The sequence below is a fragment of the Tachyglossus aculeatus genome, chromosome 26 (genome assembly GCF_015852505.1).
Source record: "Tachyglossus aculeatus isolate mTacAcu1 chromosome 26, mTacAcu1.pri, whole genome shotgun sequence".
Classification (NCBI taxonomy): domain Eukaryota; kingdom Metazoa; phylum Chordata; class Mammalia; order Monotremata; family Tachyglossidae; genus Tachyglossus; species Tachyglossus aculeatus.
In genome coordinates this window covers 19,794,045-19,936,999 of record NC_052091.1, presented here as the reverse complement: position 1 = coordinate 19,936,999, position 142,955 = coordinate 19,794,045, and the positions used below count along the sequence as shown (strand labels likewise).

Sequence of the window (142,955 nt, the reverse complement as noted above, 5' to 3'; positions counted from 1 at the left end):
ATAATGGCATTTATTAAGCACTTATTCTGTGCAAAGCACTGTTCTAAGCGCTGGGGAGGTTACAAGGTGATCCGGTTGTCCCATGGGGGTCTCACAGTCTTAATCCCCGTTTTACAGATGAGGTAACCAAGGAACAGAGAAGTGAAGTGACTCATCCAAAGTCACGCACCTTACAATTGGCGGAGCCGGGATTTGAAACCATGACCTCTGACTCCAAAGCCCATGCTCTTTTCCACTGAGCCACGCTGCTTCTCTAAGTGAAGCAGTGAAGCAGGCTTCACTATGGGCCAGGCACTGTACGAAACCCTGGGCGATAGAAGCTAATCAGGTTGGACACAGTCCCTGTTCACAAGGGGTTCACAATCTTAATCCCCACATGACAGATGAGGGAACTGAGGCCCAGAGAAATGACTTGCCCGAGGTCCTACAGCAAACAAGGAAGCGCTTAGTACAGTGCTCTGCACACAGTAAGCGCTCAATAAATACGATTGATGAAGTGGCAGGAGTGGAATTAGAACCCAGGCCCTTCTGATTCCCGATCTCAGGTTCTAGCCACTGGGCTGGCTCCTGGGTGGTTCCCCCTCTGTGGACCCTGGTGGGGATGGGGTTGGGGGGACTAGGGGCACAGCAGAGACTGGGAAACCCAGGTGTCCGGGGAGAAGCCCCCAGTTCCTGTCCATCCACTTGCTGGGCCTCTCCTGATCCTGTCTATGGAGTCAGACCGGCTCCCTGCCCCTCCAATCAATCAATGGTATTTATTGAGCGCTTACAGAGCACTGTACTAGAGTGCTCTTAGAGAAGCAGCGTGGCTCAGTGGAAAGAGCATGGGCTTGGGAGTCAGAGGTCATGGGTTCAAATCCCAGCTCCGCCAATTGTAAGCTATGTGACTTTGGGCAAGTCACTTAACTTCTCTGGGCTTCAGTTACCTCATCTGTAAAATGGGGAATAAGACTGTGAACCCCACGTGGGACAACCTGATCACCTTGTATCCTCCCCGGCACTTAGAACAGTGCTTTGCACATAGTGAGTGCTTAACAAATACCATTATTATTATTATTATTACTAAGTGCTTGGGAGAGTATATTATAACGATACGTACTTACAGTGCTTACGGATGCATCCTTATTCTCAGTCACTTCCGCTACCCGTGATTTTAAGTCACCTTCCTCAATAAGTATTGTCTACCAAACTCTGTCGTCCCCTCCCAAGTGTTCAGTACAGTGCTCTGCACAGAGCAGGTGCTCAGTACATGCTATTCATCAACTGGTCGATTGAGGAATCCAGATGGCCAACAAGGGTTTGGCCCACACGGACCTAACCTCCAGAATCCTGACGATCGGTCAGTCGATCGATGGTTTTTATTGCGCTCTATGAGCAGAGTGCTGTACTAAACGCTTGGAAGAGGACAACAGAGTTATCAGATGTGTTCCCTGCCCAAAACGAACTTTCAGCGTGATGACTGAAAAGCAGCATGATGTAATGGATAGAGCAAAGCCCTGGGAGTCAGAAGGTCATGGGTTTTAAACCCAGCTCTGCCATTTGTCTGTTGTGTGACCTTGGGGAAGTCACTTCACTTCTCTGTGCCTCAGTTACCTCATCTGGAAAATGGGGATTGAGAATGTGAGCCCCAAGTGGGATAGGGACTGGATCCAACATGATTTGCTTATATCTACCCCAGTGCCTGACACATGGTAAGAGCTTAACAAATACTATCATTATTATTAATTATTACGACCGATCGTGGGCTTCAGGGGCCATCGTGAACTTCTAATATAGTGACCTTTCCTTTTTGTGGGGGGCTATTTCTGCCTAGGGGCCAGTACCACCACCACCACCTGTGTCATCACGCTGGAGAAGACATCTTCCGGTCTGGGGTTCAGCCTAGAAGGAGGGAAGGGCTCTCTCCACGGAGACAAGCCTCTCATCATCAACAGGATCTTCCAGGGTACGTGTCGAGGCAGAGCGCTTGTTCACTCTCGCTTCTCTGACGGGTTATAGTAATGATAATAATAATTGTGGTATTGGTTAAGGGCTTACTATGTGTCAGGCACTGTATTAAGTTCCAGGGTAGACACAAGATGATCAACTCAATCATCTTGTGTCTACCCTGGAACTTAATACAGTGCCTGACACACAGTTTCTGTCCCACACAGGGCTCCTAGTCTCCATCCCCATTTTACAGATGAGGTAACTGAGGCACAGAGAAGTGAAGTGACTTGTCCCAGGTCATACAGCAGAGAAGTGGCAGAGTCGGGATTAGAACCTAGGTCCTTCAGACTCCCAGGCCCGGGCTCTATCCATTAGGCCACACTGCTTCTCAATGGATATCTGTTTCTGACCACCCCCGTTTTTTTAGGGTATTTGTTAAGTGCTTACGGTGTGTGCTGGGCCCTGTACAAAGCGCTGGAGTAGATGCAATGAATCAATCATATTAATTTTCTGTTATATTGTTATGTTGTACTGTCCCAAGATGCTTAGTACAGTGGTCTGCACACAGTAATGCTTAATAAATAAGATTGATTGAATAACTTAGCATTTTAATATAGCTATTACAATAATATATACAATAGAACAGATGATTTCTCTGCCCACAGCGAGCTGACAGTCTAGAGAGAGGGACAGACATTAATAGAAATCAATAAATTATGGATATGGACATAAGTGCTGTGGGGCTTGGTCGGGGGTGAATAAAGGGATGAAATCAGGGCGATACAGAAGGGAGTGGGGAAAAACAGTAAGAGGGCCTAGAGAAGGCTTCTTGGAGGAATCGTGCCCTCAATAGGACTCTGAAGGTAGGGAGAGTCATTGTCAAGCGCTTAGTATAGTGTGCTGCACACAGTAAGCGCTCAATAAATACGACTGAATGAGTGAATTAATTGTCTGTAGGTTATGAAGAAAGAGGGCATTCCAGGCCAGCTAATCGAGTTGGACACAGTCCCTATCCCTCAGGGGCTCACAGTCAATCAATCAATCAATCCATCAATGGTATCTATTGAGCGCTACCTATGTGCAGAGCACTGTCCTAAGTGCTCGGGAGAGGATGATCCCCATTTTACAGCTGAGGGAACCGAGGCTCAGAGAAGTGAAGTGACTTACCCCGCGCTCGCCAGCCTCCTCAAGGGCAGAGACCGAGTCAGATGGGCCGGTTCGGAGACGACCCAAGGGCGGCCATCAGCTTTGGGTGAGGAGATGTGGGGGCCGATGTGGTGACCTTCACTCACAGCAGGAGCCAGGAAGAGAGGTTTCTGGATAAAGGCCGGGTCCAGGAGTCAGAAGGCCGTGGTTCTAATGCCGGCTCTACCACTTGTCTGCTGGCTGACCTTGGGCAAGTCACTTTACTTCTCTGAGCCTCAGTTTTCTCATTTGTAAAATGAGATTTAAGACTGTGAGCCCCATGTAGGACTGTGTCCCATCCGATTTGCTTGTAATAATAATAATAATAATAATGACAGCATTTATTAAGTGCTTAGTATGTGCAAAGCACTGTTCTAAGTGCTGGGGGGATACAAGGTGATCAGGTTGTCCCACGTGGGGCTCACAGTCTTATTCCCCATTTTACAGATGAGGTAACTGAGGCCCAGAGAAGTTAAGTGACTTGCCCAAAGTCACACAGCTGACAAGTGGTGGAGCTGGGATTCGAATCCTCGACCTCTGACTCCTAAGCCCGGGCTCTTCCCACTAAGCCATGCTGCTTCTCATTGTATCCACCCCAGCGCTTAGTACAGTGCCTGGCACATAGTAAGCACTTAACAAATGCCATAATTATCATTATTATTATTAGCTTTGGGGAGGAAAGAGAAGGGAGAAGCGGGGAGGGGAGGTGGGAGAATGACTGACCCCTCTGGGCATGAGGAGGATCCACCTCACCTTCTGGGGGTCCTCTCTCCTGGACTGAGAAAGTGGTCCAGGGCTGCCCAGCATCCTTACTGAGGGTCCATCTCCTCCGAGAAGCCTTCCCTGACTAAGCCCTCTTCTCTTCTCCCACTCCCTTCTGCACTGTTCTTACTTTCTCCTTCTTTCATCCCCTCACCACATATGTCTATATCTGTATTTATATTAATGTCTGTCTCCCCTTCTAGACTGTAGTTTGTGATGGGCAGGAATATGTCTATTGTTATATTGTACTCTTCCAAGCACTTAGTACAGTGCTAAGTGCTCAATAAATACCATTGAATTAATGAATGAATCCAGGCCAGAGCCGGTTAGGGGATGGGAGAGCTCAGTCCCTAAACCCACCCCTTTAAATAATAATAGAATCATTGTGGTATTTGTTATGTGCGTACTATGTGCCAGGCACTGTTCTGAGCACTGGGGTAGATACAAAATAATCAGGTTGAACACAATCCCTGTCCCACATGGGGCTCACAGTCTTAAACCCCATTTTACGATGAAGGAACTGAGGCACAGAGGTGTTAGTTGACTTGCCCAGGGTCATATGGCAGACAAGTGACAGAGCCGGGATTAGAACCCAGCTCCTTCTGACTCTCCGGTCCAGGCTCTAGCCACTAGGCTACAGTGACATGGGTGGGGCGGCAGTGGCAGAGGCATGTGCCAACATCTGAATATCTTTCCAGGCCTTGAGGTTGTGAGCCATGTCAAATCATCTTTATTGACCAGTCTGGGAGTTTGTGGGCCATAATAATAATAATGATGGTATTTGTTAAGCATTTACTATGTGCAAAGCACTGTTGTGAGCACTTGGGGGATACCAAGTAATCAGGTTGTCCCACGTGGGACAGTCTTAACCCCCATTTTACAGATGAGGGAACTGAGGCCCACAGAAGTAAAGTGGCTTGCCTAAGGTCACACAGCTGACAAGTGGTGGAGCAGGGATTCGAACCCATGACCTCTGACTCCCAAGCCCGTGCTCTTTCCACTGAGCCACACTGCTTCTCTATGGGATCTGTGGGTCAGTGCCTGGAACAACGACAATGTCAGGAGAGTGACCAGTGGCCAAGGGCTAATGGCCCGAGATCGGGGCTCAGGAACCAGGGCCCACTAGTAACCAGGGATCAGTGATCAGGGACCAGTGATAAGGAACCAAAACCGCTCACCATTGACTTTAAAGCCCTCAGTTCCCTTGCCCCCTCCTTCCTCACATCGCTACTCTCCTACTACAACCCAGCCCGCACGCTTCGTTCCTCTAATGCCAACCTTCTCACTGTATCTTGATCTCATCTCTCTCGCCACGGACCTTTCAACCACGTCCTACCTCTGGCCCGGAATGCCCTCCCATCTCGTATCCAACAGACAATGACTCTCTCTCCCCCTTCAAAGCCTTATTGAAGGCCCATCTCCTCCAAGAGGCCTTCCCTGACTAGGCCCTCCTTTCCTCTCCTCCCACTCCCTTCTGCATCACCCTGGCTTGCTCCTTTCATTCACCCCCACCGCCACCCCCCTATCCCCGCCCCTGCCCTCTCGCCCCATAGCCCATATGTCCACATCTGTAATTTATTTACTTATATTAATGTCTGTCTTCCCCTCTTGACTGTGAGCTTGTTGTGGGCAGGGAATGTGTCTGTTGTTGAATTGTACTCTCCCAAGCGCTTAGTACAGTGCTTTGCACACAGTAAGCACTCAGTAAATATGATTGAATGAATGAATAAATGGTGTTGCCTTTAGGGTCAGTTTAGGGAAGCAGCATCGCTTAGTGGTTAGAGCACAGGCCTAGGAGTCAGAAGGACATATCTTTAAATCATATATTATAAATTATTTATTTGTATTAGTGCCTGTCTCCCCCTCTAGACTGTAGAGAAGCAGCATGGCATAGTGGCTAGAGCACGGTCCTGGGAGTCAGAAGGCCATGGGTTCTAATCCCGGCTCTGCCACTTGCCTGCTGTGTGACCTTGGGCAAGTGCCTTAACTTCTCTGTGCCTCAGTTACCTTATCTGAAAATGGGGATTAAGACTCTGAGCCCCACATGGGACAACCTGATTATCTTGTATCTACCCTAGCACTTAGAACAATGCTTGGCACATAGGAAGCGCTTAACAAACACCATCATTATTTATTATTATTATGCTTATTAGGGACAGGGAACATGTCCGCTAATTCTGTTGTATTCTCCCAAGCACTTAGTACAGTGCTCTGCACATAGTAAGTGCTCAGTAAATACCATTGATTGATCAGTTGATTAAATGCAGCTAGAGAGGTCAATGGCCAGTTTTCAGGAATATCTGCCTTCCCCCCAGACTACCCCTGGGCCGGCCTCCAGCCCCCCTCTCAGGGTCTGTGAATTGATGGATCAATGGTAGTGATTGAGCACTTACTGTGTGCAGAGCACTGTACTAAACACCTTGGGAGAGGATATTAGAACACATTCCCAGCCTGCAACGAGTTTACATTCTGGGGGGGAGATCCAGATAATAACGATGGTAATAATCATGGTATTTGTTAAGTGCTTACTATGTGTCAAGCACCATTCTAAGCGCTGGGGTAGACACAAGTTAATCAGGTTGGACACAGTCCCTGTCCCACATGGGGCTCTCAGTCTTAATCCCTATGTTCCAGATGAGTCAACTGAGGCCCAGAGAAGTGAAGTGACTTGCCCACGGTCACACAGCAGACAAGTGGCACAGTTGAGATTAGAACCCAGGTCCTTCTGACTCCCAGACTCACGCTCTATCCACTAGGCAACTCTGGATCACCACCTGTTCCACTTTTCTGATCTCAGGGCTCAACCCCTGTTCCCTGCCTCCCTCTCTCCTGCCACCCCAACCCAGGACCTGAGGACTGGCCACCGCCCCCCCCCCCCCCCACCACCACCACCACCAATCCCAGTGGCCACCAAGCTAAAGCCGTCCGGGTAGCCCTAGCCCTGATTTCGTTTGGTCCCAACCTGATTTCTTGTATGTCCCCACTGGGGCTTCAGCTCTAGTTGTCCCGAAGAGTGGTAAGAGCCAAGACCCCAAACCCGGCTCTAACCCCTTCTCCTCCTCACAGGGTGTACCCCCGAACAGAGCAGAGGTCTCCAGCCGGGAGATGAAATCCTGCAGCTCAATGCCACTCCTCTGCAGGGGCTCACGCGCTTCGAGGCCTGGAACATCATCAAGGCCTTGCCAGAGGGGCAGGTCTCCATCCTCATCCGGAGGCTGGGCCCTGGCTCTGGGGCTGAGGCCCCCCGCTGACTGGATGAGCTCCCCCCCGACTCCTGCCCAGAACCACAGCTTCCCCGACCCCCCCAGCCAGGCCCGATGGCCTGGGAATAAAATGGGAAAATGGAGGATGGCTCTGGGTTCAGTTTCTGAGGTCTCACGCTTGGCTTCAAGGGTTAGGCGGTCAACGGCACCTGCCCCCCAACCTCCACCTCAAGAGGAACTCCAGGAGAGGGTGTCAGAGAGGGCTGGGGGTGAGGACCACCACCCCGCCCAGAGCGTGGGAATGAGCGAAAGCTGTTTGAAAACTTCATTCATTCATTTTCATACTTACTGAGCACTTACTGTGTGCAGAACACTGTAGGAAGCGCTTGGGAGAGTACAACAGAACACTAAGCAGCCACATTCCCTGCCCAGAGCAAGCATGATGCTCTTCTGGACAGGATGGTTGGAGTCTGCCTGCTGAGGGCTACACTGGCACACATACTCCCAAACTAGCCCTAAGGCCAGGCTGTTTTCCCTCAGCTGTATCCCATGGCCTTGAGCCCTGGATCTTGGCCTTGGGTGCCTGGGGACATACACAACTTATTTTTTCCATCCTATTTGTTAAGAACTTACTATGTGCCAGGCACTGTACTAAGAGCTGGGGTAGATATAAGCTAATTCCCAAGTGCTTAGTACAGTGCTCTGCACACAGTAAGCACTCAATAAATACGATTGAATGAATGGAAGTTGGATACAGTCTATTTCCTACAGGAATCGCAATCTTAATCCATATTTTCCAGATGAGGTAACTGAGGTACAGAGAAGTGAAGGAACTTACGCAAGGTCAAATGGCCAACAAGTGGTGGAGCAGGGATTAAAAGACATGTCCTTCGGACTCCTGGGCCCGTGCTCTATCCTCTAGACCACACTGCTTCTCCGACCCAGTGGCTCAGATCCAAATATGGGGAGCTGGGATAAAAATAATAATAATGATGGTATTTGTTAAGTATTTACTATGTGTCAAGCACTGGTCATTCATTCATTCAATCAATCATATCTATTGAGCGCTTACTGTGTGCAGAGCACTGTACTAAGCGCTTGGGAAGTACAAGTCGGCAACATACAGAGACAGTCCCTACCCAACAACGGGCTCACAGTCTAGAAGGGGGAGACAGACAACAAAACAAAACATGAGGACAGGTGTCAAGTCATCAGAATAAATGGAAATAAAGCTAGATGCACATCACTAACAAAATGAATAGTAAATATGTACAAGTAAAAGAAATAGAGTAATGACCCCATGAACTCTTTGTGACCCCACTCGTGACCTCATATGACCCCATGAACTCTCTGTGACCCCCATTTGTGTCCTCGGACAACCCCACTTTCAATTTTGAAATTGAGAAAATTTTCAAAAAGCAGTTAAATGTCCCATTGCACCTCAAATGACCCCATGAACTCTGTGTGACCCCACTCATATCCTCAGATGACCCCCATGAACTCTCCATGACCCCATTTGTGTCCTCAGATGACCCCACTTTCACTTATGAATTCGGGAAAATTTTCAGAAAGCAGTTTAATATCCCATTTCACCTCAAATGACCCCATGAACTGTGACCCCCACTTGTGGCCTCAGATGAACCCATGAACTCTCTGTGACCCCCCCATTTGTGTCCTCAGATGACCCCACTTTCACTTATGAATTCGGGAAAATTTTCAGAAAGCTATTTAATTCCCATTTCACCTCAAATGACCCCATGAACTCTCCATGACACGTTCATGTCCTCAGGTGACCTCATGAACTCTCTGTGACACCATTTGTGTCCTCGAGTGACCCCACTTTCACTTATTAAATTGGGAAAATTTTCACGAAGCATCTCAATGTCCAATTTCACCTCAAATGATCCCATGACCCCACTCGTGTCCTCAGATTCATTCATTCATTCAATCATATTTATTGAGCGCTTACTGTGTGCAGAGCACTGTCCTAAGTGCTTGGGAAGAATAAGTTGGCAACATATAGAGACGGTCTCTACCCAACAGTGGGCTCACAGTCTAGAAGGGGGAGACAGACAACAAAACAAAACATATTAACAAAATAAAATAAATAGAATAGTAAATATGTACAAGTGAAATAGAGTAATAAATATGTACAAACAAATATACAGGTGCTGTGGGAAGGGGAAGGAGGTAGGGCAGGGGGGATGGGGAGGGGGAGGAGGAGAAGAGGAAGGATGGGGCTTAGTCTGGGAAGGCCTCCTGGAGGAGGTGAGCTCTCAGTAGGGCTTTGAAGGGAGGAAGAGAGCTAGCTTGGTGGATGTGCAGAGGGAGGGCATTCCAGGCCAGGGGGAGGACGTGGGTTGCGGGTCAATGGTGGGATGGGTGAGAACGAGGCACAGTTAGGAGGTTAGCGGCAGAGGAGCGGAGGGTGCGGGCTGGGCTGTAGAAGGAAGAGGAGAGGGGAGGGAAGGTAGGAGGGGGCAAGGTGATGAAGAGCCTTGAAGCTGAGAGTGAGTAGTTTTTACCTGATGCATAGCTTGATTGGTAGCCACTGGAGATTCTTGAGGAGGGAGTAACATGCCCAGAGTATTTCTGCATAGAGATGATCTGGGCAGCGGCGTGAAGTATAGATTGAAGTGGGGAGAGACAGGAGGATGGGAGATCAGAGAGGAGGCTGATGCAGTAATCCAGTCGGGATAGGATGAGAGACTGAACCAGCAGGGTAGCAGTTTGGATGGAGAGGAAAGGGCGGATCTTGGCGATGTTGTGGAGGTGAGACCGGCAGGTTTTGGTGACAGATTGGATGTGAGGGGTGAACGAGAGAGCAGAGTCGAGGATGACACCAAGGTTCCGGGCTTGTGAGACGGGAAGGATGGTAGTGTCATCAACAGTGATGGGAAAGTCAGGGAGAGGGCAGAGTTTGGGAGGGAAGATAAGGAATTCAGTCTTGGACATATTGAGTTTTAGATGGTGGGCAGACATCCAGATGGAGATGTCTTGAAGGCAGGAGGAAACACGAGCCTGAAGGAAGGGAGAGAGAGCAGGGGCAGAGATGTAGATTTGGGTGTCATCAGTGTACAGATGATCGTTGAAGCTGTGGGAGCAAATGAGTTCACCAAGGGAGTGAGTGTAGATAGAGAATAGAAGGGGACCAAGAACTGACCCTTGAGGAACCCCTACAGTAAGAGGATGGGAGGGAGAGGAGGAGCCCGCAAAAGAGACTGAGAATGAATGGCCAGAGAGATAAGAGGAGAACCAGGAGAGGATAGTGTCTGTGAAGCCAAGGTTGGATAGCGTGTTGAGGAGAAGGGGGTGGTCCACAGTGTCGAAGGCAGCTGAGAGGTCGAGGAGGATTAGGATAGAGTAGAAGCCGTTGGATTTGGCAAGCAGGAGGTCATTGGTGACCTTTGAGAGGGCAGTTTCCGTGGAATGTAGGGGATGGAAGCCAGATTGGAGGGTGTTGAGGAGAGAGTTGGCGTTGAGGAATTTGAGGCAGCGCATGTAGACAACTCGTTCAAGAAGTTTGGAAAGGAATAGAAGGAGGGAGATAGGGCGATAACTAGAAGGGGAGGTCGGGTCAAGAGAGGTTTTTTTTAGGATGGGGGAGATGTGGGCATGTTTGAAGGCAGAGGGGAAGGAACCAGTGGAGAGTGAGCAGTTGAAGATGGAAGTTAAGGAGGGGAGGAAGGATGGAGTGAGATATTTCATAAGATGAGAGGGAATGGGGTCAGAAGCACAGGTGGCCAGAGTAGCACTTGAGAGGAGGGAAGAGATCTCATCTGAGGATACTGCTGGGAAGGATGGGAGAGTAGCGGAGTGGGTTGAGAGCCGGGGGGTTGGAGAAGGGGGAGGAGTGACTTTGGGGAGCTCAGACTTGATGGAGTTAATTTTATTAATGAAGTAAGAGGCCAGATCGTTGGGGGCGAGGGAAGGAGGAGGAGGAGGAGGAACAGAGGGCCTTAGAAGGGAGTTAAATGTATGGAAGAGCTGACGGGGATGATGGGCATGGGTGTCAATAAGGGAGGAGAAATAGTTTTGTCTGGCAGAGGAGAAGGCAGAGTTAAAGCAGGAAAGTATAAACGAAGTGAATGAGGTTGGCTTGGTGTTTAGACTTCGCCAGCAGTGTTCAGCAGCTCAAGCATAAGAGCGAAGGAGGTGGACAGTGGCAGTGATCCAGGGCTGTGGGTTAGTGGTAAGAGAGTGGCGAAGGGAAAGGGGAGCGAGGGAGTTGAGCTGAGTAGAGAGGGTAGAGTTGAGAGCAGTAATCTGATCATCAAGATTGGGTAGAGAGGAAAGGGAGGCGAGGTGGGGTATGAGGCACTCAGAAAGATGGATGGGGTCGAGAGAGCGGAGATCTCTGTGAGGTAGTAATATAGATTTACAGGGGAGAGGAGTGTGAGTGAGGAGGCAGGTGAGAAGGTTATGATCAGAGAGAGGGATTTCAGAGTTGGTGAGGGTGAAGATAGTGCAGTGGTAGGAGATGATGATGTCGAGGGTGTGACCAAGTTGGTTAGTGGGTGAGGTGGGGTGGAGCAGGAGGTTGGCAGCATCAAGGAGAGATAGTAGGCGGGTGGCAGAGGAGTCACCAGGGATATCCATGTGGATGTTGAAGTCTCCGAGGATCAGAGTGGGCATGGAAAAGGAGAGAAGGAAGGTGAGGAAGGGGTCAAAATCGTTAAAGAAGTTGGAGGTGGGGCCGGGGTTGGGGGGGGGGGGGCGGTAGATGATGGCTACAAGAATCTGGAGTGGGTGGTAGAGGCGAATAATGTGGGCTTCGAAGGAAGAGAAGGAAAGACAAGGGGGAGGAGGGATAGTGCGAAAGCAACATTGGGGGGGCGAAAAGGAAACCGACACCTCCTCCTTTTCCGGTGAGTCTGGGGGAGTGGGAGAAGAAGAGGCCTCCACTGCAGAGAGCAGCAGAAGAGACCGTGTCATCCGGAGACAGCCATGTTTCAGTTAGGGTGAGGAGGAGTAGAGAGCTGGAAAGGAATAGGTCCAGGATGAAAGGGAGCTTACCCATAATGGAGTGGGGGTTCCAGAGGCCACACTTGGCAGCAGCTGTGGAGCGAGGGGAGGGAGGGGGAAGGGTGTGAGGGGTGGGGAGGGTTTGGATTGGGATGAGTTGGCGGGGGCCTAGGTGGGGAGAGTGGGAAGATGGGTGGCGATGAGAAAGGAGAACTGGGATGGGGTGGGGGCAGGGAGGAGGGGAGGGAGGGGGCTGGGAGGGAGGAGTTGAGGATTCCTCAACAGTGGGCTCTTCTAGACTGTGAGTCCACTGTTGGGTAGGGACTGTCTCTATATGTTGCCAACTTGTACTTCCCAAGTGCTTAGTACAGTGCTCTGCACACAGTAAGCACTCAATAAATACGATTGAATGAATGAATGAATGAATGACTGGCGCTGGTACAGAGGGATCCTGGGTAGGGGGTGAGAGGGAGGGGTGGTGGTGGGGAAAAGGGAGGGAACAAGCTGGGTGGGAGAGGTGAAGGGGAAGGTGAGGAATGGGAATGGCATTTGGGAGCAGGGGAATTGATAGTTCATGGTGAGGTCAGCAAGGTAAATGACAGCACAGCAGATGGTTAACAATTGAAATGCAGAAGCAATAACACAGACCCTATGAACTCTCTGTGACCCCATTAGTGTCCTCAGATGACCCCACTTTCACTTGTCTGATGTGTGACCTTGGGCAAGTCACATTGCTTCTCTGGCCCTCAGTTCCCTCATCTGGAAAATGGGGATGAAAATTGGGAGTCCCATGGGGGACAAGGACTGGGTCCAGCCTGCTTAACCTGTAACTTCCCCGGTGCTCAGGATGGTGCCGGAGACATAATAAGCGCCTAACAAACACCATCAACGTGATTGTCGTTACTGTTATGGTTAGGGCTGGGGGCCGTCAAGTTCTTCATTTCCATGCCGGGTGAGCCGTCAGCCCCCGCTCCGCCCCACCCCAACACCCTGCCACGCCCCAGCACTGAGCCTGCCCCCCAACCTGGGTTCTAAGCACTGTTCTAAGCAATGGGGTAGATACAAGCTAAGCAGTTTGGACACAGTCGCTGTACCACTTAGAGCTCACAGTATTAATCCCCATGTTCCAGATGAGGAAACCAAGGCACAGAGGAATTAATCTGTCCCACATACCCAAGCCATCTTACACTCCTAGGCCGCCAGCCCATCAGCAGGCTGAAAGGCAGTCTGTCCACTGGTCCACTCCAGACCAGGCTCTGCCAAGTCTCTCTCTACCTCGCGGGGTGGGGGGGGGTGTCCGGGGGGTGGTAAGAGGGGGTGCAGTCTGCGATTTGGCTGCTGGAAAGGGGCAAACTCTCCCCCAGTTAGGGTGTCTGAAGCCACTGACATTTAGTCCAGTTGGGGGAGACCGGAGTGAAGGCTTCTGGAAGGACTGAGGCAGAGGACGTTTTCATACTTCAGTCCACTCATGAAGGCTTCCTTTGCCAGAGTGAACTGAGGGAGGGACATGTGACTTTTTATTATTATTATTATTAATAATAATAACAATTAGAATTCTGGTATTTGTTAAGCACTATGTGACAAGCATTGTACTAAGTGCTGGGGTGGATACCAGCAAATCGGGTTGGATACACTCCCTGTCCCACATGGGGCTCACAGTCTTTATTCCCCACTTTCCACATGAGGTAAGTGAGGCCCAGAGAAGTGAAGTGACATGCCCAGGCAGACAAGTAATGGAGACAGGATTAGAACCCAGGAGCATCAGACTCCCAGGTTCATGCTCTATCCACTAGGCCACCTCCTTCTTCCACCTTGGGAGATAAGACCACCAGTTTCTAATGCTCCTGGCATTCACAGCAAGGGTTGTGAGGGCACTACAAGGGTTTCACACTAGGGCACCCCAAGAACACCTTGTTGCCCTGCCTGTGAGATTAGGATCCCCCAGAAGGTTTTTTTATTTATTTCTATTTATGTCCATCTCCCCCTCTAGACTGTAAGCTCATTGTGGGCAGGGAATGTGTCCGTTTATTGTTCTATTGCACTCTCCCAAATGCTTAGTTCAGTGTTCTGCAGACAGTAAGCGCTCAATAAATACGATTGAATGAAGGAATCAATGGGTCCAGCAACCCAAGAACTGGAGGCCGAAGACCTTTACTGGAATAAAGGTTTCTACAGCAGCAATACCTGGGCAATCTTAAACCAGATCCAGGAATAAACACCTGCTCCTGACCCAGAATTTGTTCCTGATTTGCTTCCTGGGGTCACCAGGACCCCCAAAATCACTCTGCCCCCCCTTCCCATAGCAGACATTTCCCCAGTAATAATAATAATTATTAATTTATTGAGTGCTTACTATGTGCCAGGCACCGTACTGAGCGTACAAGCAAATCGGATTGGGCACAGTCCCTTGTCCCACATGGGGCTCACAGCCTCAATCCTCATTTTACAGATGAGGTCACTGAGGCCCAGAGAGGCGAAGTGACTTACCCGAGGTCACACAGCAGATGAATGGTGGAGTCGGAATTAGAACCCTTGACCTTCTGACTCCCAGGCCAGTGCCCTAGTCACTACGCCGTGTTGCCTCCCCTGTGAATCGACAACTTATCGTGGCAGGAGAGTTTGTGTGTGCTGATGGAGCTGGGATCTATGCCACAAAGGGCGGAATGGAGAGGTATAAGCCAAAGCACCAGACAAAGTGGATTCTCCTGTGCTGGGCAGCAGCGGTGTGGGGAAGATTATTCAAATCGATCAATCACTTTGACCGAGTGATCAAAACATTAGTCAAAGACAACGGCAGAGACTCAAGGTTTTCCTGCAAGAAAGAAGACAATGGTAAACCGCTTCGTATCTTTACTGAGGAAACTTTACGGCTACACATAGCAGAACAACTCGATGACAGAAATGGGACATGCTGAAGAGGGCGTGTCCACAGAGTCACTACGGATCCAAAATCGTATTTATTGAGCACTTACTGTGTGCAGAGCACTGTACTAAACGCTTGGAAAGTGTACTTAAGCAATAAAGAGAGACAATGCTTGCCCACACAGGGCTGACAGTCTAGAACAGGGAAGACAGACATCAAAGCAAGTAAACAGGCATCAATATAAATAAATAAAATTATAGATACGTACACATCGAAACAAGTATACAGGCATCAATATAAATAAATAAAATTATACTTATATACAAAAATACATAAGTGCTGTGGGGTGGGGGGAAGAGCAAAGGGAGTGAGTTGAGGTGATGCAGATGGGAGGGGGAGCTGAGGAAAAGGGGGGCTTAGTCTGGGAAGGCCTCTTGGAGGAGGTGAGCCTTCAGTAGGGTTTTGAAGGGGGGAAGAATAATTTTTTGGTGGATTTGAGGAGGGAGGGTATTCCGGGCCAGAGGTAGGATGTGGGCCAGGGGTCGACGATGGGACAGGAGAGATCGAGGCATGGTGAGAAGGTTAGTGCCAGAAGAGTGGAGTGTGCAGGCTAGGCGTGTGCTGAGCACTGTACTAAGCCCTCGGGAGCGGACCATACAACAGAATTAGTGGACATGTTCCCTGCCCAAGGCGCCTCCAATCTTTCCAGAGAAGACTGGGATGCCAAACCAGAAACGCTGGATTTAGGCCTGATGCCACTTATCCAGTCGCCGGCCAGCTAGGTGGTCCCTCCAGGGGGGTGGGAGACCCCAGCCCGAAGAGGCCCCGGATGTGGGGAGACCCTGAGAATAATAATGATAATAATAGCATTTATTAAGCGCTTACTCTGTGCAAAGTACTGTTCTAAGGGCTGGGGAGGTTACAAGGTGATCAGGTTGTCCCACGTGGGGCTCACAGTCTTCATCCCCATTTTACAAATGAGGGAACTGAGGCACAGAGAAGTTAAGTGACTTGCCCAAAGTCACACAGCTGACAATTGGAGGAGCTGAGATTTGAACTCATGACCTCTGACTCCCAAGCCCATGCTCTTGCCATTGAGCCATGCTGCTTCTCATGCTTCTCTTCTGTAGCCTACAAGGCTGTGAGTCCTTCCTGGGAGAGAGCAGGAGGGCTTAAGGCTGAGGGACTTATGGAGGCAGCAGTGGCATTTGGTGGGCACGGAGGTCCCTGTGGCCGCCTAATACCCAGGGACTCCTGCCGCCTGCCCCCGGCCCCCTCCATCTCCCCAGAGAGCAGGGGCCGGGGTTTGGGGGAGAGAAGCAGCATAACCTAGTAGAATGTGTCTGTTTATTATTATATTGTACTCCCCTAAGCATTTAATACACAATAAGCGCCAGATAAATAATAAAAATGATGATGGTATTTGTTAAGTGCTTACTATGTGCCAAGCACTGTTCTAAGCTCTCGGGGGGATACAAGGTGATCAAGTTGTCCCACGTGGGGCTCACAGTCTTAATCCCCATTTTACAGATGAGGCAACTGAGGCCCAGAGAATTGAAGTGACTTGCCCAAAGTCACACAGCAGACATGTGGGGGAGCCAGGATTAGAACCCCTGATCTCTGACTCCCAAGCCCGGGATCTTTCCACTAAGCCACGCTGCAATAGTGGGAAGAGCATGGGCCTGGGAGTCTGAGGACCTGGGTTCTAATCCTGGCTCTGCCAAATGCTCACTGCATGACCTTGGGCAAGTCACTGCACTTCTCTGGGCCCCAGTTACCTCATCTGAAAAATGGAGATCAAGACCGAGTGAGTCCCATGTGGGACGGGGATTGTGTCCAACTTTATTAACTTGTATCTACCCCAGCGCTTAGTACACCATTTGGTACACAGTAAGCACTTAACACATACCATAAAGAAATAAACAAATGAAAACTTTTCTGTCTCCTGTTCTCCCTCTTAGACTGTGAACCCCCTGTGGGACAGAGACTATCCAACCTAATTCACTTGTATCTACCCCAGCACTTAGTACAGCTCCTAGGAATTAAGAAGAACTTAACAAATACCATAAAACAACAACAACAGCAACAACGACAAAAAACTTCTCTGTGTTGCCTTCTCCTGTTCTCCCTCTTACTCAGACTGTGAGTTCCACGTGGCACCCCTGACTGGCTTCTATCAACCCCAGCATTTAATACAGTGCTTGGCACATAATAAGTGCTTAACAGAGCCCGTTGTTTGGGTAGGGACCATCTCTATATGTTGCCGATTTCTACTTCCCAAGCGCTTAGTGGAAACATACAGTAAGTGCTCAATAAATACGATTGAATGAATGACGGCACTACCATCCTTCCCGTCTCACAAGCCCGCAACCTTGGTGTCATCCTCGACTCTGCTCTCTCATTCACCCTTCACATCCATGCCGTGACCAAAACCTGCTGGTCTCAGCTCCACAACATTGCCAAGATCCGCCCTTTCCTCTCCATCCCAACCGCTACCCTGCTCATTCAAGCTCTCATCCTATCCCGTCTGGACTACTGCATCAGCCTTCTCTCTGATCTCCCATCCTCGTGTCTCTCTCCACTTCAATCCATACTTCATGCTGCTGCCCGGATTATCTTTGTCCAGAAACGCTCTGGGCATAACACTCCCCTCCTCAAAAATCTCCAGTGGCTACCAATCAATCTGCGCATCAGGCAGAAACTCCTCACCCTCGGCTTCAAGGCTCTCCATCACCTCGCCCCCTCCTACCTCACCTCCCTTCTCTCCTTCTACAGCCCAGTCCGCACCCTCCGGTCCTCCACCACTGATCTCCTCACCGTACCTCGCTCTCACCTGTCCCGCCATCGACCCCCGGCCCACGTCATCCCCCGGGCCTGGAATGCCCTCCCTCTGCCCATCTGCCAAGCTAGCTCTCTTCCTCCCTTCAAGGCCCTGCTGAGAGCTCACCTCCTCCAGGAGGCCTTCCCAGACTGAGCCCCTTCCTTCCTCTCCCCCTCGTCCCCCTCTCCATCCCCTCATCTTACCTCCCTCCCTTCCCCACAGCACCTGTATATATGTATATATGTTTGTACATATTTTTTTACTCTATTTATTTATTTATTTAATTTATTTGTACATATCTATTCTATTTATTTTATTTTGTTAGTATGTTTGGTTTTGTTCTCTGTCTCCCCCTTTTAGACTGTGAGCCCACTGTTGGGTAGGGACTGTCTCTATATGTTGCCAATTTGTACTTCCCAAGCGCTTAGTACAGTGCTCTGCACATAGTAAGCGCTCAATAAATACGATTGATGATGATGATGATGATGAACAGATAGCATAAACAAACTCTGTGTCTCCTTCTGTTCTTCCTCTTAGACTGATACAACCTAATTCGCTTGTATGTACCTACCCCAGCACTAAGATAAGTACTTGACACATAGTAGGTGCTTAACAAATACTATCAAAAAATAAAAACAGGGGAGGAGAGACAGGACAGGATCCAAGGCCACTCACCCACCCTGCCTGGAAAAACACTGTTGCCCAACATGGGGCCTGAGTTGAGCTTTTTGGGGTTGGTTTCCCAGACCTTTGGCCTCTTGCAATGTCCTGGGGTTGAGGAGATGAAAGGTCAGGTCTTTCAAGCTCCAGCTGAGTCCTCTCCCCAGCCTTGGGCCCCTGGGGGTGCAGGCGTGGGGTGGGGAGAGGAACAGTCACTCTGTGGAAAGAGACCCAGCTGGGAGTCAGGAGGCCTGGGTTCTCCTCCTGGCTCCAACAGTTACCTGCTTTATAATAATAATAATAATAATAATAATAATGATGGCATTTATTAAGCGCTTACTATGTGCAAAGTACTGTTCTAAGCGCTGGGGAGGTTACAAGGTGATCAGGTTGTCCCACGGGGGGCTCACAGTCTTCATCCCCATTTTACAGATGAGGTAACTGAGGCACAGAGAAGTTAAGTGACTTGCCAAAGTCACACAGCTGACAATTGGCGGAGCCGGGATTTGAACCCATGACCTCTGGCTCCAAAGCCCGTGCGTGCTCTTTTCCATTGAGCCACGCTGCTTTGTGACCAGGGGCAAGTCACAGCTTTTCCTTCGTTGTGGGCAGGAAAGCAGTGTTGCCTAGTGGATAGAGCATGGGCCTGGGAGTCAGAAGGATCTGGGGTTCTAATCCGGCCTCCGCCACTTGTTTGCTGTGTGACCTTGGGCAAGTCACTTCACTTCTCAGCGTGGCTTAGTGGGAAGAGCACGGGGTTGGGAGTCAGAGGTCGTGGGTTCTAATCCCAGCTCTGCCACTTGTCCGCTGTGTGACTTTGGGCAAGTCACTTAACTTCTCTGTGCCTCAGTTACCTCATCTGTAAAATGGGGATTAAGACTGTGAGCCTCCCATGGGTCAACCTGATCACCTTGTAACCTCCCCAGTGCTTAGAACAATGCTTTGCACATAGTAAGCCCTTAATAAATGTCATTATTATTATTATTATTATTAATTATTATTATTATTATTATTATTATCTGGGCCACAGTTCCCACATCTGTAAAATGGGGATTAAGACTTGTGAGTCCATGTGGAATAGGGACTGTGTCCAACCTGATTACCTTGTATCTATCTCAGTGCTTAGAACACTGCTTGACAAATAGTAAGTGCTTATAACAAATCCCATCATCACCATCATCATGTGGCTATTATTTTGTTCTATTGTCCTCTCTCAAGCACTTGGTAGAGTGCTCTGCACACAGTAAGTGCTCAATAAACACGATTGACTGACTACTTCTGTTTCAACACTTGTAAAATGGGGATTCAATGTCTGTTCACCCTCCTTCTTAGGCAGTAAACACCCATGAGGGACAGAGATGTTGCCTGACTATGTCTGTGCCCAGTCAAAAGGTCATGGGTTTTAATCCCAGTTCCGCCACTCGTCTGCTGTGTGATCTTGGACAAGTTACTTAACTTCTCTGAGCCTCAGTTACCTCATCTGTAAAATGGGGATGAAGACTGTGAGCCCCATGTGGGACAGGGACTGTGTCCAACCTGATTACCTGGTATCTACTCCAGTGCTTGCAGCATAATAATAATAATAATGATGATGATGGTATTTGTTAAACGCTTACTATGTGCATAGCACCATTCTAAGAGCTGGGGAGGTTACAAGGTGATCAGGTTGTCCCACGGGGGGCTCACAGTTTTAATCCCTATTTTACAGATGAGGGAACTGAGGCACAGAGAAGTGAAGTGACTTGCCCAAAGTCCCACAACTGACAGTTGGAGGAGACAGAATTTGAACCCATGACCTCAGATTCCAAAGCCCGGGCTCTTTCCACTGAGCGATGCTGCTTCTCCCATAGTAAGCGCTTAACAAATACCATACAAAAATGATTGTATTTTTTTTAATGGTATTTGTTAACTGTTTTCTATGTGCCAGGCACTGTTCTAAGCACTGGGGTAGATAAATGCTAATCAGGTTGGACATTCATTCAATCGTATTTATTGAGCGCTTACTGTGTGCAGAGCACTGTACAGAGAGCTTGGGAAGTACAAGTCGGCAACATATAGAGACGGCCCCTACCCAACAACGGGCTCACGGTCTCGAAGACATAATCCATGTGCCACATGGGGCTCATAGTCTTAATCAGACTTGAGAAACATCATGGCATAATGGAGAGAACTGGGGCCTAGGAGTCAGAAGGTCACAGATACTAATCCTGGCTCTGCCACATGTCCGCTGTGTGACCTCGGGCAAGTCACTGCACTTCTCAGTTACCTCATCTGTAAAATGAGACTTTGAGCCCCATTTAGGACAGAGACTGTGTCCAACCCGATTTGCTTGTATCCACCCAAGAGCTTAGTACAGTGCCTGGCACATAGTAAATGTGTAACTAATACCGCAATTATTATTATTATTATTTAGTGTTTAGAACAGTGCTTGGCACAAAGTGCTTCACAAATACCATAATTATTATTATTATTATTAATCCCTGTTTTACAGATGAGGGAATTGAGGCCCAGAGAGGTGAAATGCCTTGCCTGAGGTCACACAGCAGACAAGTGGCAAAGCCGGGATTAGAACCCAGGTCCTTCTGATGCCCAGGCTGGTGTTTAATCCACAAGGCAATCCACAATCCACAAACTCTATTTGTTCTGACAACTTGACACCTGTCCACATATTTTGTTCTGTTGTCTGTTTCCCCATTCTAGACTGCAAGCCCATTGTTGGGTAGGGACCGTCTCTATATATTGCCAACTTGTACTTCCCAAGTACTTAGTACAGTGCTCTGCACATAGTAAGCGCTCAACAGATACGACTGAATGAATGAAAGGCCATGCTGCCCTGCTCCAGGCTCAGGTGACCAACATAGTCCCCTTCCCTCGCCTAGTCATTTCCCAAAGTAATGTGTAACTGGGGCATTCAGTTTACTGGCAACTTCTGGGTCAGAAGTAGGACAAGCCCCTGGGAGAGCAATTTCCCAGGAGATAATAATGATAATAATATAATAATAATAATAGTAGTATTTGTTAAGCGCTTACTATATGCTGGTCACTATTCTAAGTCCTGGGGTAGATACAGGATAAATGGATTGGACACAGTCCCTGTCCCACATTCATTCAATCGTATTTATTGAGTGCTTACTGTACTAAGTGCTTGGGAAGTACAAGTTGGCAACATATAGAGACGGTCCCTACCCGACAATGGGCGCACGGTGTAGAAGGGGGAGACAGACAACAAAACAAAACATGTGGACAGGTGTCAAGTCATCAGACTATAGAAATAAAGCTAGATGCACATCATTAACAAAATAAATAGAATAGTAAATATGTACAAGTAAAATAAACAGAGTAATAAATCTGTACAAACATAAGGCTCACAGTCTCAATCTCCATTTTACAGATGAGGGAACTGAGGCCCAGAGAAGTGAAGTGACTTGCCCATGATCACACAGCAGACAAGTTAGCAGAGATGGAATTAGACTCTTCTGACTTCCAGACCTGGAATCTATCCACTAGACCTTGCTATTTCTTCTTATTATTACTATAACTATAACATAATAATGATAGAGAAGCAGCGTGTCTCAGTGGAAAGAGCACAGGCTTTGGAGGCAGAGGTCATGGGTTCAAACCCTAGCTCTGCCAATTGTCAGCTGTGTGACTTTGGGCAACTCACTTAACTTCTCTGTGCCTCAGTTCCCTCATCTGTAAAATGGGGATGAAGACTGTAAGCCCCCCGGGGGGCAACCTGATCACCTTGTAACCTTCCCAGCGCTTAGAACAGTGCTCTGCACATAGTAAGCACTTAATAAATGCCATTATTATTATAATCAAGGTAGTTATCAATCAATCAATGGCATTTATTGAGTGCTCACTGAGTGCAGAGTACTCTATTAAGCGCTTGGAAGAGTACAAGACACCACAGTTGTCCTGTTCACAAGGAATTTACAGTCTATAGCTGGAGATGAACATTAATATTAATAAATTAAGGATATGTACATAAGTGCTGTGGTTCTGAGGGAGGGATGCCTATAAAGTGCTCAAAAGGTACAGACCTGAGTGCAAAGGAGATGCAGAGGGTAAGTAGGGGAAATCGGGGCTCAGTTGGGGAAGTCCTCTTGGAAGAGATATGATTTTAATATGGCTTTGAAGACGGGGAGAGCTGTGATCTATTGTATATAATAATAATAATGGCATTTATTAAGCGCTTACTATGTGCAAAGCACTGTTCTATATCAAGGGGGAGGGAGGTACAGGCTAGAGGGAGGACGTGGGTCAGGGCTTGTTGGCAAGGTATATAATAATGATGGTATTTGTTAAGTGCTTACTATATGCAAAGCAGATCAAGGCAAGTTAGTAAGCTGATGCCAGAGGAACAAAACGTGTGGGCTGGGCTGCAGTGGGAGGGCAGCAGGGTGAGGTAAGAGCAGGCAAGGTGGTGGACTGCTTTAAAGCCAATGGTGAGGAGTTTCTGTTTGATGTGGAGGTGGATGGACAACCACTGGAGGTTCTTGAGGAGAGGGGAAACGTGGCCTGAACATTTTCATAGAAAAATGATCCGGGCAGCAGAGTGAAGTGTGGACTGGAGTGGGGAGAGGCAGGAGGCTGAGGTCAACGAGGAGGCAGATAGGATAACTGACTGTATTAACGTGGTAGCAGTTCGGATGGAGAGGAAAAGGGACATTTTAATGATGTTGGGAAGGTAGAGCCCAATAGGATTTGGTGACAGATTGAATCTGTGGGTCGAATGAAGGAGATGAGTCAAGGATAATGCCAAGGTTTTGGACTTGTAAGACACGGAAGATGGTGGTATTGTCTAAAGTGATGGGAAAGCCAAAAGGAGGAAGGGATTTGGGTGGGAAGTTGAGGAGTTCATTTGGGACATGTTTAGTTTGACATGATGAGGTACATCCAGGTAGAGACGTCCTGAAGACAGGAGGAAATGCGAGACTGCAGAGAATAAGAGAGGTCAGGGTTGGAGATGGAGATTTGAGAATCTAGAGAGGTGGTAGTTGAAGCCAAGGGAGTGGGTATAGATGGACCATATAAAGACACAAAACTTAGCCTTGAGGGACCCCCACAGTTAAGGGGTGGGAGGTAGAGGAGAAGCCCCGTGAAAGGGACGGAGAATGAAGGGCCAGAGATAGGAGAAACAGGAGAGTACAATGTCAGTGAAGCCAAAGTTGGGTAATGTTTCCAGTAGAAGGGGGTGGTCCACAGTGTCAAAGGCAGCTGGCAGTGTGCTCTACCGTACCGCAATGCACTGTACTAAGTGCTTGGGAGAGTAAAATACAACAATAGACACATTCCCTGCCCAAAACAAGGTCAGAGAAGTGAAGTGACTTGTAGACGTGTGGCAGAGGCAGACCATACGGGCTTCAAAGGAAGGGGAACAGAGGGATAGGAGAGGTGGGATGGTGCGAAAGAGGCATTGGGAGTGATAAGAAAGCCGACTCCTCCCCTTTCCCAGTGAGTCTTGCTCAGGGTTTATCGAGTGCTTACTGTGTGCGAAACGCTGGGGTGGATACAGGCTAATCAGGTCAGGCCCAGTTCTTGTCCCACATAGGGCTCAACATCTAGCGTGGAGGGAGAACAGGTATTGAATCCCCATTGGACAGATGAGGAAAGTGAGGCCCAGAGTGAACTTGTCCACTTCAGTGGACAAATGGTGAAGCTGGGATTAGAACCGAGCTCCTCCTGCCCGTGCTCTTTCCCCAAGGCCACACTGCAGGGAGATCTCAACCTGCAGACAGCAACCCTGCCCCAAACCTATAGGGAGAGATGGAGGCAAACAGAAAGAAAGAAGAAGGAAGAGATTCCGGTTTCCCAAACCAAAAGGATATGCCTGAGGAGAGAAGGGTTGGATTTTATCACTGGTATTTTATTAAGCGCTTTATCTATACCAATCACTGGGGTACAAGATCATCGGGGAGCGGGGGGTTGTGTGTTGTGGCCTAGTGGAAAGAGCACGGGCCTTGGAGTCAGAGGACCTGGGTTCTAATTCTGGCTCCGCCGCATGCCTGCTGTGTGACGTTGAGCAATCAATCATTCGTATTTATTGAGTGCTCACAGCATGCAGAGCACTGCACTAAGCACTTGGGAGAGTACAACGGAGATGGTAGACACATGCTGTGCCTGCAATGAGCTCACAGTCTATAGGAATCACTTAACTTTTTGGTGCCTCAGTTACCTCATCTGAAAAATAGGGATTCAACACCTCTTACCCGTCCTCCTCAGACTGTGAACTCTGTGTGGGACAGGGACTGTGTCTGAACTGATTATTTCGTATTTTCCCCAGTGTTTAGAACATTGCCTGAAACATGGTAAGTGCTTATAAATGATGTGATAGTATTTGTTAAGTGCTTACTGTACTGTTCCAAGCACTGGGGCAGATACATCATTATTCATTCAGTTGTATTTATTAAGCGCTTACTGGAAAGAACTGGATACAGTCCATATCCCCCATGATGCTCACGGTCTTCATCCCCATTTGACAGATGAGCTCACTGAGGCACAGAGAAGTTAAGTGATTTGCCCAAAGTAACACAGCTTACAAGTGGCAGAGGCGGAATAAGAACCCATGACCTCTGATTCCCAAGCCCATGCTCTTTCCACTAAGCCACGCTGCTTCACAAGTGTAATTATTGTAATTGGATTTCCTTGTAATCAGACTCTTCTGGGTATAATCACCATGTGCCCGTTGGCTGAAAGGTTTAGAATTCTGGGGAGATTAGGCTCACTGCCCTGCTTTGGGGGTGGGGCTGGGGGGAGAGGGGCTCCTTCTCCAGACTGGCCCTGGGACCCAGCTCGCACGTGTGAATCACGGGCACATACACGTGCTCACATCTCAGGAACATGGCTAGGAGGTGTCCAGGTGAAAGTGCGTCTCAGCAGCAACACGGTGCAAGGTCTGCAAGGACTCAGCACCGCCTGGTTTCTCTCCAGAACAAAGCTCTCTGTGGATTCAATTCCATTTCTTTTTTCTGTCTTTTTATGGCATTTGTTAAGTGCTTACTATGTGCCGGGCACTGTACTAAACACTGAGGTGGAGACAAGTGGCTCAGGCTGGATGTAGTCCACGTCCCACATGGGCCTCACTGTCTTCAACCCCATTTTACTGATGAGGAAGTTGAAGCCCAGAGAAATGAATCGACCTGTCCGAGGTCACACAGCAGACAAGGGGCAGAGCCAGGATTAGAATCGAGATCCTTCTGATGCCCGGACCTGGGTTCTATCCACTACAGAGAAGCAGCGTGGCTCAGTGGAAAAGAGCTCGGGCTTGGGAGTCAGAAGTCATGGGTTCAAATCTCAACTCTGTCTATTGTCAGCTGTGTAACTTTGGGCAAGTCACTTAACGTCTCTGTGCCTCAGTTACCTCACCTGTAAAATGGGGATGAAGACTGTGAGCCCCCCTTGGGACAATCTGATTACCTTGTAACCTCCCCAGCGCTTAGAACAGTGCTTTGCACATAGTAAGCACTTAATAAATGCTATCATTATTATTATTATAGACCAGGCTGCTTCTTCCAGGGTTTCTGTTCGGTTGATTGTGGCTATGAGTTTTCTTTGGCCAACAAACAAGCCAAACTTTAAAAATTCCAGAAGGAGGGAGGGAAGCAGGGAGGGCAGGGAGGGAAGGAGGGTCAGGGGTCCAGGCCTAGTCCCCCCACTTCCCTCTCCACGCCCAAGCCAACCAATCTGGGCACGATCACTCTGCCACCAGGTCACCGCAGAGACGGGCGAGAGGGGCAGGCTGTGAATTTCCACTCTGAAACAGGAAGTGCTCTCAGAGTATGGCCCACTTAATAATTGTGGTATTTGATAAGCGCTTACTATGTGCCAGGCACTGCACTGAGCGCTAGGGTGAATACAAGAAAAATGGGTTGGACCCAATCCCTACTTCACATGGGGCTCACGGTCTCAATCCCCATTTTACAGATGAGGGAACTGAGACCCAGAGACATGCCCCTTTGGCCCAGCTGGCCCCATCCCCACTATCCTTCCCTCTGACCTCTAGTGCCCCCAGCACCCCTTCCCCTACCCCCCCCCCCCACCCGGACCCCCAGGGATGGCAAGAGCCTGTTGGGCCATCTCACCCACCCCGGGGGCTGGGGTGGTCCCAGCGGTCTCCCTGGCAGAGGTGGCATCAGGCCTGAAGCTGTCTCACGGCCTTCTGGAGGTTGCGGTAGAACTCGGCCATGCTGTGGGGGAAGAAGGTGTCCACCACGGTCCGAGGCAGGTGGCCCCCGAGGTCCGTCTGGAAGAAACTGAACAGCTGTGTCTTGTTCGGATCCCTGGGGAACGGTAGGTCCGGGGAGGAGCGTGAGTCGATTTCTGGTGTCCCCAGCTTGAATCTCAGTGGCTTTTCCTATGGGCCCACCTCCCCCATCCCCAGAACTGGACTGCACCCCTCCCTCACCATCACCCTACCCCCCGCCACCCCGGGAAAGCCAGAGGGAAGGGTGGGGGGGTCACAGGAAAATGATGATGGTATTTGTTAAGTGCTTTCTATGCATCAAGCACAGTTCTAAGTGCTAGGGTAGATACAGGCTAATCAGTTTGGACACAGCCCCTGTCCCGCATGGAGCTCACAGTCTTAATTCCTATTTTACAGACGAGGTCACTGAGGCACAGAAAAGTGAAGCGACTTGCTCAAGATCACACAGCAGACAAGAGGAGGAGCTGGCTCCCCTGTAAACTGTAAGCTCATTGTGAGCAGGGAATGTGTCTTGTTAATTGTTAAATTGTATTCTTCCAAGCACTTAGGACAGTGCTCTGCACACAGTAAGTGCTCAATAAATATGACTGACTGACTGATTTAGCTTCTCTGTGCCTCAACTTCCTCATCTGTAATTTGGGAATGAGATCCCAGTCGTCCCTCCTACTTAGCCTTTGAGCTTGGCAAGGGACAGGGATTGTGTCCGACCTGATTACCTTCTTTCTCCCCCAGGGCTTAGTACAGTGCTCAGCCCAAAGTAAGCACTTAATGAAGACCACCGTTGATTATCCTTATTATTCATTCATTCGATCGTATTTATTGAGCACTTACTGTGTGCAGACCACTGTACTAAGCGCTTGGGAAGTACAAGTCAGCAACATATAGAGACGATCCCTGCCCAACAACGGGCTCACATTATTAGCAGGGCATTACGTCTTCCTAGGCCCAGAAATCCTACAGGAGAGAAGCTCTTTGCCCCCACAGAGGAAGGCCTGGGATTGAGGTCAGGAGCTGGGGGCCACAGCTGAGAGTCGCCCCTGCCCACCCCCTTCCCCCAACCCTGAGGGGGAGCTACGCACAGGGTTATCACAATGAGTATCTCCAGAGCCCTCACAGTACAAGCCCCCACCCCAATTCCCCCCACCGAAGCAAACCAGGCCCAAAATTGGCTGAGTGACAACTTCAGGGGGCTGATAACAAAAATAATAAATATTTATTGTACTTGTTAAGTGCATACTATGCGCCAAGCACTATACTAAGCGCTGGGGTTGATGCAAGTTAGGTTGGACACAGTCTCTATCCCACATGGGGCTCACACCCTTAATCCCCATTTTACAGGTGAGGGAACCGAGGCCCAGAGAAATGACGTGACTTGCCCAAGGTCACAGAGCAGACATGTGGCAGAGTGGGATTAGAACCAGGTACTTCTAACAAACAGGTCAGAGCCCCCTTGTTTGTTTGTTTAATGGTATTTGTTAAGTGCTTTCTATGTGCCAGGCACTGTACTAAGATTTGGGAACAGGGCTCTTTGGTAAGGCTCAAAACATTAGTGTCATTTATTCCCACTGGGGTCCAGCTCCCCTCTGTGTCCCACCCCCAACCCAGATAACCCACCCACACACTTCAAAATGACAGAATTAAGAGGAAGGGATATGGAGGCAGGGGGAGAGGAAGGGCAAAACTCATACCAACAGTCTGAGCAGCTGGGACTGCTGGGGGGGAAAAAAACAAAAACAAAACTCACCCCCATGCCTGATCCAGAAATTCCTATTCTACCCCCAAGAGCATAGAAGTTTGTTTTTTTTTAAATGATATTTGTTAAACTCTTACTCTGTGTCAAGCACTGTTCTATTAATAATAATAGTGATATTTCTTAAGCACATACTATTTGTCAGGCACTGTATTAAGCACTGGGTTGGAGACTAGCAAATTGGGTTGGACCCAGTCCCTGTCCCATGTGGGGCTCACAGTCTCAATCTCCATTTTAGAGATGAGGTAACTGAGTCACAGAGAAGTGAAGTGACTTGTTCAAGGTCACAAAGCAGACAAGTGGCAGAGTTGGGATTAGAATCCATGACTCCCGGGACTGTTCTTAGTGCTGGCATAGGTAGAAGTTAATTAGGTCAGACACAGTCCTGGTCCCACATGGGGCTTGCAGTCTAAGTAGGAGAGAGAACAATTGAGGAAACTGATGCACAGATACCCAAAGTCACACAGCAAGCAATTAGCCGAGCAGTGATTAGAACCCAGGTCCTCGTACCCCTAAACCCGTGCTCTTTCACTGATTCAATCGTATTTATTGAGTGCTTACTGTGTGCAGAGCACTGTACTAAGCATTTGGAAAGTACAATTCGGCAATAAAGAGAATCCCTGCCCACATCGGGCTTACAGCCTAGTAGAGGGGAGACAGACATCAAAACGTAAACAGGCATGTGGCTTCTCTTTACTGTTGTAGTGTACTCTCCCAAGAACTTAGTACAATCCCTCCCTCCCTCTGCCCATCTGCCAAGCTAGCTCTCTTCCTCCCTTCAAGGCCCTACTGAGAGCTCACCTCCTCCAGGAGGCCTTCCCAGACTGAGCCCCCTCCTTCCTCTCCCCCTCCTCCCCCTCTCCATCTCCCCATCTTACCTCCTTCCCTTCCCCATAGCACCTGTATATATGTATATATGTTTTTACATATTTATTACTCTATTTATTTTACCTGTACATATCTATTCTATTTAGTTAATATGTTTGGTTTTGTTCTCTGTCTCCCCCTTCTAGACTGTGAGCCCACTGTTGGGTAGGGACTGTCTCTATATGTTGCCAACTTGTACTTCCCAAGCACTTAGTACAGTGCTCTGCACACAGTAAGCGCTCAATAAATACGATTGATGACGATGATGATACAATAATCTGCACATAGTAAGGGCTCAAGAAATATGACTGAATGAAGGAAAATCCCATTTTGGGGGTATTTTAGGGACAATGAGACAGAGAAGAGCCTCAGATGGACAGCTCTGTCCACTCAAACTCCTTCCCCCACACTCTGCGGAGGGACAGGTCTCCTCCCCCTCACCCTCGAGGGAAAAGTGTGGTCTAGTGGATAGAACATGGGCTTGGGAGTCAGAAGGTTGTGGGTTCTAATCCCAGCTTGCCACTTGTCTGCCAGGTGACCTTGGGCAAGTCATTCCACTTCTCTGCGCCTCAGTTTCCTCATCTCTAAAAGGAGGATTAAGGCTGGGAGTCCTGTGTGGACACGAACTGTGCCCAACCCGATTATCTTGCATCTACCCCAGCGCTGAGAATGGTGCCTGGTACGCAGTAAGCCCTTAACAAATACCATAATCATTAATATTATTCGAAGTGGAACGTTTCAGCCCAAGGGCCCACGCAGACTAAGAATCAGGCTCAACAAGTTCCTGTTGCCTGGGCTTCATGGGGGCATCCGCGTGCTCGCTCCCTGTTAAAGGGGGGGTGGTCCCAGGAGGGAACGGGTCCCAGGAGGAAGTGCGATCCAGGAGGGTGGGTCTCCCGGGACAGAGGGATTCCCGGGATTGGGGGGGAAACCCAAGACGTGCCCTCACCCTGGGACGGGTTCACAGAAGCAGCCGCATGGGTGGTTGAAGCCTCTGACGTAGCCTGGCTGGGGTGGGCAGAGCGGGTGGTCCACGTGGGTGGCTGGCGGGAGGGATGGGGCGGCGCAACAGTGGGTCATCGACGGCAGGGCGCAGGCGGTGATCCCCAGGGGAGGGTCACAGGGGGCATGCGGCGGGAGAGAAGGGGAGAAAGGGAGATGTCAAAGGAATCCATCCCCATCCAGAGATGGCTTCAGGAACCTGACCCAGCTCAGGCCCGATTCCTATCCTCTGGGCAGCCTTCCCCTTCCTCTTGGAGGAGATTCATTCAATCATTTTTATTGAGTGCTTACTGTGTGCAGAGCACTGTACTAAGCACTGGACTGGAAGCTTGCTTCTCTGGTTTTTTATGGTATTTGTTAAGTGCTTGCTCTGTGTCAAACACTGCTCATTCATTCATGATTTTGCCACCTGTCTACATGATTTGTTTTGTTGTCTGTCTCCCCTTTCTAGACTGTGAGCCCGTTGTTGGGTAGGGACCGTCTCTATATGTTGCCAACTTGTACTTCCCAAGCGCTTAGTACGATTGAATGAATGAATGGTAAGGGCTCAATCAATATGATTAAATGAATGAATTCCATTGTATTTATTGAGCGCTTACTGTATGCAGAGCACTGTACTAAGCGCTTGCCTCTGGATGCTTGCTTTTTCATTTTTTTTAAATGGTATTTGTTACACACTTTGTTACACACTGTTCATTCATTCATTCTTTCATTCAATTGTATTTGAGTGCTTACAGCGTGCACAGTGCTGTACTAAGCGCTTGAGCACTGTACTAAGAGCTTGCTTCTGGAAGCTTGCTTTTTAATTTTTTTCTGGTGTTTAAGTGCTTGCTCTGTCAAGCATTGTTCATTCATTCATTCAGTTACATTTAGATATTCTCTGCTAAACTCTGTGATAGCCTAGTGGGTAGCGCACGGGCCTGGAAGTCAGAAGGATTTAGGTTCTAATCCCATCTTTGTCACTTGTCTGCTGTGTGACCTTGGGTAAATCACTTCACTTCTCTATGCTTCAGTTACCTCATCTGTAAAATGGGGATGAAGACTACGAGCCCCATGTGAAACAGGGACTGTGTCCAACCTGATTACCTTGTATCTACCCCAGAGCCCAGCACAGTGCTTGATACATAGAAAGCCCATAAAAAAATACCATTATTATTATTACAAGTTAATCAGGTTGGACACAGTCCCTGTCCTGCATGGGGCTCACGGTCTTAGTAGGACCTGAGGCAGCAGGAAATGAAACAGAAGTCGAAGGAGGGCACAAGCAGACAGAGAAATAGTCTGTGGCCTGGAGGAAAGAGCGCACGCTTGGCAATTACAGCATCTGCGTTTTCACCCCAGTTCCGCCTCTTTTCAAAATGGTATTTGTTAAGCGCTTACTATGTGCCAACCACTGAACTAAGCCCTGGGGTAGATACAAGATAATCAGGTTGGACACAGTCCATGACCCACAAGGGGCTCCCAGCCTTAATCCCCATTGCACAGAGGAGGTCACTGAGGTCCAGAGAAGTGAAGCTACTTGTCCAAGGTCACACAGCAGAGAAGTGACAGAGCGGGGTTTCAAACCCAGATCCTCCTGAGTCCCTAGGCCGTGCTGCGGGAGGCTGGAGTACATCCGCGTGGATGAGGAGGTAGGCTTTCAGTGGAGACTGAGGGCCGGAAGGGGAAGGGAGGGTCAGTGGCTTTGGGGGGGGGGTCTCTGCTCACCATTGGACGTGATACTGCCATCATCATATTTCTTGATCAGCACCAAGTCCACAAAGTCCCGGGGAGAGATGAGCTTCATGGCGGCTGAAGGGGTGAGCGTTCTGCAGATGGAGAGATCCTGACAAATGAAGACAAAAGGACAGTGACTGCAGGTCTCGCTGACGCTTGCTCGGAAATGAGAAGACCCAAGGCCAAGACGGGACGTCGCGTCGCATTTGGAGACTAAGGACGCCCCGCCTAGAGTCCCCTCGGCCACCTCTTGGCAGTCATTCGATCCACCGGTGGTATTTCCTGAGCGCTTTCTGCTGTCCTGAGCATCCTAATGATGATGATAATAATTATGGTATTTGTTGCGCTTACTATGTGCCAGGCGCTGGGGTGGATAAGGGTTGGACACAGTCCCTCCCAAGTGGGGCTCACGGTTTCAATCCCCATTTCACAGATGTGGTCCCTGAGGCGCAGAGAATAATAATAATAATAATAATGGCATTTATTAAGCGCTTACTATGTGCAAAGCACTGTTCTAAGTGCTGGGGAGGTTACGAGGTGATCAGGTTGTCCCACGGGGGGCTCAGTTTTAATCCCCATTTTACAGATGAGGTAACTGAGGCCCAGAGAAGTGAAATAACTTGCCCAAGGTCATACAGCAGACGAGTGGTGGAGCCGGGATTGGAGCCCAGGTCCTTCTGATTCCCAGGCCCAGGCTCTGTTCAATAGCAGGTCTCCGTCTTGGCTGAAACCCGTTGGGTCAAGAGCTGCATGGAGCGATTCACCCCCACGCACAGATTTTCTCCCAACTGACTTCCCCACTTCCCCACTTCTTCTTCCCAAGCGGCCGTCAGCCACGCATTGGCTCTTCCCCAGAAGAGCCCCAGCATGGCGGCTTGGTGTTTAGAGCCCGGGCCTGAGAGTTAGAAGGACTCCACCACATGTCTGCTGGGTGGCCTTGGGCAAGTCACTTCACTTCTCTGGGACTCAGTTCCCTCACCTACGATTAAGATGTGAGCCTCATGTAGGATGGGGCCCGAGTCCAGCCCCGATTAGCTTGCATCTACCCCAGCGCTTAGAACAGTGCTCAGCACATAGTAAGTGCTTAACGAGTACCATAATGATAACTCGGGAAGGGGCCACTCACCTCTCCGATCGTTTCAACAACTTCAAACCCCTTGACGTTGGCATCCCACTCCGTGCGCAGCCCATTGGGCACTGGCTTCAGGCACTCCCACACTTGCTCTGGGGTGCCACACACGAACCCTTCGCCGCGATACCTGGGCCGGAGGGGGCAGGGCGGGCGTCAGACCCTCAGGAGCGGTGGAGAGGGCCGGCGTGCCCGGCCTCCCGGAGGGAGGCTGCTGCCAACCCCTGCCAGCCTCTACCCGCGCTGCTTTGGCCTCACGGCTCACTGTACATCACGAGATTTCTGATGCCACGGGTACAGAGACAGAGAGGGAGAAGGTGACGGCGAGACCCAGGGACTTGTTCCCCTGGAGGAAAAAACAAAAAACAAAAACCTGCCCAGGCAGGGGATGTGGGGCAGGAGGAGGAGGAAGAAAAGCAGCGTAGCTCAGTGGAAAGAGCCCGGGCTCTGGAGTCAGAGGTCATGGGTTCAAATCCTGCCTCCGCCAATTGACAGCTGTGTGACTTTGGGCAAGTCACTTCTCTGTGCCTCAGCTCCCTCATCTGTAAAATGGGGATTAAGACTGTGAGCCCCCTGTGGGGCAACCTGATCACCTTGTAACCTCCCAGGGCTTAGAACAGTGCTTTGCACATAGTAAGCGCTTAATAAATGCCATCATTAATTAATTAAGAGGAAGAGGAATCGGCCGAGGCTGGGGCAGGGACTGGGCCAAGAATAGAGACAGGGACAGGAGCGGAAGCTGAGGCAGGGACTGGGGCAGGAATAATAATAACAACGATAATAATAATGGCATTTGTTACGTGCTTACTCTGTGCCAAGCACTGTTCTAAGCACTGAGGTAGATAGAAGGTGATCAGGTTGTCCCCTGGGGGGCTCACAGTCTTCATCCCCATTTTACAGCTGAGGGAACTGAGGCACAGAGAAGTTAAGTGACTGGCCCAAAGTCACACAGCTAAGTGGCAGAGTTGGGATTAGAACCCACGACCTCTGACTCCCAAGCCTGGGCTCTTTGTTAAGCACTTACTATATGCCAAGCACTGTTCTAAGCACTGGGGTGGAGGGGGGGGGGGATACAAGGGAATCAGGTTATTCCCCATGGGGCTCACAGTCTTCATTCCCATTTTCCAGATGAGGTCACTGAGGCCCAGAGAAGTGAAGTGACTTGCCCAAAGTCAAACAGCTGCCAAGCGGCAGAACCGGGGTTTGAACCCATGACCTCTGACTCCCCAGCCCGGGCTCTTTCCACTGAGCCACGCTGCTCCTCTAGAAACGGGAATTATAGGCTGCCACGTGGCTCCCTGGAAAGAGTCCGGGCTTGGGGTCAGAGGTGGTGGGTTCGAATCCCGCCTCCGCCGCTTGTCAGCTGGGTGACTTTGGGTGAGTCACAACTTCTCTGTGCCTCAGTTCCCCCGTCTGTGAAATGGGGATGAAGACTGTGAGCCCCACGGGGGACAACCTGATTACCTTGCATCTCCCCCAGCGCTTAGAACAGTGCTTGGCACCTAGTACGCGCTTAACAAATACCATTATTATTACTATTATTGTTATCAATATATATGAATGAATGAAGGACGAGGCCCGGGCCACTCACAGGTTTCCCGGGAATTCCGTGGACGGCCTCCAGGAGATGGACAGTCCGGGCTGCGGGGGAGAAAGGGGTTGGTGACTTGGGGGAGCGGGGCGGCCGCCCCCTGCCCCCGGCCCCGTCTGGGTGTCCCCGCTGACCCCGGTCCGACAGCTCCTCCAGCCGCTGGCGTCGCCCCGGTAGAGCCGCAGTTTCTCGGCCACCGCCCGCCCCGTCTCCGCCGCCAGAGCCGGCTCCATCGGCCGGCCGTCCAACCGCTCCCGCTCCCGCCTGCTGCGGTACGGGACTGGGCAGGCCTGGGGCCCCTCCCTCCCGCCACGCCCCCTGACGCCCCCTGACGCCCATAGGCTCGGGCGATGCCCCGACCACGCCCCCCTACAGCTCATTGGCTCGGGCCGCGCTCCGGCCCCGCCCCCTGTCGCCCATTGGCTCGAGCGGGGTCCCGGCCCCGCCCCCTTACGCCCATCGGGTCGGGCGATTGCCCCGGCCACGCCCCCCTAAAGCTCATTGGCTCGAGCGGTGCTCCGGCCCCGCCCCCTGACGCCCATCGGCTCAGGCGGTGCCCCGTCCCCACCCTCCTAACGCCCATTGGCCCGGGAGGAGCCCCGGCCCCGCCCTACCAAACGCCCATTGGCCCGGGCGTTGCCCCGCCCCTAACGCCATAATAATAATAATAATAATAATAATGATGGCATTTGTTAAGCGCTTACTATGTGCAAAGCACTGTTGTAAGCGCTGGGCACTATTCTAAGCGCTGGCTTGAATCGGGAGGGGTCCAGGCCCCGCCCCCTAACGCCCATTGGCTTGGGCGGAGCCCAGGCCCCGCCCCCTGACGCCCATCGGCTCGGGCGGTGCCCCGTCCCCACCCTCCTTACGTCCATTGGCCCGGGCGGATCCCCGGCCCCGCCCCCCAAACGCCCATTGGCCCGAGCGGTGCCCCGCCCCTAACGCGATTAATAATAATAATAATAATAATAATAATAATAATGGCATTTGTTAAGCGCTTGCTATGTGCAAAGCACTGTTGTAAGCTCTGGGCACTATTCTAAGCGCTGGATTGAATCGGGAGGGGTCCAGGTCCCGCCCCCTAACACCTATTGGCTCGGGCGGTGCACCGGCCCCGCCCCCTGACGCCCACCGGCTCGGGCGGTGCCCCGGCCCCGCCCCCCCAACGCCCATTGGCCCGGGCCGTGCCCCGGCCCCGCCCGTACCTTCATTAATAATAATAAAGATGGCATTTGTTAAGCGCTTACTATGTGCAAAGCACTGTTCTAAACGCTGGATTGACTCGGGAGAGGTCCAGGCCCCGGCCCCTAACACCCATTGGCTTGGGCGGTGCCCAGGCCCCGCCCCCTAACGTCCATTGGCTCGGGCGGAGCCCCGGCCCCCCAAACGCCCATTGGCCCGGGCGGTGCCCCGGCCCCGCCCCTACCTTTATTAATAATAAAGATGGTATTTGTTAAGCGCTTACTATGTGCAAAGCACTGTTCTAAGCGCTGGGCACTATTCTAAGCGCTGGATTGACATGGGAGGGGTCCAGGCCCCGCCCCCTAACGTCCATTGGCTTGGGCGAAGCCCAGGCCCCGCCCCCTGACGCCCATCGGCTCGGACGGTGCCCCGTCCCCACCCTACTAACGTCCATTGGCCCGGGCTAATAATTGCTATTACTCTATTTATTTTACTTATTACTCTATTTATTTTACGTATTACTCTATTCATTTTACTTGTACATATCTATTCTATTTATTTTATTTTGTTAATATGTTTGGTTTTGTTCTCTGTCTCCCCCTTCTAGACTGGGAGCCCACTGTTGGGTAGGGACTGTCTATATGTTGCCATTATTTTGTTAATATGTTTGGTTTTGTTCTCTGTCTCCCCCTTCTAGACTGGGAGCCCACTGTTGGGTGGGGACCGTCTCTATATGTTGCCAACTTGTATTCCCAGGCGCTTGGTACAGTGCTCTGCACACAATAAGTGCTCAATAAATACGATTGATTGATCAGGTTTGACCCACGTGGGGCTCACAGTCTTAATCCCCATTTTACAGATGAGGGAACTGAGGTACAAAGACGTTAAGTGACTTGCCCAAAGTCACATAGCTAATTGGCGGAGCCGGGATTTGAACCCATGACCTCTGACTCCCAAACCCGGGCTCTTTCCACTGAGCCACAATGCTTCTGCATTGCGCCGACATCTTCCCTTCCTCGTGGGTGGGCCCATCTGTGCAGCCATTGCTTCGGGCTTCTAGGTGGCGGCAGACTGAAAGTTTTGGCCGGAGGAGAGGGTTGAATCAATCGTGTTTATTGAGCACTTACTGTGTGCAGAGCACTGTACTAGACGCTTGGGAGGTACAAGTTGGCAACATGTGGAGACGGTCCCTGCCCAACAGTGGGCTCACAGTTGAAGGTTGGAGGCATGTGCTATGCCCATATGCCCCCTCTCCATCTCCCTCATCTTACCTCCTTCCCTCCCCAACAGCACCTGTATATATGTATATATGTTTGTACATATTTATTACTCTATTTATTTATTTTACTTGTTCATATCTATTCTATTTATTTTATTTTGTTAGTATGTTTGGTTTTGTTCTCTGTCCTTTTAGACTGAGCCCACTGTTGGGCAGGGACTGTCTCTATGTGTTGCCAATTTGTACTTCCCAAGTGCTTAGTACAGTGCTCTGCACACAGTAATTGCTCAATAAATACAATTGATGATGATTTGTTAAGCGCTTACTATGTGCAAAGCACTGTTCTAAGCGCTGGGCACTATTCTAAGCGCTGGATTGACTCGGGAGGGGTCCAGGCCCCGCCCCCTAACGCCCATTAGCTCGGGCGGTGCACCGGACCCGCCCCGTAACGCCCATTCATCATCATCATCATCATCATCAATCGTATTTATTGAGCGCTTACTATGTGCAGAGCACTGTACTAAGCGCTTGGGAAGTACAAATGGGCAACATATAGAGACAGTCCCTACCCAACAGTGGGCTCACAGTCTAAAAGGGGGAGACAGAGAACAAAACCAAACATACTAACAAAATAAAATAAATAGAATAGATATGAACAAGTAAAATAAATAAATAAATAAATAAATAGAGTAATAAATATGTACAAACATATATACATATATACAGGTGCTGTGGGGAAGGGAAGGAGGTAAGATGAGGGGGATGGAGAGGGTGACGAGGGGGAGAGGAAGGAAGGGGCTCAGTCTGGGAAGGCCTCCTGGAGGAGGTGAGCTCTCAGTAGGGCCTTGAAGGGATGAAGAGAGCTAGTTTGGCGGATGGGCAGAGGGAGGGCATTCCAGGCCAGGGGGATGACGTGGGCCGGGGGTCGATGGCGGGACAGGCGAGAACGAGGTACGGTAAGGAGATTAGCGGCAGAGGAGCGGAGGGTGCGGGCTGGGCTGTAGAAGGAGAGAAGGGAGGTGAGGTAGGAGGGGGCGAGGTGATGGAGAGCCTTGAAGCCCAGGGTGAGGAGTTTCTGCCTGATGCGCAGATTGATTGGTAGCCACTGGAGATTTTTGAGGAGGGGAGTAATATGCCCAGAGCGTTTCTGGACAAAGATAATCCGGGCAGCAGCATGAAGCATGGATTGAAGTGGAGAGAGACACGAGGATGGGAGATCAGAGAGAAGGCTGGGGGAGGGGTCCAGGCCCCGCCCCCTAACGTCCATTGGCTTAGCCGGTGCCCAGGCCCCGCCCCCTAACACCCATTGGCTCGGGCGGAGCCCCGTCCCCACCCTCCTAACGTCCATTGGCCCGGGTGGAGCCTCGGCCCCGCCCCCGCAGACGCCCATTGGCCCGGGCGGTGCCCCGGGCCCGCCCCTAACTTCATTAATAATAATAATGGTGGCATTTGTTAAGCGCTTACTATGTGCAAAGTACTGTTCTAAGCGCTGGGCACTATTCTAAGCGCTGGATTGACTCGGGAGGGGTCCAGGCCCTGCCCCCTAACGCCCATTGGCTCGGGCGGTGCACCGGACCCACCTCCTAACGCCCATTGACTGGGGAAGGGGTCCAGGCCCCGCCCCCTAATACCCATTGGCTCGGACGGAGCCCCGTCCCCACCCTCCTAACGTCCATTGGCCCGGGCGGAGCCCCGGCCCCGCCCCCGCAGACGCCCATTGGCCCGGGCGGAGCACCGGCCCCTCCCCTAATTCTATTAATAATAATAATGATGGCATTTGTTAAGCGCTTACTATGTGCAAAGCACTGTTCTAAGCGCTGGGCACTATTCTAAGCGCAGGATTGACTCGGGAGGGGTCCAGGCCCCGCCCCCTAACGTCCATTGGCTCGAGTGATGCCTCGGCCCCGCCCCCTAACGTCCATTGGCCCGGGCGTGGCCCCGGCCCCGCCCCCTCACTGCATTAATAATAATAATGATGGCATTTTGTTAAGCGCTTACTATGTGCAACGCACTGTTCTAAGCGCTGGGCACTGTTCTAAGCGCCTGGCACTATTCTAAGAGCTGGATTGACTCGGGAGGGGCACAGGCTCCGCCCCCTAACGCCCATTGACTCGGGAGGGGCCCCGGCCCCGCCCCTTAACGCCCATTGGCTCGGGAGGGGTCATTCATACATTCAATCGTATTTATTGAGCGCTTACTGTGTGCAGAGCACTGTACTAAGCGCTTGGGAAGTACAAGTTGGCAACATATAGAGACGGTCCCTACCCAACAACCGGCTCACAGTCTAGAAGGGGGAGACAGACAACAAAACAAAATATATTAACAAAATAAAATAAATAGAATAGTAAATATGTACAAGTAAAATCAATAGAGTAATAAATATGTACAAACATATATACAGGTGCTGTGGGGAGGGGAAGGAGGTAAGGCGGGGGGATGGGGAGGGGGACAGGAAGGAGGGGGCTCAGTCTGGGAAGGCCTTCCGGAGGAGGTGAGCTCTCAGTAGGGCTTTGAAGGGAGGAAGAGAGCTAGCTTGGCGGATGTGTGGAGGGAGGGCATTCCAGGCCGGGGGAGGATGGGGGCCGGGGGTCGACGGCGGGACAGGCGAGAACGAGGCACAGTGAGGAGGTTAGCGGCAGAGGAGCGGAGGGTGCGGGCTGGGCTGGAGAAGGAAAAAAGGGAGGTGAGGTAGGAGGGGGCAAGGTGATGGACAGCCTTGAAGCCGAGAGTAAGGAGTTTTAGCCTGATGCGTGGGTTGATTGGTAGCCACTGGAGATTTGTGAGGAGGGGAGTAATATGCCCAGAGCGTTTCTGCACAAAGATGATCCGGGCAGCAGCGTGAAGTATAGATTGAAGTGGGGAGAGACAGTAGGATGGGAGATCAGAGAGGAGGCTGATGCAGTAATCCAGTCGGGATAGGATGAGAGATTGAACCAGCAGGGTAGCGGTTTGGATGGAGAGGAAAGGGCGGATCTTGGCGATGTTGCAGAGGTGAGACGGGCAGGTTTTGGTGACAGATTAGACGTGAGGGGTGAACGAGAGAGCAGAGTCGAGTACGACACCAAGGTTGAGGGCTTGTGAGACGGGAAGAATGGTAGTGCCGTCAACAGTGATGGGAAAGTCAGGGAGAGGGCAGGGTTTGGGAGGGAAGATAAGGAGTTCAGTCTTGGACATATTGAGTTTTAGATGGCGGGCAGATATCCAGATGGAGATGTCTTGAAGGCAGGAGGAGACGGGAGCCTGAAAGGAGGGAGAGAGAGCAGGGTCAGAGTTGTAGATTTGGGTGTCATCAGCGTAGAGATGACTGTTGAAGCCTTGGGAGCGAATGAGTTCACCAAGGGAGTGAGTGTAGATAGAGAACAGAAGGGGACCAAGAACTGACCCTTGAGGAACCCCTACAGTAAGGGGATGGGAGGGGGAGGAGGAGCCCACAAAAGAGACTGAGAATGAATGGCTGGAGAGATAAGAGGAGAACCAGGAGAGAACAGATTCTGTGAAGCCAAGGTTGGATAGCGTGTTGAGGAGAAGGGGGTGGTCCACAGTGTCGAAGGCAGCTGAGAGGTCGAGAAAGATTAGGATAGAGTAGGAGCCATTGGATTTGGCAAGCAGGAGGTCATTGGTGACCTTTGAGAGGGCAGTTTCCGTGGAATGTAGGGGACGGAAGCCAGATTGGAGGGGGTCGAGGAGAGAGTTGGCATTGAGGAATTCGAGGCAGCGCGTGTAGATGACTCATTCAAGGAGTTTGGAAAGGAATGGTAGGAAGGAGATAGGACGATAACTAGAAGGGGAGGTGGGGTCAAGAGAGAGGGTTTTTAAAAAAAAGGATGGGAGAGATGTGGGCATGTTTGAAGGCAGAGGGGAAGGAACCAGTGGAGAGTGAGCGGTTGAAGATGGAAGTTAAGGAGGGGAGGATGGACGGAGCGAGAGATTTCATAAGATGAGAGGGAATGGGCTCAGAAGCACAGGTGGACGAAGTAGCACTTGAGAGGAGGGAGGGGGTCCAGGCCCCGCCCCCTAACAGCCATTATTATTATTATTATTATTATAGCGTTTGTTAAGTGCTTGCTATCATCATCAATTGTATTTATTGAGCGCTTACTGTGTGCAGAGAACTGGGAAGCGCTTGGGAAGTACAAGTTGACAACTTATAGAGACAGTCCCTACCCAACAGTGGGCTCATAGTCCAAAAGTGCTTGCTATGTGCTATCCACTGTTCTAAGCGCTGGGGAGGATACATGGTGATCACGTTGTCCCACAGGGGGGCTCACAGTCTTCATCCCCATTTTACAGATGAGGTAACTGAGGCTCAGAGAAGTTGAGCGACTTGCCCAAGGTCACACAGCAGACATATGGGGGAGTCGGGATTAGAACCTATGACCTATGACTCTCAAGCCCGTGCTTTTTCCACTGAGCCACGCTGCTTTTCTGTTCGAGCGGTGCCCCGGCCCCTCCCCTCAGCCCGAGAGTTCTCGTCCCCGCGCTCGGGGGTCTGGAGGCATTGGGAGCCACGTGATTATACTGATGATGATGATCATGATAATGATAATAATAATAATAATGTTGGCATTTGTTCAGCGCTTACTATGTGCCAATCACTGTTCTAAGCACTGAGTTAGATAGAAGGTAATTAGGTTGTCCCACGTGGGGCTCACAGTCTTTATCTCCATTTTACAGATGAGGGAACTGAGGCACAGAGAAGTGAAGTGACTTGCCCAAAGTCACATAGCTGATAAGTGGCAGAGGCAGAATTAGAACCCATGACCTCTGACTCCCAAGCCTGGGCTCTCTGTTAAGTGCTTACTATGTGCCAAGCACTGTTCTAAGCACTGGGGGGGATACAAGGAAATCAGGTTTAGTACAGTGCTCTGCACACAGTAAAAGCTCAATAAATACGATTGATTGAATGAATGAATGAAAGGTTGTCCCCCGTGGGGCTCACAGTCTTCATCCCCATTTTCCAGATGAGGGAATTGAAGCCCAGAGATTTGAAGTGACTTGCCCAAAGTCACCCAGTTGCCAGTAGGGAATGTCTCTATATGTTGCCAACTTGTACTTCCCAAGCGCTTAGTACAGTGCTCTGCACACAGTAAGTGCTCAATAAATACGATTGAATGAATGAATGAAGTGGCGGAGTAGGTATTAGAACCCATGACCTCTGACTCCCAAGCCCGGGCTCTTTCCAGTGAGCCACGCTGCTTCTCTGGTGATGATTTTGATGGTATTTTTTAAGTGCTTGCAATGTGCCAAGCACCGTTCTAAGCGCTGGAGTAGACACAAGGTAAATAGTTTGTCCCACTTGGGGTTTACAGTCTTAATCCCCATTTTAGAGATGAGGCCACTGAGGCCCAGAGAAGTGAAGTGATTTACCCAAAGTCACCCAGCTGACAAGTGGCAGAGTAGGAATTAGAACTCTCAACCTCTGATTCCCAAGCCCGGGCTCTATCTGCTAAGCATACAGAGCTCTGCATACGGAAAGCGCTCAATAAATGCGATTGAATGATTGAATCCATCATGTAATCCACCCTCCCCCTCTCAAACACGCTCTCCCTCCTTTTCCTCCTTGCCTTGGAAGGAATTCGCTAAGTGCTTTTTATGGGTCAGGCACTGTAATAAACGCTAATCAGGGGGACACAGTACCTGTCCCACATGGGGCTTACACTCTAAATCCCCATTTAATAATAATTATAATAATAACAATGATAATATTTGTTAAGTGCTTACTATGTGCCAAACACTGTTCTAGATGCTGGGGTAGATATAAAATAATCGGGTTGGACACAGTCCCTGTCCCACATGGGACTCACACTCTTAAGCCCCATTTAATAATAATTATAATAATAACAATGATAATATTTGTTAAGTGCTTACTTTGTGCCAAGCACTGTTCTAGGTGCTGGGGTAGATACAAGATAATCGGGTAGGACACAGTCCCTGTCCCACATGGGACTCACACTCTTAATCCCCATTTAATAATAATTATAATAATGACAATGATAATATTTGTTAAGTGCTTGCTATGTGCCAAGCACCGTTCTAGGTGCTGGGGTAGATACAAGATAATCAGGTTGGACACAGTCCCTGTCCCACATGGGGCTCACACTCTTAATCCCCATTTAATAATAATTATAATAATAACAATGATAATATTTGTTAAGCTCAATAATAATGATGATGGCATTTATTAAGCACTTACTATGTGCCAAGTACTGTTCTAAGCACTGCCAGGCACTGTTCTAAGCACTGGGTAGATACAAGAAAATCAGGTTGGACACAGTCACAGTCCCTGTCCCACGTGGGACTCACACTCTTAATCCCCATTTAATAATAATTATAATAATAACAATGATAATATTTGTTAAGCCCTTACTATGTGCCAAGCACCATTCCAGGCGCTGGGGTAGATACAAGATAATCGGGTTGGACACAGTCTTTGTCCCACATGGGGCTCACACTCTTAATCCCCATTTAATAATAATTATAATAATAACAATGATAATATTTGTTAAACTCAATAATAATGATGATGGCATTTGTTAAGCACTTACTATGTGCCAAGCACTGTTCTAAGCACTGGGTAGATACAAGATGATCAGGTTGGACACAGTCCCTGTCCCACATGGGGCTCACACTCTTAATCCCCATTTAATAATAATTATAATAATAACAATGATAATATTTGTTAAGCTCTTAATAATAATGATGATGGCATTTATTAAGCACTTACTATGTGCCAAGCACTGTTCTAAGCACTGCCAAGCACTGTTCTAAACGCTGAGTAGATACAAGATAATCAGGTTGGACACAGTCCCTGTCCCACATGGGACTCACACTCTTAATCCCCATTTAATAATAATTATAATAATAACAATGATAATATCTGTTAAGCACTCACTATGTGCCAAGCACGGTTCTAGGTGCTGGGGCAGATACAATATAATCGGGTTGGACACAGTCCCTGTCCCACATGGGGCTTCCAGCATTAATCCCCATTTTACAGATGAAGGAACTGAGGCCCAGAGAAGTGAAACGACTTGCCCAAGGTCACACAGCAGGCAAGTGGCAGAGCCTGGATGAGTACGCAGGTCCTCTGACTCCCAGGCTCCTGCTCCCTCCACTAGGTCACGAGTGTCTCTCTTCACTTCTCCCAAACACAATTGTTCCAGCCCCGGCCCCTGTCCTGCATCACCCCATCCCCATGCCCCCAAATAATAATAATAATGATGGCATTTATTAAGCGCTTACTATGTGCAAAGCACTGTTCTAAGCGCTGGGGAGGTTACAAAGTGATCAGGTTGTCCCGCGGGGGGCTCACAGGCTTCATCCCCATTTTACAGATGAGGGAACTGAGGCACAGAGAAGTGAAGTAACTTGCCCAAAGTCACACAGCTGACAATTGGCGGAGCTGGGATTTGAACCCATGACCTCTGACTCCCAAGCCTGGGCTCTTTCCACTGAGCCATGCTGCTTCTCTCAGAAGACCACAGCCTCGCTGCCAACCTGGCTCCCTGCCACTCACCCACTCCAAATCCTACCCCCGCTTCCTGCTGGCCTATCTCTTCCACCCCACCAGATCACCAGATCACGGGTGTGGACTGCAGAGATAAAAAGGGACAGCGAGACCCGGAGACCGTCTGTCTCTCCCCCGTTTCCCCCCTCTGCCGACTCCCAGAAAAAGCTGGCTGGAAGTGGGAGCAGAGACGGGGAAAAAAACCTCACCGCTGATCTCCCTGCCTCCAGCCTTTAATATTAATAATAATGGCATTTATTAAGTGCTTACTATGTGCCAAGCACTGTTCTAAGCACTGGGGAGGTTACAAGGTGATCAGGTGGTCCCACGTGGGGCCTCACAGTCTTAATCCCCATTTTCCAGATGAGGTAACTGAGGCCCAGAGAAGTTAAGTGACTTGCCCAAAGTCACACAGCTGCCAAGTGGCAGAGCAGGATTTGAACCCATGACCTCTGACTCCAAAGCCTGGGCTCTTTCCACTGAGCCACACCCTGCTCCAACCTATACTGCAAGAGAAGTAGCATGGCCTAGTGGATAGAGCACAGGCCTGAGAGTCAGAAAGTCATAATAATAATAATATTATTATTATGGTATTTGTTAAGCACTTACTATGTGCAAAGCACTATTCTGGGATAGACACAAGGTAATCAGGTTGTCCCACGTGGGGCTCACAGTCTTAATGCCCATTTTACAGATGAGGTAACTGAGGCCCAGAGAAGTTAAGTGACTTGCCCAAAGTCACACAGCTGCCAAGTGGCAGAGCAGGATTTGAACCCACGACCTCTGACTCCCAAGCCTGGGCTCTTGCCACTGAGCCACGCTGCTTCTCTAATTGAGGCCTAACTTCATCTCTGCCACTTGTCTGCTGTGTGGCCTCAGGCAAGTCACTTCACTTCTCTGGGCCTCAGTGACCTCATCTGGAAAATAGGGGTGAACACTGTGAGCTTTAAGCGGGACAGGGACTGTGTTCAACCCAATTTGCTTGTGCTTAAGCGCTTAGTACAGGGCTTGGCACATAGTAAGCGCTTAACAAGTACCACAGTTATTATTATTATTACAGGTCTGGGAGTCAGAAGGTCAAATGTCCGGCTGGTCAAGAGGGCTTCTGGTTCATCCACGGGCCTTGTGTCCACTTCACCCGTATCTCCCATTCCCAGAGGCTGCCTTGCTGTCCCAGCCATCTCAAGAGGATCAGGGCCCTTGTGTCAATAATAATAATAATAATGATAGCATTTATTAAGCACTTACTATGTGTAAAGCACTGTTCTAAGCGCTGGGGAGGTTACAAGGTGATCAGGTTGTCCCATGGGGGGCTCACAGTTTTCATCCCCATTTTACAGATGAGGTAACTGAGGTCCAGAGAAGTTAAGTGACTTGCCCAAAGTCACACAGCTGACAATTGGCGGAGCCGGGATTTGAACCCATGACCTCTGACTCCAAAGCCCTTGCTCTTTCCACGGAGCCACACTGCTTCCCAATCAATCAATCAATCAATCAATCAATTGATGAATCACATTTATTGAGTACTTTCTGTGTGCAGAGCACTGTATTAAGTGCTTGGGAGACTACAATACAACAGAGTTGCTAAACACATTCCCTGCCCACAAGCTACTTCGATCCATCCATCCATAAAGCAAGTAAGCAATTGTATTCATTGAGTACTTATTGTGTGCAAAACGCTGTACTAAACGCTTGGGAGAGTACACTACAGCAGAGTTGGTAGACATTCCCTGCCCACAACAAGCTCACCCTACTTCAATCGATAAGAATAATAATAATAATTATGGTGTTTGTTAAGCGCTTACTATGTGCCAGGCACTGTACTTAACGTTGGGGTGGATACAAACAAATCAGGATGGCCACAGTCTTTGTCTCTCATCAAGCAAGCAAGCAGTCAATTTTTATTGAGTACTTTATGCAGAGCACTGTACTAAACGCTTGGGAGAGTATAGAGTTGGTAGACACGTCCTCACACCCCAGACCCTCTGGGAGACTCAGTTTCCCCACCTAAGGGTATATAACCACGGGCCACATCAGATCCCGGTTCGCCAAACCACACATAGAAAGGCAATGTGCCTGGCAGGGAGTTGTTTCATAAATATAATAGTAATAATAATGATAATTGGGGTACTTATTAAGTGCTTACTCTGTGTCAGGCACCTTACTAAGCTCAGTGGTGGATACAACCAAATCGGGTTGCACATAGTCCCTGTCCTGCATAGGGCTCACAGACTTATTCCCCATTTTACAGATGAGGTCACCGAGGTTCAGAGAAGTGAAATGACTTGCCTAAGGTCACACAGCAATGATAATAACGATAATGGTACTATGTTCCAGGCACTGTACTAAGCACTGGGGTGGATACAAGAAAATTGGGTTGCACACAGTCCCTGTCCCGTATGGGGCTCACTGTCTTCATCCTCATTTTACAGATGAGGTCACTGAAGCCTAGAGAATAAAAATAATAATAATGATGGTTTTTGTTAAGCACTTACTATGTGCAAAGCACTGTTCTAAGTGCTGTGGAGGATACAAGGTGATTAGGTTGTCCCACGTGGGGCTCACAGTCTTAATCCCTGTTTTACAGATGAGGTCCCTGAGGCACAGAGAAGTTAAGTGACTTGCCCAAAATCACACAGTTGACAATTGGCGGAGCAGGGATTTGAACCCATGACCTCTGACTCCCAAGCCAGTACTTTTTCCACTGAGCTACGAAAGGACTTCCCAAGTCCACACAGCAGACGAGTGGCAGAGCTGGGAATCGAATGTGTTGACTGTAGGGGAGGGAGAGATTTTGCTAAGCAGTGTCTTCCTTCCCCAGAGTTGAGAGAGGCAGAGGGATATGCCCAGTCTTCTGTGCCCTTCTAGGACACAGAAATCCTGGGTCTGGCAGGAGGAAGGACCTGGGTTCTAGTTCCAGCTCCACCACCTATTGGCTGTGTGACTTTGGACAAGTCACTTCTCTTGGCCTCTGTTCCCTCATCTGTATAATGGGGATGAAGATGTGTGAGCCCCATGTGGGACAGGGACTGTGTCCAACCTAACTTGTATCTACCCCAGTGCTTAGAACAATATTCGGCACATAGTAAGCCCTTAATAAGTACCATTATTACTGTTATTAGTATTATTCTAATCCCTGTGGTGCCACTTGTCTGCTCCATGACCTTGGGCAAAACAATCAATCAATCCGGTTTATTGAGCGCTTAAGTCACTTCACTTCTCTGGGCCTCAGTTCCCTAATCTGTCGAATGGGGGTTAAGAGTGTGAGCCCCATGAGGGACAGGGACTGTATCCAACCTGATCATCTTGTATCACAACAGTAATTGTGGTATTTGTTAAATGCTTACTATCAAGCACTGTAGTGTACTAAGCGCTGGAGTAGGTACAAGGTAATTGAGTCCCTGTGTCCAAGTACCCCAAACGCTCAGTACAGTGCCTGGAAAAAAGTGAGCGCTTAACAGATACCATAAAAAAAGGCCTAACCGGATACTGATCAGGCTGGGGGCAGTGGCCAGTGCTCAGCACAGAGTAAGTGCTCGATAAATACCATTGACTGATTGGTAAATTGATCGGCGGAGGATGGAGGTCCCGATGCCCTGCTAGGAAAGACTAGGTGCCAAGCACTATTCTGAGCACTAGGGTAGATACAAGTTAATCAGGTTGGACAGAGTCCCTGTCCCACATGGGGCTCACAGATTTCATCCCCATTTTGCAGATGAGGTAACAGGCCCAGAAGTTAAGCGACTTGTCCAAGATCACACGCAGACATTTGACAGAGCAGGGTTTAGAACCCAGGTCCTTCTGCATTTGACTTCCAGGTCTGTGCTCCATCCACTAGGCCATGCTGCTTCTCAGCAAGTCACTTCACTTCTCTGGGCCTCAGTTCCCTCATCGGTTAAATGGAGCTTAAGATGTGGAACGGGGACCTTATCCAAAGATGTGGAACGGGGACCTTATCCAACCCGATTTGCCCGTGTCCACCCCAGCACTTAGTACAGTGCCTGGTTAAGGAAGCACTTAACAAATACCACTATAATTATTGTTTTTATCAGGCCATGCTATTCCTAAACGTTGGAACACATCAAACCCAGTGACCCGGAACCCACACGAGCAGATCCCTGCCCCGGCTTCCTCCCACTTGGCTTTCCCACAGATCTTGGCGGCCTGTCTGGACGTTGCCTGATCTGGATGTACTGGTCACTGCTGCTGTTCTGCTGGTCGCTGCTGGACGCCAGGGACCCGGAATCGGACTCGGTGAAGGAGTGCTCAACCCGGCGGCCCCGGGGGGCCCAGGCCCCGTTCCTCAGGGGTCGCTTTCGGTGAAGGTAAGGTGGGCCGCCGAAGCCCCCCTCCCACGACCTGTGGATCATGGCTCTACCAGACAGGGAGGGGCTGCCCGCCCCCTCGCCGATGAAGAAGCGGGGTGCCTGGCGTAGGTCGGACAGTGAGTGGGGGCGATAGGATCTCCCTGGAGGATCTCTCCTCCTTTCCTCCTCCTCCTCCTCTTCCTCTTCCTCCCGCTCCTCCTCACTCAGGGGTGGCGAATACGCCAACTGGGGTTCCCACAGCACATAACGGTGGACGCCCCTAGGGTAGGCCTCATCTCCTCCAAGGTGCCGGGAGGGCCGGGCAAAGGAGCGGGGTGGCTTCTTAAAGGTCTCGTGCTCATTCACCAAGAAGTAGCAGGGGGTGGGGGTCCTGCCGCCTCCCCTTAGTGGGACCCCCCCTCTGAGGGCATCAGGATGTGCCTGCCAGACATCTCTCCAGTAGAGTGGCTCTGAGAGGATCTCCGTGTACTTCCTCAGGGTCACAGGCGTGTAGAATCCAGCTTTGATGGGTCTGCTCGGGCTTTGGCGGGGGTTGCTGGGATACCTTAAAATGGGGAAAGGATCCCTCGATCTGCCCCTCTTCAGAATCAGCACTCCCATCCTCCCTCTCTGGGCCCTGTCAGGTACTGACCCTCTCCCTGCCACCCTAGCAGAGCTCCCCATTCCCCTGGTCCCCTGGTGGGGTCTTACCTGGGGTCCAGTTGCTCAGACCCCACAGCAGGGCCTTGGGCTGGGGTCCCGTGAGGCGTGGCCAGGGGCCCGCGAATCTCCGCGGGAAGCACCGTCTGTGAGATAGTCTGAACCCCTCCTCCCAGAGACCCCAGGACGATGGGTCCACCATTCCTCCGGGGAGTGGTGGGATGCACTGGGGGCCGCGGAACGGCTGACTCAGCCTTGCCCTCCTTCTGCGGCTTGGTCTCACTGCCCTCCTGCGTTTGGATCCTGGCTAGACACGGGAGGAAGATGTTCTGTCCAGGGACCGCAATATTTTACCAGAGAAATGGGGTGCCTCCTCTGTTCTGGGGGAGATATAGGGGAATTGGGGGGCTTCACCATGGTTATGGGCATCAAGGGGTCACCGGGTGGACGGAGGAGATGGGGGCTAGAGGAAGGGGGCCCTTGGAGTTGGAGTTATAGTTGGTGGGATGCTGGGAGATCAGAGAGAGAATGGTATCGCGGGTAGAGTACGGGCCCAAGAGTCAGAAGGTCATGGGTTCTGATTGTGGCTCCGTCGGTTGTCTGCTGTGTGGCCTTGGGCAAATCACTTCACTTCTCTGGGCCTCAGTTACTCTCATCTAGCAAATGGGGATTAAGATGGTGAGCCCCAAGCGGGACGGCGACTATGTCCAACTTGATTTGCTTGTATCCACCCCAGCACTTAGTACAGTGCCTGAAACATAGTAAGCACTTAACAAATACCATAATTCTTATTATTAATAGGGTGCGGGGGAATTGGAGGGTGGGGAGAGAAGCTTCAGAAGTTGGAAAGGGGTGGTAGGATGAGAGGGGTGCAGGAGCCCTGGAGATCAGATGGGGAGAGCAAGGGCCCTGAGAGATTATTATTAATAATAATGATAATAATAATATAAGAAGACAAGTGGCAAAGCCAGGATTAGAACCCAAGACTTTCTGATTCCTAGGCCTGTGTACTATCCAGTACTAATAATAATAATGGCATTTGTTAAGCACTTACTATGTGCAGAGCACTGTTCTAAATGCTGGGGGGGGGGAATATAAGGTGATTAAGTTGTCCCACATGGGGCTCACAGTCTTAATCCCCGTATTACAGGTGAGGTAACTGAGGCTCGGAGAAGTTAAGTGACTTGCCCAATGTCACACAGCAGATATGTGGCAGAGTCATGATTCAAACCCATGATCTCTGACTCCAAAGCCCGTGCTCTTTCCACTGAACCAAGCTGCTTGCAGTAGGCCACGTTGCTTTTCATCTGTAAAATGGGGATTAAGAGAAAGGGGGCCACGGGTGCCGAGGGTGGGGTCTGCCGATAACCAGGCCCTGTGCTGAACCATATGCACTCTGGTTCTCCCATTTTCTCTACCCGCCCCCACATCCCTTATTTCTCCACAGGCTTCCCACGAAATGGAAAATCCCCCTCCATCAGCCAAGCGAGAGATTCCAGGCCTGGGGGAGATATGGGGTAGGAGGGCTTTCTCGTGGCTGGCTGGCCCCCGCCACAGTAATAATAATAATTATGGTACTTGTTAAGAGCTTACTATGTGCCAAGCACTGTTCAAAGCGCTGGGGTTGATACAAGTTAATCAGGTTGGACACAGTCCCTGTCCCACTTGGGGCTCACAGATTTCATCCCCATTTTACAGATGAGGGAACTGAGGCTCAGAGAAGTAAGGTGACTTGCCCAAGGTCACACAGCAGTCACGTGGCAGAGCCGGAATTAGAACCCGGTACCTTCTGACGCCCAGACCCATGCTCTTTCCACTAGGCCACACCCCCCCACCTCTCCCAGGATTTCACTCTCTCTCCAGCTGGCCCGCCCACGGTGGCTAGCCGCGGCAGATGTGGGTGAGCCCCGACCAGACACACAGACTCCGCTTCTGGCCTTCTGGTTTTCCCTCCTCTCCTACTCACCGGCCGTCATCTGGACGACCTTCCTCTTGTCTTCCAACCGGCCCTGAAAAAGCACAGAGATTTGTAACTGTTAGTTGCTAGGGTTAAAAATAAAACAGAAACCTAATAAGGCATGCCAGGGCAGAAGAGTTCCACCTTGGTGGAGGGGGACAGTGCTCTAGCCAGGCTGAGACAATAATAATAATAATGGTATTTTTTAAGCACTTACTATGGATCAAGCACTGTTCTAAGCAAGCTAATCAAGTTGGATTCAGTCCCTGTCCCACATGGGGCTCACAGTCTTAATCCCCATTTTCCTGATGTGTCAACTGAGGCCCAGAGAAGTGAAGTGACTTCCCCAAGGTCACTCAGCATATGTGTTGGATCTGGGATTAGAACCCAGCTCCCTTTGACTCTCAGGCCTGGGCTGTATCCACTAGGCCATGGAGTCAACCCCATCCAACACTCCCACTAACAGTTGTGGTACTTGTTAAGCTCTTACTGTACCGGGCACTATACTAACTGCTAGGGTAGATAGAAGTTCATCTGGTTGGCCCAAGTCCCGGTCCCACACTGGGTTTATAGTCTAGGTGTAGCTCAGCCCAACCTGGATAGCAATAATAATAATCAGGATGGTACTTGTCAAGCGCTTATTATGTGCCACGCCCTGTACTAAGCACAACAAATCAGTTTGGACACAGTCCCTGTCCCAAGTGGAGCTCACAGTCTCAATCCCTTTTTACAAATGAGGTCACTGAGACTCAGAGAAGTGAAGTGACTTGCCCAAAGTCACACAGCAGACAAGTGGTGGAGGCAAGATTAGAACCCACGACGTTGTGATTCCCAGGCCTGTGCTCTCTCCACTAGGCCACTGTGTGGGGGCGGATGGATGAGGGGAAGGGGACCTCCTCAGGATGAGCGGTGGGGAGTTACTCCAGGAGGTTGCCTAAGACACAGAACTGAGTCCACCTCACCTGGCCTTGCCATAAGGACGATAATGGTAGTAACGATAGAGATGCAGCCTGCTTTTTCCCTATTCCCTCTCCCTTCGGCGTTGCCCTTGCACTTGGATTTGTACCCTTTATTCACCCCACCCTCAGCCCCACAGCACTTATTTACATGTCTGTAATTTATTTGAATGTCTGTTTCCTCCTCTAGACTGTAAGCTCATTCATTCAGTCAGTCAATCAGTCATATTTATTGAGCGCTTAATGTATGCTGAGCACTGTACTAAGCATTTGGGAAAGTACAGTACACCAATAAACCATGATATTCCCTGCCCACCATGAGCTCACAGGAAAAAGGTCACTGTGGGCGGGGCTCATGTCTATCAACTCTGTTGTACTGTCCTCTCCCAAGTGCTGAGTACAGTGGTCTGCAGATAGTAAGCGCACTCAAAAAATATGACCGAATGATCGCTAAGTGTGCTTATTCTGTCTATAGTGACACTCCTGCACTGTGGCTACCAGACTGAGCAACTGACATACATGACTTAGTGGATAGAGCCTGGGCCTTTGAGTCAGAAGGACCTGGGATCTAATCCCAGCTCCCCCTCTTGTCTGCTGTGTGACCTTGGACAAGTCACTTCACTTCTCTGGGCCTCAATTCCCCCCTAGTAAAAATGGGGATTGAGACTGTGAGCCCCACTTGGGACAGAGACTGTTCCCAACCTAATTTGCTTGTATCCACCCCAGTGCTTAGTACCATGCCTGGCAATTTGTAAGCGCTTAACAAAGACCACAATTATTAACCAGTTTGCTAGCTGGCTGATTGACTAACCCACTGACTGCCTGACCTACTGACCAGTTGTCTGACCACCTGGAGGTCATCCAGAACAAGCTAGAACTCGGAAACTGATATAAATGCTGTGAATGAGGACCCCTAATAATAATAATAATACTGATATTTGTTAAGCACTTACTATGTGCCAGGCACTGTTCTAAGCACCAGTGTGGATCCAAGCAAATCAGGTTGGACACAGTTCCTCTCCAACACCGGGCTCACAGTCTCAATCTCCAGTTTCCAGATGAGGTAACTGAGGCCCAAAGAAGTGAAGCAACTCCCCCAAGGTCACACAGCAAATAATTATAGTACTACGTGCCAGGTCTCCAGTGGCTACCAATCAATCTGCGCACCAGGCAGAAACTCCTCACCCTGGGCTTCAAGGCTGTCCATCACCTTGCCCCCTCCTACCTCACCTCTCTTCTCTCCTTCTACAGCCCAGTCCGCACCCTCCGCTCCTCCACCGCTAATCTCCTCACTGTACCTCGTTCTCGCCTGTCCCCCCGTCGACCCCCGGCCCACGTCATCCCCCGGGCCTGGAATGCCCTCCCTCTGCCCATCCGCCAAGCTAGCGCTCTTCCTCCCTTCAAGCTCACCTACTGAGAGCTCACCTACTCCAGGAGGCCTTCCCAGACTAAGCCCCTTCCTTCCTCTCCCTCTCGTCCCCCTCTCCATCCCCCCATCTTACCTCCTTCCCTTCCCCACAGCACCTGTATATATGTATATATGTTTGTACATATTTGTTACTCTATTTATTTATTTATTTATTTATTTTACTTGTACATATCTATTCTATTTATTTTATTTTGTTAGTATGTTTGGTTTTGTTCTCTGTCTCCCCCTTTTAGACTGTGAGCCCACTGTTGGGTAGGGACTGTCTCTATATGTTGCCAACTTGGACTTCCCAAGCGCTTAGTACAGTGCTCTGCACACAGTAAGCGCTCAATAAATATGATTGATGATGATTGATGATGATAAGCTCTGAGGTAGATACAAGGTAATCAAGTTGGACATCATCCCTGTCCCACAAAGGGCTCACAGTCTTCATCCCCATTTTTCAGATGAGGTACCTGAGGCCCAGAGAAGTTAAGCGACTTGCCCAAGGTCACACAGTGGATGAGTGGAGGGGTCAGAATTAGAACCCGTGACCCAAAGCTCTGTCAGCTCCTCTCTCTGTCAATACTCACATTCTGTATCTGCATCCGCAGCTGATTGTTGGTGAGCTTTAACGACCTCGCAATGCTCTGCAGGTAGTAGATCAGCATGCTGGGGGGAAAGCCTGAGTGAACAATGGAACACCCCCAAGCCACATCTTCCCCCCACCCAAAAGCATTCTGGGACCCCAGGCCCCCCCTGAATCCCCAGTCTGTTTCCACAGCACCCCTCTGTCAGGACTAGGGGTGTTTCAATCCGGACAGACCCCAGCTGGGTGCATGGGCCCGAGAGTCAGAAAGACTTGGGTTCTAATCCCGGCTCTGCCGCTCATCTGCTGGGTGACCTTGGGCAAGTCACTTCACTTCTCTGGGCCTCAGTTCCCTCATCTGGAAAATGGGGATGAAGACTGTGAGTCATCTGGGGGAGCAGGACAGTGTTCAAACTGACTACCTTGTATCTACCCCAGAGGTTAGTAGAGTGCCTGGCACATAGCAAGCACTTAACAAATGCCACAATTATTATTCCACAGTACCATCCAGACTCCAGCTGGCCATGGCACGTGAGTGAAAACAGGGAGACGTATTGGACCTGTACTATGCTTCAGCCATCCTCCGGAAGTCACTCCTTTCATTCATTTATTCATTCATTTGATCGTATTTATTGAGTACTTACTGGATTCATTCATTCATTCATTCAATCGTATTTATGGAGTGCTTACTGTGTGCAGAGCACTATACTAAGCGCTTGGGAAGTTCAAGTTGGCAACATATAGAGACAGTCCCTACCCAACAACGGGCTCACAGTCTGGAAGGGGGAGACAGACAACAAAGCAAAATATGTGAACAGCTGTCAAGTCATCAGAATAAATAGAAATAAAGCTAGATGCACATCACCATACTCAGCACTTGGGGCAGTACAATACAACAACAACAACAACAATAATAATAATCACAATAATTATTATGTTATTGTTAAGCACATTCTATGTGCCAGGCACTGTACTAAGTGCTTGGTAGAGTGCGATATGACAACAACAACAATAATAATAATAATAATTTATAATTACGGTATTTGTTAAGCTCTTATTATGTGTCAGGTACTGTACTAAGTGCTGGGATAGATATAAGCAAATTGGATTAGATATTTATTGTCTGTCTCCCCCTTCTAGCTTGTGAGCCCATTGTTGGGTAGGGACCGTCTCTATATGTTGCCAACTTATACTTCCCAAGTGCTTAGTACAGTGCTCTGCATACAGTAAGTGCTCAATAAATACAATTGAATGAATGAATGAATACGGTCCCTGTCCCGCATGGGACTCACAGTTTTAATCCCCATTTTCCAGATGAGGCCACTGAGGCCCAGAGAATGATGATGATGGTATTTGTTAAGTGCTTACTATGTGCCGAGCACTGTTCTGAGCTCTGGAAATGAAGTGACTTGTCCAAGGCCACACAGCAGACAAGCGGCAGAGCCGGGATCAGAACCCATGACCTTCTGACTCTCAGGCCCATGCTCTATTCTCTAGCCCATGCTGCTTTCCATAATAAACAGACATACTCCCTGCCCACAACTAGCTCACAGTCGAGACGGGGAACAATTTATTGGGGGGAACAGCCAGGGGTCCCCACAGGCACCGGTAGGACTCACAAGAGCAGCAGCAGAGCTGGCAGGATGGCCACAGGGCTGCTGATGTAGCTGACTGCTGTGCTGACCCACAGCGGAAAGTCCGTCTTAATGGTGTCCGACACCACGTCGTAAATTTTCTCCTGCCCACTGTGGGAGAGAGAGGTCAACTCATCCTTGAAGGCAGGAAAGCCTCCTTGTTTGTCTAGCGGGGGATGAGATGGAGGTGTACTGACTCTCTTGGGGCCAAACCGCAGGAGGGGGGCAAGTGCCTGACCTCCCCACTCCCCCCCAAACCCTGAAGGTCTTTAATAATAATAATAATAATAGTATTTATTAAGCACATGCTATGTGCAAAGCACTGTTCTAAGTGCTGGGCAAGTTACAAGGTGATCAGGTTGTCCCATGGGGGGCTCACAGTCTTAATCCCCATTTTACAGATGAGGGAACTGAGACACAGAGAAGTTAAGAGACTTGCCCAAAGTCACCCAGCTGACAATTGGCAGAGCCAGGATTTGAACCCATGACCTCTGACTCCAAAGCCCGTGCTTTTTCCACTGAGCCATCCTGCTTCTCTTTAACACATCAGCCAGAAGACGGGGGGCAGAAACCTGGTACGGAGCATTTCCACTCCGAACCCGTACCACGGGAGGTTGATATGGATGCAGAGCTGGCTGAAAGGGAGTCATTCATTCACTCAATTGTATTTATTGAGAGCTCACTGCATGCAGAGCACTGTACTAACCGCTTGGGAGAGTTGAATACAACCATAAGTCCAGATACAGGGGTCCTCCTGGGTTCCTGTGGCTCAAAAATGGGTGGCTGGCCTAGGCTTGGACTGCCAGCTGGTAGCCCCCCACTCTCCCTCATCCCTTCTTTGGATGAGCTGGGGGCAAGCGATTCGTTGATCACAATGTCTGACTCAGAACTGGGAGTTGGGGGGTAGATGAGATCCTGTGGGGGGCTCTGGGCACGGACAAGAGAAGCAGTGTGGCCTAGTGGATAGAGCATAGGCTTGGGAGTCACAAGGACCTGGATTCTAATCCTGGCTCTGCCATACGCCTGCTTCATGACCTTGGGCAAGTGGGTTCACTTCTCTGGGCCTCAGTTACCTCATTTGTAAAATGGCTATTAAGAGTGCGAGCCCCATGTGGGACAGAGACTGTGTCCAACCTGATTAACTTTCATTTACCCCATGCTCAGAACAATTCTTGGCACATAGTAAGTCCTTAACAAGTACTGTTATTTTATTATTATTATTATTGCTATTATTGAGAGCTCCCCAGTGCTACTTCTGCACCTCTTGATGACACAGGGGACCCTGTGGTCAAGTGTCAACCTTGCTGGGAAGCCTTGGGTTCAGTCACCTCTAGACTGTAAGCTTGTTGTGAGCAGGGAATGTGTCTGTTTATTGTTCTATTGTACTTTCCCAAGTGCTTAGTAAAGTGCTCTGCACACAGAAAGATCTCAATAAATACAATTGAATTGTATTTCTGCCACAGACTGTTCTTAGGCCTCACTTTCTCCTCTGCTTCCCAGTTTGCCTCCTTTAAGGTCCTTCTACAAGTCCTCTTTGGGATCTTATTGAAAATAATAAGAATAATAATAATATTCATTCATTCTTTCAATCATATTTATTAAGCACTTACTGTGTGCAAAATACTGTACTAAATGCTTGGGAAAGTACAATACAACAACAAAGAGTGACAATCCCTGACAACAATGAACTCACAGTTAGAGAAGCAGCGTGGCTTAGTGGAAAGATCCCAGGCTTGGGAGTCAGAGGTCGTGGATTCTAATTCCGGCTCCACCACTTGTCAGCTGTGTGACTCTGGGCAAGTCACTTCACTTCTCTTTGCCTCAGTTACTGCAATGGTAAAATGGGGATTAAGACTGTGAGCCCCATGTGGGACAACCTGATGACCTTGTATCTTCCCCAATGCTTAGAACAGTGCTTGGCACATAGTAAGTGCTTATCAAATACCAACATTATTATTTATTATTATATGGGGGGAGATAGACATCAATACAATAAACAGACATCAATATAAATAAATAAAATTACAGATATATGTACAAGTGTTGTGGGGCTGGGAGAGCAGAGAAGAGCAAAAGAAGCAAGTTAGAGTGATGCAGAAGGGAGTGGGAGATGGGAAAAGTGGGGCTTAGTCTGGGAAGACTTCTTGGAGGAGATGTGCCTTCAGGAAGACTTTGAAGCGGGGGAGAGTCACTGTTTGGTGGATTTGAGGAGGGAGAACATTCCAGGATGTGGGGCAGGGGTCAGAGGCAAGACAGGCGAGATGGAGGCACAGTGAGAAAGTTAATACCAGACTGTGAACGTGTTGTTGGGTAGGGACCATCTCTGTATGTTGCCAACTTGTACTTCCCAAGCACTTAGTCCAGTGCTCTGTACACAGTAAGCGCTCCATAAATATGATTGAATGAATGGATGAATGAATGAAAGGGCGAAGTGTGCGAGTTGGGTTGTAGAAGGAGAGAAGCGAGGTGAGGTAGGAGGGGGTGAGGGGATGGACTGCTTTAAAGCCAATGATGAGGAGCTTTTGTTTAATATGGATGTGGATAAGCCACCGCTGGAGTTTTTTGAGGAGGGAGATGACATGTCTTGAATGTTCCTGTAGAAAGATGATCAGGGCAGCAGAGTGAAGTATGGAATGGATTGGGGAGAGGCAGGAGTTTGGGAGGTCAGCAAGGAGGCTGATGCGGTAATCTAGGTGGGATAGGAGAATTGACTATATTAACATGGTAGCAGTTTGGATGGAGAGGAAAGGGCAGATTTTTGCGAAGTCGTGAAGGTGGGATTGACAAGATTTGGTGAAGCATTGAATATGTGGGTTGAATGAGGGAGAGGTGTCAAGGATAACATCAAGGTTACAGGCTTGTGAGAAGGGAAGGATGGTGTTCTCATCTACAGTGATGGGAAAGTCCAGGAGAGGACAGGGTTTGGGTGGAAAGATGAGGAACTCTGTTTTGGATGTGTTAAGTTTGAGGTGATGGGAGGACATCCAAGTAGAGATGTCCTGAAGGTAGGATGAGATGTGAGCCTGGAAAGAGGGAGAGAGATCAGGGCTGGAGATGTAGATTTGGATGCCATCTGCAGAGAGATGGTAGTCGAACCCAGAGGAGTGAATGAGTTCTCCAAGGGAATGAGTGTAGATGGAGAATAGAGGGGATTGAGAACTGAATCTTGAGGGACCCCCAATTAGGGGGTAGAAAACAGAGGAGGTGCCTGGGAAGGAGACCAAGATTGAGCGGCCAGAGAAATAAGAGGAGAACAAGGAGAGGATGGAGTCAGTGAAGCCAAAGTTGGATAACGTGTTGAGGAGAAGGGGATGGTCCACAGTGTCAAAGGCAGCTGAGAGGTCACAGAGGATTAGGATGGAGTAGGACCCATTGGATTTGGCAAGAAGGAGATCATTGGTGACCTTTGAGAGGGCAGTTTCAGTGGAGTGAAGGGGATGGAAGCCAGATTGGAGGGGGCCCTGGAGAGAGTTGGAGGAGAGGGATTTGAGACAGTGGGTGTAGAAGCCTCACTCAAGGAGATTAGAGAGGAATGATAAGAGGGAGATGGGGTGATAACTGGAGGGGGCTGTAGGCTCAAGGGAGGGTTTTTTTAGGATGTGTGAGAAATGGGCATGTTTGAAGGCAGTGGGGAAGAAGCCACTGGAGAGTAAATGGTTGAAAATGTCTGTCAGGGAGGGAAGGAAGGCAGGGGCGAGAGTTTTTATAAGATGCAAAGGAATGAGGTTGTTGTACAAGCAGAAGGGGTGGCATTTGAGAGGAGGAGGGGGATCTCTGTAGATACTGCTGGGAAGGATGGGAAAGTTGAAGAGGAGGCCGGGAGGGGGAGGGGCTGAAGAGGGGAAGAAATGATTTTAAAGAGCTCACACCTGATGGTGTTAATTTTCTTAATAAAGTAGATGGCCGGGTCACTGGGGACAAGGGATGGGGGAGGCGGGGAGACAGGATATCTGAGGAGGGAGTTAAATGTCTGGAACAACTGGCGAGGGTGATGGCATGGGTGTCACTAAGGGAAGATAAATAGTTTTGCTGGAGAGAGGAGAGGGCAGAGTTAAAGCACACGAGGATAACCTTGAAGTGGACAAGGTCGGCCTGATATTTAGATTTCTGCCAGCAGCGTTCTGCAGCTTGAGCAAAGAGCAAAAGAATGGACAAATGCAGGTGATCTGGGACTGTGGGTTAGTAGTATGAGTGAGACGAAGGGTAGGAGAGTGAGTGAGCTGAGTTCAGGAGAGACAGTGGTGTTGAGAACAACTATTTGGTCATCAAGAGTGAGCAGATTGGGTTTAGAGGCTACGTGGGGTGTGATGAGGTGAGAGAGTTGATGGGGTCGAGATATCAGAGGTCTCCGTGGGAGAATAGCACAGGTTTACAAGGAGGCAGAGTGTGGGAGTGGAGGTAAGTGAGAAGGCAATAATTGTGCTATTTGTTAAGCGCTTACTACTACTAATAATAATAATGATGGCATTTATTAAGTGCTTATTATGTGCAAAGCACTGTTCTAAGCGCTAGGATGGTTAAAAGGTGATCAGGTTGTCCCAAGGGGGGGCTCACAGTCTTAATCCCCATTTTACAGATGAGTTAACTGAGGCACAGAAAAGTGAAGTGACTTTCCCAAAGTCACACAGCTGACAATTGGCGGAGCTAGGATTTGAACCCATGACCTCTGACTCCAAAGCCCGTGCTCTTTCCACTGAGCCACGCTGCTTCTCTAATAATGATGGTATTTATTAAGCATTTACTATGTGCCAAGCACTGTTCTAAGCACTGGACTATGTGCCAGGCACAGTTCTAAACACTGGGGTTCTCCTCTTATCTTTCCGGCCGTTCATTCTCAGTCTCTATTGTGGGCTCCTCCTCCCCCTCCCCTCCCCTTACTGTAGGGGTTCCTCAAGGGTCACTTCTTGGTCCCCTTCTGTTCTCTATCTACACTCACTCCCTTGGTGAACTCATTCGCTCTCACGGCTTCAACTATCATCCCTATGCTGATGACACCCAAATCTACATGTCTGCCCCTGCTCTCTCTCCCTCCCTTCAGGCTCATGTCTCCTCCTGCCTTCAAGACATCTCCATCTGGATGTCTGCCAGCCATCTAAAACTCAATATGTTCAAGACTGAACTCCTTATCTTCCCTCCCAAACCCTGCCCTCTCCCTGACTTTCCCAGCACTATTGATGGCACTACCATCCTTCCCGTCTCACAAGCCTGCAACCTTGGTATCATCCTCGATTCCGCTCTTTTGTTCACCCCTCACATCCAATCCATCACCAAAAACTGCCTGTATCACCTCCGCAACATCGCCAAGATCCTCCCTTTCCTCTCCATCCAAACCACTACCCTGCTGGTTCAATCTCTCATCCTATCCCGACTGGATTACTGCATCAGCCTCCTCTCTGATCTCCCATCCTACTGTCTCTCCCCACTTCAATCTATACTTCATGCTGCTTCCCAAGTTGTCTTTGCTCTGGGCATGTTACTCCCCTCCTCACAAATCTCCAGTGGCTACCAATCAACCTACGCATTAGGCAAAAACTCCTCACTCTCGGCTTCAAGGCTCTTCATCACCTTGCCCCCTCCTACCTCACTTCCCTTCTTTCCTTCTAAAGCCCAGCTCGTACCCTTCACTCCTCTGCTGCTAACCTCCTCACTGTGCCTCGCTCTCGCCTGTCCCACTGTCGACCCCCAGTCCACGTCCTCCCCCTGGCCTGGAATGCCCTCCCTCCGCACATCCACCAAGCTAGCTCTCTTACTCCCTTCAAAGCCCTACTGAGAGCTCACCTCCTTCAAGAGGCCTTCCCAGACTGAGCTCCCTCCTTCCTCTCCCCCTCCTCCCCCTCCCCATCCCCCCACCCTACCTCCTTCCCCTCCCCACAGCACCTGTATATATGTTTGTACAGATTTATTACTCTATTTTACTTGTACATATTTACTATTCTATTTATTTTATTTTGTTGATGTGTTTTGTTTTGTTGTCTGTCTTCCCCTTCTTGACTGTGAGCCCGCTGTTGGGTAGGGACCATCTCTATACGTTGCCAACTTGTACTTCCCAATCGCTTAGTACAGTGCTCTGCACACAGTAAGCACTCAATAAATGCAATTAAATGAATGAATGAATACAAGTTAATCAGGTAGGCGCAGTCCCAGTCCCGCATAAGCCCTTAGTACAGTGCTCTGCACTCAGTAAGTGCTCAATAAATACAATTGTATGAATGAATGAGCTCACACTCTTAATGCCCATTTTAAAGATGAGGTCTCTGATGTACAAGACAAATGAAGCGACTTGGCTAAGGTCACCCAGCAGACACGAGGCGGAGCTGGGATTAGAACCCAGGTCCTTCTGAGTCCCGGGCCTCTAGTATTCTATACGCTAGGCGATACTGAGCTTCTTCCCCAGAGGAACCCAGCAGACCAGCCCACACCAGAGGGACAGGCTAATTTAGAAGCCAAGTGGACAGGGCCATGCTCAAGAAATGTCGCTGACTGATTAGAGGTGGGGGAGACTGGTTCTTGGGCCTCCACTCCTCAAGACTCAGCACCGGGGCAGGCTGCTAGTTGCTCACGGCCCTTCCCGTCAACAAGGGAAATCTGGCTAGGGATACTCCCAGGATCCTCCTCTCCCATTTCTGGAGGAGGAATGGGACCCTCGATATCTGAGCCTGGTGCCGCTAATAATAATGATAATAATTTTGGAATTTGTTAAGCGCTTACTATGTGTGAATACAAGCAAATCAAGCTGAACACAGTCCCTATCCCACGTGGGGCTCACACTCTCGATCCCCATTTGACAGATGAAGTCCTTGAGACCCAGAGAAGTGAAGTGACCTGCCCAAGGTCACTAGGCCATGCTGCTTCTCACTGGGTGAGTTCTACAGAACTGTTCCAAAAGAAAGCTCCCCCTGGGGTAGAAGAAGTGGGAGAGGAGGGGAGGGGAAGAGGCGGGGAAAGTGGGGGATTCCCGCTTCCCGTCACCCACCTGAAAGGACCGCAGTTCAAGGAAGGCTTGTAGCGGACGATGGCGAAGACAGTTGGGAGCATACAGAGAAACAGCATGAACAGCAGCATGGCCAAGTAGAAGTTATTAGACCTGCAGGCAGATGAAGTAAAAAATCTATCCTCTTCCTCCAATCTTGCCCGAGAGCTGATTTTCATTAATATCTGTCTCCTCCAGATATTATTCATTCATTCATTCAATCATATTTATTGAGCGCTTACTCTGTGCAGAGCACTGTACTAAGCGCTTGGAAAGTACAAGTCGGCAACATATAGAGACAGTCCCTACCCAACAGCGGGCTCACAGTCTATCTAGAAGTGGGAGACAGACAACAAAACAAAACATGTGGACAGGTGTCAAGTCGTCAGAACAAATATAAACTCCCCGTGGGCAGGGATAGCGTCTACTGACTCCAGGGCTACTCTCCGACTCCAACCCAGACTCAAACTTCGCTCCTCTAATGCTAACCTTCTCACCGTAATTCCATCTTGTCTATCTAGCATCCCGCCTCTGGTCAGGAGCACCCTCCCTCCTCATATCCAACAGACAATGACTCTCTCCCCCTTCAAAGCCTTCTTGAAGGCCCATCTCCCCCAAGAGGCCTTCCCTGACTTATCCCTTCTTTCCTCTTCTCCCACTCCCTTCTAGTCACCCTGACTCACTCCCTTTAGTCATCCCCCCACCCCACCCCCACAGCACTTATTGTCCACATCTGTAATTTCTTTATTTCTATTAATGTCTTTCTCCCCACCTCTAGACTGTAAGCTCACTGTGGGCAGGGAATGTGTCTGTTTATTGTTGTATTGTACTCTCCCGAATGCTTAGTACAGTACTCTGCACACAGTAAGCACTCAATAAATATGATTGATTGAATGAATGAATGAATGAATGCTTAAGACAGTGCTCAGCACACAGTAAGTGCTCAGTAAGTAGCATGGATAGATTGATTTAATAATAAGAAGAATAATAAAAATGATGGTATTTGTTAAGCACTTACTATGTGCAAAGCACTGCTCTAAGTGCTGAGGGATCCAAGGTGATCAGGTTGTCCCACATGGGGCTCACAATCTTAATACCCATTTTACAGATGAGGTAAGTGAGGCACCGAGAAGTTAAATGACTTGCCCAAAGTCACACAGCCGATAAGTGGCGGAGCTGGGATTAGAACCCGTGACTTCTGACTCCCAAGCCCGTGCTCTTTCCACTGAGCCACGCTGCTTCTTTAGCCTGATGTCAGGGATGCTTCTTCCTCTTCCTCCACGGGCCTGGCTGTCAGTGAAGCAGGTCAACGGGGATCGTGGGTCTGAGGAACTGAGTGCACAGTCAATCAATCAATCATATTTATTGAATGCTTACTGTGTGCAGAGCACTGTACTGAGCACTTGGAGAGAAGCATTGCCTACTGGATAAAACACTGGCTTGGGAGTCAGAAGGACGTGGGTTCTAATCCCAGCTCTGCCCCTTGTCTGCTGTGTGACCTTGGGCTGGTCCTTTAATTTCTCTACGCCTCAGTTCCCTCCTCTGTAAAATGAGGATGAAGACTGTGAGCCCCAGGTGGGGCAGGGACTGTGTCCAACCTAATTATCTTATATCTAGTTCAGTGTTTAAAACAGTGCCTGGAACATAGTAAGCCCTTAGCAAATGCTATTATTATCATCATTATTATCAGCACACATGTTCATATTTGTAATTTATTTATTCCTATTAATGTCTGTCTCCCGCATGGCTCAGTGGAAAGAGCATGGGCTTGGGAGTCAGAAGTCGCGGGCTCTAATCCAGACTCTGCCACTCATCAGCTGTGTGACTTTGGGTGAGTCACTTAAGTTCTCTATGCATCAGTGACCTCATCTGTAAAATGGGGATCAAGACTGTGAGCCCCAAGTGGGGCAACCTGATAACTATGTATCTATCCCAGTGTTTAGAACAGTGCTTGGTGCATAGTAAGGGCTTAACAAATATCATCATTATTATTATTATTTAGACTGAAAGCTCATTGTGGGCAGGGAATGTGTCTGTTTGTTGTTCTCTTGGCCCCTTCCAAATGCTTATTCCAGTGCTCTGCACACCGTAAGCCTAAGCGCTCAATAACTATGATTAAATGAATCAATAAATACGATTGATGGATCCCAATTGATGGGTCTCCCTGGCTGACCCTGACCATCCGCTCGGTCCCCTCCCCTTCGCGGGGCTCAGCCCGACTCCCACCATCCGAGGCGGCTCACCTGGAGGCCCGGAACACCTGCTGATGGGGGACATTGCAGGTCAGCACAGCCCAGCTGCGCATGTACATGAGCCCGATCAGCTTGAGGACGTTGAAGGCCGGCAGGCAGGGCGAGAAGAAGGCTCCCATCCTAAACGTCAGTAACCTGGGCTGTCTCAGTTTTCCCCGAGAACCACCTGCCCCTCGGTCAGCCCCAACGGACAGGCCCAGGGACACCTCTTTTTTCATTTATTTGTTTCTAAATGTGTCTGTGGATTGGTGTATCGCATTCTCACAAGTGCTTAGTACAGTGCTCAATGCACAATCAGTGCTCAATAAGTACAACTGATGGACTGACCTGGCAACTCCATTGGTAAGTTCTTTAGGTCTAATCTAAATCCCTCCTATTGTACTTTCGAGTCCCTGCTGGGATTTTCCACAGGGACAGGTGGATTGGAAGCAGTGGAAAGAGCACGGGCTTTGGAGTCAGAGGTCATGGGTTCAAATTCCAGCTCCGCCAATTGTCAGCTGTGTGACTTTAGGCAAGTCACTTCACTTCTCTGTGCCTCAGTTACCTCATCTATAAAATGGGGATTAAGACTGTGAGCCCCATGTGGGACAACCTGATCACCTTGTAACCTCCCCAGCGCTTAGAACAGTGCTTTGCACATAGTAAGTGCTTAATAAATGCCATCATTATTATTATTGGAGTGGTGTGTGTGGGTGGGTGGGGGCGTTCCCTAGGTTTCAGCTGGACCCCCACCCTCCCAGGAGTTGTTGGAATGATTCTTTATCTGCTGGGTGACCTTTGGCAAGTCACTTTACTTCTTTGTGCCTCAGTGACCTCACCTGTAAAATTAAAACTGTCAGCCCCATGTGGGACGGGGATTGTGTCCAACCTGATTAGCTTGTGTCCACCCCAGGGATTAGAATAGTGCTTGGCACATAGTAAGCACTTAACAGATACCCCAATTATTATAATCATCATTATTATAATTCTAGCCAACGTGCATCTCTACCATCTTTTCCTGTCCTGAGAAAGAGGTGGTGAGCTCCAAGAGTCGCTACCGGTCACTAGCGTACATTGCCTTGGGTCTCGGCCCCCCAGGGATCCAGGAATGACCCCTCCCATGCCCACCCATCCCAGGTGAGGGTCCCAGCCAAAAGACCCAGGCCGGGGCCTCTACCTACCAAATCATTCCTTGGTTGTACACTAAATGTAACACGTTCTCGGCAATCTTGAATTCTCCGTATTCAGGCTGAGGGGAAAAAAAATCCAAAAAATCCGGTCCTCCCACACCACACCCACCAGAATAAACCCAGCGTCTGCTACCTCAATCACCTTGCATCCTGCTACCTCAGTTGGCTACTCTCCTATTTCATCCCACCCCACACACTTCACTCCTCTAATGCCAACCTACTCACTATACCTCAATCTCATCTGTCTTACTGCGGACCTCTTGTCCACATCCTGCCTCTGGCTGGAATGCCCTCCCTCCTCAAATCTGACAGACAGTTATTCATCCCCTCTTCAAAGTCTTACTGAAGGAACATCTCCTCCAGAAGGCCTTCCCTGACTAAGCCCTCCTTTCCTCTCCCACTCACTGCTGTGTCACTCTGACTTACTCATTTTATAATAAAAATAATAATAATAATGGCATTTGTTAAGCACTTACTCTGTGCCAAACATAGTTCTAAGCACTGGTGGTGGCGGGGAGATACAGGTAATCAGGTTGTCCCACATGGGGCTCACAGTCTTAATCTCCATTTTACAGATGATGTAACTGAAGCACAGAGAAGTTAAGTGACTTGCCCAAAATCACACAGCAGACAGGTGGTGGAGCTGGGATTAGAACCCATGCCCTCTGACTCCCAAGCCCGGGCTCTTTCCACCAAGCCACGCCACTTCTTTATTCATCCCCCTTTCCCAGCCCCACAGCACTTAAATTCATACCTGTAATTCTATTTATTTAAATTAATGTCTGTCTCCCCATCTAGTGTGCAAGATCACTATGGGCAGGGAATGTGTCTGTTATAATGCTATATTGTACTCTCTACTCATCTTAGTACAGTGCTCTGCACACAGTAAGCACTCAATAAATACAACTGACTGACTGACTCCCTCTCTGGTCACAGCCAGATCCGAGTCCTTTCATCCCTGGGGTCTTCAGGCCAGATCCTGACACTCTGTACCGCCGCTGACTTCCGACCTCTGACCCCTTCTTCCCATTTTATAAGCTTGTTATGGGCAGGGAACATGTTCTGCTGATTCTTTTGTATTGTCCCCTCCCAAATATTTGTCCAGTGCTCTGCACATAGAAATCACTCAGTAAATATCATTAATCAATTGCCAGGGACTGAACTTCCTGGAATTGGGTCAGTCTGGGTGATGTCACCAGGGATGGGGCTGGAGGTGAGGTGGAAGACTTGGGTTCCTCCCTCTCCTCCAGAGGAGGGTCACCCCACTGGCCACTGGACAAATGTCTGAATGCCTTCTGGAGTAGACAAACCATCAGCTGGGCACAGAGGGATGGTAGATAGAGCCGGAGCCAGAGGGAGAAACACAAGTATGGATTGTGGATGGAAAGCTCAATGCTATCTCTGTTTCAAAGAACCCATCACCCCTCTGGCTGGTCTGTCTGGTCAAGAGGCATGAGGGGAAGGACTCAGAAAATAGGAGGGGAGGGATCCAGGGAGCAGGAGGGAGGATCCAGGTAGACTGAAGGCTCACCCCCTCCAGGAGGCCTTCCCAGCTAAGCCCCCCCTTTTCCTCAGCTCCCTCTCCCCTCCACATTACCTTGACTGGCTCCCTTTGCTCTATCCCCTTTCCCCACCCCACAGCTCTTATGTATATATGTATATATCTATAATTCTATTTATTTATATTGATGCCTGTTTACTTGTTTTACTTGTCTTGATGTCTGTCTCCCCACTTCTAGACAGTGTGGGCAGGTGGGCAGGCAGAGGGTGGGCGGGGATCCCTGCTGGGGTGGGCAGGGATTGTCTCTCTTTATTACTGAATTGTACTTTCCAAGCGCTTAGTACAGAGGTCTGCACGCAGTAAGTGCTTGATAAATACGAATGAATGAATGAATGAAAGGTAGCACAGTAGGGATCGAGGTAACAGGAGAGATTATCCAGGGAACAGGAATGGGGGAATCCAGGGAGCGTGAGGGAGGGATCTAGGGAGCAGAAAGGAGGATCCATGGAGCAGAAGGGAGGATCCAGGGTGCAGGAGGGGGGATCCAGGGAGCAGGAGGGGGAGAAATCCAGGGAGCAGGCGAGAGAATCAAGGGAGCAGGAGGGAGGGAATCCAGAGACCAGGGGGTAGAATCCAGGAGGATAGAGGCAGCTGCCAGCTCCCACAGGCCTCCACACTGACTTACAAATTTGCTTTCCAGATCCCAGCACCAACAGTCACTGAGATAGCGGACACAGAGCCCCCGGAAGAAGTCTATCAGGAGGATGCTGCCCACGGTGAAGAGCATGTCGATGACGGACAACTTCAGCAGCTCCTGCAACACAGAGCCCAGACCACTGACCCCTCCCCAGCCTGAGGGAAGCTCCCGTCAACCTCCCTCAGATCCAGTGTCCAGCCTGGGTCCAATCCTCAAGGCCCGCACGACCCCCAGACTTTCTCCGTGCTGTGCTTGAACCTCAAAGCAGTAGCCCCAAGCCTCCCCTTGGCAGGTCAACCCCACCGTTCCCCTAGCCCAGGGTTCTGTCTCTGACAGGCCCTCGGAAGAACCGTGTAATAGACTCCCAGTTGTAAGTCAGTCAGTCATATTTATTAAGCTCGAAGCGAGACTGTAAGCTCACTGTGGGCAGGAAATATGTCTGTTTATTGTTCTATTGCCCTTTCCCAAGCCCTTAGTTCGGTGCTTTGCACGCAGTAAGCGTTCAATAATAATGATGATATTTGTTAACAATAATGATGGTATTTGTTGAGTGCTTAATATAATAATAATAATAATGGCATTTATTAAGTGCTTACTATGTGCAAAGCACTGTTCTAAGTGCTGGGGAGGTTACAAGGTGATCAGGTTGTCCCAAGGGGGGCTCACAAAATCCCCATTTTACAGATGGGGCACAGAGAAGTGAAGTGACTTGCCCAAAGTCACACAGCTGACAAGTGGCAGAGCTGGGATTTGAACCCATGACCTCTGACTCCAAAGCCCGTGCTCTTTCCACTGAGCCACACTGCTTCTCTCATATGTGCCTGGCACTGTACTAAGTGCTTGGGTGGATACAAGCAAATCCAACTGGACACAGTCCCTGACCCATGTGGGGCTCACAATCTCAATCCCCATTTTACAGATGAAGTAACAGAGGCCCAGAGAAGTGAAGTGACTTGCCCAAGGTCACACAGCAGACAAGGGATGGAGCTAGGATTAAAACCCATGACCTTCTGACTCCCAGGCCCTGGCTCTATCCACTATGCCATGCTGCTTCTCTAAATACGATTCAATAAATATGATTGAATGAATAAATGAACGAATGGAGTGCTTACTGTACTGGACTGGACTAAGCGCTTGGGAGAGTATAATATAACAATATAAGAATACAACAGACACCTTCCCTGCTCAAAATCAGTTTACAGTCCAGAGAGGGAGGCAGACATTAATAGAAGTAAGTGAATGACAGATATGGCCATAAGTGTTGTGGGGCTGGGAGGGGGAGTGGATGAATAAAAGGAGCAAGTCAGGGTGACACAGAATGGAGTGAGAGAAGAGGAAAGGGGGGCTTAGTCACCCTCATGGAGGAGATGGGCCTTCGATTAGGCTTGGGAGTGGGGAAGTGTCATTGTCTGCCAGATTTGAGGAGGGAGGGGGTTCCAGGCCAGAGGCGGGATGTGGGCGAGGGGTCAGTGGTGAAACAGGTAAGACCAAGGCACAGTGAGAAGGTTGGCGATAGAGGAGCGAAGTGTGCGGGCTGGGTTTCCACCAGGCTCCGTGGCTCCTACCTGGAATCTCCCCCATCGATATCTGAAGAGTCTCCTCCAGACAGGTGCCAGCCACTGAGCCCACTGTAGGGCCAAAGCTAACAGGGTGGGCTTCAGGCTGGCCAGCTGAATCTGTGCCCCTGCCCAGCTGGGCACCAAACTCACCACCTGCCCCAGGATCAGACGGATCAAGGGAACCCACCTGGCCCACGTAGGTCTCCCAGCATTGATCCTGTTGGCTCTGCGTGCTGAACACAGTGGGCACCGTGCCATTGGGCCTCAGGAAGCCCAAGACACCACCCTCCATCAGAGCCACCGTGCCGTTCTTCACCAGGCTCAGGCTGGGCGCTGTCATCAGCCACTCCCTGGGCAGTGGGCCACGTGCGCGGATCGTAGAGGATTCGAGCACGGAAGTCGCATTGCTCTTCACTTCAGCTCGCTGCGGGCAGGAGGGAGGTGGCGTCTGGAATGTGTCCATTTATTGTTGTACTGGACTCTTCCAAGGGCTTAGTACAGTGCTCTGCACCAGTTGAGTGCTTGATAACTCCGATTGGATGAATGAATGTATGAGTGGGGCCAGCGGGCCTCCAGAGCACTAGGGCTTGCCCACATGGCCTCCAGGGTGCCATGTGGACTCTGGTTGGCACAGGGCAGTCTTCCCCAAGTTGCGGTCTCTTACTCCTCTGTCAGGATTGACCCACCCCATCCACTCACTACTCTACTCACCCCCATAGAAGCTGCCAGTCTTCTGCTTGGCATCCTCCTCCTTCTAATGTGTATTCCCTCTCCCAGCCCCACAGCACTTAGTAATACTAATGGTGGTATTTGTTAAGCACTATGTGTCGGGCACTGTACTAAGCACTGGGGTGGATACAAGAAAATCGAGTTGGACACGGTCCATATGTACATATCTGTAATTTATTTATTTCTATTAATGTCTGTCTCCCCACCACCCTCTAGACTGTAAGCTCATTGTGGGCAGGAAATGTGTCTGTTTATTGTTATTATTACTACTACTAATAATAATAATTGTGATATTTGTTAAGCGCTTACTAGGTGCTAGGCACTGTACTAACTGCTGGGGAAGATACAGCTTATCGGGTTGGACACAGTCCCTGTACTACAGGGGACTCCCAGTCTTCACCCCCATTTTACAGATGAGGGAACTGAGGCACAGAGAAGCAGACAAGTGGCAGAGCCAAGATTAGAACCCACGAACTTCTTACTCCCAGGCTTGTGCTGTATCTTCTAGGCTGTGCTCTCCCAAGCACTTAATACAGTGCTCTGCTCACAGTAAGTGCTCAATGAATTCAGTTGAATGAATGAATGAATCCTCCCCATAACTCATATCACTCTGTTTCCTCACACTCTTCCTGTCACTCCATCGGAAGCAGCAGATCAGCGGGGATAGTGCTAGTGTACTGGGACCCTCCCTCAATAATGGTAATGAGGGGTACAGGAGGTTTTTTTGAAAAAAATGGTATTTGTTAAGCGCTTACTATGTGCCAAGCACTGTTCTAAGTTGTGTCCTTTCTCAGCCCAGCCTGGCCCCAGCCCAGCTTCCAGTCAAGCAGCAATGCCTGGAGGATAGAGCCCAGGCCTGGGAGTCAGAAGGACCTGGGTTCTCATCCAGCTCCACCACTTGTCTGCTGTGTGACCTTGGGGAAGTCACTTGACTTCTCTAATAAGCGCTTAACAAATGCCATAATCATGATTCTCTGCGCCTCCGTTACCTCACCTGTAAAATGTGCATTAAGATTGCACACCTCACACGGGGTGTGGACTGTGTCCCCCCTGTCCAACCTATGCCTGACTGTGTCTTTAATCTCTGCTACCTGATTTTGGGGGCTCCTTCTGAGGGTGCCTGGGCCTTGGAGCAAGAAGGGGGGTAGATACAAGGTAATCAGGTTGTCCCACGTGGGGCTCAGGATTCTCCCTGAAGGATTCTTCTAGACTGTGAGCCCGCTGTTGGGTAGGGACTGTGTTGCTGACTTGTACTTCCCAAGCGCTTAGTACAGTGCTCTGCACACAGTAAGTGCTCAATAAATATGATTGATTGATTGATTGATTCTCCCTCCCTCCACACATCTGCCAAACTAGCTCTCTTCCTTCCTTCAAAGTCCTACTGAGAGCTCACATCCTCCAGGAGGCCTTCCCAGACTGAGCCCCCCTTCCCCCACATCCTCTCCTCCTCCTCCCCTGGGCTGGGACTAGGCAGGGCCTGGAGCTGGAGAAGACTGGGGTTGGGCTGGGTCTCGGCTGGGATCGGGGGGCTGGGGGCTGTCAGAGCTGTTTTTCAGGAGCGGTACATACCACCATGCTCATGCTGTTCACTTTGTCCAGAAGTGCGATGATCAGGCTGTACAGGTTCCCGAGGTACAGGACCAGAACCCTGAAACCACAAGTTCCTTAGGGAGGGACTGCTGGCAGGATGGGAGCCAGTGCCCCCTCCTCCCAGCTGGAGGGTGATGGAGGTAAGGCTCTACAGGTCCCCATAGCAGAGAGGAAAGACATTTTCCCACATCTGTCTGGGTGGGACCCCCCGACTCGCTCACCCCCAGGTCTCCAACCAGTCCTGAAAGCTGTGAAGAAGGGCTGGAGAGACACAGAATCGATCATTAGATCACATTTATTGAGCACTTACTAGGTGGGGAGCACTGTACTAAGCACTTGGGAGAGCACAAGCGAGGTCTAGTGGAAAGAGCAAGGCCTTGGGAGTCAGAGAATGTGGGTTCTAATCCTGCCTCCCCGACTTGTCCGCTGTATGACCTTGGGCAAGTCACTCAGCTTCTCTGTGCCTCAGTTACCTCATCTGTAAAATGGGGATTAATACTGTGAACCCCACTTGGGACAACCTGATTACCTTGTATCTACCCCAGTGCTTAGAACAGTACTCGGCACATAGTAAACATTTAACAAACGCCATAATAATAATAATAATAACAATTATTATTATTATTATTACTAATGCTTCTGAGATTGGTTCTGTTAGATGACACCCTAGACAGAAGCGATGAAAAGTTGCACTTGGGGGTCCCTTAACAAATACCATACTAATACTAATACTAGTACTAATAATAACAGAATTAGTAGACATGCTCCCTGCCCTCAACAAACTTACCCTATAGAGAGGGAGAGAGACATTAATATGTATAAAAAATTGGTCAGAATTGGGTGGTTCTGACCTACTGGTGCTGTGAACCCGCTGCTTCTGCCCAGAACTGTCTGCTTGCTTCTCCCCACAGGTCCCTGTCCATCCAAATTGCTACCACATTAATCATGCACTTATCTTCTCCTGCCTTGATTACTGCATCACCGTACACGCTGATCTCCCTGCCTCCTGTCTCTCCCCACTCGAGTCCTTACTTCAGCCTGATGCCTGGATCATTTCATTTTTTCGTTCAGTCCACATTTCCCCACTCCTCAAGGCTCTCCAGTGGTTGCCCATCCACCTCCGCATAAAATAGAAATGCCTCACTGTTGCTTTAAAGCACTCAATCACCTTTCCTCACCCTACCTCACTTTCCTGATTTTCTAGTATAATCCAGCACGTTTACTTTGCTCCTCCAATGCCAACCTACTTGCTATTCCTCGATCTCATCTATCTCACCGCCTACCCCTCACCCGCATTCTTGCCTCTGGACTGGAACACCCTCCCACTTCATATCCTACAGACAATCACTCTCCTCACCCTCAAAATCTTATTAAAATCATGTCTCCTCCAAGAGGTCTTCGCCAATCAAGCCCTCATTTCCTCTTCTCCCATTCCCTTCATCGTTGTCCTTTCTTTCCCCTCCCTCAGCCCCACAACACTTATGGACATATCCATAATTTATTTATTTGCATTAATGTCCGCCTCACCTTCTAGACTGTACATTCCTTGGATGGCAGGGAACCTGTCTAAACCTTATGTTATGTTACACTCTCGCAAGCACTTAGTACAGTGCTCTGCATATAGTAAGTGCTCAATACGATTAAGGGATTGATTTATTCCTGCCCCTTTCCCCTCACACTCGCAAAGGAAAAACTGGCTACTATGCTCCCAGCCCAGCAGTTTCCTTCCCCCTTCTAGACTGTAAATTCTTTGTGGGCAAGGAATGTGTCTGCCATTCTATTGTACTCTCCCAAGCACTTAGTACAGTACTCTGGAGATGCCAGAGAAGAAGTGTGGCTCAGTGGAAAGAGCCTGGGCTTTGGATTCAGAGTTCATAGGTTCAAATCCCGGCTCCACCAATTGTCAGCTGTGTGACTTTAGGCAAATCACTTCACTTCTCTGGGCCTCAGTTACCTCATCTGCAAAATGGGGATGAAGACTGTGAGCCCCCCGTGGGACAACCTGATCACCTTGCAACCTCCCCAGCACTTAGAACAGTGCTCTGCACATAGTAAGCACTTAATAAATGTCATTATTATTGTTATTATTACTCTGCACACAGTAAGCGCTCAATAGAATATGATTCACTGACTGACCTGTGGGCGGGTGGGGGTGTCTGGATTATGTACCACCCCCACGCCCAGGGTTTCTGGGACCTCTCCACCCCCTCCCCAAGAGCTACCAGTTGGACCAGTTCCTTTCCTCAAACAGGGAGCCCTCATCTAACTGAGCCCATTTGCACTCCGGGGGTTGGGGCCAGTTTATGGACCAGAGTCAGTCTAGTTCCACTCTCAGCTACAGCCCAGTAGTCAGTTCTGCCCCTTTGTGGACTGATACCAGTCTCAGACAGAGCCCTGGCTTCCTCCTCTGGAATTGAATGGTTCCCACACTCCCGTCTCACCCTGTTTTCCTGGGGTTCTGAGGCGGCCCATGAGCGTGGGGCTTGTCTTCCCCAGCACTGCCCAGGCTTGCCCAGACATGAAGTGCCAGATCGGTGAGTTCGCCTCCTCCTCCAGGCTTTGGGCCTTGTCCACTGGGCTGGGCGAGGCTGAGCTGGGATGGGCTAGGCTGGGTTGTGTCGTCCCTGGCCTGGGTTGGCCTGACCTGGGCTGTCCTGGCAAAGGCCCCTGGAGCCCGACTGCGTCCCAGCTCCACAGTTTGAGTGGCGCAATGCGCTGCCCACACTGCCTAGGTGATCATGAAGTGGGGCAAGTTGGGATGAGGTGCTGTCATTTGGACACCATTTTGTGTCAATTTATCTGATTCCCCCCAAATCTGGGTGATCCCAGGGTGTTTCTTTGGGGTTCCTTGCACTCCTCACCCCTGCTTCCAATTGTACCACTGCCACCCCTTCTTTGGGCTGAGGAACTTGGTGGCAGGAGCCACGGAGGAGGGGGAGGAAGAGGAGGAAAAAGAGGAAGAGGAAGTAGAGAAGAAGGAGAAGGAAGATAAGAAAAAGGAGGAGGAGGAGGAGGAGGGGAGGAGCAGGAGGAGAAGGAGGAGAAGAAGGAGGAGGAGGAGAAGGAGGAGAGGAGGAGGAAGAGCAGGAGGAGAAGGAGGAGGAGCAGGAGCAGGAGGAGAAGAAGGAGGAGGTGGAGAAGGAGGAGGAAAAGCACGAGGAGAAAAAGGAAGAGAAGGAGGAGGAGCAGAAGCAGGAGGAGAAGGAGGTGAAAGAGAAGGAGAAGAAGGAGGAGAAGAAGGGGGAGAAGGAGAAGGAGGAGCAGGAAGGAGAAGGAGGAGGAGGAGGATCTGGCTGCTGAAAATACGAATCCTGGATATATAAAAGTCTGGTCCCAAACAGTCCTCTAGACTGTAAGGTCTTTGAGGGCAGGGAATGTCTCTGTTTATTATTCTATTGCCTTCTCCCAAGTCCTTAGTACAGTGCTTGGCACACAGTAGGTGCTCAATAAATTAGAATGAATTACAAACCAGTCCAGACAGGGGATAGGCCAGCTGAAACACTAACTGTCCGGGTAAACCCAGATCAATGGCCTCCTTATGCCTGCCCTTGGTGCCAAGGGCAGATCAGGCCCCGAAATCTGCCTGCTCAGCCCTGGCCAGGTGAGGGTGGGTGGGCAGCCGTGGGCAGAGGAGGGGCTGGGGGGTGGTCTCTGGCTGGCTCCAATCAGGTCAGGGTGGGGTATGGGTGGGGGTGTAGGAGAGGTGCCCAGCTGGCCCTGGGCAAGTGAGGGGAGGGATGGAGGGAAGGTGCCCAGTCAGCCCAGAGCAGGTGAGGGAGGGAGTGCAGGGGAGGTTCCCAGTTGGCCCCGACCCATTGAGGGTGGGGGTGTAGGGGAGGTGCCAGGCAGGTGGGAGGCAGAGGAGGGGTCATGGGGAGGTGTCTGGCCTACCCTGGGCAGGTCAGAATGGCGGGTGGGCGAGGGTTCAGGAGAAGTATCCAGCTGACAGTAGAGGTGTAGGGGAGGTGCCCATCCAGCTCTGGTGAAGGCAGGAGTGTAGGGGAGGTGCTCAGCCACCTGAGAGTGGACGGACCAACAGAAGGGGGCATTCTAACCTCGCCAGCTGGAAGCGCAGGGTAGTCCGAGGGTGGTACATCTCCAACGCCGCCACCAGCTCAAAGGCGGAAGGTGCGATCATGGTGATCAGGGACACTACCACGCTTACCTGAAGCAAGAGAAGGATGAGAGCCGCTCAGAGCCCGCTGCCAGGACATCGCCCCCACCGCCCCCAGACTCCTGATCCATCGATCCATCGAGCGTATTCTTTGAGCTCTTATTGGTGTGCAGGGCACTGTACTAAGCTCTTTGGAGAGTACAACACAACAGTATAATAGACACATCCCCTGCCCACAAGGAGTTTACAGTCTAGAGGGGGAGACAGACATGAGTAGAAATAAATAAATTATGCGATATAGGCCTAAGTGCTGTGGGGCTGGGAGGGGAGATGAATGAAGGGAGAGAGTCAGGGCAATGCAGAAGGGAGTGGGAGAAGAGGAAAGGAGGGCTTAGTCAGGGAAAGCCTCTTGGAGGAGATGGGCCTTCAATAAGGCTTTGAAGAAGGGGAGAGTGATCGTCTATCGGAGATGAAGAGGGAGGGTATTCCAGGCGAGAGACAGGCTATGGGTGAGAAGTTGGTGGTGAGACAGACGAGATTGAAGACCAGTGAGTAGGTTGGCATTAGAGGATTTAGTCAGGGAAGGCCTCTTGGAAGAAATGCACCTTCCATTACAAGGGGAGAGTGATCGTTCGTCGGTTATGAGGAGGGATGGCGTTCCAGGTCTGAGGTCCCGTCATCTCCTTTACTGCTATCCCACTCTGTTCCTTCCCCCTTTCTGGCCTTTCATGTCTCCCCACCCCTACCTCAACCCACCTTTACCCCCACCCAAAATCCCAATCTGAAGAGTCCAAAGCCTTGGTGGTGATTTAGCCTGGGCTGGCGGGTCAAACCCTGACCCAAACCCGGTCCTCTCCCTGACTTTCCCATCTCTGTGGATGACACAACCATCCTTCCCGTCTCACAAGCCTTGGCACCATCCTTGACTCTGTTCTCTCAGTCATCCCACATATCCAATCTGTCACCAAAGCCTGCTGGTCTCACCTTTGCAACATCGCCAAGATCTGCCCTTTCCTCTCCATCCATGTTAGTACAGTCACTCACTCTATCCTGACTGGATTACTGCATCAGCCTCCTTTCTGATCTCCTAACCTCTTGTCTCTCCCCATTTCAGTCCATACTTCACTCTGCTGCCTATATTATCTTTCTACAGAAACATTCTGGGTGTGTCACCCCCCTCCTCAAAAATCTCCACTGGTTGCCTATCAAACTCCATATCAAACAAAAACTCCTCACTGTTGGTTTCAGAGCTCTCCATCACCTTGCCCCTTCTTACCTCACTTCCCTTCTCTCCTACATCCCAGCCTGCACATTCCAGTCCTCTTGTGCTAACCTTCTCACTGTGCCTCGTTCTTGCCTGTCTAGCCATCGACCCCCGGCCCACGTCCTACCTCTGGCCTGGAACGCCCTCCCTCCTCAAATCCATCAAACAATCACACTTTCCCCCTTCAAAACCCTACTGAAGGCTCACCTCCTCCAAGAGGCCTTCACAGACTATGCTCCACTTTTCCTCAGCTCCCACTCCCCTCCGCAGTGCCCCAGCTCACTCCCTTTGCTCTACTTCACCTCCATGCCCCCTGGAGCTTGTGTATATATGTATGTATCTATACTTCTATTTATTTATATCGATGCCTGTTTACTTGTTTTATGTGTATATATTTATAATTCCATTAATTTATATTGATGCCTATTTACATGTTCTAATCTGACTCCCCACTTCTAGACTGTAATCCTGGTGTGGGCAGGGATTTTCTCTCTTTATTGCTGAACTGTACTTTCCAAGGTTCTAGTACAGTGCTCTGCACACAGTAAGCGCTCAATAAATATGACTGAATGAATAGAATGAATTGAATGAATGAATGAATTTAACTTCTCTGTGCCTCAGTTCTCTCATTTGTAAAATGAGGATTAAGATTGTGAACTCCGTGTGTCACAGGCACTGTGGCACAGTACCAGTGCTTAGTACAGTGCCTGGCATATAATAAGTGCTTAATGAATATCATAGTTACCCAGTGCTTAGTTCAGTGCCTGGCACATAGTAAGCACTTAACAAATACCATGATTATTGTCTCCCCTCAACCCCTAGACTGTGAGCCCTTTGTGGTCAGGGATTATCTCTCTTTACTGCGGTATTGTGCTCTCCCAAGTGCTTAGTACAGTGCTCTGCACATAGTAGGTGCTCAATAAAAGCGATTTAATGTATTGAATGAATGTATTGAATGGATGCATGATTATTATTACTACTAGCATCCCTACTGCTACTACCGGTATCAATCAATTGAGCAATCAATGATATTTATTAAGCACTTAAGGGAGTACAGTTCAACAAGCTGGTAGACACATTCCCTGCCCGTAATGATCTTACAGTCTAGAGGGGAACAATTATGGCTACTACTACTACGTCTATTAATAATTATGGTAACAAAAATGGTATTTGTTAAGGGCTTACTATATGGATACAAGCAAATCATGTTGGACACAGTCCCTATCCCACGTGGGGCTCCTAGTCTCAATCCTCATTTTACAGATGAAGAAACTGAGGCACAGAGAAGTGAAGTGACTTGTCCAAGGTCACACAGTAGACAAGTGGTGGAGTCAGAACTAGAGCCCATCATCTTCTAACTCCCAGGCCCATGCTTTATCAACTAAGCCACATGCACTACCCCTCTTCCAGGGCCAATTTCCCTCTGCTCACTGCCTCTCTGAGCCCTTGCATCTGTGGCATTTCTTAAGCATTTCTTAAACATTTGTTCTGTGCTAAGCACTGTACTAAGCACTGTGGTAGATACAAGACAATTAGTCAGAAGCAGTCCCTGTCCCACAGGACTCACAGTCCAAAGGGGAGGATGAGCAGGTATAGCCTCCCCTTTTCGCAAGGACTGGACAGGGTGACCCACCTCATTCTTCTCCCAAAGGGTCAGCTCTTTCTTCATCCGTTCCAGCCGCTGAGACCGGTCCACCACGAAGTAGATGATGTAGATGCTCCCCGCAAGGGAGAGGAGCACCAGGATGTTGGCGATGATACGGAGACAGATGGTCACTGCCCTAGGAGGGGGCGGCTGTGTCACCGTCCTCCCGGGTGAAAGGAGGAAGGGCGTTCCAGGCCATTGACCCTAGTGGGTTTGGGTCCCTCCCCACCACGGGAGGTTGGGAGTGGTGTCTTCCGGCAATTCCTGGGGTTCCCAGCCAGGGGAGGGAGATGGGAAACTTGCCTAGTCCTTCTGCCTCCCCCGACAGCATCCACCCCCTTCCTAGCACTTCCAGGGTCGGCCCAGAGAGGAAGCAGCGATACGTACAGGTTGGTGCTTTTCTTCTTTTCCTGTTCTTCCAGGATCGCTTCCTTGAGGGAAATGGGAGAAGTGGAGGTTTCTGGGTATACCAGCAGCCCTGTCCTTCCTGGGCCACCCCATCCACCCTTCCTGCCCCTCGGCCCCCGGCATCCAGACGGCCACTGGGAATCCCCCTGAGACCGCCGTGGGGTTGGCTCCCGAGGGACCAGCTAACCCGTTCAGAGAGAGCCAGAGCAGAGCCCGTGGGTGAGTGTAAATTCACTCTCTGTAGTTGCCCTTATCTGAGACCTAACAAAAGGATGTATCAGCTCTCGACTGGCCCAGGGGTCTGAGTGATTGACAGTTGCTCCCTGAGGGTGCTTCTCATTGGCCTGGGCTCTGAGGCAGGCCAGGAGATGGTGAGGCGAAAAGGCCAAGGGACGGGTCTTTACCCCTGACCGACACTCTCTCCACACACTCTGACTCAGTGCGGAGGGCAATTCCTGGAATAATCTAACTCTGCAAATCATCAGCTTTGTTCCCCACCCTAGAGCAGCCCCTCTCAAGTTTCCTCAGCTGTGTGAGAAGCAGTGTTGTCTAGTGGTTAGAGCCTGGGCCTGGGAGTCAGTAGGACCTGTGTTCCAATCCCAGAACTGCCACTTATCTGCTGCATGGCCTTAGCAAGTCACTTCTCTGGGCTTCAATTTCCTCATCTGTAAAATGGGAATTGAGAAAGTGAGCCCTATGTGGGACAGGGACTGTGTCCAACCTGATTATCTTCTAACCACCCCAGTGCTTAGAACAGTGCCTGGCACATAGTAAGCACTTAACAGATACCATTATTATTATCATTATTAGGCCACATAACCCTGGCTTCCGGCTCTAGGTTCTTGCAGTTTGTGTGTGTCTGGCAGGGGGTGGTAACCTCAGCCCACCCCGGGACCTGTCCAGCTGAGGTGGCATTTGCCCAGGCTGACAAGTTTTCCAGGGGCTTTAGTCCTAGAGCAAATCTCTGATGGGAGAAAACATTTCTGGCCACTGACAGAGGGATGGAAACCGGCAGAGAACTGTCCGCTTCCCACATCAAAGGCCATCTTAGACCGGGCCCTGGGCTCACCCTGATACTGTTGACGATGGCAGCGGTCTTACTCTCCGCAGCCTCTGGGTTCCCGATGAGGAAGTCCCATGCGCAAAACACCCGCCAGCAGAACGTGTAGTTCTCATCGGAGGCACCGGCAAGGCTGAGGCGTGAGTTCTTGGCCATTCTGTGGAAAGCCCCCGACATGCACAAACCCCAGCCCGAGGCCTCCCTCTGAATCGGCCCCTCTCTCCTGGGATTGATTTGCTGCCCACCCCAATCCTTGTCTGCCCAGGGCAACCCCCGTGAGTTGGGGAGAATTTCAGCTAGGCAAATGGAGGTCAAAAATGGACAAAAGTCACAGATGACTGCCCAGGCCTTCACCGTGCTCTTCCCTGTCAGGGGCCTGGACCGTGTCTGACAGAGCCCAAGTTCTGGCCTCAGCCCACACAGGGTCACAGAGAGCCATTGAATAATGATGGTATTTGTTGAGCACTTACTATGTGCCAAGCACTGTTCTAAACACTGGGGTAGATACAAGGTTATCAGGTTGTCCCATGTGGGGCTCACAGTCTTAATCCCCATGTTACAGATCAGGTCACCGAGGCACAGAGAAGTTAAGTGACTTGCCCAAGGTCACACAGCTGACAAGTAGTGGAGTGGGGATTCAAACCCACCACCTCTGACTCCCAAGCCCATGCTTTTCCACTAAGCCATGCTGCTTCTCTTCTTTTCTGCTGCCCCTCTCCCACTCTGTGGCCTTGCCCAGTCCTCTAGACTATAAACTTCCTGTGAGCAGGGAATATGTCCATTTATTACTGTAGCGCACTCTCCCAAGTGCTTAGTACAGTGCTCCAAAGCAGCATGATGTAATGGATAGAACACAGGCCTGAGAGTCAGATGCTCAGGGGTTCTAAACCTGGCTCAGCCACGTGACCTTGGACAAGTCACTTCACTTCTCTGGGCCTCAATTCCCTCATCTGTAAAATGGGGATGGGGACTGTGAGCCCCACGTGGGACAGGGAACTGTGCCCAACCCGATCTACTTGCATCCGCCACAGTGCTTAGCACATAATAAGTGCTTAACAAATACCACAATTATTATTATTAATCTGCACATAGTAAGTGCTCAATAAATATGATTGACTGACTGACTGAGTGGGCCAGGCTCTGTGGTTCTGCACCCCCATAACCAGTCCGGGAGAAACTTGCTTTTTGAGCAGGACGATGAAGCTGTAGGCGAACACCGCCATCCCGACCAGGAAGTACGCCAGGGGCAGCCGGTAGCCCACCTGCCCGATCTTCCGGTCTCGGCCGTAGTAGCCGTAGAAGAGAACCGAATATTGGAGGTAACCCTGTGAAAGAATGGGAGGCGTCAATACCAGTCTGCTGTTTCCTCTCCATCCAACCTGCCACCACATTAGTCCAAGCACTTATCCACTTGTCTGCTGTGTGACCTTGGGCAAATAATAATACTAATAATGATGGCATTTATTAAGCGCTTACTATGTGCAAAGCACTGTTCTAAGTGCTGGGGAGATTACAAGGTGATCAGGTTGTCCCACGGGGGGCTCACAGTCTTGATCCCAATTTTACAGATGAGGTAACTGAGGCACAGAGAAGTTAGGTGATTTGCCCAAAATCACACAGCTGACAATTGGCAGAGCCTGGATTTGAACGCAAAGCTTGTGCTCTTTCCACCAAGCCATGCTGTTTCTCCCTCTTCTCAAATCACTTCACTTCTCTGGGCCACAGTTCCCTCATCTGTAAAATGGGGATTAAGACTGTGAGTCCTATGTGGGACAGGAACTGTGTTCAACACGATTATCTTTATCTAGAACAGTGCCTGGAACATAGTAAGTGCTTAAGAAATACCTTATTTGTTATTATTATTATTATTATCCTACCCCTCCTTGATTACCGTATCGGCCTCCTTGCTGACCCTGATGCCTCCTGTCTCTCCCCACTCTAGTCCATACTTCACTCTGCTGCCCGGATCATTTTTCTACAAAAACGTTCAGACCATGTTTCCCCACTCCTCAAGAATCACCAGTGGTTGCCCATCCACCTCCCCATCAAGCAGAAGCTCCTTACAGTCGACTTGTACTGTAAGTACTCAATCACCTTGCCCCTTCCTACCTCACCTCGCTGCTCTCCTATTACAACCCAGCCTTAACACTTTGCTCTTCTAATGCCAACCTTCTCACCATAGACCCTCTATCCCTCTAGACTGTGAGTTCACCGTGGGTGAGATTGTGTCTGTTTGTTTTTATATTGTATTCTCCCAAGTACTCAGTATATAGTGCTTTGTACACAGTAAGCGCTTAATAAATACGATTGAATGAGTGAATGAACTGTATGTCGAGCTCATCTATCTCACCGTTGACCTCTTGTCCATGTCTTACTCTGGCCTGGAATGCCCTTCCTCTTCCTATTTGGCAGACAATGACTCTATCCTCTTTCAAAGCCTAATAGAAGTCATAAGTCCTCCAAGAGGCGTTCCCTAAGTTCTCCTTTCCTCTTCTCCCACTTCTTCCTGTGCCTCCTTGACTTGCTCCCTTTATTCACCCCCTCTCCCATCCCACAATGCTTTTGTCCATATCTGTAATGTATTTATTTATATTAATATCTGTCTCCCCCTCTAGACTGTAAGCTTGTTGTGGGCCGGGAATGTGTGATTTTGAGAAGCAGTGTGGCTTAGTGGAAAGAGCACGGGCTTCGGAGTCAGAGGTCATGGGTTCTAATCCTGCTCTGCTGCTTGTCAGCTGTGTGACTTTGGGCAAGTCGCTTCACTTCTCTGTGCCTCAGTTACCTCATCTGTAAAATGGGGATTAAGACTGTGAGCCCCACGTGGGACTACCTGATTTCCTTGTGTCTACACCAGTGCTTAAAACAGTGCTTGGCACATAGTAGGAGCTTAACAAATACCATTATTATTATTATGTTGTACTCTCCCAAGTAATCACTATGGTGCTCGTCACACAGTAAGTGCTCAATAAGTACAGTTGATTGACTGTGGCCGGGGTGGGGGAGGGTAGGGTTGAGGGGCTTCTCCCCAGCCCAGGCTGATGGACTTGGGAAGCGAGGGTGTGGATTTCCAAACTTACCCCCAGGGACCAGATGGTGTCCAGATCCTGTGCACTGGAGAAGTGCTCCTTGGGGATGGTCTTGCTCACTGTACTCCCAAATGGCCGCCCAGCCAGCAGCTGTGGACAAGGGGAAGGATGGCCCGCCACCTACGAGTAGGCCTAACCTCTCCCTGACCCCTCTCCTGACCTTCTCCCTGATCCATCTCCCGATCCTCTCCCCAACAGTTGGCTGCGGTGAATGATCGGGGGGCTGGGAAGGAGAGGCGACAGAGTCTGAGAGCTGAGGGCACTGCAGGGAACGAACCAGGGTCTCCAGGAAGCAGACTACCCCTAGTCTTGGAGTTTTTTCGACTATAACGTCATTATGGTCAGGGAACACGTCTAGCAGTGTGTCCTAATGGGCAGAGCACGGGTCTGGGAGAAGGACCTGGGTTCTAATTCCGCTCTTCCACTTATCTCCTGTGTGACCCTAGGCAACTAACTTCCCTTCTCTGAACTTCAGTTGCTGCATCTGTAAAATGGAGATTAAGTGATTGGCTTTTATCTAACGCAGCACTTAGTATAGTGCCTGGCACATAGTAAGTGCTTAATAGAGAAGCAGCATGGCTCAGTGGAAAGAGCCCGGGCTTTGGAGTCAGAGGTCATGGGTTCAGATCCCAGCTTTGCCACTTGTCAGCTGTGTGACTTTGGGCAAGTCACTTCACTTCTCTGTGCCTCAGTTCCCTCACCTGTAAAATGGGGATTAAGACTGTGAGCCCCATGTGGGACCACCTGATCACCTTGTAACCTCCCCAGCCCTTAGAACAGTGCTTCGCACATAGTAAGTGCTTAATAAATGCCATTATTATTATTAATAAATGCCATAATAATTACTATTATGTTGTTGTTGTTGTTGTTATAGTGCATTCTCCCAAGCACTTAGTACAGTGCTCTGCACACAGCAAGGGCTCAATAAATAATAAATACCATTGATGGATTTTTTTAATAGTATTTGTTAAAAACTTACTTGTACCAGACACTTAACCAACCAGTGGGGGAGATAGAAGCTAATCAGGTTGGACCCATTCCACATCCCACATCTGGCTCCTGGTCTTACAGTTGTGGTAACTGAGGCCCAGAGGAGTGAAATGACTCTCCCAAGGTCACCCAGCAGACAAGTGGCAGAGCCAGGATTAGAACCCAGGTTCTTCTGAATCCCAGGCTCTACCCACTAGGCCACGCTACTTCTCAGGACCCCCTGCTTCCAGAGGTGGGGACTGCCAGACAGTTAATGAAGCAGCACTGTTTAGGGGATACAGCATGGGGCTGGGATTCAGAAGGACCTGGGTTCTAATCCCAGCTCCCCCACTTGTCTGCTGTGTGACCTTGGGCAGGTCACTTAACTTCTCTGGGCCTCAGTTCCCTCATGTGAAAACTGGGGATTAAGACTGTGAGCCCCATGTGGGACAAGGACTGTGTCCAACCTGATTATCTTGTAACTACCCCAGCACTTAACACAGTGCCTGGCACCTAGTGAGAACTGAAGAAATAATAATAATGATAACGATGATAATGGTAATTGTTAAGCGCTTACTATGTGCCAGCACTGTTCTAAGCACTGGAGTAGATACAAAGTTATCAGGTTGTCCCATGTTGGGCTCACAGTCTTAATCCCCATTTTATAGATGAGGTAACTGAGGCACGGAGAAGTTAAGTGACTTACCCAAGGTCACCTAGGAGACATGTTTTGGAGCTGGGATTAGAATCCAGGTCCTCCAACTCCCAGACCCATGCTCTATTCACTAAGCCATTCTGTTTCTCATAGATACCATTTAAAAAATTTTAAAAATAAAGTTAGTGGAGCCAATGGAGAAAGTGACATCAGTCACTAGATTCATGGTGGTGGTAATTCAGCCAGGGTAGGGTTGGGGACACAGAAAGTAGCATTTCTGGGGGCACATTGGGTGGCATTACCCCTCACAGCCCTCAAGGGGCTTCGGGATGGGACTTCTGGGGGGGACTATGGCAGCCAAAGCAGCCTTCCCAGGGGGTGTCTCGGTGCTGGGAAGACTTATCGCAAACTGAGGAAAGACCTGAAAGCCTTATTGAGGGCATGTCTCCTTCAACAGGCCTTTCCTGACTAAGCCCCTCTTTCTTCTTCTCCCACTTCCTTCAGCATCACCTTAACCTGCTCCCTTTTTTCATTCCCCCTCCCAAGCCCACAACATGTATGTCCATATCTGTCATTTCTTTATTTACATCTATGCCTGTCTCCCTGGCTCTAGACTGTGAGCTTGTTGTAGACAGGGAACGTGTGTATTCATTATTGTACTGTACTCTCCCAACTGCTTAGTACAGTGCTCTGCACACAGTAAGTGCTCAATAAATATAACTGAATGAATGAATGAATGAATGAATGAATGAATGAATGAATGAATGAAGACTGGTTTCCAGATTGGAGAAAGAGAGGGAGGGAGGAGCCCAGGCTGCCCCATGCCATGGTGGTGAAAGATGAATCCTGTCACACTAATCTAATCTGCTCCTGCCCCATGTGCTGACAGTGATAGGGTTAGGGTGAGGCAGGAGCCACTCATCGCTAACTGGGAAAAAGCAGTCAGAGGACCTGCCAGTTTGGCTGTCTGTCCAACTGTCTGTCTACCAGTCTGGCCATCCATCTGTCTGGCCATCCATCTAGCCCTTCGAACCAGATTGACACCAGCCGGTCAGGCCCCTTGGAAGCAAAACATATTTGCTCAGAAGCTCCCATGGATTCTGTCAGGCCCCTGGGCAATGTGAGTGTCCAGATCCTGACCAGTTGAGCTGGCCATCACATGACCCTGGGAATGTGGTGGGGGGGGGAAGGGGGTAAAGGAGGGAGATTGGGAGGTGGGGGAGATGAAAGGAGGAGAGTACAGGCAGGCCCACTTTCCACCTGCCTGCCTCTCTGTTCTGGGTAGCCCCATCTCCCTCTGCCCATATCTGTTCCGGGAACCAGGACTAATCACTCTCAGCTGAGGTGAAACTTCAGCAAGTCCTGAAATTCTTCATCTTGGTAAATCCCGGCTCCTGTCCCTGTCACTGCCCTGGCCCCTACTTCAGCTTCAGCCCCTGATCCCGGATCCTGCCCCCAGCCCTTTTTCCCAGAACCCAGTCCCATGGCTCCTGCCCCCAACCCCTGCCCCAAGTCATTGCTTCGCTCCTTCTACAACCCAGCCCACACACTTCATTCCTCTGGTGCTAACCTTCTCACTGTGCTGCCATCTCTCCTGTTTCTCTTCCAACCTCTCACCCATGTCCTGTCTCTGGCCTGGAATGCCCTCCCTCCTCTAATCTGACAGACAACCACTCTCCCCCTCTTCAGAGCCTTATTGAAAGCATATCTTCTCCAAGAGGCCTTTCCAGACTAAGCCCCACTTTTTCTCATCTCCCAATCCCTTCTGCATTGCTCTGACTTGTTCTCTCCCTCTTTCTCTTTCCCTCCCTCTCTCTCTGTTCCTCCATCTCTACCTTCCTCCCTCTCTCTTTATCTCTCTTTCTCCCTCTTGCTTTCTCTCCCCTCCCATCCCCCTCCCTCTCCCTTACTCCCTTTCCATCATCTTCCATCCCATCCCTCTTCTCCCCTCTTTCCACTTCATTGTCCTTCTGCTTTTTCCTGACTTAAAGACCCATCCTCTCAAATCTCCACCCCTTCAAAGTCCTCCAAGACCGACCCTTTCAAGTGCCCCCTCCCCAACCCCTCAAAGCTCCTCGACTTCAAAGTTCTACCCCAAATTAGCTCCTATGCACAAAGTAAAAAAATTGTCACCCCTGACCCTCGAGAATGGTTCAGCTCCTTGATGCCCAGACAGCTGGCTGCCCCCTGGAGACACCCCCCTGCCCCCCGGCTCCCTTCAGCATCTGGCTGGAATGTGGTGGTCACAAAGACCCTGTCAGTGGATCAGCTCACCTCAGGAAGAACCACAAAGGCACCTGTCATGATGGTCAGGGCAATGTTGATGCCAAACAACCACCTGAGAAAGATGAAATAGGAGGCCACTCCGGACCCAAAGTGACCTGTGAACACACAACATGTACCCAGCTGTGGGGATGATGGACCCTGGCATCCCAGGTCTCCAGCCATGGGGATGATGGACACTGGGAGTCCCAGGCATCCAGCTTTGGGGATGATGGACAGTTGTGGACTCAAATGTCCAACTGTGGGGATGATGGAATTTGGTGGTCCCAGGTACCCAGCAGCAGTTGGGATCATGGAGGCCAGTGACCACGGGGGCCCGGCTGGGGGCTGGAGGGGGTGATTGGTGGCTCTGAGTACCCCAACTGCAGGGTAGGGGGTGGAGGCTGCTGTCCTTGGTTGTCCAGCTGAGGGGGTGAGGTCATTGTTTCCCCTGGGTTTGAGCTGAAGCCTCGGCCTCTCTCGCTGTGGTCTCTGCCCAGAAATGAGAGCTACTGAGAGCTGTTGGAAAGATCACAACTCGGGTGTTCGTGATCTACAGATGTTGGTCCATCTGCCGGCCTCCTGGGCCCTGATCACCTGCTGGCCCCTACGAGTCCTGACCCCGGTCAGTGAGCAGTTAGTGGCTCAAGAAGAGGCCAACCCAGATTAAGCCCTATCTTCCCCAGCTCCGGATCATCTACACTCTTGGATCAGTGTCCTTTGGGCATTTGATATTCGACCCACCCCACAGCACTTGTGTACATCTCTTTAAATCAAATATTATAAATTACATATTCATATTCATATGTGTCTCCCCCTCTATAAGCTTGTTATGGGCAGGGAACGTGACTTCTCATTCTGTTCATTCATCCCCTGTCCCAGCCCCACAGCACTTAAGTCCATATCTGCAATTGATTTATTTCTATTAATGTCTGTCTTCATCACTAGACTGTAAACTCCTTGTGTCTGTTTATTGTTATACTGTCCTCTCCTAAGTGCTTATTAGAGTGCTTTGCTCACAGTAAGCACTTAATAAATATGATTGAATGCCTGAATGGATGTTGTATTGGACTCTTCCAAGCACTTAGTACAGTGCTCTGCACATATTAAGCGCTCATTAAATACCATTGATTGATTGATTTTCTAGGCTGGTCCATGCTCACCCCCTGCCCAGGACCCAAGCACACCCCGTCCCCATCCCCATCCCCACCCGATTCTCACTCCTCTCCCCAAGCCAAGAGGCAGGGTCTCTGGACCCCAGCTCTGCCCAGCCCCATACTCACTTTCAATTTTCTTTATTCTCATTTCCCAGGGGATGAAAATGACCAGGAAGTTGTAGGCCAGACGAGCGAACTTCCTCCAGAGCTGGCAGGAAGGAGAGGCAGAAGGGCCCTGTCTGAGAAGGCACCCAGAAGGGCAGCAAGTGGAATTTTTTTTTGTGGAGCTGGAGGATTGGGTTGAATGGGACACTCAGGCAGTGGGGGTGGGGGGGGGGCTGGCATTGGGAGTGAGGCAAGGAGAGGACCCCCTGAGTGGGAGTGGGGGGCAGACAGAATGGGGCTGGTAGGGTTTGCGGTAGCTGGGAGGTAGATTTGAAGAGTTCCTGCATCTCAGAGATCTGGTTTGGGCTCTTTTCAGTCCCCTGGATGCTCTCAGCTCATTGTCCCCAATGGAGGTGGATTTGTGGGGAAAGGGACATGGGAAGTAGCCACATCAGCACCTCCTCCTCTTCCTCCTCTTCTCTTCCTCCTCCTCCTCCTCCTCTTCCTCTTCTCCTCTTCTCCTCCTCTTTTTTCTCTCCTCCTCCTCCTCTCCTTCTCAATTTTCTCTTGTTCTTCTCTCCTCCTCCTCTTCTCCTTCTCCACCTCTTCTCCCTCTTCTCTTCCTCTTCCTATTCTCTTCCTCTTTTTGATTTTTATGGTATCTGTTCAGCACATTCTATGTGCCAGGCACTGGGGTAAATATAAGCTGATCAGGTTGCACAGTCCAGGTTCCCTATGGGGCTCACAGGCTTAATCCTCATTTTACAGATGAGGGAAATGAGGCCCAGAGAAGGGAAGGGACTTACCTAAGGTCACACAGTAGACAGGTGAAAGAGCTGGAATTAGAACCCAGGTCCTTCTGACTCCCAGGCCCGTGCTCTATCCACTAGGCCATGCTGCTTCTCAACACCTGGCACAAAGCTCCTCTGCAGGGGTAGGGGGAAGTGTGGGAGAAGGTTGGCATGGAGATTTCCTCACTAGCACCCTGTTGTGTGCTGTTGTGTGACCTTGGGCAAGTCACTTCACAAGAGGTGAAAATTCTGTCTTCACCGGAAGGGTTACCAAATCTCTCTGCTGGGCAATTTTGGAATTGGATCTGAGTGTGCAGCTGGGCCCCTGAGCGGGCGATAGGGGTTGTGGCAAGAGCATGGGCTTGGGAGTCAGAGGACATGTGTTCTAATCCTGACTCTGTCACTTGTCTGACCTTGGGCAAGTCACTTCACTTCTCTGGGACTCAGTTGCCTCATCTGTAAAATGGAGATTGAGACTGCGAGTCTTATGTGGGACAGGGACTGTATCCAACCCAATTTACCCCAGTGCTTAATACAGTGCCTGGTGTTCAGTAAGTGCTAAACAAATACCATAATCATCATCATCATCATCTGTGAAATGAAGATTAAGACTTTGAGCCCCATGTGGGGCAGGGACTGTGTCCAACCTGATTAGCTTGTATATACCCCACTGCTTAGAACAGTGTTTGACACATAGTAAGCACTTAACAGTCCTCTCAGGTTGGCACCTGGAGAGTTTCCACTACTCTATCAGTCTCAGCTATGAGAGGGAAAGTCTAGCAGAGGCCTATCCATTCTGTTCTTAGCTTGGCCAGTGGCTAGTGGGTGGAAGGCAATCTGCTACAAGTCAAAACTCCCTCGTGCTGGGCAGCAGCGGAGCGGGAGTGAGTCGAGGGTGGAGACTCAGGTTGACTGTCCGGAAGGAGGCAATGGAGAACCACATCCCGATTTTGACCAAGAAAACTATGGATCTACTACCAGAATGATGGCAGATGGAGGTGGAGGATTCTGGGAGTGATATGTCCATGGTATTGCTATGGGTTGGAGATGATTCCACAGCATAAGACAAGACAAGCACTTAACAAGTACCATAATAATAATTGTTACTATCCCAGGCTGGGGTGAGGATGGGGTACCTCTGCTCCAGCTGTCTGATACCCCCTGGTCCTGGTCAGCCGGCCTTCAAACTTCAGCACCACCTCCTTGGCTTGCCTGCAGAGAAAACCACCAACCTCTCACACTGCTCCCCAGAAAGATGGGCTGCTTTCAGGAGGCACAAAAGGGTGCCAGTGAGGGAATCTCCAGGCTAACTCCCTTCCACACTTCTCTCCAGCCCTGCAGAAGAGCTCTGTGCCAGGTGTAGAGAAGTAGCGTGGCTTAATGGGCAGAGCATAGGCCTGGGAGTCAGAAGTACCTGGGTTCTAATCCCAGCCCTGCCTTTTGTCTGCTTGGGCAAGTCATTTTGCATTTCCATGACTCAGTTTTCTCATCTGTAAAATGGGGATTAAGACTATGAGTTCCACGTGGGGGAATGGACTGTGTTCAATGTGATTAGCTTGTTATCTCCCCCAGCACTTAGTATGGAGCCTAGCGCAGAGTAAGCGCTTAACAAATAAAAAATTTTAAAAAAGTGCAGGGGAGTGGGGTCCCCAGTTGTCTGGACTTGCTCCCTTTATTCATCCCCCCTCCCAGCCCCACAGCATTTATGTCCCTACCTGTAATTTTATTTATTTCTATTGATGACTGTATCCCCCCCAGATTGTAAGCTCACTGTGGGCAGGGAATATGTCTGTTATATTGTTATATCATACTCTCCCAAGTGCTTAGAAGAGTGCTCTGCATACAGTAAGTGCCCAACAATAATAATAATAATGATGGCACTTATTAAGCACTTACTACGTGCAAAGCACTGTTCTAAGCGCTGGGTGGGGGTTACAAGGTGATCAGCCTGTCCCCTGGGGGCCTCGCAGTCTTCATCCCCATTTTCCAGATGAGGTAACTGAGGCCCAGAGAAGTTAAGTGACTTGCCTAAAGTCTCACAGCTGACAATTGGTGGAGTCAGAATTTGAACCCATGACCTCTGACTCCGAAGCCCGGGCTGTTTCCACTGAGCCACGACTGATGGACAGACTGAGTGAGGGGGCACGCCTCACCCTCACTACTCCTCCCATCCTTCAAGGGGCACCCCTCAATCTGCCCACTCTCCCTGCCCCTCAATGCCCCCCCATCCACTCTCACCATCCCTCCCTGTCCCCGAGGAGGCATCCCTTGATCTCACCACCCTCAGAGGGCACCCCTCGCTCTCACTATTCTCCTTGTCCCCCAGGGACCTCCCCTCACTCTCATCACCATCTCTCTGTCCTCCATGGGGCGCCATTCACTCTCTTCCACCCTTCCCTGTCCCCCCAGGGGACACCCTTTGGTCCCTCCACCATCTCCCTGTCCTCCAGGGATTGCTCCCCTCTCTTTCACCACTCTCCCTGTCCCCCAAGGGGCATCCATCACTCCACCACCACCTCCCTGTCCTTTTGGGACTACCCTGGACCTCACCATGCTCTATCTGTAAACCCAGGGGGTGCCCCTCACCCTCTCCACCCCTCCCTGTCCCCTGGGGTGAGGAGGCTCCCCTCTTACTGACCACACCCCACAACCATTCCCTTCCCTCCCTCCCTTGGCTTGGCCTGTCCTCAGGGTCTGCTCTCCCCCTTCCCCCCAAGGATTGTCCCCCCAGCAGTAGGACCCCCAGGATCCTCATCCCACAAGCCCCCTTACCTGAGGGCCATCAGCTTCTGCCTCATGGGCCATGGCCGGCACCGGAGGTTGGCCATCAGCTCCTTCTGGAACTGAATGTTCTGGAAGATTTGTTCTGGGTCACTGCTGTCTCCTCTCCCGTCGCTGGGGTCACTGGGGTCACTGGGCTCACGGGGGTCACCGTCCTGAGAGACTCTGAGCCAACCACCACACCAGAGAGTTTTCAGGACTTCAGTAAGGCCGTCCCTGACTAAGTCCTGAGAAGCAGCATGACTTAGTGGAAAGAGCCTGGGCTTGGGAGTCAGAGGTTGTGGGTTCGAAGCCCACATTTGCCACTTATCAGCTGTGTGACTTTGGACAAGTCACTTAACTTCTCTGTGTCTCAGTTACCCCGACTGTGAAATGGGGATGAAGACTGTGAGCCCCATGTGGGACAAACTGATGAACTTGTATCTCCCCCAGCGCTTAGAACAGTGCTTGATACATTAGTAAGCACTTAACAAATATCATTATTATTATTATTAAGCCCACCTTTCCTCTTTTCCCATTCCCTTCTGCGTCACCCTGACTTTCTTCCTTTATTCGTCCCAGCTCCACAGCACTAATGTACATATTCATAATTTATTTATTGGTTATATTAATGTCTCCCTCTAGACTGTAAGCTCATTGTGGGTAGGGAATGAATCTGTTATACTGTTATATTGTGCTCTTCAAGCACTTAGTACAATGCTCCGCACACAGCGAGCGCTCAATAAATATGATTGACTGTGAGCCCACTGTTGGGTAGGGACTGTCTCTATATGTTGCCAATTTGTACTTCCCAAGCGCTTAGTACAGTGCTCTGCACATAGTAAGCGCTCAATAAATACGATTGATGATGATGATGATGATGACTGCCTAAATAATTTATTTATTTCTATTAATGTCTGTCTCCGCCTCTAGACTGTAAACTCATTGCCGGCAGGGAATGTGTCTGTTATATTGTTCTATTGTACTCTCCCAAGAGCTTACTACAGTGCTCTGCACACAGTAAGTGCTTAATAAATATGACTGACTGACTGACAGGCCCTCTCCGAGAAGGGAGGCCTGACCACTCGTGCCCTCCCCTGCCCCACCCTGTTGTCCGGGCTTGTAGCCCAGGCTTAGAGCCCTGTCCAGGGTCCAACCCTTGAGAGGAATAATAATAATTTGGGTATTTGTTAAGCGCTTACTATGTGCCAGGCACTGTACTAATCGCTGGGGTGGATACAAGCAAATTGGGTTGGACACTGTTCCTGTCCCACTTGGAGCTCACAGTCCTAATTCTCATTTTATAGATGAGGGAACTGAGGCCCAGAGAAGTAAATAATAATAATGATGGCATTTATAAAGTGCTTATTATGTGCAAAGCACTGTTCTAAGCGCTAGGGAGGTTACACGGTGATCAGGTTGTCCCATGTGGGGCTCACAGACTTCATCCCCATTTTACAGATGAGGTAACTGAGGCACAGAGAAGTTGTGACTTGCCCAAAGTCACACAGCTGACACAGCACTACTAAGCGCTAGGGTAGATACAAGCTCATTATGTTGGACACAGATCTGCATGGGGCTCACACAGTCTTAATCCCCATTTGACAGGTGAGGTCACTGAGGCCCAAGGTTCTAATTCAGGCTCTGCCAATTGCCTGCCGTGCAACCTCGGGCAAGCCACCTAACTTCGCTTTGCCCAAGTTTCCTCAACTGTACAATGGGGATTCAATACCTTTTCTCCCTCCTACTTCAGACTGTGAGCCCCATGCAGGACGGGGACTGTGTCCGACCTAAACCGACTTGGATCTACCTCAGCTCTTAGAACAGTCAGACAACAGGCAATGATATTTCTTGAGCACTTACTGTGTGCCCAGCTCTGTACTAGGCACTGGGGAGAGGACTATACAATTGTATTGTACTGTAAGCTCGTTGTGGGCAGTGAACTTGTCGGTTGACTGTTCTGTTGTCCTCTCCCAAGCACTTAGTACAGTGCTCTGCACACGATGAGCGCTCAATAAATGCAACTGAATGAACCATAAACAGATACAATCCCTGCCCAGTGTTGGACACAGAGAAAGCGCTAACAAGTACCATTAGACAAATGAACAAGTGACTTAATCCAAGTCACCTAGCAGACGTGTGGCGGAGCCAGGATGAGAGCCCAAGTCCTTCTGCCCCGACAGGCCCGGGCTCTACCCATCAGGCCTCACTGCTTCCCTACTTGCCCTAGGTCACACAGCAGATAAGTATCAGAGCTGGGATTAGAACCCCACGACCTGACTCCCAGGCCCTAGCCACTATACCATGCTGCTTCTCACTACGCCGTGTTGCTGGAGAGGAGCAGCCTAGCAGCCCCTCAACCAGATTCCAGAGAGAAAGCCGGGCTCTGTTCCCAGCCCCATCAGCCCGGATACTGGCTTCTCCCAGGGAGGAGGCCCTGGCTAGCCTCACCTACCAGGAAGGGAAACAACTCCGGAGGCAGCAGCTACTCCATCCAGGCCTACCCCAGGGAGAGCTGCTTCCTCTTACCAGAAGGCTGGGCCCTCTCCCTCCTTCTCTCTTTCCCCCCTTTCCTTTCCTTCTCTCCCTCTCCCTCCCTTCCTCCTTTCCCTCCTTCTTTCCTTTCTTCCCCTTTTTCCTTCCTTTCTCTCTTTTCTCCTTCCTTCTTTCTCTCCTTCCTTCTTTCCCTCCTTCCCTCCTTCCCTCCTTTTCTCCCTCCCTCCCTTCCTTCCTTCTCTCATTCCCTTCTCTCATTCCCTTCCCTCCCTCCCTTCCTGCCTTCTCTCATTCCCTTCTCTCATTCCCTTCTCTCATTCCCTTCTCTCATTCCCTTCCCTCCCTCCCTCCCTCCCTCCCTCCCTCCCTCCCTCCCTCCCTTCCTTCCTTCCTTCCTTCCTTCCTTCCTTCCTTCCTTCCTTCCTTCCTTTCTTCCTTCCTTCCTTCCTTCCTTCCTTCCTTCCTTCCTTCCTCTCTCCTTCCCCAGCTCTCACCCACCCTTTCCCCCTTCCTTACCCACCCTTCTCCCACCCTGCTCACTCCCCAGCCCCCTGACTGCCATGGAGATGCAACCTGTCCTGACAAGACATCCATCCTTGTCACAAAACCAGGCCTAGAATCCAGCTGTCCAGACCCCCTCCCATACATCCCCGAGACCCACAGTGTTTCCCCCATTCCAAGAAGCCTGGGGGAAGGAAGGTCTCTGCCCCAGGGGAGACTTCTTGGGTCGGTGGGAAGGTGGCCTGGGAATTAGACTCAGACCTCAGAGCCCCTCATGATGAGTCCAGGGGCCCAGAGCACTAGTCTTTGGTACAAGCAGGGACCACCTCACCTGGTTGGGGTGGGGGGAAGGCGGTCACTGCTCACCTAGAGGGGGGAAGTTCCCCCAGGGACATCCTACCAGCATTCCTCTTCACACTCCTAGAACGCCGGGGGGACTTGGTGGTCTTCATGGTAGCAGAGCCATAGACGCTGGTCATCGCTGTGGTGTGATGGATGGCACCCAGGGATGCTCAAGGTGCCCACCCACGGATGCTGGTCATCGCTGTGGCATGGAGGGGAGCAGCCAGGGATGGTCAAGCTGCCAGCAGAGGTGTCTGCTACAGCAGCAGCAACAGGAGCAGCAGCAGGTCTCCAGCAGCAGGTCTCCCCGCCCCAGAGCTCAGCATCTTGACTCTCCAGTCCAGCTAGCCGAAGCGGAGACCTTCACTCATCTGCTCCGCTGAACAGTGGCCAGTGCTATTCTGGCCATGCATATGTAATTTTAAAGAGGCAGCATGCAACCATCTGAGAAGAGCTGTGGGATGATGGTTTACTTGTTTTGTGGTATTTGTTAAGCACTTACTATGTGTCAAACACTGATCTAAGCAGTGGGGTAGAGACAAGTCAGGTTGGACACAGTCCTTGTCCCACATAGGGCTCATGGTCTAAAATGGGAGGGAGAACAGGAATTGAATCCCTATTATACAGTTGAGGAAACTGAGGTATGGAGAATAATCATAGCAATAATAATAATTGTGGTATTTGTTAAGCACTTAACTATGTTCCAGGCACTGGAACAATCCAAGCAAATTGGATTGGATACAGTCTCTGTCCCACAAAGGGTTCAGCCCCCATTTTACACGACTCGGCCATGAGAAGCCAGGCTTGGTCTTTCTGGCGGGAAGCAGAGTCCGGGAGCTAATCCTGGGTGGGGAGAGAGGGGTCGCTCACTGAACCCCTCTTCTGGGCTAGCAGGCAGGCAGGTGAGCTGGCAGATGAGCAGAGAGATGAGCAGGAGAAGCAGTATTGTGTAGTGGCTAGAGCACGGGTGTGGGAGTCAAAAGGTCATGGGCTCTCATCCCGGCTCAGCCATTTGTCTGTTGTGTGACCTTGGGTGAATCACTTTGCTTCTCTGGGCCATCGTTCATTCCCTCAGCTGGAAAATGGGGATTGAGACTGTGAGTCCAACAAGGGCTATGTCTATTCTGATTTGCTTGTATCCACTCCAGCGCTTAGTACAGTGCCTGGCTCCATAGTAAGCACTTAACAAATATCATTATTGCTATTATTATGAGCAGATGGATGATCAGGCAGAGGAGCAGGCAGGAAAGCAGACAGATAGGAAGTTAGATAGATGGATCCCAGAGGTTGCTAGAGCTGCTGGAATCCCATGATAACGACCTGCTCAGAAACTTTTTGGAAACGCTGGGGAACTGACCAGGATAGGCTGCTGTTGTCGCTGAGGTAGAGGAGGATGACTGGGCAGAGGAGATGGAAGAGGAGGAGGACAAGGAGGAAGAGGAGGAGGAGGAGGAGGAGGACAAGGTGGAGGAGGAGGAAAAGAGGAAGGGGAGGAGGAGAAGGAGGAAGAGGATGAGGAGGAAGAAGAGGATGAGGAGGAGGAGGAGAAGAAAAAATGGAGAGGGAAGAAGTGGAGGAGGAGGAGGAGAAGAAAAAATGGAGAAGGAAGAAGAGGAGGAGGAGAAGGAAGAAAAGGAGGAGGAGGAGAAAGAAGAGGAGGAGAAGGGGAGGAGGAGGAAGAAGAGGAGGTGGAAGAAGAAGAAGAGGCTGAGGATGAGGAGGAGGAGAAGGGAGAAGAGGAGGAGGAGAAGGAGGAGGATTAGGAGAAGGAAGAGGAAAAAGAAGAGAAGGCAGAAGAAGAAGAAGAGGAGGAGGAGGCTGAGGAAGAGGAGAAGAAGGAGAAGGAAGAGTAGAAGGAGATGATCCTGTGACTCCACCCTTCTTCCTTTTCCATTGGGGGCACAGCTAGGGGGCACCTTCCCTCCACCTCAGCCCAAACTAGGACCCCAGTGGTCCCCACTACAGGCCTCTCAGTTCTGGGGGTTCAGCCGCCGCGTAGATTTCCTACCATCCCAGCTTCAGCCAAGAACCAGCAGGCAAAGGCCTGCTGCCCTCAGGATGGCACACGGCCTCTGGGACCACCAGGTTTGGAAGTGCAATATGGGAGTTCCCACAGCCCAGTACAGTATTGAGGGAGCACCTTATACCCCCAGATTTTGGCTGTCGATTAAGTATGGTGTACTGCAGGGAAGCAGCATGGCTTAGTGGCCAGAGCGTGGGCCTGGGAGTCAGAAGGTCATGGGTTCTAATTCCGAGTCCACCACATGTCTGCTGTGTGACCTTGGACAAGTCATTTCACTTCCCTGGGCCTCAGTTTCCTCATCTGTAAAACGGGGACTGAGACTCTGCGCCCCACATGGATCAGGGATTGTGTCCAATCCAATTTGCTTGTATCCACCCCAGTGCCTGACAACATAGTTAACCCCTAACAAATACTATCCTAAGTATTATTATTATTATTACTGTATCTACCCCAGGACTTAGCATGATGCTTTCTCAAATGAACTATTGCTAGACCGGGATTGTGGTGGTGGAGACACTGAATCTGTAAAACAATTCAAGGCCTTGAGAGCTGAAGTCAGTATCTTTCCCCAAAGCTTATTTTAGGATGTGATTTGTGCATGACATAATTTTCTACAATTTCCAACCTCAAAATATCCACATTTGTCCATCACTAATGACATGCAGCAACTGACCCAAGAACCACAGGCTTTAGTTATTCGACATTCTCAGGTCTCAGGGAATGAGGTATCCCTGACACATTCCCTGCCCACAGCGAGTTTACAATCTAGAGGGGGAGACAGACATTGCAGATATTCATTCATTCCTTCAATCATATTTATTGAGCACTTACTGTGTGCAGAACACTGTACTAAGCGCTTGGGAAGTACAAGTTGTCAACATATGCAGACGGTCCCTACCCAACAACGGGCTCACAGTCTAGAAGGGAAAGGAGAAATCTCTTCCTCTACCAAGGGCACATGATAGACTCTTACTGAGGACAGAATACTGTGTCCAAGCTAATTTGGTAGAGCCTGGCCAAGTGAAAAGATCCCGGGCTTGGGAATCAAAGGTCATGGGTTCTAATCCCAGCTGCGCCACATGTCAGCTGTGTGACTTTGAACAAGTCACTTCACTTCTCTGTGCCTGTTACCTCACCTGTAAATTGGGGGTTAGGACTGTGAGCCCCACATGGGACAACCTGATTACCTTGTGTCTACCCCAGCACTTAGAACAGTGCTTGGCACATAGTAAGTGCTTAATAAATACCTTTATCATTATTGAGAGCTTAATAAATACCTTTATTATTATTAAGAGCTTAACACAATTAGCCACAATTAATTCACTAATTATTCCTAGCTAGTCAGAAAAATGAAGGCACAAGGATGTAACATTTTCACCACATTGGCTTGTCTCTTTGACCCTGGTCCTTTGTTCTCGAGGCTAAAGGTGGAATGGAAAATCTCAACCAGTCCCCAATGCAATTTCTGTTGGATGGAAAATATGGCTGGGCTAACCATCACCCCTGCCTGGAAACTGACGGAGCCTCCAGGGTTTTTCTTAGAGCATTCCATCCCCTTGCCCCTTCCTACCTCAACTGGCTACTCTCGTACTACAACCCAGCCCGCCCACTTCGCTCCTCTAAATGCCAACCTTCTCACTGTGCCTTGATCTCGTCTATCTGGCCACTGACCTCTCACCCACATCCTGCCTCTGACCTGGAATGCTCTCCTTCTTCATAGCCAACAGACAATGGCTCTCCCCATCTTCAAAGCCTTATTGAAGCCACACCTCCTCCAAGAGGTCTTCCCTGACTAAGCCCTTATTTCCTTTTCTCCCACTCCCTTCTGTGTTGCCTTGATTTGCTCCTTTTATTCATCCCCCCCACTCAGCCCCACAGCATTACTTCCTTGTGTCTTCATTTTTCTGACTAGCTAGGAATAATTAGTGAATTAATTGTAGCTAATTGTGTTAAGCTCTTAATAATAATAATAATAATGATAATGGTATTTATTAAATGCTTACTATGTGCCAAGCACTGTTCTAAGTGCTGGGGTAGACACAAGGTAATCAGGTTGTCCCATGTGGGGCTTACAGTCTTAGCCCCCAATTTACAGATGAGGTACCTGAGGCCCAGAGAAGTGAAGTGACTTGCCCAAAGTCACACAGCTGACATGTGGCAGAGCTGGGATTAGAACCCATGACCTTTGATTCCCAAGCCTGGGCTCTTTTCACTTGACCAGGTTCCACCAAATTAGCTTGGACACAGTATTCTGTCCTCAATAAGAGTCTATGATGTGCCCTTGGTAGAGGAAGAGATATCTCCTTTCCCTTCTAGACTGTGAGCCCGTTGTTGGGTAGGGACCATCTCTATACGCTGCTAACCTGTACTTCCCACGTGCTTAGTACAGTGTTCTGCACACAGTAAGTGCTCAATAAATATGACTGAAGGAATGAATGAATATCTGCAATGTCTGTCTCCCCCTCTAGATTGTAAACTCGCTGTGGGCAGGGAATGTGTCTGTTATATTGCACTCTCCCAAGTGCTTAGTGCAGTGCTCTGCACATAGTAAGTGCTCAATAAATATAATTGATTGATTCATTTTCTTTGGTTTTACAAATGGCTGAGATGGTGGGGAATCATAATAATTATAATGGCAATTGCTATTTGTTAAGCATGTACTGTGTGCTAAGCACTGGGTTAAATCCAATCAGATCGGACCCAGGCCCTGTCCCACAGGATCACTTACAGTCTAAGGGGAAGGGAATAATGGATATTTTAACCCTTAAATTACAGATGAGGAAACTGAGGCACAGTCTTCCCAAGCACTTAGTACAGTGCTCTGCACACAGTAGGCACTCAATAAATATGATTGATGATGATGATGATGATGTAAAATTGGGTTTGAGACTGTGAGCCCCATGTAGGACAAGGATTCTGTCCAACCTGATTAGCTTGTAACTACTCCAGTGCTTAGAACAGTGCTTGACACATAGCGCTTAACAAATACTATTATTATTATTATTATTATTAGTGTTTCTGTCAGTAACCTTCTGGCTCTCATAATTGTGATGATGGTGCTAGATTCCCAGATATTTCATTCTAAGCTAAAATAAAGGGTTTTGAGTTTGAAAATGGAGAGTCCCAGCGGGAGAAGGACAGGAAAGAAAGGTTGTATCGGATGATTTAACCAAGGACTAAGCCTTCTCTCTTGTGAGACAAGGGATCTGGGCATTTTTCATGAAGTCTCTCAGGTCGGGGATTGAAATGCACCAGATGCTCTGTGGCAGGCTCTTAGGGGAAGATAATGCTCCGTTATTCGTTTAGAAGAGCCATGATGGATTGGGAGGAAGGAAACTGGCTTTATTTGCTCTAAGTGGGCACAGAAAGGGAGGGAAATATTTGTTCTCTCAGGAAAATTTCCAAATGTCGTCTGATGGGGGAGGGGAGGCCCGGCCCCCAGCTCTGTTTCCTCTGCACATGACACCTCATTGTGGGCAGGGAATGTGTCTGTTTATTGTTCTGTTGTCCTATCCCAAGCACTTAGTACAGTGCTCTACACAGTAAGTGCTCAATAAATATGATTGAATGAATGAATGAATGAAACGCCACACCAAACAGAAACTCCTCACCACTGGGTTTAAAGCAGTCAATCCCCTCGCTCCCTCCTTTATCACCTCACTGCTCTACTACTGCAACTCAGCCTGCCCACTTCACTCCTCTAATGCCAACAAGGCCCAGTGAGGAGGTGAGCAGCGGCAGAGGAACGGAGTGTGCAGGCTGGTCTGGAGAAGAAGGGAGGTGAGGTGGGAGGGGGCAAGGTGATAGAGAGTTTTGAAGCCAATAGTGAGGAGCTTTTGCTTGATATGAAGGTTGATAGGCAACCACTGGAGAATTTTGAGGAGGGGAGTGACATGCCCAGAGCTTTTCTGAAGAAAGATAATCCAGGCATCAGAGTGAAGTATAGACTGAAGTGGGGAGAGACAGGAGAATGGGAGAGGGACTTTGTGGATATCCATGTGGGATATGGACTTTGTCCAAACTGACTAGCTTGTATCTATCCCAGCACTTAAGCATGGAAGCTGGCACAGAGTAAGCATTTAACAAATACCAATTAAAAACAAAAAGGACCTGGGTTCCCAACGCAGCTCTGCCACTTGGGCAAGTCACTTCACTTCTTTATGCCTCAGTTCCTTCATCTGTGAAATGGGGATGAAGACTGTGAGCCCCTTGTGGGACAGGGATATGGACTGTGTCCAAGATGATTAGCTTGTTTTTACCCCAGCGCTTAGTACAGTGCCTGGCACACAGTGCTTAACAAGTACCAGTAAAAAAAAAATGAGCACTTTCTGTGTGCTGAGCATTCTACTAAGCATCTGGGAGAGAATATTAGAGTAGACACAATCCCCACCCACAAGCCTGGTGTGGGCGGGGATTGTCTCTATTGCTGAATTGTACTTAAGCTCTTGGTACAGTGCTCTGAACACAGTAAGCACTCAATACAAATGAATGAATATACAGTTTAAATGGGGAAAACTACACTAAAAAAATGACAGGTAGGAGAAGCAGCCGAATATAAGGATAGACTGTAAACTCCATGTAGGAAGGGAATGTGCCTACCTAGTCTGCTGTATTGTCCTCTCCCAAGCATTTAGAACAGTGCTCTGCACACAGTAAGCACTCAATAAATACAAATGAATGAATATACAGTCTAAATGGGGAAAACTACACTAAAAAAAAAATGACAGGTAGGAGAAGCAGCCGAATATAAGGATAGACTGTAAACCCCATGTAGGAAGGGAATGTGCCTACCTAGTCAGCTGTATTGTCCTCTCCTAAGCATTTAGAACAGTGCTCTGCACACAGTAAGTGCTCAACAAATACAAAGTCAAAATTAAGTTTTGTTGATTTACCGACTGGATATAAGTACTGTGGGATTAGGATGAGTGCCTGCTGAGAAGCAGCGTGGCCTAGTGGATAGAGCACAGGTCTGGGAGCCAGAAGGATCTGGGTTCTAATCCTGGGTGTGCTACTTGTCAGCTGTGTGACCTTGGGCAAGTCACTTCATTTCTCTGTGCCTCAGTTCCCTCATCTGTAAAATGGGGATTGAGACTGTGAGCCCCATATAGGACAGGGACTGTGTCCAACCCGTTTCCTTGTATCCACCCCAGTGTTTAGAACAGTGTTTGGCACATAGACACACTTAACAAATACCACAATTATTATTATTATTATTACCTGTGTGCTTAGGGGGTACAGATTCAGGAGCAGAGGTGACTAAGTAGGGGCAGATGCGAGATAAGGTGGGCAGATGAGAGGCCAGTCAGGGAAGGCTTCCTGGAGGAGGTGTGATTTTAGTAGGGTTGAAGATGAGGAAAGCGGTGATCTCCCACATGTGAAGGAGTGGGGAGTTCCTGGCCAGAGGGAAGGTCAATGGCAAGATGGATGAGACGGAAGGTGGGAGGTGGGTCCCTCATCCCTCCCTAATAATAATAACAATAATAAATGTGGTACTTATTAAACACTTACTATGTGCCAGGCACTATAATAAGCCCTTGGGTGAATTCAAGCAAATCGGTTGGACACAATCTCTGTCCCACACGGGGCCTCATGGTTTCAATTTCCACTTTACCATTGAGGTAACTTATTGTCTGTTTCCCACTCTTGACTGTAAACTCATTGTAAGGCAAGGAATGTATCTACCAACCTTGTTTTACTGTCCTCTCCCAAGCGTTTTAGTACAGCACTCTGCAGGTGAAGAGCCGAGGTGTAGGAGCCGAATGAGGAGGGAACTTCCCAGTGTCTCGCCTCACCCTTAAAAGTAGCCCTTCCTAGAGGAGCTAAATAACCTAGTGGCAAGAGCACGCGACTGGGAGTCAAGAGATGAATTTTAGGGGCTGGAATCGATGACCCCCCCCCCCCGCCAAGCTGTGGTTAGGTTGACTAAGCAAAATTTAGATTTGGTGAGGAAAGAAAGGGAGAACCATCAATCGATTGTATTTATTGAGTGCCTACCTTGTCCAGAGCTCTGTATTAAACACTTGGGAGAGTACAAAACATCAGAGTTGGTTGACAACATTCCCTGCCCACAATGAGCTTAATCTAGTGGGAGGTAGTGGCACCTACTATTATTGAAGTCACACCTCCTCCAAGAGGCCTTCTCCGACTATGCCCTCATTTCCTCTTTTCCCACTCCCTTCTTCTTCACCTTTGCACTTGGATTTGCACCTTTTATTCACCCATCCCTCAGCCCCCAGCACTTAATAATAATAATAATGGTGCTTTTTAAGCACTTACTATGTGCAACACACTGTTCTAAGCTCTGGGGAGGATACAAGGTAATCAGGCTTTCCCATGGGGGGCTCACAGTCTTAATCCCCATTTTACAGATGAGGTAACTGAAGCCCAGAGAAGTGAAGTGACTTGCCCAAAGTCACACAGCTGACAATTGGCGGAGCAGGGATTTGAACCCATGACCTCTGAGTCCCAAGCCCATGCTCTTTCCACTGAGCCACGCTGCTTCTCTTGCATACCTATCCATAATTTATGCATGAGAATTCAAGCATTCTGGATAATGATTATGGCATTTGTTCCAGTTCCCATTCCCCAAGTCTGGAAGAGATGGGAAAAGGTAGGGGCTAAAGACTCTAATAATAATAATAATAATAATAATAATAATAATAATAATAATAATAGTGATATTTGTTAAGAGCATCTGAGTGCCAGGCACTGTGCTAAATGCTGGGGTAGATACAAGGTAATTGGGTTAGATACAGTCCCTGTCCCACTTTGGGTTCACAATCTTAATCTCCATTTTACAGATGAGGTTACTGAGGCCCAGAGAAGTGAAGTGACTTGCCCAGGGTCACATAGCAGATGAGTGGTGGAGTTGGGATTAGAACCCAGATCTTTCTGATTCCCAGGCCTGGGCTCTAGCCATTAGGCAATGCTGCTCATTTATCCGGCTCCCAGAATGGGGTCAAATAGTCTATACTTAAGCCCTGTCCTCAGTAGCCTCACCTGAGAAGAGCCTGCCATTGTCAAGATTTCCTAGGCCTTCCTTCCTTCTAAGCAGTTAAAATGTCAGCTGGTGAGATTGATTTTTAAAAGCTTGCTGTGGGCTGGTTGTCTGCTTATTGTTGTATTGTTCTCTCCAAAGTGTTTAGTACAGTGCTCTGCATACAGTAAGCACTCGATAAATATGATTGAATGAATGAAAATACGCTCTACCTATCCCCTGGTGTTTAGTGTCTCAGAGCAGTTTAGTGAGGTCTGGACTATATCATTTTTAAAGACGGGTATTACTAGCCCATTATACCGTTTGAACGAGCAAACGGGATGTGAAAACACAAAAGGCCTGCTTGAATTGTTTTGACTTGAAATTTTCCACAAGAACCATTTGGAGCAACTCAAATATTTCACTTTTGACACAGCAAGTAACAGTGAACAAGTTCTTTTTATTATTTAAATGCAGTTTATGAATTTGAAGACAGAAGCTTCTGGCAAAAGTGGGTCTCTTTTTCCCAAGGCATTTACATAACAAGGCACCCTTGATCTGGCTCAAAATTCTGAAAAAGAGAGAATACATCCTGTCATGCATATGTTTTAAGTCAGTCCAAGGACTGAGCAGGGGTTCCTAGAACCCAAGGGGGAAATTAATATTTAGGGTTCAGTTCCAGGACTTTACCAGGTGAGAAACAGTATGGAATAATAATAATAATAATAATAATAATAATAATAATAATAATAATAATGGCATTTGTTAAGCACTTACTATGTGCAAAGCACTGTTCTAAGTGCTGGGGAGGTTACAAGGTGATCAGGTTGTCCCACAGGAGGCTCACAGTCTTAATCCTCATTTTACAGATGAGGTAACTGAGGCACAGAGAAGTTAAGTGACTTGCCCTGGTGGAGCCGGGATTTGAACCCCTGACCTCTGACTCCAAAGCCCATGCTCTTTTCACTGAGCCATGCTGCTTCGAATGGAAAGAGCACAGGCCTGGGAGTCAGAGGACTTGGGTTCTAAAGCCAGCTTCACCACTTGTCCACTTTGTGACCTTGGGCAAGTCATTTCACTTCTCTGTGCCTCAGTTTCCACAACTGTAAAATGGGGATTAAATACATGTTCTCTCTTCTCCTTAGACTAAGTCTCTTGTGGGACAGGAACTGTATCTACTATTCATCCCAGTCCTTTTCTATAGTGTTTGGCACTTAGTAAGCGTTTAATAATTGCCAAAACACGCTCTTTGCTAATTATCTGCGTCATTTGCTTCTTTGTTGTCTTTCCACTAGGCCACATGGCTCCTCTGTTGCTGACGGTAAGGTATTTACTGCTAAAGCAAATCTGTTCCCCAAAAGACACCTGCTGAATGCACACACAGCCAATGTCTGGATTGCCAAAAGTCAGTCAAGTGTTTTTCCACTTGTGTTTTGGGTTTATGGTTAATGTTTGGAACAGAAAACAGTAGTTAAACCCAAAAATGAAAAGCAAAAATAAATGATGAAGTCACACAAGTTTTCCTTTCCTTAGGTCAGATGCATGAAAGCAAGAGACGGGCATTTCTTATTCCCTCAAGTGCCAGGTCGCCCAAACCCACTAAATTCCCTTTCATCTGCAAACCAAAGCCCACTGTCTATTTACCTTTTGATGAGATTCTTCCAACCTGCTAGATTGATTACCTTCTAAATCAGAATTACCTTTCCCTTCTCTAGGGAGATGTTCAGTTTTAAGAGTTGAAATTTCCTATAAGGCATATTCCACATAAGAATAAAGGAAAATAGTTGTGAGATACACTTATAAGAAAGTTTTGAGTGAACACACACACACACACACACACACACACACACGAATATCTCTGTCTAAAGAGCCAATTTTACCATAGACAATCCTTCCTCTTAAGAGAGCTTTTGGCCCTTTGACTCAATTTATCCAGATAAATAGACCTAGAATACACTTATTTCAATCATTTGGATAATGTGGTTCCTTCCCACTCTAGTCTCCCCAGTGGAAGAAACCACAGACTGATAGGTAAGAGGAGGTGGGAGAAAAAAATCAGCTGTTCACATTGGCAGTCAGGCAATTGACTAGAGGGTGAAGCTGGCAACAGGGAACCCAGTGAGTATTATGAGCCTCTGGATCAAGAGAGTGGCTCCTGGGATAGAGAGGATAAAACCTTTCAGAAAAGACGGAATTTTGTGAGGTGAAAGGCCAAGATTGTGGTCTCCCTTCCACAGAACTACCACACCAGGTCTGTGGCCTCGTCACCATGAGTTCAATTCTCCCCCTTTAGACTGTCAGCTCAACATGGGCAGGGAATGCATCTGTTAATTGTTCCTCTGTACTCTCCCAAACATTTAGTCTAGTGCTCTGCAAATGGTAAGCGCTCAATAAACATGACTGAATGAATAAACTAACTAAAATTTAAGGCTATGTTTACTGAACAGCCACAATGGACATTTCGAACCAATCCCCTCCGATGGGTTTGGGGACCAAGCTGGGAATGGCAATGGGCCATTTCTGCTCAGATGCTTTACCTTTCTTCCCACTGCAAGTCAGGCAGTCAGACGGGGGCTACTTACGTCTCCATTGGCACTGATGAGAGTAATTTTGATGAGGTTTCCTGCTCCCCAGGTTTTCTGTGACTCCCATACTAAATCCGTGGGTGGGTTTGGACTCATACCTGCTCCAGCAGCCCATATCTTCAGAGAAGAAGAAATGTAGAAGTGTTTGACTAGCTAACATGTAGCAAACATGACCCTGTATACAACTATGATTTGGAATTACAGCTAAGTCATCGTCCTTTGTATGCAAACGCTCCACTTAAGGAAATTCACATATGAGTATTTGTGTGACTGAAAAAACCCCACTAAATTGAGCAAACAAAAAGCTGTGCCTTATTGTGTTGTTATGTTCAATGTTTTCAGTGCCTGGTACTGTTGTCTTTTTTGCCTCTTCTTCTTTATGAAGCTTTTGGAAAAAAGGAACTGCTTGATTGCAATAGACTATCTTGGCAACTAACTCCCAGTTTTCAGGTAACAATAACAAGTATTATTATTATGGTACTTGAGAAGCAGCGTGGCTCAGTGGAAAGAGCACGGGCTGTGGAGTCAGAGGTCATGGGTTCAAATTCCAGCTCCGACAATTGTCCACTGTGTGACTTTGGGCAAGTCACTTAACTTCTCTGTGCCTCAGTTCCCTCATCTGTAAAATGGGGATTAAGACTGTGAGCCCCCTGTGGGACAACCTGAGCACCTTGTAACCTCCCCAGTGCTTAGAACAGTGCTTTGCACATAGTAAGAGCTTAATAAATGCCATTAAAAAAAGTGTTTGCTATGTGTCAAAGACTGTTTTAAACCCAGAAGGAGATCCAAGTTATTCAGGTTGGACACAGTCCCTGTCTCACATGGAGCTCACACTCATCCCATTTTCCAGAAGAGGTAACTGAGGCCCAGAGAAGTGAAGTGCCTTGCCCAGGGTCACACAGCAGACATGTGGCTGAGCCAGGATTAGAAACTGGGACTTCCTGACTCCCAGGCCCGTGCTCTATCCACTAAGCCACACTGCTTCTCTAAGAAGACAGACCTTTGTTCTCCCTCCTGTTAATTTTACATAAGATCGGTAATAGAGCAAATGTGCCAAGTTAAAATAGCAGTATAAATTACTGAGTGCGTGCTTGAACACATATCTACATGTCGAGGATGGGTATGAATGCATAACTCTCCCTATTTTGGGTCCAATGAAAAGAGCCTGGGAATCAGAGAACTTTGGCTTCTAGTCCTGGTTCTGACAGCAGGGGAAACCTGTTGAGATCACACCACCTAGGATGAAGATCTCTATAACTTTCCAGAGCACGCCCTGACATGGATAAATGCCAGGAAAAGAGCAGATTAACGTGTCTGGAGAAGACCAGTGGCTACCAAGGCACGTCAGCCCAGCCTGATGATATGCTGTGATCCCTTCAGCCATAGATTGGTCCAGCAGACAAAAACCCTTTCCTTCTTCTTCACCGTGTGCTGCACCATAGCCTAATGGCTAGAGCCTGGGCCTGGGGTCAGAAGGACCTGGGTTCTAATCCTGACTCCACCCCTTGCCTTCTGTATGACCTTGGACAACACAAGGCTTCAGTTCCCTCATCTGGAAAACGGGGATTAAGATGGTGAGACTTTTGTGGGACAGGGATTGTGTTCAACCTGATGATTTTGAATCTACCCCAGTGCTTAGTACAGTGTCTGGCACATAGTAAGTGTTTGACAAATACCACATTATTACCATTATTATTATTACCCTTGCCCACTTACTGGCTTCCTGCCCTCTGTGCCCAGGAGGAACACGCCTGGCAGGGAAGAGAAAGTGGGAATGGTGCCACCCAAGCCACGAGCATAAATTATTTCACAAGTGCTCAAATCTTGGCACTGACAGTTGATATTTGGTTGTAACTGGTGGTGCGCTTGGATCTCTAAAACCACATTTTATCATGTCATTGTATCTTGGACTTTACACCAAGGACATTTTTATTGGGAGAGGAAAAACAGCTTGAACATCGAAGTGCCATCTGGCAACTTTTTAAAATTTTATCTTTATACACACACAAGCATGCTAGTCTAGTGTATAGTGATAAATGCATACCAAAGGAATGTTGAAGTCAAGGGAAATGCACTCTTATTTACTCCAATCAATCAATCGTATTTATTGACCACTTACTGTGTGCAGAGCACCGTACTAAGTGCTTGGGAAGTACAAGTTGGCAACACATAGAGACAGTCCCTACCCAACAGTGGGCTCACAGTCTAGAAGGGGGAGACAGAGAATGAAACAAAACATATTAACAAAATAAAATAAATAGAATAGATATGTACAAGTAAAATAAATAAATAGAGTAATAAATATGTACAAACATATATACATATATACAGGTGCTGTGGGGAAGGGAAGGAGGTAAGGCGGGGGGAATGGAGAGGGGGAGGAGGGGGAGAGGAAGGAGGGGACTCAGTCTGGGAAGGCCTCCTGGAGGAGGTGAGCTCTCAGTAGGGCCTTGAAGGGAGGAAGAGAGCTAGCTTGGCAGATGTGGGGAGGGAGGGCATTCCAGGCCAGGGGGATGACATGGGCTGGGGGTCGACAGCGGGACAGGTGAGAATGAGGCACGGCGAGGAGATTAGTGGCAGAGGAGTGGAGGGTGCAGGCTGGGCTGTAGAAGGAGAGAAGGGAGGTGAGGTAGGAGGGGGCGAGGTGATGGAGAACCTTGAAGCTGAGGGTGAGGAGTTTCTGCTTGATGCGTAGGTTGATTGGTAGCCATTGGAGATTTTTGAGGAGGGGAGTAACATGCCGAGAGTGTTTCTGGAGAAAGACAATCTGGGCAGCGGCATGAAGTATGGATTGAAGTGAGGAGAGATAAGAGGATGGGAGATCAGAGAGGAGGCTGATGCAGTAGTCCAGATGGGATAGGATGAGAGCTTGAACGAGTAGGGTAGCGGTTTGGTTGGATAGGAAAGGGAGGATCTTGGCAATGCTGCGGAGCTGAGACCAGCAGGTTTTGGTGACGTCTTGGATGTGAGGGGTGAACGAGAGAGCGGAGTCGAGGATGACACCAAGGTTGCGGGCTTGTGAGACAGGAAGGATGGTAGTGCCGTCAACAGTTATGGGAAAGTCAGGGACAGGGCAGGGTTTGGGAGGGAAGACAAGGAGTTCAGTCTTGGACATGTTGAGTTTTAGGTGGCGGGCAGACATCCAGATGGAGATGTCCTGAAGGCAGGAGAAGATGGGAGCCTGGAGGGAGGGGGAGTGCGAGCCTGGAGGGATGGGGGAGGGGGAACCACGTTTGGTTCCCTATTAAATTTGCTGTGCCACCTTCTTGGATAAGTTTGGCTCCAGGAAAACGGGTCAAGACTGAGCCCGCTGCTGGGTAGGGACCGTCTCTATGTGTTGCCAACTTGTACTTCCCAAGCGCTTAGTACAGTGCTCTGCACACATTAAGCACTCAATAAATACAATTGAATAAATGAATGAATGAATGAATTATCATTAGAAGGCTGAGAGCATGGGCCTGGAGGTCAGAGGTCAGCTCTGCCACATAATAATAATAATAATAATAATAATAATAATAATAATAATAATAATGGCATTTGTTAAATGTTTACTATATGCAAAGCACTGTTCTAAGCACTGGGGGGATACAAGGTGATCAGTTTGTCCCACATCGGGCTCACAGTCTTAATCCCCATTTTACAGATGAGGTAACCAAGGCATAGAGAAGTTAAGTGACTTGCCCAAGGTCGCACGGATGACAACTGGTGAAGCCGAGATTTGAACCCATGACATGTCTGCTGTGTGACCTTGGGCAAGTCACTTCACTTCTCTCTGCCTCATTTCTCTCATCTGAATAATGGGTATTGACTGTGAACCCCATGTGGGATAGGGACTTTGTCCAACCTGATTACCTTGATCTACCTCATCGCTTAGAACAGTGCTTGGAACTTAGTAAGTGCTTAACAAATCCCACAATTATCGCATGCCTTCTGACAGCTATTCCAGAACTTCAATCGTTTCTAGGAAAAATGGAGTCTCTGCTGAGCACAAGGTCTAAGGTGAGGGAGAGAAGGGGGAAGAAAAGCATATCTGCCAAGAGTTTTCCAAGTCGAACGAATGGAAATAGAATCATAAGATGACTCTGTTATGGCAACTGAGGATTCAGCATATTTTCCACCATTTCGACACCCAAGTTTAAGCCTTTCAAAATAAGGGTTCGCAAGACAAAAGTTCCGGTTGTCACTCTGGCCTAGGGGCAAATGGGCTCCTCCAACCCCCAGCACAGCAGTGTAGGTGACAAGTTTAGGTGGGGAAGTTAAGTCCTGAATTCCCACCCCCTGACCCACGTTAAGACCGTGTGCTTTTGATGAATTGGGGACACCAATAGGTGATCCCGGGAATCTGTGTAGCCTTCTCTTTTGGCACAGTTCCGGGGGCCATTAATTGCAGAGGGGTCTGGATATAGTTTGCCTCAAAAATGACTTTAAATGAAGTCTGCTAGATACTCTGGCAAATCGCTACTATATTTTCACCCCACAATTCACAGCCGTTTGCCACCCGCAGAAGTGCAAAAAGCCAGGAGAGAGTTGGCTTTTCTTCACTTTGTTGGTGTTCAGACTGCAAACTGAAACAATTTTCCCACCACGCTGTGATTATTTTTCGATCGCATCTCTGATCTGCTCAGCTGCCAGCCAAGAACTTCAAATATCAGCTGTGAAGGGGGTGGATGCCAAGTTACAAACACTCTGGATATTAAAAATTCCAGGAAGAGCTGCTACTGCAGCCAATAAAAATCAGCCTCAGCCAGAACGAAAAATCAAGAAGGGTTGGGTAGTCCACTTTTGTTGCTGCTTTGCTTTTTTAAAATTTTGTGGTTTATGTAATTCCCATTCCCCTAGAGTGCAATGGCAGGCTGCCCTGGCGGTCCCCTGAGTTCCTTGAAGAGATCCAAGAGGCTTCCTCTAAAGATAGGAGAAAGAATCCAACTTTCCCTTACACTGACTTATTTTTAAAGGCTACATCAAAGGCTACTACTATTCAAGCTGTGATTGAATATCCAAAGGGCCAGTGTTTAACCAGGCATTTTCTAAAAATTTCCAGCAAAGTTATGGGAATTTTTCACCTCAGTTTTCCTGCCCAAGCAAAAGCAAAGAAATGCTACTTACATGTGGGGGTAGGGAGGAGAGGGGAGGACAAAGTCGGGGAAGAGGAGAGGATCTAAGAGGTTTCTGATCTACAGGACAGAGTGGGTCTGTGAGTCTTTTGGCAATACTAGTCCCATTAGAAGCCAAGAAACAGGACTTAAAATCTTAAAACTACTAAGTTTCAAAATACCGTTATTAAAAATGGGAGGGCTTCAAAGATTCTTCTGCCAACTCATAGTTTTTAGAGGTTACTTGCATTCAAGTTACATACAGAGCAAATTGCTTTTTGCCTATTATAAGCAAAGCTCCTGTCTCAAGCATCATTTGCTGAGAAGTCTGAGACTCAGCACTTGAGTCCAATATCACTCAAGGATTTTTTCCGTTCCTCAAGGGCCCCAGTATTTAACTTTAGATAACCAGATGCTCAAAGGCTTGGCCTGAATCCAAAATAAACGATTCAATGGGTGGGGTTTGCAGATTACCGTGATTACTTGGCCAGCTGCGAGTACCAAGCAGGCAGGGAATTTATATATACTCTCCGATAAATTTCCAAGTTGACTCCTAAGTATCCATCCATTGAGTGGCTGATCCTAAAAAAGGCAATTTTCACATCCTTTAAGATTAGAACACGGCATCAAGGGCATTCCTTAGAATGCTGAAAATGGAAGGGTTAGCTTCCAAGCCTCAAACAGTTTGGGTGACCAGAGATTTCTACCGCCCGCAAGGTGACAATCCAGTCAAGGATTGTGCTGAGATAAAAGAGGGCAGGATCTGAGGAAGTTATGCAGGAACTGAATTCCAGAATAAAAATCACATTTGGACACTGACTTTAGGTGAAACTATTCCTCCCAGCTGGGATCAGGGAGGATTAGGAGACACAAGGGTGAAACAGTAACAATAATAATAATACTAGGTACTTGTTCAGCGCTTACTATGGGCCAAGCACTGTTCTAAGTATTGGGGTAGATACAAGTTAATCAGGTTGGACACAGTCCTTGTCCCTCATGGGGCTCACACTCTTAACCCCCATTTTCCAGATGAGGTAATTGAGGCCAAGAGAAGTGAAGTGACTTGCTCAGTATCACAGAGCAGACGTGGTGGAGCCGGGATTAGAACCTGGGCCCTTCCAACTCCCAGGCCTGTGCTCCATCCACTAAGCCACATTCCTTCCCAAGCAGCTTTCCCCTTGGTTGCGGAAGTAATCTTTTATTTCCCTTGTTTGCAAAAGCACCCAAGAGGAAACTGCTGCACACCACTTCAGACTAGGCCCCGTGGACCAGCTTGCGGGAGAGAGTTCTTGAGAGACTGGCGCAAGACACAGCCCCTTCTCACACGATGCATCGGGTGTCTCCCAAATGGTTTCAGCAGATCCACTTCCAGAGTTCCAGAATGGCTAATTCAGTATGAAAAAAAAAAAAGATAGATCCTCTGGCCAGAGAGGGGACAGAGCCTCCTTGGGCTTGGGGAGTATCTGAGGTACCCGGCCCCGGCCCAGTCCTTGCTATCACAGTCCTGACTCTCCCATTTTCAACGCTGTCCCTAAAACCCTGGCTGAATCCTATCGGTTCTTCATGCTCACAGCTGGGCAGAAACAGCATGGTGTAGTGGATATAACCTGGGCCTGGGAGTCAGACGATCGTGGGTTCTAATCTGCTGTGTGCTACTGTGTGACCTTGGGCCTTTTACTTAGCTGGGCTTCAGTACCCTCATCTGTAAAATGGGGATTGAGACTGTGAGCCAGCTGTGGGACAGGGACGTGTCCATCCCGATTTGCTTGTATCCACCTCAGCGCTTAGTACAGCATCTGGCATCCAGTAAGTACTTAACAAACACCACAAGTATTATTATTAGCCGTGGGGTCAGAAGGGTTGGGGGTGGAGCCCCAAGCTCCCTGCCTTCTCTTGGCAGGATGTGGCTCTAGGCCCAGGGACTCCTGAGCGGGATTGGGACCCTCCCTCTAACAGCAGGCTGATTTTAGGCCCTCGTTGCCTGGTGAGAAAAATGGTTCTGCCTTGGCCCCCGCTTAACTGGGAAGGAGAAGAAATACCTCGGTAGAGTTGTTTTTCAGCCGGACAAAATTTCCTCCCTCATCAATCTCTTCCACACACACACTTCCTGATGCAGAGCAGCAGGGGACAGGCCACATGCCATCACTGTGCTCCCTCAGCAGCGCTTCCTGCCTCCTCTTCTTTTTCCTCCGGAATCCCTGGCTGGTGCTCACTGGGCCTTGGGAGTGACCTCCGCTGGCTGGTCTGGGGGATAATTTGAACCTAACACGATAAAAACATGAAGTAGGGTATATTTCCAGTTGGTCTTTGGAACCTCCCTCATACCTCTCTCATACCCCCTATGTCACAGGGAGTTGTGACAGCAAAAATAGTTCTTAGCCAGGAAAAAAATGTCTTGTATGAGCCTGAGTGATGAACTCAAACTCAGGAAAAGTTTCCCATTAACAGGCTTAAAGAAGGGATTGATCCATAGGAAATATGGATCAATTTCCTGATTCTGAGCAGCTCTCAATGGCATAATAATAATAATAATAATAATGATAATGGTATTTGTTATGCGCTTACTATGTGCCAGGCATTATACCAAGCGTTGGGGTGGGTACAAGCAAATCAGATTGTATGCAACCCCTGTCCTGCATTGGGCTCACAGTCTTACTCCCCATTTTCCAGATGAGGTAACTGAGGCCCAGAGAAGTGAAGTGACTGCCACCCAGCAGGCAAATGATGGAGCTGGGATTAGAATAATAATAATAATAATAATAATAATAATAATAATAATAATAATAATAATAATAATGATAGCAAATTAAGTGCTTACTATGTGCAAAGCATTGTTCTAAGCACTGGGGGGATCAGGTTGTCCCACGTGGGGCTCACAGGCTTAATCGCCATTTTACAGATGAGGGAACTGAGGCCCAGAGAAGTTAAGTGACTTGCCCAAAGTCACACAGCTGACAAATGGCGGAGCCAAGATTTGAACCCATGACCTTCTGACTCCCAGGCCCGTGCTGTATCCCCTATACCAGGCACACCACTGGTAAATCAACTGGAACCCCATCTGACGTTCCATGCGAGCAATTCTTCCGCTGAGTAACAAGGTAACAGATAGCTGCATCTCTAGAGAGGGACTGAAGGTCCTTAGCTGATGAACTGATTGTTGAATATGGATCAGTTCATTCTTTCATATTTATTGTGCGCTTACTGTGTGTAGAGAACTGTACTAAACACTTGGGAGAGTACAGTGTAACAATAAACAGACACGAATTCTCTGACCACAACGATCAGTGCAGTTTAAGCCTCATACTTCTCTTCCTCTCCTTCCAGAATTTTTCGGCATATGCTTATCTCCATATCTAATGCGAGCTTTGCATCAAGTAAGTTCTCGTGTTCTTCCAAATGGGCATCCATTTGCGATCTTAACGCTCTTATTTCTTGAGCCTTCTCATCAGCAAGACTTTGGTGCCTCTGATGGGCACATTTCAGAGCTTCTTCCAGTTCTCTAACTTGGTTTTCCAGAACAGAATTCTGTAACAAGCCAAACACAGAAGCAGTTGGGACAAGGTAAATACCTGATCCGGTAGAGGAGTGTTTAAGAATCATCAACTCAATTCTGCAGGGTTGGTGAAATGTGATCTTATTTGGAATCTCTAAATAAGGTGACAACATCACCTGTACTGGGATGCCACAACTTCAAACTCAGCATGTTCCAGATAGAGCTCCTTAGCTTCCCTCCAAACCCTGCCCTCTCCTGAACTTTTCCATCACTGTAGACAGCACCACTATCCTTTCCGTCTCACAAGCCCGCCAACTTGCTGTCATCCTTGACTCCGCTCTCTCATTCACCCCACATATCTAATCCATCACCAAATCCTGTTGGTCTCACCTTCACATCACCAAGATCCACCCTTTACTCTCCATCCAAACCGCTACCATCCTATCCTGACTGGATTATTGCATCAGCCTCCTTTCTGACCTCCCAACCTCCCGCCTCTCCCCACTTCAGTCCCTACTTCACTCTGCTGCCCGTATTATCTTTCTACAGAAACGTTCTGGGCATGTCACACCCTCCTAAAAATTCTCCAGTGGTTGCCTATCAACCTCCATATCATACCAAAACTCCTCCTTATTGGCTTTAAAGCTATCTTGCACCTTCCCACCCCATCTCCCTTTTCTCCTTCTACATCTCAGCCCACACACTCTGCTCCTCTGGTGTTAACCTTCTCACTGTGCCTCATTCTCACCGGTCTCGCTGCCGACTCCTGGCCCACGTCCTAACTCTGGCCTAGAATGCCCTCCCTCCTCAAATTTGCCAAACAATCATTCTTCCCCCCTTCAAAGCCCTACTGCAGGCACACCTCCTTCAAGAGGCCTTCCAAGACTAAGCCCCTTTATCCTCAGCTCCTCCTTCCTTCCACCTAAGCTCAACTCTCTCCCTTTGCTCTTCCCCCGCCCCACAGCACTTATGCATATATGTATATATCTATAATTCTATTTATTTATATTGATACCTGTTTACTTGTATTGATGTCTATCTCCCCCACTCTGGACTGTAAGCCTGTTTTCGGCAGGGATTGCCTCTCTTTATTGCTGTATTGTACTTTCCAAGTGCTTAGTACAGTGCTCTGCACACAGTAAGTGCTCAATAAATATGATTGAATGACTGAATGAATGATTCAGACAGCTCCAGAACAGACTTGTTCTAGACCCTGGGTCTGTTTCCACTTTGGGAATGATACCTATTTTTCGAGAATCATAACTGGGGCCAAGAATAGATGGGAAAGTATCTCATTCTTTGGAAGGACACCAAGTATTTCAGGCCAAGAATCCTGATGACCCCATGTCACTGGACCACATGTCAGGATCCACCTTAATTCAAGGCTTTGCTAAGCTCTCATCAGAGGGAAGTGAGCCTCAACCACTGGATGGACTCCATCATCTCCCTCGCTTGCCTCTGGCCAGCAACTCCCTCCTGCTTTATATAATAATAATAATAGCATTTATTAAGCACTTACTATGGTCAAAACACTGTTCTAAGCACTGGGGAGGTTACAAGGTGATCAGGTTGTCCCACGGGGGGCTCACAATCTTAATCCTCATTTTACAGATGAGGTAACTGATGCACAGAGAAGTGATGTGATTTGCCCAAAGTCACACAGCTGGCAATTGGCTGAGCCGGCATTTGAACCCATGACCTCTGACTCCAAAGCCCATGCTCTTTCCACTGAGCCACACTGCTTTTCTGACAAACCACATCACGGACTAGTGGCAAGAGCTTAGGCTTGGGATGTGGGTTCTAATCGCAGCTCAGCCACTTGCCTCCTTCAGGAGGCCTTCCCAGACTGAGCCCCTTCCTTCCTCTCCCCGTCGTCCCCCCTCCATCCCCCCGTCTTACCTCCTTCCCTTCCCCACAGCACCTGTATATATGTATATATGTTTGTACACATTTATTACCCTATTTATTTATTTATTTTACTTCTACATATCTATTCTATTTATTTTATTTTGTTAGTATGTTTGGTTTTGTTCTCTGTCTCCCCCTTTTAGACTGTGAGCCCACTGTTGGGTAGGGACTGTCTCTATATGTTGTACTTCCCAAGCGCTTAGTACAGTGCTCTGCACAAAGTAAGTGCTCAATAAATACAATTGATTGATTGATTGATTGTCTGCTGCATGACCTTGGGCAAGTCACTTCACTTCTCTGGGCCTCAGTTTCCTCTTCTGTAAAATGGGGATTAAGACTGTGAGCGCCACATGGGACAAAGACTGTCCAACCTGATTAGATACCTTGTATCTATCCCAGCACTTGACACATAGTAAGCGCTTAACAAATACCATAATTATTATTATTATCATTATTACCACCACTCTCACCACCTTCAGAACCTTATTTTTTTAAAAAATCACATCACCTCCAAGGGGCTTTCCCCAACTAAGCCCTCAATTCTCCTACTCCCTCTCCCTTCTGTATCTCCCCTACCCATCTGAATCTGTACCCTTTGAGCATTCGATATCCACCCCACCTTCAGACCCACAGCACTTCTGTGCAGTGCCATAGTTTGTTTTTAATGTCTGTCTCCCCATCTAGACTGTAATCTTCTTGAGAGCAGGGAACATGTCTATCAACTCTGTTGTAGTGTACACTCCCAAGTGCTTAGTACGGTGCTCTGCATACACTAAGTGCTCAATAAATACCCAATGCCCAAACCTATCCGAAGCGAAGCAATGCTTGACTTGACCTTGGAAGGGATTGGGCTCTCTCTGCCAGTCTTGCCCTCCAGGAGTCAGCGAATGGCAGGCAGAGAAGCAGTATGGCTTGGTAGAGCCTGGGCCTGGGAGTCAGAAGGCCTGGGTTCTAAATCCGACTCTGCCACTTATCTGCTGTGTGACCTTGGGCAAGTCACTTCACAACTCTATGCCTCGGTTACTTCATCTGTAAAATGGTGATTAAATCTGTGAGCCCCATGTTGGACATGGACTCTGTCCAACCGTAATTTTTTTTAAATGGCATTTATTAAGCACTTACTGTGTCCAAAAATGTTTCAAGTATTGGGGCAGGTACAAGTTAATTAGGTAGGATACAGTCCCTGTCCTGTGTGGGGCTCACAATCCAAATAGAAGGAAGGACAGATATTTAATGCCCATTTTACAGTTGGGGAAACTGGGGCCCAGAGAAGTAAGTGACTTGCCCAAGGTCACAAAGCAAGCAATTGGCAGAGTCAGAATTAGAACCCAGGTCCTTCTAACTCCCAGGCTTGAGCAATTTCCACTGGACCACACTGCTTCTCAGTAAGAGTACACTGATAGACAACTACTCATCATAGTGTCTTACAATTACTTATTTATTCACATTAATGTCCGTCTCCCCCTCTAAACTGTAAGCTCGTTATGGTGTCTGCTATTTCTGCTGTACTCTCCTCTCTCAAGAGCTTAGTTCAGTGTTCTGCTCATAGAAAGATCTTAATAAATACCACTGATTGGTTGATTGATTGATGGATAACTCCTGCTTCCTGTTTTAACTGGAGGTTGGAAGTCTTGACTCCAGGGAGAGTTCTTCACAACCTTCAGGTCTCTTTCCCACTTGAAGCTCATCCCCAGGTTCTTAACAGCTCTTCCAAAATTTGGAAATAGAAGAAAACTCAGATAACACCCCTTTAGAAGACACCAATTCACCAGGGCAATCAGAGGCAGACTCTGGCCAAATGGAATTTAAACTTAACTCAGTGAGAAGCTAAATTGGAAATTAGGCAAAGAAGAGGGAAATGGAGAACCCGCTATCTTTTCAGCCGGCACTATGAAACTCGAATGGGAGAGTTGAGGCAACAGAATAGCCGGTTTGGGCCCTAAGGCTTTGCGTGACAGGGAAGAATGAAATATGGAAAATACATGGTGGAAAAGCCATTCTAATGAATAAGAAAGCTCAAGGGTACTATGAATACCAATTTGTCCAGTGGTTCTCTGGCTTCTGGTCTGAGTGCCCTCAACTCCTGCAGATGCCAAGGATAATAATATCTGACAAACCACAGCATGGACTAGTGGATAGAGCAGGGGCCTGGGAGTCAGAAGGTCATGGGTTCCAATCCCGGTTCTGCCACTTGTCTGCTGTGTGATTTTGGGCAAGTCACTTCACTTCCCTTCGCCTCAGTTCCCTCATCTGTAAAATGGGGATTAAGGCTGTGAGGCCTATGTGGGACAGGGACTGTGTCCAACCTAATTATTTTGTCTCTATCCCAGCACTTAGAACAGTTCCTGGCACACAGTAAGTGCTTAACAAATACAAGTGGCAGAATCAGGATTAGAACCCAGGTCCTTCTGAATCCCAGGCCCGTGGTCTATCTACTAAGCCATGTTGCTTCTCCGGGTGGGTAGGGAGCACCATACTTCACACTTAAGAAGTACAGACTCATGAATGGCATGCTCCCTTGCCCACAAGGACCATACACTACTCTTCTAGTCCAGAAAGTGGGGAATTGATAATAATAATAATAATAATAACTGTATTTGTTAAGCACTTACTATATGTCAAGCACTATTCTAAGTGTTGATGTGCATACAAGCTAGTCAGATTGAACACAGTCCCTGTTCCACATGGGACTCACACTCTTAATCCCCATTTTCCAGATAAGGGAACTGAGGCCCAGAGAAGTGACTTGCTCAAGGTCACACAGCAGACAAGTGGCAGAGCTGGGATTAGAACCCAGGTCCTTCTAACTCCCAGGCCCAGGCTCTATCCTCTAGACCTGGCTGCTTCCCCTCCCATCCCCTAGCTAAAGACATATAGCCCTTCCCAGGCAAATCAGCACTTGAGTCATCCACGGGATCAGCCACAAGAGGAGGGACAGGAGGCGGCAAAGACAAGAAACATGAAGGGGATGAGGAGGATATGCATGAAATGGGAAGAGGCAACAGGAAGGTGCTGCTCTCTCTCTTCTCTCAGGTTCATTTTCAGTTCATTCATTTGTTTGATCAGTGTGGCTTAGTGGAAAGAGCACAGGCTTGGGAGCCAAAGGTCATGAGTTCTAATCCCGCTCCACCACTTGTCAGCTATGTGACCTTGGGCAAGTCACTTCACTTCTCTGTGCCTCAGTTCCCTCATCTGTAAAATGGGAATTGAGACTGTGACCCCATCTGGGACAGTCTTGTGACCTTGTATTTTCTTTATTGCTGAATTGGGCTTTCTAAGTGCTTTGTACAGTGCCCTGCACACAGTAAATGCTCAATAAATACGATGGAATGAATTTATTGAGCACTTACTGTGTGCAAAGCACTGTATTCAGTGCTTGGGAGAGTACAATAGAAAAATAAACAGACACATTCCCTGCCCACAACGACCTTACAGTCCCTCTAGGTGAACCTGTAGTCCACAGATAACTCTAACCTATTTCCTATTGACAAAAGATTCCAAAATCATAGGGCTCTTCCAAGAGCCCAACCCAAGGGCAAATTTACTGAACAAGTAACACTACTGATAGTCCCTTTTTCCCCGGCCCCCACGAATAATTTGGGATAAGGTTTTTATAAGAGGCAGTCTAAAACACTTAAGATTATACCACAAATTTCCTTTCCATTCATTCATTCATTCAATCATATTTACTGAGTGTTTACTCTCTGCTGAGCACTGAATTAAGCCCTTGGGAGACTATAATACAGCAAAAAGCAGACACATTCCCTGCCCATAATGAGCTAACAGTCTAGAGGGGGAGACAGACATTAATATAAATAAGTAAATTACAGATATGGACTTGCTCTTCTGGCATGCCTAAGAGCAATTCCCAAACAGGAAAATGGTAGACAGCCAGGATTTCATTTGTTCATTCAATCATTTATTCATTCAATCATATTTATTGAGCGCTTACTGTGTGCAGAGCACTGTACTAAGCACTTGGGTAGTGCAAGTACAAGTACATATAGAGATGGTCCCTACCCAGCAAGGGGCTCACAGTCTAGAAGGGGGAGACAAACAACAAAACAAAACATGTAGACAGGTGTCAAAATAGTCAGAACAATTAGAATTAAAGCTATATGCACATCATTAACAAAATAAATAGTAAATATGTACATGTAAAATAAATAGAGTAATAAATTTGTACAAATCTATGTACAGGTGCTGTGGGGAGGTAGGGCAGGGGGTGGGGAGGAGGAGAGGAAAAAGGCAGCTCAGTCTGGGAAGGCCTCCTGGAGGAGGTGAGCTCTCAATAGGGCTTTGAAGGTAGGAAGAGAGCTAGCTTGGCAGATGTGTGGAGGGAGGGCATTCCAGGCCAGGAGAAGGACGTGGGTCGGGGGTCGACGGCAGGACAGGTGAGAACAAGGTACAGTGAGGAGGTTAGCGGCAGAGGAGCAGAGGGTGTGGGCTGGGCTGGAGAAGGAGAGAAGGGAGGTGAGGTAGGAGGGGGCAAGTGGATGGAGAGCTTTGAAGCCGAGAGTGAGGAGTTTTTGCTTGATGCGTAGGTTGACAGGCAGCCACTGGAGATTTTTGAGGAGGGGAGTAACATGCCCAGAGGGTTTCTGCACAAAGATAATCTGGGCAGCAGAGTGAAGTATAGAGTAAAGTGGGGAGAGGCAGGAGGATGGAAGATCAGAGAGGAGACTGATGCAGTAGTCTAGTCGGGATAGGATGAGAGATTGAACCAGCTAGATAGGGGTTTGGATGGAGAGGAAAGGGTCTTGGTGAAGTTGCGGAGGTGAGGCCGGAAGGTCTTGGTGATGGATGGATGTGTGGGGTGAACAAGAGAGTGGAGTCGAGGATGACACCAAGGTTGCGGGCTTGTGAGATGGGAAGGATGGTAGTGCCATCTACAGTGATGGGAAAGTCAGGGAGAGGGAAGGGTTTGGGAGGGAAGATCGTATTTATTGAATGCATACTGTGTGCAGAGCACTGAACTAAGTGCTTGAAAAGTACCACTCAGTAAAGGATTTCTCATGGGACATTTCAACGGCCTCTTGGTAATGTACTTTCACAGAGTGCATTGTATGAGTCACTTTTTTTAGGTGAGCCCTGAACAATTACAAACTGCACTCTATATGTCATTTTTTTTGCATGAGCCCTGGACTTTCACAAACTGCATTGTACGAGTCACTTTTTTTGCACGAGCCCTGAAGTTTCACAAACTGCATTGTATAATTCATTTTTTTTTTTTGGATGAGCCCTGTACTTTCACAAACTGCACTGTATGAGTCACTTTTTGGGGGGTGAACAAGGGCCAGAAAAAAATTAAATTTATAGGCCCTGATTTCAGGCCTGAAAATTACACATGAGACTCATTTCAAATGAAGCCCGTCTGGGCTTATGGAAGCATCAATGCCTGAGATCCTACCTGTGCTTGCTTTTGTTTAAGTTGTAACATCAGTGAATCGATCCTCAATTTTGTCTCCATCAATTCTTCTCTAGCAGCATGGGCAAATGTTCTAGTTTTCTCAGCATAAAGCTGAGTATTCTCCATCTAAGAGAAATGAGCATAATTAGAATGCCTACTGCAAAAACATCTCCAGAGAATGGCAGGGACTCGATACAAAGTTGAAGTCAATCTTGAGCGAGGCCAGGGAAGGAGACTTCGATAGCAGCATGCGGCTGATGCCATTTGGAATATTTCAATTAACTTTCACAATTGTTATAAACTGATATGCTCTTAGGTAGGGTAACATCTTCGAATAAAGAAATAATGGAATGAGATAGGAGTATATTTGTCTCCAAATATGACTGGGGTAAAGGTAACAAAAGGCAACATGACAAAATCAGTGTGGCCTAGTGGAAAGAGCATGGGCCTGGAAGCCAGATCCAAGTTCTTACTCCTGGCTCCGCCACTTGTCTGTGATGTGACTTTGGGCAAGTCATTCAACTTGTCTAGGCCTCAGAAACCTCTTCTGTAAAAAAGGGATTAAGATGGTGAGCCTTATGTATCTACCCCAGTGCTTAGTACAGTGCAGGGCACATAGTAAGCATTTACAAAATCCGATGAAAAAAAATCAGTACTGCTTGATTGTGCTAGCTATTTGATTTTACGTAACTGAAATGTCCCAAATTCATTTACCATCATCATTTGCTTTTGTAAATCTACAGCTTTTAATCAATCAGTGGTATTTATTGCATGCTAACTATTTGCAGAGTACTGTATTAAGTGCTTTATAGCCTAAAGGAAGAACTTTCCCCATTCCATCTTTAGATCCAAATGGAATCTAGCTGCTCGCTTGTCTACCCCATAGTCTTTGGAAAAGGGACCCATGTTCTTCTTTTGCAGACATATAGTGGTCTTGATGCTTCATCTGTCAACTTCTTGTTTCTTGTGTGGGAAGTGAGAGGGGTGGATAGTCGAGGTGATAGGCAACAATTCTGGAAACTGTCTGAAAAATTGGTCCTCTGCAATTTCATGTTTGCAAAATCATTTAAAAAAATGAACAAAATGTCCCAAAGCAGAAAACTGCTCCCCATGAGCCTCTGGAAACAGAGAAAAATGATTTGTCCAGGCCTGATCCAATAACAATGAATACCACAAGCCATAAATACTACAAGCCATAACAGAAACTGGGGAAAGGCCAAGACCATTTACCATCCCAAATTACTTGCTTGGAGGCAATTTTGACCTTTAAGTTTCTGTGCTCCTCAACTGCTTTTCTTTAATCAGATATTAAATTACTTCAGCCCACATGTGGAATTATTTTGATACAGTTACTTATTTGTTTACCTATGGTGAAACACTAGTCAGCAGGTAATTGTTAAAGATTCATCAGTTCCCACGAAATGATAGCTTCACAAAATGATGATGACGACATTAAAGTCTACTCAGCGTTAGCATGGCCTAGCGGATAGAGCACAGGCCTGGCAGTCAGAGGACCTGGGTTCTAATCCCAGCTCCCTCACTTGTCTTGTGTGACCCTGTGTAAGTCACTTCACTTCTTTGGGTCTCATTTACACTATCTGTAAATTGGCGATTAAGACTGAGTCCCAAGTAGGACAAGGCCTGTGTCCAACCTGATAATCTTATAGCTACCTCAGCACCTACTACAGTGCCTGGCACATGGTAAGTGCTTAACACATAGCATAAAAGACATGTTATGGAAATATTCAAGAGCAAGTCTTTAATTACACTCCGGCTAAATTTTGACCCATTTCGCAACCTCTACAAACTCACTCTCATGTTGAAAATTCGTGTCAGCTCATTTTTGAACTCCTGTATCTGTCCTTCGGTTTCTTCTTTCACTTTCTGCAAAATTATGGCTAAGTTGTTTTCCAGACCTTCTTGTCTCCCAGATTCAAGCTCGGCAAGCTTGATTTCATAAAGTTTCCTGGTTTCTTGAATCTCCTAAAGGGAAAAAAATATATAACTTCATCAATAGCCAGTGAATACATTTAGTAATTTCAAAAGAAATGGCTCCATTTTTCATGGTACTTGTTAATCGCTTACTATGTGACAGGCACCGTTCTAAGTGTTCGTCCCCCTCTCCATCCCCCCCATCTTACCTCCTTCCCTTCCCCACAGCACCTGTATATATGTATATATGCTTGTACATATTTATTACTCTATTTATTTATTTATTTATTTGTACATATCTATTCTATTTATTTTATTTTGTTAGTATGTTTGGTTTTGTTCCCTGTCTCCCCCTTTTAGACTGTGAGCCCACTGTTGGGTAGGGACTGTTTCTATATGTTGCCAATTTGTACTTCCCAAGCGCTTAGTACAGTGCTCTGCACATAGTAAGCGCTCAGTAAATACGATTGATGATGTTACAGTAGAAAGAAGATAATGTGGTTGGACACAGTTCCTGTCTCACACGGGTCTCACAAACTTAATCCCTATTTTACAGATGAGGGAACTGAAGCCCAGAGAAGTGAAATGACTTGTCCAAGGTCACACAGCAAACACAGGGCAGAGCTGGGATTAGAACCCAGATCCTTCTGACTCCCAATCCCCTGCTCTGCCCACTAGGCCAAGATTGTTTCTTTGTTAAGCCACAGGCTCCCAGATCCACTGTAAAGTAAATCAAGCACTTACCTAATCGGAAAGAACTAACTACTTTAACTAGAGTTAAAGTAGCTAATGAGTTATGGGCGGGGAATGGGTCAGCAAATTCTGTTGAACTGTCCTCTCCTAAGCACTTAGGACAGTGCCCTGCACATAGTAAGCGCTCAATAAATACCATTGATTGATTGAGTTCTTGCTTGGTCAGTAAGTGCTTAGTACAGTGCTCTGCACACAGTAAGCACTCAGTAAATACAACTGATGAATCGGTTGGTTTCAGTTGGTGGCAATATTATTCTTCCAGGCTAATAGGAAGAGTCCTACTCTGAAATTTCTGCAACCTCCTTCAATTTCACTCCTGAAGAGGGACTGGGCCCCGCAGGACTTTCCCCTCTCCCATCCTAACAGAACAGCGCACAATATAACAGAGGGTGGTTTAGCCGGAGTTTAAATTTCCCAGAAGAAGCAGGTGGTCTAGTGGAAAGATCATGGGCCTGAGAGCCAGGGAACCTGGGTTCTAAATCCTGGCTCGGCCACTTGCCTGTGGTATGACCTTGGGCAAGTTACTTAACTTCTGTACTACAGCTTCCTTATCTGTAAAATGGGCATTCAATACCTGTCTCCTGTTTAGACTGTGAGCCCCATGAGGGATGGGGATTGTGTCCAACCTGATAATAATAATAATAATGGTATTTGTTAAGCACTTACTTTGTACCAAGCACTGTTCTAAACACTGGGATAGATACAAGGTTATCAGGTTGTCCCACTTGGGGCTTATAGTCTTGATCCCCATTTTACAGATAAGGTAACTGAGGCACAGAGAAGTTAAGTGACTTAAGTGATGAACTTGAATATTAATAATAATAATAATAATAATGGCATTTATTACACGCTTATTATGTGCAAAGCACTGTTCTAAGCTCTGGGGAGGTTACAAGGTGATCAGGTTGTCCCATGTGAGACTCACAGTTTTAATCCCCATTTTACGGATGAGGTAACAGAGGCACAGAGAAGTTAAGTGACTTGCCCAAAGTCACACAGCTGACAAGTGGCGAAGCGGAATTTGAACCCATGACCTCTGATTCCAAAGCCCATGCTCTTTCACCTAAGCCATGCTGCTTCCCCAACCTACCCCAGCACTTAGTACAATGTTTGGCACATACTAAGCACTTACAAAAGACATGAATTCATAGATTTGTAGAAAATTCTCATAGGGCTGGTGTTTGAGAAATGTATATTTCTCCAGAAAACATAATATTGAATTGCCTTTAATAGGCTGGAGAGAACATCTAAGCTACAGTCCAGACAGTACAATTAAATGACCCTCTCTTGGCAGAAGCTACTGGATTTCACCTAACTGAAGTAAACTCGTCGCAGGCAGAGAACATGTTTACCACCTCTGTTGTACTCTCCCAAATGCTTAGGACAGTATTCTGCAAACAGGAAGCACTCGGTAAATACTGCTGATTGATGAGAAGAGAATGTGGGCAAAAGACATTTGGAATAATTATATTGTAAAAGCACTCTAAAAAAAAGAACTAACTCCACACTGATTATTGACACTTAAGAAGCAGCATGGCTCAGTGGAAAGCACGGGCTTGGGAGTCAGAGGTCATGGGTTCTAATCCCGCCTCCGCAACTTGTCAGCTGTGTGACTTTGGGCAAGTCACTTAACTTCTCTGTGCCTCAGTTCCCTTATCTGCATAATGGGGATTAAGACTGTGCGCCTCATGTGGGACAACCTGATTACCTTGTATCTCCCCCAGAGCTTATAACAGTGCTTAGTAAGCGCTTAACAGATACCATCATGATTATTATTAAAGCTGGGGAAGTAGTGCAGCCTAGTGAAAAGCACACAGGCCTGGGAGTCAGAGGACTTGGGTTCTAATAGTGGCTCTACCACTTGTCTCCTCTATGATCTCGGGAAAGTCACTTCACTTCTCTGGGCCTCAATTTCCTTATCTTTGAAGTAGGAATTAAATCTTATTTCCTCTACTTAGACTGTGACCCCTATGAGGAACAGGGATCAATTAATTATGGTACTTCTTTATCACTTACTACATGCCAAGCACAGTTCTAAGCGCTTGGGTAGATTCAAGTTCATCAGGTTGGACACAGTCCCTGTCCCACATGGGGCTCACAGTCTCAATCCTCATTTTATGGATGAGGTAACTGAGGCCCAGAGAGTTAAGTGATTTACCCCACGGTCACACAGCAGACATGTGGCAGAGCTGGCATTAGAACCCATGACCTTCTGAATTCCAGGCCTGTGCTCTATCCACTACACCATGCTGATTCTAACCTGAATCTCTTGTATCTGCCCCACTATATGGTACAGTGCTTGGTATACAGTAAGCAATTAATAGTAATAATAATAGTTATTATTATTATGGTACTTGTTAAGCGCTTACTATATACCAAGCACTGTTCTAAGTGCTGGGGTAGATGCAAGTTAACCAGGTTGGACATAGTCCCTGTCCCACATGGGGTTCACACTCCTAATCCCCACTTTACAGTTATGATAATAATAATAATAATAATAATAGTGGCATTTGCTAAGCACTTACTATGTGCCAAACACTGTTCTAAGCACTGGGGTAGATACAAGGTAATCAGGTTGTCCCACATGGGGCTCACAGTCTTGATCCTCATTTTACAGATGAGGTAACTGAGGCACAGAGAAGTTAAGTGACTTGCCCAAAGTCACGCAGCTGACAAGTGGCAGAGGCAGGATTAGAACCCATGACCTCTGACTCTCAAGCCTGTGCTTTTTCCCCTGAGCCATGCTGCTTCTCTATGTAAGAGATGTAAAGTGACTTAACCAAGGTCACGCAGCAGACAGAACCCTGGGTTAGAACCCAGGCCCTTCTGACCCCCGGGCCCAGGTACTATCCACTAGGCCAAGCTGCTTCTCACTTAGCAAATACCACTATTATTACTATTTTCTTTATTATTATTAACATAAGTCTCAGCTATGTATGGGTCAAAATTTTGCTATTGCTGGAAGGATAGCCCTTAAGTCAGAGAAAAGGGATCTGACTCAATCCTCTCCTTCACCTATGAAAAGAACTTTCCTGCTTACTTCTTCATTCCAACTGTAGGATTTACTGAGCACTTATTCTGGGCAGAGCACTGTACTAAGCAGTTGGGAGAGTACAATATAATAACGAACAGGCACATTTCCTGCCCACAACGAGCTTACAGTCTAGAGGGGGAGACAGAAATTAATATGAATAAATAAAGACAGATACAGATAAGTGCTGTGGGGCTGGGAGGGGGGCGATGAATGAAGGGAGCAAATCAGGTGATGCAGAAGGGAGAGGGAGAAGAAGAAAGAAGGGCTTAGTCAGGGAAGGCCTCTTGGAGGAAATGTGCCTTCAATAAGGCTTTGAAGGGGGAGTCATTGTCTTAAACCATAAAATTGAAGGCATGAGAAAAGAATCACCCGAAAAATGATTAGATTGATCAGTGCAAAAGCACCATTGTTGCGTCCAATCACTCATACATACGTTTTCATATGCAGACTTTTGAAATGACATTTTTTCTTCTAAGTTTTTCACTTTTTTCTCTAAGTCAATCCTTTCCAGTCTTTCACTGTTGAGTTGCTTCTTGGTATTTCCCAGAACCGTCACAAGCTAAGGAAAAAAACAAGATAAAAAGCACACAATTCACTTTGGAAAACTGAAAACAAGACAAATTAAATCTATTTAATCTAGTCTGTCCGCTACCACCCATGCGCCTGAACACAGATGCCTGAAATCCATGCACTGGACCAACTTCAGCCCCTTCCAGTGACTTTGCTTTCAACTTGTACTTCCCAAGCACTTAGTACAGTGCTCTGCACACAGTAAGTGCTCAATAAATACGATTGATTGATTGATTGATTTGCTCCTCCCATTAATTCAGCTCTTTTCTGTTCGATAACTCTTCTCCTCCTTCCCCATCAACTCCCCTATCAACTATTCCAAATCTGTAACTCCCTCCTGAATAATAATTATGGTAATAATAATGATGGAATTTGTTAAGCGCTATGTGCCAAGCACTGTTCTAAGCACTGGGGAAGATACAGGGAAATCAGGTTGCCCCACATGGGGCTCACAGTCTTGATTCCCATTTTACAGATGAGGTAACTGAGGCATACAGAAGTTACGTGACTTGCCCAAAGTCACACAGTTGATGGTACTTGTTAAGCGCTTCCTATGGGCTAAGTGCCCGGGTAGTTACAAGTTATATCAGCATGAACACAGTCCCTGTCCCACATGGGATTGACACTCTTATTCCCGATTTTACAGATGAGATAACTGAGGCCCAGAGACATGAAGTGACTTGCCCAAAGTCACACAGCAGACAAGTGACAGAGCCGGGATTAGAACCCAGGTTCTTCTGACTCCCAGACCTGTGTTCTATTCACTAAGCCACGCTGAAGCCCCCAATGCCCCCTCCTCCCTCCAAAGCCTTCCCACCTACTCAGCCATGCAATCCCCATTACCTCTAGACTGGTAGGAGCAGGGAACGTTTCTGCTAATTCTAATGTCTAATTTTGGTACTTGTTGAGTTCTGACTAGACACCAGGCACTGTATGAAGCACTGGGTTAGATACAAGCTAACCAATTTGGACACAGTCTTAATCCCCATTTTACAGATGAGGTCACTGAAGCTTCTCATGCTGCCTCCACCTTGTGGGCAGGGAACATGTCTACAAACTTTGTTATGTTGTACTTTTTTAAGTGCAGTGCTCTGCACACAGTACGTGCTCAATAAATACCACTGATTCGCTGATTGAGGATAGGGCAGAGCTGAGTGTACTGATCGAGTGTCAAAATAAATCCAACCCATCTCACCTTACCAACCTACGCAAATACACTCATACAAATTCTACAACATCATCTTATTACTTACGCTGGCTTTTTGTTCTTTTAATTCTTGACATTGACCCATTAAGTTTTGGTTTTCACTTAAAGCTGTTGCCAGTTCAGTCTCCTTGGAGTTCAGCTGAGCCTCCAGAGTTTTTACATGGTCCACTGCCAACCTTAAATTAGATTCTTTCTCCAAATTCCTTCAAGAAAAAAAAATCCAAAAAAGTAATTGAAATTATTATTCTTAATCACTGTTTTATCAGAGACTGAAAATGCTGAAATGTTAACCCAAGTTTTAGGTGTATGGTCGCTTTTAATAGCATGGTTACTGGTTATACACTAGCAAATGTTTTCACCCTATTATTATGGTATTTGTTAAGCACTTACTACGCCTCCTTCCTCTCCACCTCTTTCCCCTCTCCATCCCCACCGTCTTACCTCCTTCCCTTCCCCACAGCACCTGTACATATGTATATATGTTTGTACATATTTATTACTCTATTTATTTATTTATTTTACTTGTACATACCTATTCTATTTATTTTATTTTGTTAATATGTTTGGTTTTGTTCTCTGTCTCCCCCTTCTAGACTGTGAGCCCACTGTTGGGTAGGGACTGTCTCTATATGTTGCCAACTTGTACTTCCCAAGCGCTTAGTACAGTGCTCTGCACACAGTAAGCGCTCAATAAATACGATTGATTGATTACTACGAGCCAAGCACTGTTCTAAGCACTGGGGTAGGTTCAAGCTAAACAGATTAGACCCAGTCCCTGTCCCACCTGGGGCTCATAGTTTAGAGGGGTGGGAGAACAGGCATTGAATCTTAATTGTGCAGATGAGGAAACTGAGGCATAGAGAACCTAAGTGACTTGCCCAAAATCACAGAGTAGGAAACTGGCAGACTTGGGATTGAACCCAGGTCCTCCAACTCACAGACTCATGCTCTTTGCACTAGGCCACGCTGATCTCTACATATATCCAAATATATGGAGAGAGGGAGAAAAGCTGGGAGGAAAAGAGGGGGAGAGGCAGGGTGAGAAAGAAGGGGGCAGAGCAAGAGGAGGCAGAATCTTGGGCAAGCCACTTTTATCCATGCCTCAGTTTTACCTCACACTGGGAAGGTGAAGAGAGAAGGGAGGAGAGAGAAAGGATGGAGAGAGTTACCCCACCTAGGGCAAGTCACTTCACTCCTTTTCTGTGCCTCAGTTACCTCATTTTGGTCAAGTCACTTTTATCCACGCCTCAGTTTTACCTCACATTGGGCAAATCATTTCTTCTCTGTACCTCAGTTCCCCCACCTGGGGCAAGTCACTTCACTCCTTTTCTATGTCTCAGTTACCTCATCTTGGGCAAGTCACTTTTATCCATGTCTCAGTTACCTCACATTGGGCAAATCATTTCCTTTCTGTACCTCAGTTACCCCACCTAGGGCAAGTCACTTCACTCATTTTCTGTGCCTCAGTTACCTCACATTGGGCAAATCATTTCTTTTCTGTACCTCAGTTCCCCCACCTGGGGCAAGTCACTTCACTCCTTTTCTGTGCCTCAGTTACCTCATCTTGGGCAAATCATTTCTTTTCTGTACCTCAGTTATCCAACCTGGGGCAAGTCACTTCATTCATTTTCTATGCCTCAGTTACCTCACTTTGGGCAAATCATTTCTTTTCTGTGCCTCAGTTACCTCATCTTGGGCAAGTCACTTTTATCCATGCCCCAGTTACCTCACATTGGGCAAATCATTCTTTTCTGTACCTCAGTTCCCCCACCTTGGGCAAGTCACTTCACTCCTCTGTGCCTCAGTTACATCACCTTGGCTAGTCACTTCGCTGGGCCTCGGTTAACCTCACTGTGAGACTGTCCCTGTGGGACAGGGACTATGTCCAACCCGATCACCTTGTGTTTACCCCAACGTTTAGTACGGTGCTTGCCTCATAGTTGGCGCTTAACAAATACCTTAAAAGGGGGAGGGGGGTGAAAGGGGGCCATGACACTCGGCCCCAAAGGCAAACTTCCTTCAGGATTGACTGGGGGGAAATGGATGCAAACCACAGAGGTGCAAATAAAGGGTCCCGAGAAATGGTGGAGACCCTGGTGCTCCTCACCCTCTTGGACGACGACCCCATTTTTGCCCTTTCCCGGGGTCCCCGCCCCTCCTGGCCGGCTGCCACCACAGCATCGCCCGCTCTTCGGGGTGGCGCACGTGCCGGCGCTTCACGGAGGTGGCACTGAGCATGCGCGCCCGCCTGCTTTCCCGCCTTCCCGTCACGCGCCGCCCACGTGGCCCGCCTCGCGCCGCCCGCTCTCCTCGCGCCGCCCCTCGCGCCAGGAGGGCGGGGGGCGGGGCAATTGGGTTCGTCTGGGGGAGGGGAGGAGAACAGCTGGGGCAGTTCATTCAATCGTATTTATTGACCGCTCACCAAGCACTGTAATAAAAATAATAACAATATTGGTATTTATTAAGCGCTTACTATGTACCGAGCACTGTTCTAAGCGCTGGGGGGATACAAGGTGATCAGGTTGTCCTACGTGGGGCTCACAGTCTTCAGCCCCATCCTCCAGATGAGGGAACTGAGGCCCAGAGAAGTGAAGTGACTTGCCCAAAGTCACACGGCTGACAAGTGGCAGAGCCGGGATTAGAACCCACGACCTGTGACTCCCAAGCCCGGGCTCTTTCCATTATGCCACGCTGCTTCGCTAAGCAGTTGGAAAGTGCATTCACCTGGAGGCGGGGAGGAGAAAGTCTGGGCAATTGGGTTCACCTTGAGAAGCAGCGTTGTTCAGTGGACAGAGCCCGGGCTTGGGAGTCAGAGGTCATGGGTTCAAATCCCGGCTCCGCCACTTGTCAGCTGGGTGACTGTGGGCAAGTCACTTCACTTCCCTGGGCCTCAGTTACCTCATCCGGAAATTGGGGATTAAGACTATGAGCCCCCCGTGGGACAACCTGATCACCTTGTAACCTCCCCAGTGCTTAGGACAGTGCTTTGCACATAGTAAGCGCTTAATAAATGCCAACATTATTTTTTTATTACAGTGCTTGGTAAGTGCTCAATAAATATGATTGAATGAACTACCCCATCTCTTCTCCTCCCCTTCCTCAGGCGAACCCAATTGCCCCTCCTTGCCCTCCTGGTTATTATTTTTCACCTGGAAGGGGGTTGGGTAGAGGGGTGGACAACTGGGTTCACCTGGGGGAGTAGGTGGAGGGAGAAGGGGAGGGCGATTGGGTTCACCTAGGAGAGGGGAGGAGAATTGGGTTCACTGATGGGGGGCAAGAGGAGTGGGCATTTAGGTTCACCTGGGGAGGGGAAGAGAATGGATGGGGCAGTTGGGTTCATGTGGGGAAGGGGAGGGGATGGGGTGAGCAATTGGATTCAAGGGGAATGATGAGGAAGAGAAGGGCCTGGGCAGTTGAGTTCACCTAGGGGAGGGGAGGAGAATGGGCGGGCAATTGGGTTCCCTCATGGGGCTCACAGTCTCAATCCCCGTTTTACAGATGAGGTAAGCGAGGCCCAGAGAAGTGAAGTGATTTGCCCAAGGACACACGATGGACAAGTGGAGGAGCTGCTATTAGAACTTATGACTTTCTGACTCCCAGGCCCATACTAGGCTTCAAAGCTTTCCATCACCTCGCCCCCTCCTACCCCACCTCCCTTCTCTCCTTCTCCAGCCCAGCCTGCACACTCTGCTCCTCTGCCACTAACCTCCTCACTGGGCCTCATTCTCGCCTGTCCCACCGTCGACCCTTGGCCCACATCCTACTTCTGGCCTGGAATGCCCTCTCACCACACATCTGCCAAACTAGCTCTCTTCCTCCCTTCAAAGCCCTACTGAGAACTCACCTCCTCCAGGAGGCCTTCCCAGACTAAGCCCCCTCTTTTTCCTCTCCTTCTCCTCCCCTCCCCATCGGCCCCCCTCCCTCTGCCCTACCCCTTTCCCCTCCCCACAGCAGTTTCTGCTTGATGCGGAGGTGGATGGGCAACAACTGGCGATTCTTGAAGAGCGGGGAAACATTGCCTTAGCAGTTTTGTAGAAAAATGATGTGGGCAGCAGAATGAAGTATGGGCTGGAGTGGGGAGAGATAGCAAGGAGGCTGATACAATCATCAAAGAGGGTTAGGATAAGTGGTTGTATTAACGAGGAAGCAGTTGGAGCAGAAAGGCTAGGTTTTACCAGTATTGTAAAGGTTGACTGACAGGACATGACTGTGTGGGTTGAATGAGAGAGAGGAGTCAAGGATAATGCCAAGGCTATGGACTTGTAAGACAGGAAGGATGGATATGGACTTGTAAGACAGGAAGGATGGAGGTGCTCTCTACAGTGATGGGAAAGTCAGGGGGTGGGCAGGGTTTGGGTGGGAAGATAACTATTAGTGCTCTGTACCCATTCATTCGATCAGTCAGTCTTGTTTATTGAGTGCTTACTGTGTGCAGAGCATTGTACTAAGTGCTTGGGAGAGTACACAATGACAATAAATGGACACATTCCCTGCCCACAACAAGTGTATGGTCTAGAGGGGGAGACAGACATTAATATAATAAGAAAATGCATTTCAGTTTATGTACATAAGTGCTGTGGGGCAGGGAGGGGAGATGAATAAAGGGAGCAAGTCAGGACAATGTGAAAGGTAGTGGAAGAGGAAAGGGGGGCTCATTTAAGGAAGGCCTCTTGGAGGAGATGTGCCTTCAATACGGCTCTAAAGCAGGGGAGGGAATTATTATCTATCAGATTTGAAGAGGGAGGGTATTCTAGGCCAGAGGCAGGATGTGAGTGATTTTAAGCCAGTAGTGAGGAGTTTTTGTTTGATGCGCAGGTGAGGTGGGCAACCACTGGAGTTTCTTGAGGAGTGGTGATACGTGTCCTGAGTGTTTCTGTAGAAAAATGAGTGAAAACGGAGTGAAATATGGACTGGAGTGGGGAGAGATAAGAGGCTGAGAGGTCAGTGAGGAAGCTGATATAGTAATTGAGGTGGGCACTCAATAAATATCATTAATGGACTGAGGAGTAGGAGAGGCATTTGCTAGTGGTGCCCAGGCTCAATTATTTTTTTACGGCTATAATGATAGATGATTTCAAGTTGAAGAAATACTTATTTAAAAGGCTAAAACTATCAATTCTTTCAAAGTGAAGAAATCTAGGCAGATCCAAATTAAATAAAACTGAAAGTTGAGCATTTTATCAAACCATCATATTTATTTACTGTGTGCCAGAAACTGTACTAACCTCTTGGGAGAGGACAACTCAACAGTATAACAGGCACGTTCCCTGCCTAAAATGAGAACATTTTAGGGAGATTTGGTTGCAATGAAGGTCTTTTTAGGAGGGCACCCAAACGGTTGAAAGCTTGCAACTGGGGTTGGAATGTGTCAGGATGATAGGTTTTTTTCTGCAGGGATTGGTTTTGGGCCCCGATGGGTTTAATATTCAAGTCAGAGATTGTCCTATACTTTACTTTCACAGATAACACTATGTCGGGGAAGAGAGTATCTTGAATCAAATGACATTGATGAATATGTACATATCTGCAATTTATTTATATTATAGGCCTGGGAGTCAGAAGGTCATGGGTTCTAATCCCAGCTCTGCACGTGTCTGCTGGGTGGCCTTAGGAAAATCACTTCACTTCTCTGTGCCTCAGTTACCTCATCTGTAAAATGGGGATTGAGACTGTAGGGACTGTCTCTATATGTTGCCAATTTGTACTTCCCAAGCGCTTAGTACAGTGCTCTGCACATAGTAAGCGCTCAATAAATACGATTGATGATGATGATGATGTAAGCCCTGTGAGACTGTGAGGCCTATGTGGGATAGGCACTGATTCATTTGTATCCACTCCAGCACTTAGTACATCATCATCATCATCATCATCAATTGTATTTACTGAGCGCTTACTATGTGCAGAGCACTGTACTAAGCGCTTGGGAAGTACAAATTGGCAACATATAGAGACAGTCCCTACCCAACAGTGGGCTCACAGTCTAAAAGGGGGAGACAGAAAACAAACCAAACATACTAACAAAATAAAATAAATAGAATAGATATGTACAAATAAAATCAATCAATAAATAAATAGAGTAATAAATATGTACAAACATATATACATATATACAGGTGCTGTGGGGAAGGGAATGAGGTAAGATGGGGGGGATGGAGAGAGGGACGAGGGGGAGAGGAAGGAAGGGTCTCAGTCTGGGAAGGCCTCCTGGAGGAGGTGAGCTCTCAGCAGGGCCTTGAAGGGAGGAAGAGAGATAGCTTGGCGGATGGGCAGAGGGAGGGCATTCCAGGCCCGGGGGATGACGTGGGCCGGGGGTCGATGGCGGGACAGGCGAGAGCGAGGTACGGTGAGGAGATTAGCGGCGGAGGAGCGGAGGAGGAGCGGAGGGTGCGGGCTGGGCTGTAGAAGGAGAGAAGGGAGGTGAGGTAGGAGGGGGCAAGGTGATGGAGACCCTTGAAGCCGAGGGTGAGGAGTTTCTGCCTGATGCGCAGATTGATTGGTAGCCACTGGAGATTTTTGAGTACAGTGCCTGGCACATAGTAAGTGCTTAACACATACCATTATCATTATCACTTTTATTATTATATTAATATCTATCTCTCCCTTTAGACTGTGAGCTCATTATGGGCAGGGAATATGTCTGTTTATTGTTACATTGTACTCTCCCAAGTGCTTAGTACAGTGCTCTGCATACAGTAAGTGCTCAGTAAATATGATTGGATGAATGAATGAATATTAGAAGAGGTCAGAAAGAATTCGGAGGCATTTCAGTAAAGACATGTGGGTAAGAAATAAAAACTCCACACATTAAAGTGGAGGCAGGCCTATCTTTGGACAGTGTGTGGCATATTTCTTTATCACTCAGGCTTCCTGCCCATTCCCACTATCTTACATACCCTTGGCATTATCCTTGACAGTGCTTTGCACATACTAAGTGCTTAATAAATGCCATCATCATCATCATCTCTCTCATTCAACCCACATATTCAGTCTATCACAAAATCCTGTCGACTTAACCTTCACAGCACAGTTATTCCAAGCACTTAGCCTATCCTGCCTTAATGATTGTATCAGCCTCCTTGCTGACCTCCCTGCCTCCTGTCTCTCCCCTCACAAATCCAAACTTCACTCTACTGCCTGGGATCATTTTTCTCCAAAAACATTCAGTCCACATTTCCCCATTCCTCAAGAACCTCCAGGGGTTGCCCATCCACCTCCACATCAAACTGAAGCTCCTCTGGCTTTAAACAATTCAATCATCTTGCCCCTTCCAACCTCACCCCCGTGGTCTACTACAGCCCAGGCCACTAACTTCACTCCTCTAATGCTGACCTACGCACTGTACTATCTTACCGCTGACCTCTCGCTCACATCCTGCCTCTGGACTGGAATGCCATCCCTCTTCATATCTGACAGATGGTCACTCTCCCCACCTTAAAAGCCTTATCGAAGGCATATCTCCTCCAAGAGGCCTTCCCTGTCTAAGCCCTCCTTTCCTTTTCTCCCACTCCCTTTGTGTCATCCTGATTTGCTCCTTTTATGCACGCTTCCCTTAGCCCCACAGCTCTTATGTACGTATCCGTAATTTATTAATTTATATTAATGTCTGCCTCCCCCTCTGGACTGCAAGCAAGTTGTGAACAGGGAACTACCAACTCTGCTGTGTTGTTATATTGTATCCTCCCAAGCAGTTAGTACAGTGCTCTGCACACAGTAAGCACTCAATAAATACAATTGATTGATTGATTCCAGAACAATCTGAAATAAAGTCCCCAAACGACCAGGAGAAAACTGGGTCATCTTATTATCTCTCTGGGAATATAAAAATGTCCCTTGAAATCTAGTGTAGCAGATAACAAGATTGTCCTTCCAGAATTTATTTTCTCAAGTCAGTTGTCTCACTGTCCCCTATTTCTCCAATATCTTTCCATCTGGGTGAAACTTGACATACCTTCATTTCAGCCCTCATTTTAAGTTATCTTTCCATAGGTAATGTTAGGTGTGGGTCAGAATTAAAACATTCATCCCTGGGAACAAAGTCTGGTGGAGTTAGGCTTTATTCCTGGAAAGTCCACAGTTGTGGGATCTTGTTTGCTGAATCTAACACATCTGAAGGCCTACTTGAATTGGGCTTCGTAGAAGACAAGTAACTTAATATCCAGTGCTTAAAACAATGTCCAGCACCTAGAACAGTGTTTGACGGATATTAAGCGTTTAACAAATATCATTAAAAAAATCTCTGAGACTCAGTTTCTTCATCTGTGAAATGGGAATAAGCTACCTGTTGAGAACACTCAAGGCCCTAATGAGAGCTCACCTCCTCCAGGAGGCCTTCCCAGACTGAGCCCCCTCCTTCCTTTCCCCTCGTCCCTCTCTCCATCACCCCCGTCTTACTTCCTTCCCTTCCCCACAGCACTTGTATATATGTATATATGTTTGTACATATTTATTACTCTATTTGTTTATTTATTTATTTTACTTGTACGTATCTATTCTATTTATTATATTTTGTTAATATGTTTGGTTTTGTTCTCTGTCTCCCCCTTCTAGACTGCGAGCCCACTGTTGGGTAGGGACTGTCTCTATATGTTGCCAACTTGTACTTCCCAAGCGCTTAGTACAGTACTCTGCACACAGTAAGTGCTCAATAAATACAATAAATACAATTGATTGAACACTCCTTCACCCTTAGATGGTGACCCCAAGGCAGGCAGGAACTGTTTCTGATTGGATCATCTTGTATCTACCCATGGGTAAAGCAAAGTGCTAGTGCATAGTAAGTGTTTTATAAATATCCTGGTGATTATTATTACCCATCTATGGACTGCTGTGTGACCTCAAACAAGTCACTTCTCTGTGCCTCAGTTTCATCATCGGTAAAATGGGTGTTCAGTACCTGCTCTCCACCCTACTTAGCCTCTGAGCCCCTTATGGGTTAGGGTTTATAACCGACCTTGGTTCACTGATATTGTCTACTGCTTAGTACAATGTTTGGCACATAGTACGCACTGAAGAAATGCCACAATAATAATAATTATTATTATATGGTCTCATTCATTCTTTCATTCAATCGTATTTATTGAGCACTTACTGTATGCAGAGCACTGTACTAAGCACTTGGGAAGTACAAGTCAGCAACATATAAAGACGATCCCTACCCAACAACGGTCTCACGGTCTAGAAGGGGGAGACGGCCAACAAAACAAAACAAGTAAACAGATGTCATTTCATTGCTTCTTGGAAAGAATTGTCAGGATGGTGGGGGGACCTGAGGCCAGGGGGAGGGGAACCACTAACCGCAACTAGTTTCCCGTCCTTCTCCTAAGCCAAAATTGGGCCATCCTAACTGAAAACATTTCCTTTTCCACCCCAAATGGGTACTACCTCCACTGGGAAGAACTCTGTACAGTTGCAATATGTCGAGTCCGTGTTCTTCTCTTCATCATTGAAAAATCTCCCTCAGAAGTGAAAGGGAAGGCTGGCTTTTCACACCCATGTGGGAAACATTGTGGGAAGCAACGTCTTCCGTCCTCAGTTCTTCAGAATGGCTTTAATCAGCTCATCTAGAGGGAGAGCCCAAGGCCCTGAGAAGGTTTCTACTGTTAGCCACCAACTGTCATTTCCCAACTGCACTGCCTCAGAATGGCCCCATTCCAATCAGTCAATTTATTGAGTGCTTCCTGTGTATAGTGCTCAGTACTAAGCACTTGGGGGAGTACAATATAACGGAGTTGTTCGACCCATTCCCTGCCCATGATGACCTTACAGTCTAGAGGGTGATGATAGACGTTAATATGAATAACTCTTGAAAAGATGAACATAAGTGCTGCAGGAATGAGGGAGGGGTGTTTAAAAGGTGCAAATTCAAATGCAAGGGTGATGCCCTCTAGACTATAAGGTTGTTGTGGGAAGGGAATATGTTGTTGCACTGTCCTCTCCCAAGCACTTAGTGCAGTGGTCTGCACCCAGGAAGTGCTCAATAAATATGATTGAATGGGAGAAGAGGAAATGAGGGCTTAGTAGGGGAAGGTCTCTTGGAGGGGATGTGGCTTTAATAAGGCTTTGAAGGTAGGGAGAGTGATAGTCTGTCAGATATGAAGGGGGAGGGCACTGCAGACTAGAGGCAGGATGTGGGTGAGAGATTGGCAGGGAGATGGACAAGATCAAGCTAACGTGAGGAGGTTAACATTAGGGTAACAAAGTGTACGGGCTGAGTTTTAGTAGGGAATCAGGGAGGTAAGGAAGGAGGAGGCGAGGTGATTGAGTACTTTGAAGGTTACAGTAAGGAGTTTCTTTTGATGCAGAGGTGGATGGGCAACCGCTGGAGGTTCTTCAGGAGTGGGGAAACATGAACTGAATGGCTTTGTAGAAAAATAATCTGGGCAGCAAAGTGAGGTGTGGACTGGAGTAGGGTAAGACAGGAGGCAGAGGGAGGTCCACAAGGAGGCTGTTACAATTATCAAAATGGGGTAGGGTAAATGCTTGGATGAACGTGGTAACGTTTTGGATGGAGAGGAAAGGGTGGATCTTGGTGCTGTAGTGAAGGTTGAACTGACAGGATTTGGTGATAGATTGTTGTTTAAAAGAGATGAGTCGAAGTTAACACTAAGGTTGCAGACTTGTGAGATAGGTAGGCAGGTAGGACGGTGGTGCAGTTTTGGGTGGGAAGATAAGGAATATGATTTTGGACATGTTGAGTATGAGGTGTCAGCGAGACATTCCAAGTAGAGCTATCCTGTGAATGCAGGAGGAAATGTGAGACTGCAGAGAAGGGAAGAGATCAGGCTGGTGATGTAGATTTGGGAATCATCGGCGAAGAGATGATAGTTGAAGCCATGGGAGCGAATGAGTTCTCCAAGGGAGTGGGTGTAGGTGGAGAATAGAAGGGGACCCAGAACTGAACAATTAGGGGGTGGGAGGCAGAGGAGAAGCCCACAGAAGAGATTGAGAAGGAGTGGCCAGAGAGATAGGAGAACCAGGAGAGGACAGTGTCAGTGAAGCTGAAATTGGAAAATGTTTCCAGGAGAAGGGGGTAGTTAACAGTTTCGAAGGCAGCCAAGAGGTCGAGGAGGATTAGGATGGAGTAGAGACCGTTGGATTTAGCAAGAAGGAGAAAATAATTATGGTATTTGTTTTGCACTTACTATGCGCCAGGCACTGTTCTAAGCACTGGAGTAGTTACAAGATAATCGGGTTGGACACGGTCCCTGTTCAACATAGGGCTTAAAGTCTTAATCCCCATTTTACAGATAAGGGAACTGAGGCCCAGAGAAACAAAGTGACTAGCCCAAGGTCACATGATCTTCTGACTCTCAGGGCAGTGCTGTATCTACTAAGCCATGCTGCTTCTGAGCGCTTTATTGACCACTTTGTTCTGAACCTTTTGCCATACAGCTCCTTGGGGTGCTGTGTCCTGGTGAGGGGAATTTGGGATGCAGTGATTCCATGTTCCATTTATCCACTCCAAATCACTCCTAGTTCACTCTGCTGCCTGGGTCAACTTTCTAATAAGTCCCTGTCTCTCTAACAACTTAAGAACATCCAGAGCACAGTACTAAATGCTTGGGAGAGGACAATACAGAAGAATTAGTGACACTTTATCTTCCCTTAATAATAATAATAATAGCAATAATGGTCATTTTCATTAAGCACTTACTATGTGCCAAGCACTGTTCTAAGCGCTGGAGTAGATACAAGATATTCAGGTTGTCCCATGTGGGGCTCACAGTCTCAATCCCCATTTTACAGATGAGGTCACTGAGGCACAGAGAAGTGAAATGACTTAACCAAAGTCACACAGCTGACAAATGGCAGAGGCAGGATT

At 48.5% G+C, this 142,955-nt stretch overlaps 4 protein-coding genes and 1 non-coding gene across 9 annotated transcripts in view; 2 read left to right on the top strand and 3 right to left on the bottom strand.

The window, feature by feature from the left end:
• IL16 (interleukin 16) overlaps window positions 1-7,209 on the top strand; it is an 80,961-nt gene extending 73,752 nt beyond the window's left edge. For all 4 annotated transcript variants that reach the window (XM_038767504.1, XM_038767503.1, XM_038767502.1 and 1 more), the window contains 2 exons: window positions 1,814-1,945; window positions 6,943-7,209. In XM_038767504.1, the coding sequence (XP_038623432.1) occupies window positions 1,814-1,945; window positions 6,943-7,127 (317 nt within the window). In that variant the 3' untranslated portion in view covers window positions 7,128-7,209. The remainder of the gene's footprint in view (window positions 1-1,813; window positions 1,946-6,942) is intronic.
• A 19,244-nt stretch (window positions 7,210-26,453) lies between these two features.
• On the bottom strand, window positions 26,454-34,897 carry STARD5 (StAR related lipid transfer domain containing 5). 2 transcript variants are annotated; one of them, XM_038767422.1, is made up of 6 exons: window positions 34,784-34,897; window positions 34,650-34,699; window positions 33,056-33,188; window positions 31,921-32,038; window positions 30,161-30,254; window positions 26,454-26,670 (listed from the first exon to the last, which is right to left on the bottom strand). In XM_038767422.1, the coding sequence occupies exons 1-6, from the start codon at window positions 34,880-34,882 to the stop codon at window positions 26,523-26,525; spliced, it is 642 nt and encodes a 213-aa protein (XP_038623350.1). In that variant the 5' UTR covers window positions 34,883-34,897; the 3' UTR covers window positions 26,454-26,522. The 2 variants fall into 2 exon arrangements, with proteins under 2 accessions (XP_038623350.1, XP_038623351.1); XM_038767423.1 differs by lacking the exon at window positions 30,161-30,254.
• Window positions 34,898-44,621: 9,724 nt separating this feature from the next.
• On the bottom strand, window positions 44,622-96,260 carry TMC3 (transmembrane channel like 3). Its single transcript, XM_038767013.1, has 24 exons — window positions 96,175-96,260; window positions 92,824-92,997; window positions 91,188-91,263; window positions 89,282-89,363; window positions 88,011-88,117; window positions 84,104-84,202; window positions 82,209-82,351; window positions 81,036-81,183; window positions 79,946-79,989; window positions 79,547-79,694; window positions 76,591-76,700; window positions 72,515-72,593; window positions 70,404-70,640; window positions 68,646-68,774; window positions 66,451-66,518; window positions 65,282-65,410; window positions 63,042-63,152; window positions 56,054-56,179; window positions 54,439-54,517; window positions 51,491-51,533; window positions 49,576-49,831; window positions 49,089-49,429; window positions 48,664-49,025; window positions 44,622-44,642 (listed from the first exon to the last, which is right to left on the bottom strand). Exons 1-24 carry the CDS (start codon window positions 96,258-96,260, stop codon window positions 44,622-44,624), a joined length of 3,198 nt encoding a protein of 1,065 aa, XP_038622941.1.
• LOC119946234 lies at window positions 90,762-90,899 on the top strand. Its single transcript, XR_005456344.1, has one exon. It is a non-coding gene; the product is annotated as a small nucleolar RNA SNORA7 (small nucleolar RNA).
• Window positions 96,261-105,598: 9,338 nt separating the features above from the next.
• On the bottom strand, window positions 105,599-140,719 carry LOC119946095 (lamin-L(III)-like). The gene is made up of 11 exons (XM_038767495.1): window positions 140,516-140,719; window positions 131,181-131,337; window positions 129,791-129,916; window positions 125,451-125,621; window positions 123,639-123,764; window positions 116,132-116,352; window positions 114,867-115,089; window positions 113,302-113,409; window positions 107,732-107,851; window positions 106,794-106,895; window positions 105,599-105,720 (listed from the first exon to the last, which is right to left on the bottom strand). Exons 1-11 carry the CDS (start codon window positions 140,575-140,577, stop codon window positions 105,685-105,687), a joined length of 1,452 nt encoding a protein of 483 aa, XP_038623423.1. The 5' UTR covers window positions 140,578-140,719; the 3' UTR covers window positions 105,599-105,684.
• Window positions 140,720-142,955: the final 2,236 nt, after the last annotated feature.

Excerpts from the sequence above, each read along its gene's own strand:
- STARD5 (XM_038767422.1), bottom strand. The coding sequence starts at position 34,882 with ATGGAGCCGGCTCTGGCGGCGGAGACGGGGCGGGCGGTGGCCGAGAAA. Across the intron at positions 32,039-33,055 it reads TTGTTGAAACGATCGGAGAG|GATCTCTCCATCTGCAGAAC; the intron begins GTGAGTGGCCCC and ends TTCATTTGTCAG. Across the intron at positions 26,671-30,160 it reads TTCTGTGAACCCGTCCCAGG|GGATCCGAACAAGACACAGC; the intron begins GTGAGGGCACGT and ends ACCGTTCCCCAG.
- TMC3 (XM_038767013.1), bottom strand. The coding sequence starts at position 96,260 with ATGAAGACCACCAAGTCCCCCCGGCGTTCTAGGAGTGTGAAGAGGAAT. Across the intron at positions 63,153-65,281 it reads CAGGTGTTCCGGGCCTCCAG|GTCTAATAACTTCTACTTGG; the intron begins GTGAGCCGCCTC and ends ATCTGCCTGCAG. Across the intron at positions 54,518-56,053 it reads CCAGCTCTGCTGCTGCTCTT|CATGCTGATCTACTACCTGC; the intron begins GTGAGTCCTACC and ends CTTTCCCCCCAG.
- LOC119946095 (XM_038767495.1), bottom strand. The coding sequence starts at position 140,577 with ATGATGAAGAGAAGAACACGGACTCGACATATTGCAACTGTACAGAGT. Across the intron at positions 113,410-114,866 it reads TGAAAAACAACTCTACCGAG|GATCAGCCACTCAATGGATG; the intron begins GTATTTCTTCTC and ends TGCCTTTTTTAG. Across the intron at positions 107,852-113,301 it reads CAGCTGGCCAAGTAATCACG|ATATGGGCTGCTGGAGCAGG; the intron begins GTAATCTGCAAA and ends TCTTCTCTGAAG.